Source organism: Callionymus lyra, chromosome 11, assembly GCF_982586985.1.
Source record: "Callionymus lyra chromosome 11, fCalLyr1.hap1.1, whole genome shotgun sequence".
NCBI lineage: Eukaryota > Metazoa > Chordata > Actinopteri > Syngnathiformes > Callionymidae > Callionymus > Callionymus lyra.
Genome location: NC_141828.1, coordinates 12,081,640 through 12,225,418, shown reverse-complemented (window position 1 = coordinate 12,225,418; position 143,779 = coordinate 12,081,640). Strand labels below are relative to the sequence as shown.

The following is a 143,779-nucleotide window of genomic DNA, read 5'->3' as shown; positions in this document are numbered from 1 at the left end:
TAAATTAGTTATTTAACCAGTTATAAACATTACTGTGAGGAATTATGAAAGTTTTAACAATATTTAATGACTAATCCCTCAGAAACATGTACAGTTTTATTCCCATATTGTACCGCAACAGTTACTAGAACCTCTCCACTGACTTTACACCGTCGTCACCCTAGTGGCCCCTGAGAGTACAGCAGCCACGGTCCATGTGTCGTAGATCTCGGGTAGAAGGGGCGACAGAAAGCGGGCGGTCGACATGCTGGTGTCAGGAGACAGACGGGACTGTTACTGTCCTGAGTCAACACAGGCCCGGCCAATAAAAGGCTCTTGTAAAACAGAGAAAGAGTAGTGCCCGTAAATGATGTTTAATTGGAACTGTGCAGGAGGGCGCTTGGTCTGCGCCGACTCTCAGGAGGCCAAACAAACTTGGAGAGAAGAGAGAGAAGAGGGAGGGTGAGGGAGGGTGTGCAGGAGTAGGAAGTGGAATGAATTGAAAGTGGAATCGTGGTTGTTTTTCTGGCTTGAAGGGAAGGAGGAAAGAAAAAGCAAGAGTTGCATGAGGTGGAGATTCGTGGAGAGAAGCTTGGTGAGGATGAAAAATGTCACTCATGATTTTATCCAGAGAGATTTCCAAACATACTAAAATATCAACCTGGTCGAAGAGAATATCCAAGAGCAAAAAAAAACTAAAACAAATTTTCAGACCATCAGAAATCAGACCCAACCAAATAAAAGTAAAAATAATGTATGTTTTATCATAGGGTCAAGGTGACCCAAAGGCCCCTTAGAAACAAATGTGTTTGCGGTTTTCCTTGTGTTATCTGAGGGTCAAGAGGATCGAAGGCCGTAAAAACAAATGTGTTTGTGGTAGTCCTTGTGTTATCTCAGGGTCAAGCTGACCCGAAGGCCCCGAAAAACAAATGTGTTTGCGGTAATCCTTGTGTTATCTCAGGGTCAAGGTGACCTGAAGGCCCCGAAAAACAAATGTGTTTCTGGTATCCCTTGTGTTATCTCAGGCCTCGAAAAACAGACCTCCTTTGCAGACCGCCAGTGGTGGAGGTCGTTCACCTTGACCCAGAGACAACACAATGAATACCACAAACACCTTTTTTTTCTTTACGACCTTTGGGTCACCTTGACCCCTGTCATATGATGATGATAACACAATAAATAAAGCATTATAAGTAAGTCGTGGCCGATGACGGTTGTGTTTAATTGACATTTTCATCCTGCAGTTATACACATTTTTACGCTAAAATTAAACAGCTTATTAACAATGAAAACAACATCACCTGTAAAAAATTTTGGACATATTTTTCAGATTTTAAAAAATAAATAATCCAAAATGAAATGGCAACTAATTTTTATTTTTTAATTACATTAGTAGTAGAAATAACTAATGGGTTAATGAGGTTTCATCACATAATGAAACAGTGTCCTCACATTATTTTTGAATTAAAACATTTTGATTTTCAATTTTCAAATTTGTTGAGATGCTTTGGGCAAAAATCTAAATTTTCTATTTAAGTTTAGTTGTTTTTTATTATAAATATTTTTGTATTTGTCACTTTGACCACAGGAAAACAGGCGACAGAGTTGAAGGGTTTAATGTTACCTGGACTGCGAACCAAACAAATAAAGAATAACAACGAGGCGTCAGCAACTGATCCAGGAACAGCATCATATTTACTCAAGTTAAACACTTCCCACCAGGTCGGCACGTCCCCCGTCACAAAGGCGTCCCAATGTTTTCACCGTCCCAATGATGGATGATCGTCGACGACAATAGCTTCGGTGACACCCGGACCATAAATCTCCGAGGGATTATTCACCCGCCGGACCCTCCTCCTTTCTTTTCACCTGCATCCCCCTTTTCTTTTTTTTCCCACCAACAAGAACCTCACTGATCCCCTGAATATCAACCAACTCATTCACATTCACCCCCTTCTTCTCAATTTGTCAATTTCAAATATTCTTTCAAGGGCTGGGTGGGTTCTTTATTTCTTTTCCTACCCCCCCCCCCTCCTGGTTCGTCCCCACTCCTGGCTCACCCTGATTGTGGGCTGCTGAAAGTTTTTTTTTTTTGGGGGGGGCAGGTACAGAGTCATGTCTCTCTCTTTATCATTCTCCGCTGTAAGCAGGTCATTAAATAAAAGTGCTCAGTGAGTGACGGGCCTCTGTACCTGCCTGCCGGCTCAGGAACAACAAGAGCCATCTCTGTCCTGCCCGGGCAGGACCGGATAATTACAACTGCTGACTTAATCACTTACCACAAAAGCCCTTCAGTACCGCGGCTCCGCCGCCTCTTCTCCATGCATCTCATTGGCCGCCGCTGCAGGGAAAGCGTCGGTTCTCTCGGTCGTTCGGTGTCGTCCCGACGTGCACGCCGAGGGTCTCCCAGTTCAGAATGCTGCAGGCGCCACTTGAAGAGTGAAGGTTCACCTGCAGGTGAGCGTGCATCATTTTTCACCGTCTTAGCAAGGATTTGTCAAGTGGGCAAGTCTAGAGTCGCAAACCTCGTCCCGCTCGCCGAGTGTGGTTTATGTAAACTTGCAGTGTTATCAAGCACCCGAAAAAGTCGGTATTTCTGGTTAGGATTATACCTTTAAAGTGTTGCCAGGATTAAAGATGAGCAAACTTTAGGTAGGAGTAGGGGCCACATTTTATGAAGAGAAAACAAGCTAGGGGCCAAATAGAATTATCCCTCTTGGAAGTTTAAAATAAAAGCTCCTGTATCATTGAATTTTCAACACACAGAAAAAAAAAATTTAGGAATTAGCATTTATACTTAGTATTGTTTTACTTTGAGTTATTTCTGTTTGGCTTGTGTGGCTTTTTTACATTTTTTTTTTTACTTTTCAAATGGCCCCCATGTCTGATTTAGAGTAACAGAGTAAAGTAACAGACACTCAATATTATTAACTGTTATATTATAGTACATTCATATGTAATGTGTCGAAAAAGTGAAGGGAAGGGAAGTATGGAATTTTCATTTACATTTTTTAAAACATTTGCCCTGAACATACACGGAACATGCAAACTATCTTGATCTTTGAATTCTCAAGTTTCCAAGTAGCATGTTGCTAGCTAAAACGCTAAATAGCCAAATGGACATGCTGACGACAGGAAAAAGATCGAAGGAACAGACCATCAGCCATTGAAGATTCGGCTCCAAAAAAAAAAAATTAGACATCATTTACAAACTTTACATTCATACATAAAAATGTCCACAATTCTTAACACATATTAAGTATTGAAAAGTGAATATAAGTAAAAAAGCTGATATTTCTTTATAAATGTGTTTATCAAGGAAAGTCCAAGACAATAGGCAGTATGGTGTTTGGGGAGCCATTGCATGGTGAGGTTGGGTAACCATGTCCTTATGTGATGTTTCATTAGAACAGTTGTTCAAAACAAAGGAAAATAGTACAGAGACCGCAATCTAGTGGACTCTGAAAATAATGACACTGTTTCATGAAGCTTCACTAGACTATTACTACGAAAAAGCCTTAAATTGATCTAAATATACAAATCTCTACGGCTAATGGGAACGAAACACTCGTTGATTTGTTTTAATATTAACCCGGCACCACTGGGAAAAATCAACCTATGTATTTCATTACCTTTCACTCTATCATATATAACTAGATAATGCTGCTACATACACATAGCCGTAACCATTGAAGGCATCTGGTTTGGTGGTCTCAGAATTGGGTCACTGCTTTTTGCAGATGATGTGGTTCTGTTGGCTTCATTAGATTTTGTCTGAACCAGGTTTAAATCAGCATCTCCAAATCCGAAATGCATGGTTCTCAATCAGAACAAGGTGCGTTCCCCGGGGTGGGGGTTAAGACCCTTCCTCAGGTGTCGGATTTTAAGTCTTCGGGTCTTGTTCACGAGTAAGGGAAGATAAGCTCAACTTTCTAAATGGATAGTAAAAAATAGAGTTAAGCCAAAAGAAAAAACTCTGTATACCAGTTTATCTTCTGCCCTATTCTCACCTATGGTCACGAAAAGGGGGTTGTGACCAAAAGAGCAACATCATAATCCGGTGGAGGCTCGGAGTGGAGCCGCCGCCCTCAGGACATTGAGGTGGTTTGGGCATCGGATTAGGACGCCTCACTGCTGAGGTGTTCAGGGCATGTGACACCGGTAGGAGACCACGGGAGGACCCAGGACTGTGTCTCTCAGCCGGTCTGGGAGTGCCTTGAGATCCCCCACATTTTTACAGTCCGGTGGCTGCACGGTGTTGAAGAATATTTCCCCTGCTAGCACAGTCCATCGGGCCAACAAGCTCACTGAGGGTTTGGGGCTCAAACAGGGGCTGCTGCAGACATCCCTGAAAAAAAGGGGTGCTTTGTACTGGTTTCCAAAAAGGCCCTCGAGGCTATAGGCTGTCACAGGTTGTGGTTCTAGGCCAGCAGCCAGACGTTCAGAGCCCCTCGCTGGTAGAGACTAAACCACCATCTGGACTGACAGGCCCTTCCTGGACCTCTCGGGCAGCGTCGGGTCCGGGCCGAGACGCTCCGCAGAGGGCTGCACAAATAAACCGCCGCTGCTGAAAATTCCTCCATGTAGCAGCACTTTGAGGTGTTTTTTTCCCCTCCGAGGCGTGTGAGCTCACCGCGAGGACGTCCAAAGTCGAAGAAAAACCTGGACACGTTCACCTCTAAACCAAACACGGAGGGGACCGTGATGACGGGCTGATTATCGCGTTCGAATCCTCGATTCAGATGCGGCGGCTGGAGAATAAACACATGAGTCACTATTGTTAACAGAGCCTCGGGTCTGCCCACTTCGGCTACATGCGAGCGGAACCGTCAGAACCGGACCCTGGTGCCGAAAGCTCGATTATGCAGCAGAGACAGCCAGACTGCTGGGTCTTCGTTTACATTTCACGACAGATTTAAAATAGATGTTGAGTTGAAAGAGGAGCTCTCGCTTTTTGTTCTGACTGAGAAACCACATCTGTCATGTCAGTGTTCCGAGGTGGAATAAAAATGCCTTGGCCATCTGGAGCCGACCCAAACCCGGCAAGTTATAGGCCAGAATCTTTTCTTATAGGCCCGACCCGGCTCTCCTCTGGTGTGGGCTTCTAAAGAGTCCTGTTCCTTTCGAGGCTGATCAGAATGAACAGAAAACAGAAAGTCCAGTGCTCGATAGAAAGTCGGCGAAATGCTGATCACAAACTTTTCAATCTTTTCCTGGAGGAACTTGATTTCTGCTCACATTATTGAATCAAATCAAGATGCATAAATCTTCTCGATTGATTCGGAATGGTTTTTGAAATGTCAACATCCTGACATGATCTCTGAGGCAGAGGATCACAGAAATGTTTCAGTCTTACTGACAAATTAAGATCAAACCTAATCAATCAAAATCAAGGTTTTGGGCTCCGAACACTCATTTACTCCCTGAAGAGATTCAAAGTTGTACAATGTGGTGAAATAAATGTTCATTTAAATTGCATCAAAAACTAGGTCTCATTTCACTTTAACTTGTTTTTGTTGATTTTTTTTAATAAAACTTTATTAACACAATGGAAAAAAGCAATGGTTGCTAAGGTCCAGCTGATTTCACTAACCACATACTAGTTATAAAAATAATCCATTGGCTGCTTTCTTTGTCATAAGGTCCGCTCATCGGTTTCATCATATTCAACAGCTGTCAGTTAAAACAGATGATTGATTATTGATTTGACACTTTGACTAGATGGATTTCGACCCAAATGATTCCATTGTGTAACTGTAAGTCATTAGAGTAAAATCCGGTAATGACAAGTTTGAATAATGTTGTTCAAGACTGGTTTATGGTTATTCAAGGTACAATAAAATACATTGTACATGTAAAGTACATTTTCTATATATTTAGAAATAAAACATGTTTTTTTTTGTTGTGGTATTTTATTTAGAAAATAACAAAAACACAAATACATCAACACCAAAGCCATTTTTCAATTTTTAATTTTACCATCCTGTATCACTGAGGGTTAGTATGAAATAATAGTTTTAATCAGTTGGGTATTATTACCATACAGACTTCCACTCAACATTTCCTCACCACAAAACTTTAAACAAACTCTGTAACCAAAAAAGAAAAAGGCTTAAGCACAGGCTTATTTTTGCCTATCCTATGCAATCCATGAAATAACCCGAAATATCAATTATACAGAGCAGAAGAAAACCCCAAAAAAACCCCAAAAAATCAAAACTAAATTTACTCTAAATATTTACTTCTTAATCAATTCACATTTTTAATTGAAATCCCTAAGTATTTTACCTTTCAATGTTTTTTTGAAACTCAACAGTTTTCTACACAAATTTCAGTTTGTCCGTAAGTCGATTCCATAATTTAACTCCAGAAAATTAAGCACATTTTTCAAAGACACACAATCCTCTTATATGACATTTTTTCTAGGCTTTTTAAGTAATTATTAGTGGTTTCGCGATAGGAAGCTTTGTTAATTATTCTGATAACTCTTTTTTGGAGTTTAATTATAGGGTATATGTGTGACCTGCATGTACTTTACCAAACCTCAACACCATATGACATATTAGAATAAGTTAGCAAGCACTCCATTCACTGTGTCACAGTCAATGTCACAAACAACTACACAACCGCCTGAAAGAGCACATAAATCAAATCAAATTGCATGTAGTGTTTGAGACCTTGGCTCCCACAAGTAGTGATGGTCTGATGAAGCTTCACGAATCAGTGTCATGTTGTTTAGAGGTCAGTAGGTGGCGCCATCAGTTTAAAAATTATGTGATGTTTCATTAGAACAGTTGTTCAAAAACGAAGGAAAATAGTGCAGAGACCGCCATCTAGTGGACTCTGAAAATAATGACTCTGCTTCATGAAGCTTCATCAGACCATCACTACTCACAAGTGATGTCATCTGTTCCCTGTGATGTAGCTTAAAGAAAAAGTGTCTTTGTAATGGCAGGAAAATGCAGCTGAGGTATTGTAAAAAAAATAAATAAAGGAAATCACTTTTAATACAATAAGCTACGCTTTTATTTTGAAGAAAAACTAATGTATGGTATTAAAGGCATATTTTTAACGCTGAAATAATTAAAAAATGAATTAAAGATGACAATATTCTATGAATACACTGGACCTGACAGACATGTGAAATGGGGAAAACTTCATGAAAACACGTCCAAAAAGACAAGAAAATCTTATCTGTCAACCATTAGTTCACTCTCATGATAAAAGAGGGAAACAGAAACGGCCTCCGCCTTTGATAAAACCCAGATCGGAGTCACATTTGTCAGCGGTTCCACCATCACCGGCTCCTCATGCGTCCGGCAGCCTTCACCTCCAGAGTTCATCGTGGTGTGAACCTCTCCGACGGCCCTGTTGTTTACAGTAGTGTTAAGTGCGTGGCCCTCCAGGATCAGTGGGAGCTGTAATCCCTCTTCACTCCCACCGGGGCCCGCCGAGTGTGTAAGTGGACATGGGTGATGGCAGACAGGGAACGGCTCACCATTGCGACCCACCTCTTCCAAACCGGCCACCGGCTTCAAACGCGACCCTCGTTTATTCGCTCTCAGACACACACACACAGGCGAGGTCGGGTTTCCATCACTACAGAGGAAATTGCATTGACACTGACTTCATTCATTTCCTGGAGACTAACCGCTTTTTAACGAAAACCAAGCTTTATCTGGACCAGAGGTCCACGTCTTTGAGTTTCAGTGACTTTGGCCACAAGAAGTCCTCGCGTCAACAAACAGATTCGATTTCAAATAAGACACAAGCCGCACCACGTACACACAACGGAGGAGGGGGAGCGGGACAATGCAGCGAGAAGGAGAGACGTTTATTCCCCCCTTCTTTTTTTTTTTCCTCTTTTTTATTTCATGTCACCTTGTAAAAGAGCTTTATGGTCTTCCCAGGCTTCGTGGCCAAGAGCGGGATGGAGAGAACTCATCCAGGAACAGCACTTAGTGACAAGCGAGCGTCTCCAGAGAGCTTTACTCTCAGATCCAGCGAACGCTTTAATCTTCAGCTATTCATTCGTGTGCTTGAAGTAGTGATGATTTTCATCTCCAGTCGCAGAACTACAGCGAGACTCTTGATAACATATTGTCAAAGCTTTTCATCTATTGTTTCATGATGTCCACTTCATTCTTTATCACCTCCTCATGCATTCAGATACGCTCAGCACCAGCTAAAACGCCACGTCGTGAACCGGGAACAACCAGGAAACTATTTAATAATCAAAATAAATCAAATTTTATGCGACTGAAATTACAACTGGTGGCCTAGAGTAGTGGTTAAGACCCTTATGAAACAAGTTTCATTTCTGGTGAGACACTTCAAATATATTTATATTTATATATATACATATTTTGTATATAGTAAAGTTAAGTTTAAACTTTTCAAAAATCAACATTTTATTGACTTGATTGTAAGATATTTAATGAAGCCAGTCGGAATTTGTTCCTTGTTTTTTACTAGTGATGGTCTGATGAAGCTTCATGACGCAGTGTCATTATTTTCAGAGTCCACTAGATGGCGGACTCTGCACTATTTCCCTTTGTTTTGAACAACTGTTCTAATTTAACATCATTTTTAAACTGATGGCGCCACCTACTGACCTCTAATCAACATGACACTGTTTCATGAAGCATCATCAGACCATTACTCGTATTTACCGTCTCAAACTTTTAACCAAAAAAGTTCACTTTAATAATTTCCTGTTGGTTATGGTAAGTATTTTATTAATTTTGTGGCAAAGTTCTTACTCATTTAACCCCTAAAGAGTTTCATATATGAATAATCTTATGTCATGTTTTTCTTTCAGTTTTTCCCTTTGCGTTTTATTCAAGTATTGAATTAATTTTGCTCACATTTTTTTGTGATGTCTAACTTTTTTTTGTCATAAATTGCATTTTTGCATACTTCCACACGTGATTTAGTGACACCCTTGAAAGGAGGGCAAAAGTAGACAAACAACCACTCATACATATACACTACAGACTATTTAGCGTCATTAAATAATCTTTATGTTTTTGGCTGTGGGAGGAAAACTTGTAACCATTTTTTTCCCATCGATATTTCAACAAATTTATTGAAAACACAGAAATGATGTAATATCAATTATGACCACTTTTATGTTTTTCTTTCACAGTTTATTTCCTATTGGTTAACAAGCTTTATTTATTTATTTATTATTGTTTGAGTTTCATCACATGGTTAATCTTCTTTTTCTTTTTCTGGATCAGTTTATTTCAAGGTGAAGTATATTATATTTATGCTTTTAAAAGTTGTTGTTTTTTGGAGTGTGATACAAAATGTTAGTGAAAAATCTTTTTATTTGTCCCTTTTTTTTGGATTCTCTGATGAAACCTTTTTTCCCCTTATGATTGATAATTTCCACATGAATGTAATGTTATAAATGTTTATATGTTCATGAAATATTAAATTGATTTGACTCTTCTTTTGTCATTAATTGTAATTTTGCCAACTATCCCACAAGATTGAGGACACCCTGGACAGGAGGGCAAAAGTATTAACCACTCATACACATACATTTACAGACTAATTAGAGTCATTAAATAGTCGGCATGTTGTTGAATATTGGAGGAAACCAGAGCACATGCATATGAATCCCCTCGACTCGAAACAATTCCAGTCAGACTCCTTTCACGACACTTCCAGGTCGAACATCTACAGACTGATCCCTCACTCATGAAACAAGTGACTGCTTAAGGAATCAGCAGGAGAGTCGCTGCAGATGAGAAGGCCACATGACAGATGGGAATCCCAGGGAAATGGCAGCTTTTTGGTCGTGTGCGAAGCAGATCAGGAAGCTGTTCACATTAACACCGAGGTAACATCATGAGCCGTCGTCTTCATCTCCTCCTCCACCTCTCTCTCTCTTCTCTCTCTCTCTCTCTCTCTCTCCCTCTCTCCCTCTCTCTCTCGTGTCACTCCAGTGCAAACCAGTGGGGGGTCTGGAAAGAAGGCAGTTCAAATCACAGGTTAGAGCTGAGCCCGGAGATTTACACACTCAGCTGCACCTCCTCAGGCATGTATGAAGCAGTTATTACCTCTGCCAAGGAGGTCATTCAATTGAACATAAATCCTAATATATCCATTCACTTTTTCAACTACACATTCAGAAAATATTAACAATGGGATGAAAAAACAGATAGGAACATTTGAGTGGTACACATTGATGACCATCTGGATCCACAAATATTTTGCGGAAGAGGAAAAATTGATTAAGAAGAATAAAACTCAGTGAGTAGTAACTCCTCAGAAAGGGTTATCGCCTCTTTTCTCATGCTTCTCTTCATTTGTAAAGAAACATAAGTGATCCTGAGTAAAGTACGGAGATAAAGGGAAGTGAAGAAAAGAATGCAGTCAGGGTGGAATAAGATGATAAATAAATAAAGAAGAGCTTCTTTTTTCATCTAAACTAATTTAAAAACAAGGTTTACACACTTCATGGCTTCATCTTAAGACTTGAGATTTCAAGCTAGAAAACTTTAAATGAAATTTACACAGACAAAAAAAAAGGTAATTGAATTCCAGTGATAACCTTTGAGGATGAATCATCTTTGATAAATTGAATGGACTTAATTGAAGGTCCACTGATGAGCGGCGAGGCAGTCGTTTCCCAGATGTGAGTCGTGCGTAGAAACGTCCGCCGAGACTCTTGGATGCGAAGTGATTAATAACCAATGACACCCGCAGGATTCGTGCAGAATTCATATCATTTCTGGTAGGATTTACTGGCCATGATGCTTTTACAGTGTTTTGTGAGGATGATAAATGATGCCTACACTTCCGCTCATGTGTGTGTGTGTGTGTGTGTGTGTTGGGGGGGAGGGGGGGGGGTGTGTGTGTGTGTGTGTGTGAGAGTTTTCCTGTGTGGCACACTTTCCAGGTTATATTCTGGAGGGAAATTTACGACGGAGGATGTTTGGTCTTCCTCTGGCTGCAGGGCAGGAAAAGTCGTGAAATATGTGCAAGCAGTAAAAATGGAGGTGCATGTTGTGTTTACACAATCCTAACACACACACACACTCAAAAGACACACACAACTTCATGTCAAGAAGCCATGAATCAGATGCGTGATCAGAGAAAAAGCTGCAAAACGAGGACAGCAAAACTCATTTACTCGTGTCAGGAAAAGCTCATAATAAAAAAAAATGTATTTTGTGCATAAAGATTCCTCTTTCAACGCTGTAGCGATAAGTCATTAGGGGCAAGTCGAGCTCCGCCCCACCTACTGCCATCTAAAACTAAGTTTTACAACATGCATTTTAAGTACTACTCTTTTTTTTATTGTTTTAAAATGCACTGGAAGGCATTAAAATGCTTCTCCTCCAGGGTTGTGACCATCATGACTTTAGGGTCAAATTACCACCTTCTCTCACAGCATGGTGTGTATTTAAAGTTGGAACATTGTCAAGCACTTGTTTGTCTATATAATGTCGATCCACGATCCATGAATATAAGTGTCGCCGCCCTGCTAAAACATATTTTTTATTAGCATTTATGTCGCTTAAGCACTTGTTTAGAACCAAATGATCCAAAAACTAGTGATGGTCTGATGAAGCTTAATGAAACAGTGTCATGTTGTTTAGAGGTCAGTAGGTGGCGCCATCAGTTTAAAAATGATGTGATGTTTCATTAAAAAAGTTAAAGAGTGCAGACACTGCCATCTAGTGGACTCTGAAAATAATGACACTGCTTCATGAGGCTTCATCAGACCATCACTAAAAAGAAGAAGGGGAGATAGGGAGAAAATAGTGCACATAATGAACGTTACAGTGAACTAAAGGATCTGAAATTCTGGAAATAATCCTAAAATATTATGGTATATACATTGAACACATTTGAGTTTTGGTTGGGGTTTTCTGCCGCCTTACATTAAACAAAAGCAGCCGAAATATCATCCTCAATATTTTCCAAAAAGAAAACGCAATTCTATCCGACCCGATCCTGTGATACACACATTCATAATGACAACTGGTTAACACACCATTAGTATTAAAAATGGTGCGCAGTTAGCAGTTAGTTTCTCATTTACAAATAATTAATCTCATGAACGAGAGGCTACAAGTTTTTTTCCTGAATATCTCTAAACGCCTAAAATGTTGCCCACATATTATTTTTTTGGCAACACAAGAAATTCATTCTGATTGGGGGAATACTTGGTCAAACTGCCAACCACAGCTGGGTTTCCTTCACAATCTTTTAAGACAATTCTAAGAATAATTATAAAATTCCAACAAAGTACTTTGAGCAAGTATTGAGTCCTACTGGTTTACATGGAAAAGTCATCCTGCTGATGATTAGGGATCGGTCCTGATACTTGTTACCATAGTGGTTTTGTGTAAACTCTGTTTACACAGGCACTTGGAAAAAACAAACACTTTCTCGTGTCGGTATCGGAAAACTGAAATGATTTCTACTGACAACTTGTGATGACTTGATTAGCTTTTCAAGGACGGTTGGTGGTGTATCGATGTTTTAACTGATCTTGGAGAGCAATACCACACACCAAAACCTCATGGACAATTCCAAACTTCTGCTGAATCAGCGAACACAACGATCCTGAACTGGAGATCCGCCTGATTTCTTCCCTTGAGTAAACTATCGAGGCCAAACCTCAAGATGTTTTCCTTGCAATCTTGGAGTTGGAAGTCAAAACCTTTATAATGTGAGGTATAAAAATATTATCCGATTTATTGGATGTAATGATTTTGGCCATGTGGCCCCTTTGTGGACCCCCAAGACCTGCCACATGCCCTGCTCTGCATCACTCACGGTTTAAAACTCACAGAAATAGATTTATTTCCACGTCTGTCGATAACAGGGAGCTACAGTTGAAGCGACTCCACACTGGACACATTGTTTCTGAGTGGAACGAGCCAACTGGAGCCGCTCCAGTCAAAACAGTGTGAAGGACGAGAAGGTATTCTATTTACCCCAATTTGACATTCTTGGGGCGGATTGGCCACACCTCTGCGTTCGGGGGAAGCCATTAAGCACTTGTCCGGGATGATCGTAAAGGCATATTTTTCTGGTGTTTCTTTACACAATTTATTGTTTTAAAGTTCCAGATCGTCCGACGGCGGCGAGCGAAGAACATTTGCGGCCGAATGATTGACAACACGAGACAAGAAAGCTGCTGAAATCCGTTAATGGGCCGTTTGGAACCACTTTTAAATCCGTGTTTACTCCACACAGCCCCCCCCCCTCTTTTCTCCGCCCGTGCTCCCCACTTAGTCGACGTCTCGGTTCTGTGGCGTACAGCAAAATTATGGCCTAATTAAGTTGGGATGGAGTGGGGGGGGGAGGGGGTTCGAGTTGGGGGGCTGTTAACTGTGGTTAAGTTTCAGCGTCTGACTACTGCTGTGGCAGCATCGAGCGTGATGCTATCTGCTCAGGAACAGTGAAACAACATCCAGCCTTTCACCCCCCCGACCTCTTCAGGCAACCGAGGCAGACATGTTGGTGCCACGAGCTACGGAACCAGTAATGGGGCCCAATAGAGAATAATTGGCTCCAAAATTACACAACAAAAAAAAAAAAAGTTTGTCGCTGCAACAAAAACATTCTCACCACATAACACTCATGGGCGTGACGGCATTTATTTCTATAAACAAAAATGGCGATTGAGCCAAAAATGTTTTTGAACTTTCTTAAGATCAATTAAAGGAATTGGAAATGTTACTGCCAACCTTCCGAATACCAAATGATCCACTCTACCACTATGTTGGGGACACCCCAGACCGGTCGCCAGTCCATCACATAGACATAGACATCTTAAGACGTTTTTATTTGTTCAGGCTTCTCCTTGATTTTCTGGAAGTTTTATCTTGCCCTTTAAAGTATATACTTTATTGAATATTGTTTTGATTGTTTAAGCGCTATGTGACCCTGGTCTGGAAAAGCGCTATATAAATCCAAATTACTTACTTACTTACTTACTTACATAGCATAGTTATCATTGAGATATGAATCAGGTGCCTCGGTCTGAATGCACAACAAACCTGACCTTAGAACAGATGCAACCACTCAGGGAACCTGGTCTTCCAACAACTCCACCATTCAACCATTACACACAACAAACACTGGCTCCTCGTACCAGTTCCTCCTTTGTGGCACTATTTGTGTCCGTTGAGTCCTTTGCCCTGGGTGGTTGTACTCTCAATGGTATCCAAGTTGACCTACAGAGTTTGTCGTGTGCTTGGATCCGGGGATCCAAGTGCGGAAATAAAAGTCTTCTTTAAATGTTCGAGTTCTTTCATCACCCTCTCTAAACACAAACAATTCCTAAAAGGTCGATGCAAAACTCCGGAGCGAGAGACATCCCACAGGAAAACCAAAAAGCGAAAGGGTACAAAGGATCTAAAATACAAAACCAAAAATCAGCGACTATGAAGGCTGTAACAAAAGGTGCTGGCAACGCCAGGAGAATCCAAGGAACACTATAAATAACCAGGTAGCGACGGAACGACCTGGGAACCAACTTTACCGTGTGTCGAAAAGCGATCTTCTGGTGATGCGTTCACGGACCGTCGGACCTTTCAGCGTCGCTCCCTGATTGCCCAATCGCCTGCAAGTGGTGATTCCTCCTTTGAAACAAAAAGCAAAAGAACGAACAACGGGAAAGAATGGAACTATGACAGAGATAGTCCCAGGGTTGTGAAGATTAGCGTAAGGGAGGCAGGGGAAGCAGCCAAGCAGAATGTTAGCTGGAGAGAGCATGTAAGGCGTACCAGGTTTAAAAGTAAGATGATTACCCTCATTCTAAGAGGTATAAAAGTCATGCATCAGCCACTTTTTGTGCTTTTCCACTACAGTTGTGTTTTCGTTCATAGCTGCGCGAAACTTACCAGACTCAACAAGATCTGGACCTGGTCAACAGACCACAGAGCAACTTTTTGGACTGACTACACTTCTTCTCCTCAGTGTTTTTTGTTTGTTTCTTGTGTTGGTAGTTGCGGAAGTTATCAAGGCCACCTTTTTACTGCCTCGGTTCAATTGGAACCAGAGCGGAGGAGGTACTAAAAAATTTTATATTTCGACGTAACGCGTTGGTGGAAAAGCAACACATGGGTAAAGGTGAGTCGAGCAGGGCTAGTGGAAAAGGAACATTATGCCAGGGAGTGTCTAAAGTCCAGGCTGAGTTTTATCATCGCAGCCACGTAGCAACAAGTGATGCTATTCAGTCATTAGTTCAATGATTTATTTGGATGTATCTTGTAAGTCGGGGCGGATTCTTGCCTAAGAAAAGAAGAATTCTGGGAAACCAAATGGGAAACATCAAACTCTCATCAGGGTTGTTTTGCTAAGCCCGTTCTATAATTTATATTTAAACGCTCTGGCACATTGGAGGACGGACCGAACCATACGTGATTGTGAGTTCATCGACGTGGTCGGCGAGTTGCTCGAGTGCAAGACACTTAGGATTCGCCGACACCCACAACAATCATTTCTCCCCCTTCCTGCGAATGTTTGCCACAACGCCAGACTCACTGGCTCATATGTGACAGATCCAGATGAATTTCAAGACAGTTCCCTCTTCAGAGGGGGAGACACCACATGGAGAGTGTTTGGAGATGACGAAAGCTAAGCTGTCGTCGGGAAGTATACACTTCACTCACGAAGGACAACACCACTGACCATATGGTGGCACTTAGCTGAACTCCTCGCCAGCGCCACGATGTTTAATTTCATATATGGCCGCCTACGACAGAAATATGTTTTTGTTTATGACGCTAATGGACGTGGATTGGGGTCGTGGATAAATATTTACAGGCCAGATGAAAAGTCGTTTATCTAGTGTATGACACGTCTGAGAGGCAACAGACCGGGAACCATGAGAACAAAAGTTTTTTGTGAGTTGAGGTGACGTATTTGTGTAGTTATTGATTGATTGTGCGATCGACACGATAAACACGGGAGGTTACAAATCATCAACAGAATCTAAATCATTGTAATAAAATGTAAAAAAAAAAAAAGAGTCACTTCTCAGGGTTTCTCTGGCTAACAAAGAGCTTTTAGGAAGACTTGACTTGTTCTTGTCATTCATTCTTCTGCTTATCTCTGGGTTGCAGGAGATGTTTTCTTCGTGCATCTTCACAAAAGACAAAGATTTGGATTAAAATCTTGATCAAAGATTTTGATTAGGTAATTCGGTTTAGATTGATATATTTTATATGTAGGTTTGAAAAATTGCTAAAATTCAAGTTTAGCTTTGATTTTAGATCTAATATTTATATTTATTTTAATTTGATAATAATAATAATAAAAAATAATATAGTAATATAAATCCCAATTAAAAAATGTATATTACAATATTAATTCTATTCATCTATAATATTAACTGTTTAATTGTAGATTGTTATGGTTTTAGAATTTAAAATTAAGATCCAGATTACAATTTCAGATATATATTAAAAATGATTGTTAAATTAAGGTTTTACATTTTAGATTTAGATTAACATTTTGGGTCAGATTTAGGTTTTAGATTCAACTTTAAGTTAGATCAATATTTATTTAGGATTAAGGTTAAGTATTTTTTTTTACATTAAGCTGTAGATTTTATATGTAGGCTTAGATATTTGTTTCAGATTTAGGATTGAGGTTTAGATTTTCAAATATTAGATTAACTTTAACATTTCAACTTTACATTAACTTTTTAGATTTAGGTTTTAGTTTTACATTTAGCTGTATATTTTAGAATACTTTTAAGATTTCTACTTTTTTATTAGGTTTATTAGGTTTTATTTTAGTTTTAAATGAACAGTGTTTGATGCTTAAACTAACTGAGTAGATTATGTTGTTGGTATAATGTGTCGTTCATTTGTTCATCTTCAGTTTATCACCTGAACAGGATCGAAGGACAGTTGAACTCCAGGACTTCATACACTTAATCTATCAGATGATGCAGCTGATTTCACAGCAGAGTAACTTCCCGAGGAGTAATAACAACAGCACAAACCAGGAGCAGGTCTGTCCTCCCGGAGCACGCAGATGTTTGGCTTCTATCGGGTTTCCCAGCGGATGATCCTCCACTCTGCTCACAGGCAGCTGATTCATGGCGGGTTGAAAGGTGATCAATGGTCCACTACATCAGATAAGCACCTGACTGGGTGGCTGGAGGGCCAAACAATGCGCTAGTGGAGTCACCTGCCCGAAATTAACCCCACAATCAGGGGGAGCAGCGAGGTGAGCGGCGAGGTCGGACACGGGTGAGAAGAGACTGAAGAGGCAATAAGCACTCTGTGATTAAGTGCGATATTAAAGTGTCCAGAGCGGGTGAACGACGAGTCACAACAGATGAAGGATTCACAGAGGTCCTGGAGTGATGGACCAATAACTAGTTATGTTCTTGTCCAATCACAGGCCTGTATTAAGGACCTAGAGAGTTTGTTAAGATCGGAAAAATCTACATTAATACATTCACGTTTTCTTCTTTCAACATTTCACTTTTTACCAAGTTAATGTTCGCAATATTTTGGTTCAATTGTGTGGACTCTTAACTTGCAGTTCCAGCCAGTATGTGTTTATTTATGTAGACTTTTCATTGAAATGTGTAGTGAGTTTTAGCTATAAGTTAGTTTTAAACAAACCATTGAGCGATAGGTAAGAAGCAATATTAAGAGGAGCCTAATGTCTCTAGTACAACAATGCAAAAAAATGACCAAAAAATGTTTTCTTCAACTGAGGAAAATCTCTTAACTTTGCATTTTTGTCTTCTTTGATTAGAATATTTGTTTATTTTCGTGTCTAAACAAGAAGGATCTGTCTCGCCTACAGTTAATACAAAACTCTGCAGCAAAAGATCTGACCAGCTCTAGTAGAAGAACTCACATTTCTCCGATCCTTAAAACTCTTTATTGGCAGACAGTTTCTTTCAGGATCAATTTAAAATTCTGGTTCTTTCTTTCAGATCTATTCATGGTCAGGCTCCTCCTTACATCACTGATCTGATCCAGCCTTACACCCCAGCTCGGGTTCTGAGGTCTGTGGATCAGAATCTACTGATGGTTCCTGAACACGCATCCGGACCAGAGGAGAGAAATCCTTCCAGGTTGTTGCTCCTAAGCTTTGGAACAAATAATAATTACTAACTTACTTACTTACTCTTCAGTACCCTGGGTACCATGGGACCATCAGACTTCATGGAATGCTTAAAAGTATTATAAACAACTAAATCTTAAAACTAATTTTATCTGTATGTTACAAGTAGAAAGTTTTCTTTCTTCATTTTATTCATGGATTTCGTGACGATTAGTGAGGGGTTGATGATGTTTCATGATACAATATGATACATCATACATTATAATCTCTGGCTCTGAACCACTAATTCAATCATTTTTTAAACTAAGAGCGCCACCTAGTGAGCTATTGAGTATTATGACACTGCTTCTTGAAACCTCATCGACTGTTTCGTGAAGCTTCATCTACTGTAGAGTCAGAAAAGTAAAACTATGGTGTCAAAATTTGGATAAATGAATATGTTTTAGTGTTATTCATTTGTGTTACTTATTCTTAGTAAAGCGACAAAACATTGTAAGTACGTAAATAAGTAAGTCATTTGTATTTATAGAGCGCTTTTCCAGACCAGGGTCACAAAGCGCTTAAACAATCAAAACAATATTCAATAAAGTATAGACTTTAAAGGTCAAGATAAGACTTAGAAAAACACAGGAGTTCCAGAAAATCAAGGAAAAACCTGCACAAATAAAAAGGTCTTAAGATTGTAGAACCTTCTAGCAGAAGAAGTTATAAAACAGGGTTCCTATGGAAAACTGGTTCAAGAATTACATTGTAACACAATGAAAGACAATAGGTCATAACGTCATTAACTCCAGACAAACAATATTCAAACCAAGGGAACAGATCTGTGGGCAGCTGAAACAACCACGGAAAAAGTGACGTGAGAAAACAACCGTGACTTTGGCAGACTTCGCGTCGTCCAACTGTGACACACGACAAACGCAGTTAAACGCTTCGGAATGTCGTGCCAATAGTGTCATAATTGATTTAAATTGTCGTTCATTTGTGTTGTTTTAATGGGCGACTGCACCCATGAACCGCCCAGTTAAAGGTCAGCTCGGAACACCTGCACCACACACACAGAAAATCACTAGTTGTACAACTTGTGCTTCCTGGTTACGGTCGCTTTAGGGTGTTGGCTCGCCGCCATCCTGAAGGGATCCTCGCTACCGTGTCACGACCTCCCTTCTGCAATTTGGTGCCGAGTCAATCCAATTGCCACCGACAAGAAATACACAATGTTGTGACACTACCTGAAGCCGACACTAACTCCTCTTTCTTTGTGGAGGTGAAATAAGTTTATCCCCGAAAAGAGACGCGACTGAAAAATGTGTCCAGTTCCACGGACTGTCCTTCTTCTCTCCGGGGAGGTGTTTGTGGGGCGACCCTGGAGAACTGCTGTTTCCAGTTAACGCCGAGTCTGTAATTGAGGAGTCGCCTCTGGAGCTTTGGTGAACCAGGATGAGAGCAGAATCCACAAGATGTCGGTGACAGAAACTTTTCCTTAACCCACTAAAAGAGATGATGGATGTCAACAATTACAAAGAGACTTTTGGTTAGTAAAACTGAGATTAAAGGAAAGATAGTTTAATCCTCTTGATGATACATAATTTCCACCCTGTCCGCACTCCCTTCTTCGCCTTCCCCTTTAGATAAATATGTTTAATTTATGATACATGTTTACTACAGTTAAGTAAAATATCCACACAAAAGTGATCATAAATATGTTTGTTATTTTTACACAGTATAATTGCCTTAAAAGTAATTTATCTGGTTGATCTGTACTTTTTAAATGTATGATATAGAAGGGTTCATTTGATTAAATGTATTTTATTATATTTATGAATTACCTGATTTTAATGTGATGTCTAATATTTTATTTTACTGTATTTTATAGTGATGGGCTGATGAAGCTTCATGAAGCAGTGTCATGTTGTTTAGAGGTCAGTAGGTGGCGCCATCAGTTTAACAATGATGTGATGTTTCATTAGAACAGTAAGACCGCCATCTAGTGGACTCTTAAAATAATGATACTGCTTCATGAAGCTTCATCAGACCATCAGTTGTTATTATTGTTATATTTATATTTATTTAATTATTTATTTCTTCACTATTGTGACCACATAAAAAAAAAAATCCCCTTTTGACCATCACTACTGATTCCCTCTTGGCGCAATCCCAGCTACTTAGGGCGAGATGCAGGGACCACCCTGAACAGATCAGCAGTTTAAAACCGGGCACACATAGTCACAACTCTCACACACCTACGGACAATTTGGAGTTCTTAATTAACCACTGTGCGTTTTTGTATTTTGGGAGGAAACCAGAGTCTCTAAAACTGGAACCCGCAACCACCGCCCAACTGTGTGCCCAATCTCAAAACTGGTCCGTAAAAAACATATTGTAAAAGTCAATAAGAGCCGTACAGTGATGAATACCTCAAAATGTTTGTGGATCCAGATGGTAACCAAATCACCACAGATTAGAATAAAAAAGAAATAAAATTTAAGAAATAAATTACATTAATATAGAAGAAAAAGAAGAAAGTTGTGGCAATAAAACCAACTTTTAGATTATCAATAGAAAAAAACCAATTACACATGTATTAACTGCTGTGGTCTCTGCCAGTGATGGTGTTACAGCTGATAAGCTCAAATGAAGTGAGGTAATGTTTGTACTGCCGCGCCTCCGAAACCCTCCAGATAAGCCGGCGTGTCGCACTTCCCCCCTTCACGTCCCTGGATGATGATAATAACAGGCGAGAGGAAGACGAGGAGAAAAGTAGAGAGTGAGCTGGGCAGAAGTTTTTTTTTTTTTTTTTACTAGCCTGCTCAGTACATCACTCTCACCCGGGGGTGTCGTCAGCCAGAGCTGCTGAGTTTTATTGAGTGTTTGGACCCACAAGTTGTGTAGATGACACAGAGATCAGCTCACACTATTAACCGGGTCTGACTCCGTCCAATCAGAGTTGAATATGAGGCGAGCAGAAAAACAAGCAGGTGTATTTAAACGTGACTCATATATTTTGACAACTCAGCGTGTATTCATTACTTCATCATGTACATGTCATGTCGACTTCACTGTTACATGTTTTATTATTCAAATGTATTTTTAGTTTGATGAACTAAATCGAGAAGAACTCGGGTTTTTACTTCCAGGGAATTCTGTCTGTTCAGTACCTGTCAAAAGTGGAAGGGATGGGAAAAGCCCAGCAGGCTCATGAACACACCGGAGGAATGAAAACATCGAGTAGTGACATGAACTCATCCAGCAAGCTGAAGCATGCCCATCCTAAAAAAAAGATGAAGAAAAAAACTCCTGGAGAAAAACAAGTTTTTCTTCTAACAAAAAACTTTTTTTTTTTTCTAAAATCTATAATTAAAACTACATATATTTCCTGCCTTTTATCTTACATCCTTTATCAGCCTTTAGGTGGTATTTCTTATTTACTAAACTAAAACATAATATCTCAAAGTAAAGAACATAATTTTTTACTTCTTGTTTTCAATGATCCAATGGTCCGTCATGTAAAAGAAGTTTTTTTCTCCCTCCTGAAGTCTTTTAGAGAATCTTCATTGGCTTATTTAAGGGCAGCTTGTTAAGTTTAAACTCTGGTTTCTGACACATATTAGGAAGATTCATGATCGTATGTGTGTGTTTGTGTCTCTGTGAGTGTTTGTCGTCTCTGCCTTCTCACTGGACAAACAACAGGCTCTACACTGATGTGAAAGGCAGACGCTTCGAAACCAATCTCACACCTTCAGATTGTGATAAACTGTGGAGGGAATCAACCGGTAGATTAACTGGTGAGAGATCATTCAGGTTTGTAAATAAAACACATGCGTAGTGTAGACTGTGAGATGCTCATATAACATTATCTCCTTAAAATAAGACATCTCACGTATGGAAACATTATTTGATATGTGTCGACATAGCCTGCATGGACAAAAAACACAACAGAATTACTGTTTGAATCTGAATCTGTACCCTCGGATTATTAAAACTGAGGTTAAAGATTCCTAAACCGAGGGTACATATTCATAAACTGAGGGTACAGTTTCATAAACTGAGGGTACAAATTCATAAACTAAGGTACAGATTCATAAACCGAGGGTACGGATTCATAAACTCAGGGTACAGATTCATAAACTAAGGTACAGTTTCATAAACTAAGTGTACAGATTCATAAACTAAGGGTACAGTTTCATAAACTAAGGGTACAGTTTCATAAACTAAGGGTACAGATTCATGAACTAAGGGTACAGATTCATAAACAGAGGTACAGTTTCATAAACTAAGTGTACAGATTCATAAACTAAGGGTACAGATTCATAAACTAAGGGTACAGTTTCATAAACTAAGGGCACAGATTCATGAACTAAGGGTACAGTCTCATAAACTAAGGGTACAGATTCATGAACTAAGGGTACAGATTCATAAACAGAGGTACAGATTCATAAACTAAGGGTATAGATTCATTAACTTAGGATACGGATTCATAAACCGAGGGTACGGATTCATAAACTCAGGGTACAGTTTCATAAACTAAGTGTACAGATTCATAAACTAAGGGTACAGTTTCATAAACTAAGGGTACAGATTCATAAACTAAGGGTACAGATTCATAAACTAAGGGTACAGATTCATGAAGTAATGGCACAGATTCATAAACTAAGGGTACAGATTCATAAACTAAGGGTACAGTTTTCATAAACTAAGGGTACAGATTCATGAACTAAGGGTACAGATTCATAAACTAAGGGTACAGTTTCATAAACTAAGGGTACAGTTTCATAAACTAAGGGTACAGATTCATGAACTAAGGGCACAGATTCATAAACTAAGGGTACATATTCATAAACTGTGGGTACAGATTCATAAACTGAGGGTACAGATTCATGAACTAAGGGTACAGATTCATAAACTAAGGGTACAGTTTCATAAACTAAGGGTACAGATTCATGAACTAAGGGTACAGTTTCATAAACTAAGGGTACAGATTCATGAACTAAGCGTACAGATTCATAAACTAAGGGTACAGTTTCATAAACTAAGGGTACAGATTCATGAACTAAGGGTACAGATTCATGAACTAAGGTTACAGTTTCATAAACTAAGGGTACAGATTCATGAACTAAGGGTACAGATTCATAAACTAAGCGTACAGATTCATGAACTAAGGATACAGATTCATAAACTAAGGGTACAGATTCATAAACTAAAGGTACAGATTCATAAACTAAGGGTACAGATTCATGAACTAAGCGTACAGATTCATAAACTAAGGGTACAGATTCATAAACTAAGGGTACAGATTCATAAACTAAGGGTACAGATTCATGAACTAAGCGTACAGATTCATAAACTAAGGGTACAGTTTCATAAACTAAGGGTACAGATTCATGAACTAAGGGTACAGATTCATAGACAGAGGTAAATATTCATGAACTAATGGTACACATTTATAAACTGAGGTTACGGATTCATCTTTAACCTACTTTTTCTTCAATGTCACAATTTTTGTGCGGTTTGACTCACATTCATTTATGAACAGAAGTAGAAAACACACTCGCACGTATGAGTAAACAGAGTTCCTTCCTCTCGTCAGCAGAATCTCCTCCTAGAGTCACTCATCCGCCGCCTGCTCACACAACACCAGCTTACTCCATTACTCAAATAATTGAAAACACACACGACGCATGTTTAATGGTGCAGCAAACAAGGAGCTCGGTTCTCATCAGATGCTGACTCAGCACGTTTTCTACCCCAACATGGCGCTGGTGGTAATAATGAGGAAAAAACACTTTGAAAAGGAAGATGACATCACCGTTGAAAAGCAAATGCTTCTGTTGTATGGGTTCGGGTCTCGTTGTGTTCTGGTGCCAACTCAGACTGCTAGTAAATCAGAGGTTTTTTCCCTTCAGAAGAAAAGTACTTGACAATCCAAACCACATTTGTTTCAGTCTGTGTCAGTCCCCGACAGAACAGATTCAACAAGACCTCAAAGCGACGATTCTTATTGAGTCCTGGTGTGCATTCCTTGGATTGTGAGTGGTGGGTTATGAAAAAAACAAGCAGTGACGGTGACCAGCCGTCCTCCGGACCCAGATGAACACTGTAGAGAAAGTGTGCCGCTAATGTCTCCTAATTGCTCGCATGTGCACCAGTGCAGGCAAGGACCGGCTTTTACAGTTCCATTTTATCGACAGGATATTTGTGCAATCATTTTAAGTGTTCTTGTGTCTGAGGCACGCAGGAAGTCCCACAGCAGAGGGGCCCAAACTAAAAGGGGGCCCTAACCCTCCGGTAATAAGACAAGTGCTACGAGAAGCTCAACGTCTGAAATCACATTCATGCTTTCCAAAGATTCAACCGTCATTTAAAGTGATAGTTCACCCGAAGTTCACTCATCTTCTACTCACCCTCATGTCGACTAATGGTTGGGATTATTTTCAGAGTAATCTGTTTCTTTTTAGAGTTATAGACAAAAATGTATGTTCATTTTAATGTAGTCACTAAGCGCCAAGGGCGAACTTTGACATAAAAGACACTTAAAAAAATATCCATCCATTTTCTATAACTCTAAAAAAGAACAGATTACTCTGAAAATGATCCCAACCCTTAGTTGACAAGAGGGTGAGTAGAAAATAAAGTTTGAATTATGGGTGAAATATCACTTTAAGTCATCATGTGAAACCAGTTTTTGTCCAGTTTCAAAAATACCAAAACTCTATATTAATTACAATTGATTTTGTTCATTTCTTTCCTAACCAATTTTCTCATGTGTGGAAAACACAAACATTTATCAGAAAATATATTCATAAAAAATTCTCATTTTTAAATGATATTATTATTTTATCATATTAATTCCATTAATTCCAAGCACTAAATAACATACTGTATATACAGTATTTCTTTTAAATATTAAAGCAATGTTTTTAAATATGAAAATCATTATTTATGCTGGTCCGACAGTTTTACATGCCACCACATATCTTGTACATGTTCTGGTTATTACAAACACACTGTTTATTTCTGTTGACTGATAGATTGCATTACTCAATCCCTTGCTGGATCCAAGGTCTCAAGCAGCATAGCTTAAAGAAATCTTCTTATTAGTAGTAAATTATGCCAAATCTTACCACCATGTAACACATAATAAATTAACTTCAGTATATACACAAACATTTAAAAACATATATTTGTATTTTTGATCAACTTTAATAACGTTCAAAACAGAATGGTATACAATACCTCTAAGGTAAGATCGTTGATAACAATATTAGGTCATTCTTAGGTATTAAACCACCACAAAAAACACTTTGTATATTTTGTTAATTATAAACTAATTATATTTAGATAAAACAAAACCTTTTTCTTATTGAATTAAGGACATTATTATGACGTGTTTATAAAATTGTTTCTTTTCTGTTACAAGGTGCGTTATTTTAACGTTCCATGTGAATATTAAAAAAAACGGTGAAGTCTCTGTGGTTTGAAATAATTTATTCTAAAAAAGGTCAATGCTAGAATAATAGGTGTAGGGACGTGTTCTTTAGATAAATTCATGTTAGTAGTGGTGGACTCAAGATTTAGACAAGACTAAACTTGACATTCTCCAAGTTAAAAACCCAAGCCAAGAATGATGACATTCTAGACTAGGAGATGCGGAAAAGAGGGAAACTCTCTGCTGTTTTTTATTTATTTCCTGGTGTCGACAAGTCTATTGTGTATTGTTTTAGCTGCAGATGTTTATTTAGTTATTTGTCCTGGCAGCACAAGCTGAACTCTTTAATGAACCAGAGTATGTCTGGGTATTCCAGCGCTGGAGACACCACTGGAAAACACCATTCGCTCGGGCAGAGTTTGGACGAGGAGAAGCAAAACAAAAACAAAGAATCAGACGATTGGCTCGGAAGGATTTGAGTCAGAGACGCTTGAACACGATACATTTGTTCGTTAAATAAACTGGAATTGACTTACAAATGAAGGTCCATTTAACTTGTGGGTTAAGGATCTTTTTCTTTTTACTTTCATCCATATATTTATAAATATATAAAATCATAAAGATCCTCAATCAGTCACATGTTTCTGTATGTTATCATATCTCAGGTTTAAAAAAGTGATATAACCAGTGCAGTGAGATGTATGAATGTAGAAAAGTTTAAACAAGACACTACCTCCAACTTATTTTTGTCAACTGTACTGCAGTCATTTAAAGACATACTATGGATCAGGACTGTTACTTAAAAAAAAAAGGTTTTACGTACCGTTTTTGAGTTGCTGTCAAACTAATACCATTAAATGGTGCTTAAGTTTTATGGGCTTTTTTCTTTTAGGAAAGGACAGTCAAAACTTGTACAAATGCATATATTCAAAGTAAAATGATAATAAATATGTTTTTTTCAAGTTAAATTAAGATACATAATAAATGGCAGCAATATAAATAATAAAGAAACATACTGAAAATATGATACTTATTATAATATTGTCCATTAAAAAACAATTAATGAAACACAAATACATTATAATATACATTAAATATATGTTTAAAGTAATGTTTTTTATTCATAACATTTATATTTATATTTTATCATTATTTATTCTAGTCCTGCAGTTTTATGTGCCACCACACATCCTGCACATGTTCTGGCTATTACAAATACATAACAATAATAAGAATAAATCAGGCAAAAACTTCTTACCTTTGCATAGTTGTACAGACAATCTTTAATATCCTGCAAATTGACCAATACATATAAAAATACTGAAAAATAAACATCCAGGCCAAAAAAAAATCGTAGTGAAGACACATAATGGACGAAATATAAAACCTACCTCAACATTTCCATGAAATCGATTAACATGAAGCTCTAGAAATATTTTCCAAAGGCCAATATTAAAGGTCAAGTAAACTAATGTGAAAACTCTCTTGACTCACTCCCATGTTTCAAATATTGAAGTCTTCCTCTCCAAGATGCAGTAAGTCTCTCATCATGACTATATTTTGAACTTATTGCTTTATAAAGTTGTCCCCTGTCTGAAATCTTGGCGAAAGAGAGGTTACGAGTGCGGAGTCCATTATGACGTTATAATGGCTTCACTCCCTCTCCAGCCAGCTGTAATCACGCCCGCTTTGTTTATACAACGAGTCCCTTGAAGTTTGAGACTACCGGGATTTTTCAGTGGGCGGGGCTTAAGCACATTTTCAAATATAAATAATTAAATGGAAAGAGAGTTTTGTTCAAACATACACATACTGATGATACAATAGTGGTCCAAGATCTTTTTAAGAGAAACTTAAATCTACATATTAGTTGCGCTTAAAAAAACATTGACAGATGAAAAAGGACACACAACCAAAAAAGTATAATACATTTTATAGAAGGAAAAACAAGTTAAAAAGACGGACTTAAATCACAAATATAAATTGTTTTGAATGTAAATAAGCTGAATAAATACATCATAAATACAAAATACATAAAGTTTAATTTAAACTATTTAAGCATTGAAACTCAAAGTGCAAGAATAGGCTATAAATAATAGATAAGGGCCACTTTGCTCAGGTCTGCTATAGGTTTTGAAGGTGTTTATAACAAAACTATCTGGGAGGTTTTTGCAGGATTCCTCAAGAGTATTTTAAAGTCATGGGTTACAGTTTTCCCTTTAGAACTTTTATCCATGATGCAGTCTGTGTGTGTCGTACAAACAGAAAATCTTTTGTGAACTGTAACTCTCTCTTTTTTTTTCCAGGCCCGAGTAATCCATCCCAGATCTGGAGTTATAAAAAAGTGCAGTGTCGGCTAAGTGCTCGACGGGGCATGCGGAGCGTCAGAGTCAGGAGCGATTAACTGTAAACATGGGCCGCAGCTAGCTTGATGGAAGGCAGTCGCGCCGGGGGTTTGTCCCCTGAAAAAGGGCCACATACTTCGCTAATTGTCGGGGAAAAAAAACAAAACACACATGGTGTTGTCGTCGTGGAGGTGTTTTCTGGGACAAAAAACGGCGTGGTAACGTGATCGCGGTCGATTCGTGTGTAGTGTCGGGTTTCCCCCGTTGTCTTGTTCGAATCTACACCGGGAATCCGAGAGTGCGAGACGTGGAGCACGTGGATCGGAAAAAGAAAAACCGAGGTGTCAGCGTACAGTTTTGACCCCAAATTTATTGCTAATGTCTCATCATCGCCAGCATGTGTCACGCTAACAGCCGTCCATCCGCCGATCGTTCCAATCCCATCCAATCAATGGTCGTCACTGTGTTTGTTTACCAAGAAGCTAATTGTAAACGTCTCCTCAGGTGAGCCACCGGAGCGAACCCGGGGAAAGCCGATCCACCTGAGAACTGCCCTGGGAATTGTTTGTCTTTGTGCCGAGCAGAAAAGGCAGGAGCCTCCAGCGTGTGTCCCCTGAATAAGAGCCACTTGTTGCCATTTTACAGGACGCACAATAACACCACCAGAGAACGACCAATCAAATCCGAGCCGCTATTCATTACACACCGGGCTTGACCTCGCGTACAAGCACCGGCAATTATCGCCTTTTTTTTCCAGCCGATAAACAACACCGTGCTCGCGACGCCACTCCCCTGAAAACGAATATTCCAGCTCGGACGCGCATTTTTGACAAAGAGAAGCGAAACGTACACCTTTTTTGTTTTTTGCAATTATCTGGGACAAACGGACGATACTTGCTTTTGCTACAATGGTAACAAAAAAAAGTCTTGAGATTTAATACTTTTGGGTCGTGTCGTCTTCGGGCTTATCATTCAGCTGAAGGGTTGCTGGTTCGAAGCCTGAAAAAATATTTCTATTGTGTGGACTTAAAACTGGATAACCAGACAAAACATAGCAAAAAATATGATACTATTATTATTACTTTTTTTTTTAGTGTTGTGAGGGACCGTCAAGCCAAAAGAAAGAAAGAGTGAAGAACAAAAAAAACATAATAATACACTGAAGTTACAAGGACAAAACATGTTTGAAAATGAGTCAGGATATTACAAAGTCCAACCATGCCTAACTTTTTTTGTGTATTTGTGAAGAAAAATAGCCTAAAATGTTATTGTTTTTTATAAAACAACCTAATAATACACTGAAGTTACAAGCACAAAATAAAAAATGTTGTGAGTAAGGATATTACAAAGTGTAATTGTGCCACGATACTACAAAAATAAGATACAATTGTCTTACCTTTCTTGAGTATTTGTAAAGAAAAAATGGACTAAAAATGTTTTTTTTATACAACTTGAAAAGAAAACACTGAAGGTACAAGTACAAAACAAAAATGTTTTGAGTCACGATATTACAAAGTATAAAAAGCTACAATTGCTTTACTTTTCTTGTGTATTTGTGAAGAAAAATTGCCTAAAATGTTTTTTTTTATTTATAAAACAACCTAATAATACACTGAAGTTACAAGCACAAAATAAAAATGTTGTGAATAAGGATATTACAAAGTATAATTGTGCCACGGTACTACAAAAATAAAATTCAATTGTCTTATCTTTCTTGAGTATTTGTGAAGAAAAAATGGCCTAAAATATATATATATATATATATATATATATATATATATATATATATATATATATATATATATATATATTTTTATACAACTTAATAAAAACACTGAAGGTACAAGTACAAAACAAAAACTTTGTGAGTAAGGATATTACAAAGTATAAAAAGCTACAATTGCTTTACTTTTCTTGTGTATTTGGTAAGAAAAATGGCCTTAAAATTTGTTTATCTTTTTAAAAAACTAAAAAAAAAACTGAAGTTACAAGTACCAAATAAAAAAATTGTGAGTCAGGATATCACAAAGTGTAAAAAGCTGCAATTGCTTTACTTTTCTTGTGTATTTGTGAAGAGAAATGGCCTGAAAATGTTTTAGTTTGTTTTATAAAACAACCCAATGAAACACTGAAGTTGCAAGCACAAAATAAAAATGCAGATGAATTCTCCTTCCCAGATGCAAGACTAATAGACTCAGGGACTCATTCATCTATTCCGTAATGACATCACAGAAAAGTCCCATGTTGTATTTACAACACTGGCAATAAAGAAATTAGATATCTTAACATAATTATCAGCTAAAAATGAGGTTTAATATCTTTATTTTGATCTCATGATGGCCACATCAATCCAGTCCAAGTGCTTTGCCCAGGATTACCGTTAAACAAAGGAACGATAAAGAGTCTAAAAAGCCATCGGCAAAAACATTCCCCTTCTCAATATCCAGTCGTCGCCGTATCAGGTTCATATGTTTCTATGTTAAAGTTGCAATTTTGTTTTTTTTTCTCGTTGAGGCATTGTTGTCAGTTGTCTGAGGGGATGTACGAGTGACTTACGCTGGAAGAACGAGGGGGGCTTCCTAAGACAAGCTCAGGCGAGTAGGAAGTCCGTCGTGGTAAAATACACTCGTTGCGTTCGTGAAAGTTGTGTCTCGGAGGAAATTAAGTTCTAAAAGCATGCGATGAGTTGAATATGAAGAAAAACTTTTTCTACCACTTTCATCACACAGGTTACACTTTTCTTTTCCATTAAGTCGTGACTCATGGTGTTCAGGAACAAACTGTACTAGCTCGTCTTATTTTAGTAAGACACGCTTCCTTCCTATTAGTCGAACAGGTATTTACTCCTCAAGTTACCATCGAAAGTGGACATTAAGTTGTAGTACAATAAGTTGTTGTACATTAAGTTGTAGCATATCAAGTTTTAGTAAATTAAGTTGTAGTATATTAAGTCGTAGGACATCGAGTTGTGGTAAATTAAGTTGTAGTACATTAAAATGTAGAACATTAAGTTGTAGAACATTAAGTTGTTGGAGATTAGGTGTAGTACATTAAGTTGTAGAACATTAAGTTGTAGTACATTAAGTTGTAGTACATCAAGTTTTAGTACATTAAGTTGTAGTACATTAAGTCGTAGGACATCAAGTTGGAGTAAATGAAGTTGTAGTACATTAAAATGTAGGACATTAAGTTGTAGTACATTAAGTTGTTGGTCATTAGGTGTTGTACATTAAGTTATAGAACATTAAGTTGTAGTACATTAAGTTATAGTAGATTAAGTTTTAAGATATAGGACATTAAGTTACAGTACATTAGGTTGTAGTAAATTAGGTTTTAGTACATCAACTTGTAGTACATTAAGTTGTAGTACATTAAGTTAAAGTATTTTTAATTGTAGAACATCAAGTTGTAGGACATTAAGTTAAAGTACATTTAGTTGTAGTACATCAAGTTTTAGGACATAAGTGTAATAAATTAAGTTGTAGTACATTTAGTTATAGTACATCAAGGTGTAGTACATTATGTTGTACTACATTATGTTGTAGTACATCAAGTTGTAGAATATTCAGTTGTAGGACATTTTAGGACATAAAGTTGCAGAACATTAGGTTGTAGTAAATTAAGTTGTAGTACATTAAGTTGTAGTAAATTAAGTTGTAGGACATTAGGTGTAGTAAATTAAGTTGTAGTACATTAAGTCGTAGTACATTAAGTCGGAGTACATTAAGTTGTAGTACATTAGGTGTAGTACATTAAGTTGTAGGACATTTGGTGTACATTAAGTTGTAGGACATTTGGTGTACATTAAGTTGTAGGACATTAGGTGTAGTACATTAAGTTGTAGTACATTAAGTTGTAGTACATTAAGTTGTAGGACATTTGGTGTACATTAAGTTGTAGGACATTAGGTGTAGTACATTAAGTTGTAGTACATTAAGTTGTAGTACATTAAGTTGTAGTACATTAGGTGTAGTACATTAAGTTGTAGTACATTAAGTTGTAGTACATTAAGTTGTAGTACATTAGGTGTAGTACATTAAGTTGTAGTACATTAAGTTGTAAGACATTAGGTGTAGTACATTAAGTTGTAGTACATTAGGTCTAGTACATTAAGTTGTAAGACATTGGGTGTAGTACATTAAGTTGTAGTACATTAAGTTGTAAGACATTAGGTGTAGTACATTAATTTGTAGGAAATTAGTTTGCAGTACATTTAGTTGTAGTACATAAAGTTTTAACAATTATCGTGTTTCTATGAAACGAGTGTTGGTAAGTTGTGTTTCATGTGTGTTGCAAGATACTTGTTCTTATTTTCTCGCCGACAACTTCGCAGTTGAGGCTGAGAGTGAGAAGAATTCTATGTAAACTTTGCTTTCATTTCATGCTGAAAAAACCCATAAGATAACATCACAAAAACAACAAAGGAAACAAGGAAGAGTCGATCTTAAGAACGAGACACAAGATGAGGGAGAGACCGAGATTTTTTTTCACTGCTTGTATCGAAGGACGATGTTGCGATTCTAACACTGAGAACTGGAGAATTTTTTGGTGAAAATTAGGGTTTAGCTATTACTGTATAATAAGGAAATTGAAGAATAAAATTGTAGTACATTAAAATGTAGTATATTAAGTTGTAGTAGATCAACTTGTAATGGATTAAGTTGTAGTACATTAAGTTGTAGTACATTGCAGGACATTAAGTTATATTAAATTAAAATGTAGTGCATTAAGTTGTAGTACATTATGTTGTAGGAAATTAAATTATAGGACAGTAGGTGTAGTACATTAAGTTGTAGTACATTGCAGGACATTAAGTTATATTACATTAACATGTAGTGCATTAAGTTGTAGTACATTATGTTGTAGGAAATTAAGTTATAGGACATTAGGTGTAGTACATTAAGTTGTAGTACATTGCAGGACATTAAGTTAAATTACATTCAAATGTAGTGCATTAAGTTGTAGTACATTATGTTGTAGTACATTTAGTTGTAGAACATTGTAGGACATTATGTTGTAGTACATTTAGTTGTAGTACATTAAGTTGTAGTACATCAACATGTAGTCCATTAAGTTGTAGTACATTAACTTGTAGTACATTAAGTTGTAGTAAATAAGTTGTAGGACATTAGGAGTAGTACATTAAGTTGTAGTACATTAGGTTGTAGTACATTAAGTTTTAGTACATTGTGGGACATTATGTTGTAGTACATTGTAGGACATTATGTTGTAGTACATTGTAGGACATTATGTTGTAGTACATTGTAGGATATTAAGTTGTAGTACATTAAGTTGTAGTACATTGTAGGGTATTAAGTTGTAGTAAATTAAGTTGTAGTACATTAAGTTGTAGTACATTGTAGGACATAAGGTGTAGTACATTAAGTTGTAGTACATTGTAGGACATTAGGTGTAGTACATTAAGTTGTAGTACATTGTAGGATATTAAGTTGTAGTACATTAAGTTGTAGTACATTGTAGGATATTAAGTTGTAGTACATTAAGTTGTAGTACATTGTTGGTAACATTGAGAACTGTATAATAATGAAGTCAAAGAACAACATTCGTGGTCATAAGAAAAAGCCAACATTGTATTCAAATTTGGTCGGAAAGTCAAAAAAATCCAAAACGACGGGCATTTTTTTTCCTCCGATTTCAATATGAAACGTGATCGTCTCACATCTGTTGAAACGATCCTTCAGAGCAGATCAAGGTTGACTCCGTGGCCTCCAGCTCAACGTATGTATGGACTCCTTGAGTCGACTTCACAGAAGAAGAAGAAAAAAAAAAGCTGAATGTGAAAGATTTGCATCGACTTGTGCTGGAGTCGGGGGGGAATGCGCACACCTTAAGCACACACACTGACTTTTCACACATGTGACGGAAGACACACACTGACACAAAGGGTTAAATAGCTCCTGTCAATCAAACATCTGACCTCTCTTGAACATTCCTCCCCGTCTTTGCTTATTACTCCTATATTAGCTTTTCCATTCTTCTTCTCTTGTCTTTATGACGTACGTCTTAAAACGCGGTCGTGCAAATCGTGGGTGACAGCGGTGAAAAAAAAAAAAGTGTGTGACGGCGAAGGCATGTGAAAAGTGTGTTCACGTGTGTAACCGTCGTACACACACACCGCCCTCTGTCCGACCAGAACCGGCCGCGGCCAAACACCTGAAGCCTATTAGACATAAATCTGGATGTAACTGGAGACCCTTATTGACTTTTAGGGGCAGCTTCGTAAATCTTTTGGCTTCTCGGGGTCTGCTCTTTAGTGACTCTCTTATTTATCCCACATGATGGCGGACCCCGAGAAGGAAACCTTTTTCTTAAATGGACGCATGGGAAGCCAAAAAAAATCCCCGGTGACATTAAAGGTAGCGAAAATCATCCCGGCGTTGATGGGTCAAGAATAAAAAATGGGTCACTAGGAGTCACCCATCAGTTCAAACGTTATAGGACAAAAGTCCAATTGGAAGGTCTACAAAAGTAACACAATAAGTTTTTGTTATGTCTTTTGTAAACTTATAACTATATAAAGAAGATGATGTGGTTTTTACTCTCTTTTTTCGAAGCAAAAATAACTGAAAAAGGAAAATATTTTAAGCAAATTATAGGGCGAACTGATTATTCGAGTAACATGAACATTCGGGATTAACATCAGGATCCACAATTAATTTGAAGGATTCGTCGCTCGCAGTATTGCAGTCAGAGCGAGCTCCTCTACTTGCTAAATACTGATGAAGCTTCGTGAAACAGTGTCTTGTTGTTCAGAGGTCAGTAGGTCAGTTTAAAAATGATGGGATGTTTCATTAGAACAGTTGTTCAAAACAAAGGAAAATTGTGCAGAGACCGCCATCTAGTGGACTCTGAAAATAATGACACTGCTTCATGAAGCTTCATCAGACCATCACTAGTAAATACTGCTACTGGTTGTTGAATTATTTCCATTGATTGAACTATTTAAAAAGGGAAAAATAAAATAGATGTAGGGTTAAATAAAATCAGCTACATGTGACTTTTCTGCGTTTTAGTGTTTGTGTTTTTTTTCAACTGACTGTGGTGAGAACCGACGTCACAACTGAAGTTTTTTTTGGCAACGAAACCATTTCCCGTTGTCCCTGAAGTCGCATCTAAAAGAGGTTGTTCAAGCTACTGTGGGATCTAAAGTTATTGGAATGTCAAAATTACGGATCAGTGTGGCAGAATATGACGACACCGTCTTTGGGAAAACAGGATAACATTTTCCAACTCAAATTACAAACTGCAGAAATGTTTTGAAGTTTTACGTTTTGCCTCTACGGTTTTCCCTTTCAAGTCAACGTACAGGATCCATCAGACATTTGACAGACACACAAACTTGTCTCTAAAGTTAAGATTTGTCAAATTGACAATTTCATACGTCATAAATTGGTGTAAATGTGCGCCCCCTACAGTTTGTCAAATGTATTTGATCCTCTACATTGACTTGAAATCATCACTTTTACTGCTTATATCAAGTTTATTTAAAAAAAAAACTTGTGTTAATCTAAACTAAAGCATTTAATCCGTGTTAGGATTTATTTTTAAGTATGTTTTAACTATTTATAAGAGCTCCACTAGATGGCGGTCTCTGCACTATTTTCCTTGGTTTTTGAACTACTGTTCTAATGAAACATAATTTTTAAACTGATGGCGCCACCTACTGACCTCTAAACAACATGACACTGTTTCATGAAGCTTCGTCACTATAAAACACAATAAAATGAAGTATTAGACATTACATTACAATCAGGTTATTAATAAATATAATAAATATACCATTGCTTCAGTTAATAATGAGCTGAATCTTGTGTTTATGTTGAATACAAATAGCCAACAACCATATACTGGATTGCAGATTCATGCTTTTAGCAATTTTTACTATTGTGCAGAACTAAATAACACTGGTTTCTGAAGCTTAAAGTTCCCCTATATTTGAGCAAAAACATTTCTACTTCCTCACCCTGAACTCCCTGCAGATGTCGCCGGCGAGCAGCCATCATTCTCGCTACTATTATTCCTTCTTTTTTATGACTCTCTTCATGCCGACGATGATGTGAAGCACCAGCGGAGCTCGAACGGTCCTGTTCTCATCATCGTTTAAGCAGAAAAACAACGGTAGTCGTAACGCGACACATTTACGCGACACAGAAAGAAACGATGGCTTCAGCCAAAAAGGGAGAAACTGAAGCATTTTAATACATGTTGCACATCTGGCTGCGATTCGCCATCCGAAGCGAGAGACACCGCGGCAGGATGTTTCAGAACCGAAGAGACCCGGTTTGAATTTTGCGGCTGCATCACAGGCCCGCCACCGCCAGAAGCCCCCCGGGGGGCTCACGGCCGCAGAGTTCACGACACACTTTGGAAAGAATGACTGGCAGAAGAGGATGAAAAATGAAAAAAAACGTGGGCAGAAGTGGAGGTGTTAGCGACCGGGGCGACGGGGACACAAAAGCAACCCTGTGTTCTGGGGGGGGGTGACGGTGTCAGAACCTCCTCAGATAGGATGACCTCACATAAATAACGTGACAAATGAGGAAAAAGTGAGCGACAAAACTAAAGAAAGAAAGACTCAGAGAATAGGAACGCTTTGTCTCCAGGGACAATGTTTTATTGTGAACCTTGTGTGGAATCAATGTCCCAGTCATTACTTTCTACTTTCTACTGGTCTGAACGTCTGGAGGAACGACAGTTGTGTTGGACGGGTCGGTTCAGTCGGTTTGCTTTGGCTTCGCAGCAGACAGACGGATCATTGAGACGAGTCTGTTACAAACGGTGGAGTTCATCTAAGAGACGAAACCACCCGCGGAGCATCTGACATTTCGGGGTAACCTTTTTTTCAACTCGTCAAGCACCAAGGAGTAGTGATGAGCTCATGAAGCAGTGTCATGTTGTTTAGAGGTCAGTAGGTGGCGCCATCAGTTTAAAAATGATGTTTCATTAGAACAGTTGTTCAAAATAAAGGAAAATAGTGAGTATGTTTCCATCAAAACCAACGTTTTCTTTGTCTGTATTATTTATAGGCAAATTTGTTTGTGTGATCCTGATTGAATTGTGTTTCTTTTTACACATGCTACTGCATATTTTAATATATATATGGTACAAGGATACGAACCATTGATTTATTTGAAGAGCAGATACATTTAAAACCCCCTCAGTAATAAGTAAGGTAAGGTAAGGTAAGGTAAGGTAAAACTTTATTGATCCCTCAGGAGGTCTCCTTCGGGAAATTGTTTTTTCCAACAGCCAGCAATTTTCCATAAACAATACAAAATAATAAATAAAAATAAAATAAGAAGAACATAAAGAGAAAAAGAACAAGATGACACAATCTATGTCTAAAGATAAAGACAAAGAACATAGTTCAAAGCAAAACAACAAAGACAAAGGATACAAAGACTAACATAGAACAGGACATCCAGAAGTGGAGGCACTGATCACCGCACCCGCCTTACTTATGGTTCCAAGAAAACATTGAAATCCCATGATGCCTGACGAAGCTTCATGAAGCAGTGTCCTGTTGTTAAGAGGTCAGTAGGTGGTGCCATCAGTTTAAAAATGATGTGATGTTTCATTAGAACAGTTGTTCAAAACAAAGGAAAATAGTGCAGAGTACGCCATCTAGTGGACTCTGAAAATAGTGACACTGCTTCATGAAGCTTCATCAAACAATCGCTGCTCTATTAAGTAACAGTTCAGTGGTTGCAACAACATAAAATTTACATTCCACGTCTATCTTGCTGCGTCAAAAAGTGATCAAAAGCTGTGATTGGTTGGCTGGGCGGCAAAGCGTTATAGGAGCTGTTTAGGTAACCGTTACTGAGAGAGATTACTATTGAGAGAGATGGATCCTCGTAAGGAATGTTGAGTTTGCATGTTTTGATGCTGTGTGGCTTTGGGTCAAAACTGAGCTTGATCACAAAGTTTTAAAGATCACCTAGCCCTCCTTCATGTTCGGAAATTGATGACACTGTTTCATGAAGCTTTAAGAGTTGAAGTAGCTTCTTACCATAACTCCTAAAGAATCGCTTTGGTTTCTGAAAAGCTAAAAACTGTCAACTGATCAACAAAGATCATTAAAATGTTCCCAGTTCACTCAGCTTCAGATATGAGTTCAAAGAGAGGGAGTGAGATAAGAGAAAGAGTAAAAAAGGTGTGTTAGGAAACTAATTTCGGGGGAAACTGACTTGGAAAGTGAGTCTTTTAGGTTGTTTATTTTAGTTAAAAGGCTAGTTGGACACGGTTGTCTCACATTTTGAAGCTTCACCAAAACATCACTAATTGTAGGAATTATTGGTTTAATTGATTCATATTCTTGTATATATTTATATATATCAACATTAAAAATGCTGCTGAACAATAGATGACTCACCACAGAACTAACGTGACCTTCTCTCCACTTGGTATCGGATCAATACCTAGTGAATCTTTAACCTGCATTGATTCAGCGACTAAATCAGAATTGATTTGAAACTGAGGGAAGTCTTTCCTGAAATCTCTTCGATGTTATCCAGACTTAAAGGTTTGTAAAGGATCATTTTATTTCAGTGAAAAAAGCCCTAAAGCTTGTACAGGTCAGCGGTGGTCACTGCCATGTTGTGTGGTCAGACCCTGGTGGACCAAGAGTGTTACAGCAAAGATTGATGGGGGAATAAGGAGTCGTCTTCTCTTGAAGATAATCCATTTATTTTTCAACCATTATTCAAATGTTACAGGTAAATCAATCACATCAACACTTGGCTTGTTCTCACACTAAGCCGAGCTCATGTTTTCAGGTGAAGATGTGAAGGATCTTTGTGCTCGTCTTGACTTCCTTCCAAGCCCTAATCATTTGTCTGAGATATTAAAAAGCAGGCGCTTGTCCGGACAGGATCGAGCTGCAGTTTTCTCCGTCCTAAAAGTTTCCACGGTAAACTCTGCTAACGCTGCTAGATTAGCGCCAGTATTCACCGAGCGGCAGTTTGTCACTAAGCGTCGACTTTTAGAGAAAGAGCGCAAGAGGTGGGATTAATGGAAGCAGGAGACTTAATCCAGATATTGTCAATCTGTTGACTTTCACTACATATACAGAGAACCTCCTCGCAACATGGAGGGACATAATATTGACAGTAATTATATACGTGACTAGACTAGACCTTCATCTGGAACACTATGAGCTGTTACATGAGGACCTGTGTTTGTGTGTCTTTGTTTCTGTGTTTGTGTGTCTTTATTTTTCTGTGTTTGTGTGTCTTTGTTTCTGTGTTTGTGTGTCTTCATGTTTCTGTCTTTGTGTGTCTTTGTCTCTGTGTTTGTGTGTCTTCATGTTTCTGTGTTTGTGTGTCTTCATGTTTCTGTCTTTGTGTGTCTTTGTTTCTGTGTTTGTGTGTCTTCATGAGGACCTGTGTTTGTGTGTCTTTGTTTCTGTGTTTGTGTCTTTATGTTTCTGTGTTGGTGTGTGTTTTTATGTTTCTGTGTCGTGTGTGTCTTAATGTTTCTGTGTTGGTGTTTGTCTTTATGTTTCTGTGTTGGTGTGTGTCTTTATGTTTCTGTGTTGGTGTGTGTCTTTATGTTCTTTGTGTTCATCTTTCTGTGTTTGTATGTCTTTATGTTTCTGTGTCTTCATCTTTCTGTGTTTGTGTGTCTTTATGTTTCTGTGTTGGTGTGTGTCTTTATGTTTCTATGTCTTCATCTTTCTGTGTTTTTGTGTCTTTATGTTTCCGTGTTGGTGTGTGTCTTTATGTTCTGTGTTGGTGTGTGTCTTTATGTTCTTTGTGTTCATCTTTCTGTGTTTGTGTGTCTTTATGTTTCCGTGTTGGAATGTGTCTTTATGTTCTTTGTTGGTGTGCGTCGTTATGTTCTGTGATGGTGTGTGTCTTCATGTTTATGTGTTGGTGTGTGTCGTTATGTTTCTGTGTTGGTGTGTGTCTTTGTTTTTCTGTTTTGGAGTGTCGTGTGTGTTTGTGTGCACAAGCATATGTGTGTTGTGTGTGTGTATTTCTGTGTTGGGGTGGTGTGTGTGTGTGCACATGCATATATGTGTGTTGTGTGTGTGTATTTCTGTGTTAGTGTGGTGTGTGTGTTGTGTGTGTGTGAGCGGGTCACAACAGGTCACCACCAAGAGTCTTGACTCAGGCTCACAGCCCCACCAGACGACAGCTCCTCTGCACACTCCAGCTCCCTTTGACTGACAGGTGCAATAGTGAAGCTGTCGTTCTGGACGGGCCTGTAAATTCCAGCGGAAGACTTGCTCCCGGCTCACTTTTAATTTGTTAGTTTTCTGCATTGATGCTCTTTCGGCTCGTCCGCCCGCGCCCGCCTCAGAGCCGAGGGGCGATGTTGCTTCATTAAACCTCGAATCTCAGCGGGACTTTGACCTTTCATCCTTAGAGCTCCGCCAATCTGATGGAGTCCAGGCCCCGGATCTGTCCGAGCGTGCGGGACAGGGATACAACAGCTGATAGCTGCTGGAACTAAATAAGTAGCCTGAGTGGAAACTTCCTGGGCCCATGAATTAGTGCCTCCTCACAGGGGTCCATGTGTCTGCAGCCCCGGACCCAGAGCTTGACGTGAGCGGAGGAGACAGAGGGTATGTGGCAGGCCTCTCCGGGAATGTTTCTCAGGACTTCCTAACTTGGCCAAAACAACCTGCGAGTGTCGACGTGTGGACCAGAGTCTCACTCGTAGATCTCTGTGGATAAACCAACATTATTGTGAGTTTTCTGACTGTTTTGTGAGTCGATATGGTTTAAAATAGAAATAGAAATAATACCAAGTTGTCATTAGCATCCAATCAAAACAAGGTTTACTTTCACTTTCCCTACATGTGCATAAAAACCCCTCAGAAACCTCTTATTTTTTATGTACTTTCTCATCTTTCTACTACAAAATAAACATTTTTCATATTAAATTGTTTTCGTTCTTAATATGATGTTAATTTTTTTTTGTAATTACATATATATTATGAACAAATTCTGTGTTTTTACAAGAATGATTAAATGGAAAAAAAGGATTCTATTTATCTAAAAGGCAACTTAAAACGTAAAACCCAACCCTCCATGATTCAAATGTTAAAGTCTTCCTCTCCAAGATGTAGTAAGTCCCTCATCATGACCATGTTTTGAACTTATGACTTGATAAAGTTCTTGTCTAAAAATCTCAGCGAACAAGAGGTTACGACAGCGGAGTCCATTATGTTGCAACAATGGTCTCCAGCCAGCTATAATGACGTCCAGCTTTGTTTACACAACAAGTCCCTTGGAGAGGTGCAGACTTCCGGGCTTGATGGACGGTAAACAAAATTTCATCTCCAGAAAGTGTTTTTTCAGTGGGCGGGGCTTAAGATCATTTTCTAAATATTTTTTTTATTGAGACTTAAATACAGGAAACGACTCAATCAAACTAACCTTCTTATTAAACAAATTAACTTTCTAACTTGATTATCATTCTTAAATTAGCCCCATATTTAGATTTCTAACACAAGTCTTCCTTGGTCTCACTCCCTCTCATTGAACTCATTCCAACATTACAATTAATATATAATTTTTGCATGTACTCCGACCATTCTAGAGGTTTTTGTACTGAGACGCCTGTTTTCACTCTGGTCATGTACCTTCGATGTAAAGGCGTTTTAGACATCGTTAGTCATGTGACAGGAAGTGGACGTTGGTGACGTCAGGATGGTGAATACAAGGTAAGAAAGAGTTCTACTCTGTATCGCAGCATCACCTCAACTGATCTCTCACTATGAAATAGCTGCCAATTTCCGTTCCTCTCACACCTGGACTCACGGTTCAACCAGCTGTCAATCAATATTATGATCCGGCTTCAGGCTGCACTTAACCTCCCTGGACTCGGGCACCTGGCACCGAGCTTGCGCCGTCACATGACCTCAGCGGCGGCAACAACAACTCTCCGGGTCGCAGACAATCCGCTGCCACGACACAGTTGGAACCGAGCTGGGAGCTGCAGTGTATTGTGGGAAAAAGTAATTCGAAGCCTCACATACGTCTTGCTGCACTCTGGTTGCCCTCGTGGATCTTGGCGGAGGCGAGACAGAGAAAATAAAAAAAAAAACGCCGGCCCCAGTGATTCTGGAGCCGAGCCCTTCTTTTATCAGCCATGGATGTTCCGCCCTGCCAGACCAAACACGGTGGCTGTTATTGAAGAGCGCTATCACACCAAATATGAGCGCGGCAGCTACGGGGAGCCTGGACCCAAGATTGAGCAACTTCCTGTGAATTATGCTACACAGACTGTCACGAGGCGAGTTCAGGAAAAACATTTTAAGATGTTGAGGTTGATCAAAGTCTGACCTTATACTTGTTAATAATGAGCATTAAGGTCTGATGAAGCTTCATGAAGCAGTGTCATGTTGTTCAGAGGTCAGTTGGTGGCGCCATCAGTTTAAAAATGATGTTTCATTAGAACAGTTGTTCAAAACAAAGAAAAATAGTGCAGAGTCCGCCATCTAGTGGTCTCTGAGAATAATGACACTGCTTCATGAAGCTTCATCAGAACATCACTAGTAAAATGATGATTAAATTTACTTGTTGGCTACAATTAGTAAGTCAATTTAAAACAAAGTAGAGAAAGTAAAATGGCCTCACATGATGGGAAACTTAAAAAAAATTCTGAAAAAAATATCAACTTTAAGTGTTATCATACCACTATATCATTAACAAAATGTATAGTTGGTTTTACAATATATACATTTTAATTAAAAAATATTTAATACATGATTTGAAGCAATATTTAATAAATTACCAAACTTTGCAAAAGCAGACAGTGTGAATCAAACCTATAAATATTAGTGATGGTCTGATGAAGCTTCATGAAGCAGTGTCATTATTTTCAGAGTCCACTAGATGGCGGTCTCTGCACTATTTTCCTTTGTTTTGAACAACTGTTCTAATGAAACATCACATCATTTTTAAACTGATGGCGCCACCTACTGACCTCTAAACAACATGACACTGCTTCATGAAGCTTCATCAGACCATCACTACTAAATAGGTATTTTTCATAAAGTTACAGGAATGGATCCGAGTTTGGGGTGTGGGGGCAGCAGTGGAAGCAAAGAGGCCTAGACTTGTCTCATATGGAGAAGCGGTTATATGTTGAGTCTTTCCCGGATTATTGTGCTCCTCTAAGAAAACTACTTTTGGCTACTTTTAACAGAAATATTTTTCAAATCTAAAGATAGAAGTGGGAACATGGATCGACCGGAAGCTAAACATCTTTGCCTTTTGGCTCAGCTCTTACTTCCACACCACAGACAAACTTTCTGTTCTGTCAGTAATATTTTGAGGTGAAGTAGTTATTCTAGTTTCAATTTTACTTTGCTCCAGAAAAACAGATTTATAACTCAAACGTAGTGATGGTCTGATGAAGCTTCATGAAGCAGTGTCATTATTTTCAGAGTCCACTAGATGGCGGCCTCTGCACTATTTTCCTTTGTTTTGAACCACTGGTCTAATGAAACATCATTTTTAAACTGATGGCGCCACCTACTGACCTCTAAACAACGTGACACTGTTTCATGAAGCTTCATCAGACCCTCACTACTAAAAAGTGTAAATTCCGAGTTGATTTTTCTTAAATATTTGCTCAGACAAGTTTTGAAAACTCTTTCTTGCCTGTCGTGGGAAATGAAATACTTGTGCAAACTTGCAGGAAACAACCGCGTCGGTATTTACTGGTAATGATTCTAGAAAAACAATTCAGCTCAACAATATCGTCTATAAATAATTCAGAGAGTCCTCGAATCGTCCCGAGATTGTATTCAATCTTACAGAATCTATTGGTTCGAACTCTTCTTCAATCGCATTCCCCGGGTTCGGAGTCACAGTCTCATTGGTTCGGCGGAGAAACGCTCAGGCTTAATCATGGAGGGAAATGAAGGAGACGCTCGACGGCCTCTTCATTAACGGCGCTCGGAGATATTCATCATCCTAATGAGTGAAGAAGTGACGCCGGTCCGAACGAGAGGCCGACGGCTTGCACTCGTATCGCTGGAGCTGCAGACCTCTGGCTCCTCTCCAGCCTCGTTGAAAACACGATTATCTTGATTCATCTGTTTTGTGTTGAGACGGCTTGTTACAAACGAGCACTGTAGAGAAGTGGACGCATCATTAATGTTCCTCGTCTGACTCGTGCACTGAAAACACGTCTATCGGAGTCAATTACCAGCAAAAAAAACTGACAAATATCTACACATATATATATATATATATATATTTTCTTACACCTTAAAAAGAAAACATTGAAACTTGACATTTTGTATATACAATTAGATAAAATCTTTATACCATGAATATATCTATGAATATTCATGGAGGTCATGAATTAATTTTACGCTTCAGGACTAAAGAAGGAGGTGAAATCATTTGTTTGACGGACAGATTCACCAATTAACCTCTGCATGAGTGTGGGAACAAACCAGAGTAGCCCAGAGGTAAAAATATTTTACATTTATAGATGTGACTCTGACTCTAGTTATCTCGCCTCAGCAGTGTCCGTCCTAGATTTATATACGACATATGTATATAAAATATAGCATTTGGAAGATGTTATTTTCATTTTTTTTATTTTTCATACTTGACAATTGGAACAATTTTCATTTCTTTCATCATTTAACATCATAATAGAAACTAAATATGAATTTGTTTTCTTGAAAAAGTTTTTTTCCCTATTAAAATAATATAGAGTTTTAGTTTGAAGTATTTGATTTTCTTTGTAAGTAATTTTTTTAATCTCCATTAACACATTCATTAAAGTATCTTAAGATTTCAATTGTAAAAACTTGAATTTTTCTTATATTATGCCCTGATAGATGAACTTCATTTCATGACATTTTTTTTGGAATTCTTTTTGGGGGAAATTTATAATATTTGTCACATCCATTTAAGAATTAATTAAGAATCTAAAAAACATTAATTTTCTGTAAAATGAAAAAAAAAATTAAATGCATATTTTCCTAAAAACAAGTTTTTTTTCCACATAGATGATACACAAATATGTTTTAAGCTATTTTAAGAAACTTAATTCGATAAAATATTTCCTTTAATCACCCTGATCATAAAGTTTCTTATCACTAACCGTAACCCTGATATTAAACTTAAATACTCAATAATAATATTTTGTCATGTTTTAATAAAGTGTTATTTTTATGCATTAATTGATTTATGTTAACAATCTTTAAACTGAATTTCAATTGTATTTTGTGAATTTTATTTATATAGTATTTGGTTTTTATTATTTTAATTAATAAAAAATAAGTTAAATTAATAAAAAATAAGTTAATATTTTATACAAAATAAACAATTTGATGGTCTCAGTAGGACCAGTATTTAATTTCATTCCCCATTCCTGGCCAAGAAAACGACTCAATGTGGGTTTAAAAGAAAAGTAAAAGATTTACATGGAAAATATGAACGTGTTACTATTCCTGAAATGATTCTGTTTCTCTCTGAAGAACTTCCCTCCTCCGATTTAGAGCATTTGAACATTTTTATTTGGAAAAATCCTCGATATAAAGTCATACCCGACACCTCCTAAATCCTTCATGAGCTGATATTTTCAAACCTACCGGGCACCCGATGGAAGCCAAACCTGCTCCCATCATATCAGGAACATGGACTTCAACACATTCCTCGCTTGTTATCTGGAGCTCCCGCTACGTGTCCGAACATCCCGGGAGTCCATCGCTTTCTTTGGAGCCCACGGATCCATAGCCAAGTGGTCGCACCACAGAAGAGTTGGAGGAAAATCAAAGGAAAGCGGATTAAAGTTGGTGATTCTGATGCGAAAAAGTTTCAAAGTCAACGATCCGGACTTTGAATTTGCCCAAAAAAACCTTCAGCCTACGAGCTCTCGGGTGTGAAGTCGAGGTTTAGGGAAAAACAACTTAATTTAGGCCGTGGAACATTGAGAGTAACTTTAGAACTGGAAGATTCTCAGGTGTGTGCAGCAGAGGAATCACCGACTGTTGCTCCGTGTGCACGACTCTCGAACCGTCTGTCGTCAGTTTTCATTAAAAGCCCAGAGTCGACCAGGAGACAGTTCGGCCTGAGCAGTCTGGAAGATTGGAGGTGAAAAGTGACCTTAACGTTGAGAAAATGCTCGTGACAGACACTCAAGTCGGACACAAGGGTGACTCAGAGTTCAGCAGGATATTAAACAAGGGAAAAAAAAAAAATCCTAAAATTACATTTGATGAAATTGTCCATCAGCAGAAAATCTTTAGGAGGAAACAATTATTTTTTATCATATTTTCAGTCAATACATTCTGGATCATTAATATATTTATGTGTGTGAAACATAATATTCACCATATTAATATATATTATATATATTTAAATAATATACATTATTCTCAAACAAAAATTCATACAGTTTTATGTTTTTATTTATTTATTTTGGAGGATTAATTACAAATAAAATGATACAAAAAGTATGAGCTCAACCGCATACAAAAAGTGAAACAACACTCAAAGACTAGTTTAAAAGTAACTGGATTAACTCATAAAAGAGTCTATTGATAAGGTGCAAAAATTGTAACACACACTTATTTTGTTTTCTAGAAGAAATAAACAATAACAATTCTAAATGTCATATGTACCACTTTGATTAAGGTGTTGTGTTTCTCTGTGTTAGTGATGTGTGTGGTTGATGTTGTTCTTGCTCTTCTCTAGTGTCTGTTTTCTTTAGTGTTCTGCCTTTGTTCCTGTTAAATGTTTTTTGTTCTGCTGCACGTGTGAAATTTCCCCGCTGTGGGATCAATAAAGTCTAATTTAATAGGTTTATTTATGTATTTATTTTTACACAATTCACCCTTCTACGATTATTTGCACTTATATAACCTTACATAATGTTTATATAAATTACTTGTAAAAAAACTTCTCTGTATTTGACACTTCTTGGGAATATCTTTTTTTTCTGGAAGATTTGTTCTTTTTGTATTTATTCCCCACACTTCAGTATTGAATTACATTGAAAGTCAGTCAATCACATATTAAATATTCAAGACTATAGCAGTGTTGGTAAAAGACAATTGTTGATACTATTGACTACAAAAACAGAACTTTATACTCCTTTTTCTTCCATGTTATATATTAATTATTTGAGTTTCCTCAACACACTGCTAGTACATCACGTTGTAACACTGGGAATTTAACTGCTAACCTACTGCACATGAGGCGGCGTCAGTAGGAGGTGATGAAAAATGATGTCATTTATTCTTTTATTCCCTTATGGGGGGGCTGGAGAATATCCAAGCTCCTCCAGGCGAGAGGTGAGGGACACCCTGGACAGGACGCCAGTCTGTCACAGGTCACACAAAGACACACAACCATTCACACACACACTCATACCTATAGACAATTTCCCCAAGTTCCCAATCAACCTCTATATGTTTTTGGACAGTGGGAGGAAACCGGAGTCCCAGGAGTAAACCCAAGCAGTTTGGGGAGAACATACAAACTTCACACAGGAAGTTCACAAGTTTCCTCCCTTCGGACCTGGAAGTGAACCGGCAACCTTCTTGCTGGTGAGGCGATTTTAAGTCAAAAATTATATCACAGACATTTCATGAAGCTTCATAAACGCATCACAAGGTTCGCGTCCAGAACTGGACGAACCAGTTGTATGAATAGAATGACGAAGAGTCTAAAAGAAATAAAGTCTTGGAGCAATTGTGAAGAAAAAAAGAAGAGCTGGTCCAAGACAAGTTATCTAGAAGATCTTACAATATCTGGTTTGTCTCCCTAGACTGAGAGACAACTTGCTATTTTTAATCAAACGCTATTATCGTAGGCGAACATCCAACGTGAACTTCTGCAGATAAATATCTGGAGCGCTCTCCTAAAACGCCCGTTCGTGATCGGCTCAACCTCAAATCCTGCAAACAGTCGCTGAAAACAATGAGAGAAAAATAAATATTGCGTGGGTTATCGTGCTCCCCCAGTTCCAAGAATAGTCCGTGCCATGGTCCAGGGTTGGATTTGGGGGATAAGCCGACCATATGAGCCGCATTCTGTATCTGCTGTGACCCGACTGCACCAGAGCCACAATAACAAAGCTGCTCAGCAGCGGGGGCCCCCGGGGTCCGTTTACTCAGTGGCGTAATGTTTGTGCTCTCATGGCCCCCTTACAACCCGCCAAACACCGCTCTTATCTCGGGCCCCTGGGAAGCACGGCAAAGTCCTCCGTGACCCCCTGTGGCCTCACACCGCTGTGTGAGCCGAAGCACTACAACACCAAAAAAAAAAAGAGTGAGCCGATGAAGAAGTTAGAGAAGTTTGGGTCAAATAAACGAGTGGAAGGAAGGCGCAGAGATGGGTGGAGGCTCGTTTCTGAGTGTAATCCTCTATGCCCTGGAGGGGCTGTTGTCTTTGGCAGCGGAAGGGTTTACAAAAGCAGACTTAAGCCGCCATAGATGCAGCGGTGAACGATTTCTACCATAACTTTCTGAGCCCAGGACTCCAGCACCTCCTCGGCGAGGAGGCGTTTAACGTGTTGATTGAAAACATGCCCTGCTGGGAAATAAACTCATTTCAGGTTGATGAGTCACACAGGGGCAGGAAAAGGTCTTTTTCCATATTTTTTCATCCTGCTTGAAAGAGGAGAATTCTGCGACTGGCACGCATGCGGGCCGAAGGTTGGCAGAACTTCGCCGCAATTTCCAACTCCAGGGTCCTTCCCACAGCGCCTCGGACAACAGCTCTCTGTCACTCCTGGGTCCACTTTCGCCCTGATTAAAAATAGCATAAATATATTCCGACCGCAACACAAGTCTAGTTGAGGAAAGCAGAAATCAATCGTTGAGCGGTGATTATGAGGGCGAGGGGATAAAATGAAAAAAAAATCCAACATAAACTGAAGCTGAATTTCCTCTGCGGGATTAGAGCTTCTCAGGCGGAGTGATTAAAGTGGATCTCTTCCTAAAACCCACCAGTAAGAACCCCATCCAGCTTCTTAGAAACCATCGAGAACTTTCCTTCAAACGTCGTGCCAACCCACAGCACTTTCCTTCATGTTCTCTCAAGTTTTGTCCAAATAAACCAACTGCAACAAAAAAAAAAATGGGACCCTGGCTCCTCTGGAAAGCAAGAGGAAGTTCAACGTATCCATAATAAGATTAGGGGTCTCCGCGGTGAGGCACACCACTTTTCCTCGACTTGCCAAAGGACCCGTGTGGATCAAAGCCACCTCGGACTTCCTCATCATTAGCCGCGGCTTATCCGAAAAATACTTTCGCCCTCTGATACCGACACCCGTCATTATCCCAGCACGCCCATCACTCGGGCTGGCTTTGGAAACAATATGCAGAAAAGTGATTCAGGATGTTAGAAGTCGCTTCTCTTCTCAGTGAAAGTTTGATTCGTCTTCTTGAGTAAGTGCATCTCACACATGACAATTAAGAAGTAAGTAAGTAAGTAATAGTTATTTATAAAGCGCTTTTCTAGACCAGGGTCATATATCAATCCTAAAAGAAACTGAGAATGTGAGTTCTCCTACTAGAGCAGGTCAGAATTCTCCCTGCATAGTTCTGTAGTAACTGCAGGTGCCGATTTCCCAAAGGATTTAGGACAAAGGATAAAGTTCTGGATTTTGGGCCTTACATTTGACAAAATGAGCTGTAATTAAAATTTAAAACGATATTAAATATGGTATGAATGAAAATTAAACTGACCTTTCTGATTTTCAAGTGGGGTCTTTTATCCCCCTTTGCTTCCCCTTAAAATTCTAGAACTCTGCCTTACTAAAGTCAGGTTAAATTTAATCAAAATGGGACGTATTTAGATATTCATTGGGTCTTCTGCCCCCTTTTCACTTGACCTGATCAAGTTGTTTTCCTCCCTAAAACCTTCAGAGAGGTCAGCGGTCTTCATCAGTGGTTTTGAAAGTGGCGGGCCTCCAGGGGCCACTAGAGAGGCTCAAAAAATTGAAGGAAGGGGGATATGCGATTCATTTTGATATAATATAAAATAAAATGTTTCAAAACAATTGTCCTGAACACTCAAACTGCTTTAACTGCTTTTTTTGTGGATTCTCAAGTGTCCGATTGTACCTAAAAACACCACCTGTGATGGTGGATATAACATTCTCTGTCAAACTGGCCGTTATGTTAGCTTGTAGCTAGCTAGTACGCAGGACATTTACAGTTTTTTTTTCTTTCTTTTTATACAGGAAAAATACCCAAAGGAGCAGACCAACATCTGTGGACGATTCTACTGCTTATAACCCAAGATCTCCTGGTCATCTGAAATTTAAAGTATGGCTTTACCTTCATATTGAAAAATGGCCATGATTTCCAGAAATGCTCACCAAATAAAACATATTGAAAAAAAAGGGAATAAAAGTAATCATATACTATACTATACTATAAAAATAGATGTTTCTGTGTTTACCAAAGAGGATCCCTGGTTATAGGCTAATGGTGTTCGTGCAGGACGTTGCTATGGTCAAGTAAATTCAATAATAATAAATGGTAATTAAATAAATCAAAATCCCAACAGAGTTAAAAAAAAAAACTTTAATACGCTGTGGTTTGTCTACAAAACTCTCCACTGTGAGTGTTTTTCTGAACAGGTAGAGTTTGTGGCGTGTAAGGCCTGTGGGACAAATCTGGTCCAACGAGCCAACAGACGGTTGTCTCTAAATCACCAGAGATTAATGTTGACATGGTTACCTATAAAGATGTCTAAGATAAGATAAGGGAGTGAGATGATGAATGACAACAACAGTAAAACTGTAAAACAGAGATAATCGAGATAAACTGAGCGTCAAAGAAAGACAATATGAAAATAGGAACTTCCTGATCCATATATATATTTTTCGGCATGTGAAGATTTTGGCCTCTTGTGTCATTGACTTTGAAACCCATGTTGTAAGACACTTTTAGCATTTTTAGAAATTACATAAATTGATGCTTTTCCTAAAGGTTTTAAAACCCAATTTCTTATCTTTAAGGAAGAATTTAAATTTAAATTTATTTAGGGCATCATCTAACTGAAAATCCTACACATTTGGTATTATTTTTAAAACTAAACTATTGTTATTTCCAAATTAATGTTTAAAAAGTTGTTGCATCTTGTTTTTACTGACACTAAAATAAGGTCTTTAATAGTAATATTGCTTTGCAGCTTGGACACACGCTGCTATATCGACTGTCTCATGGCGATGGCTACGATAAATTCTTTGTAAATGGAGTCAAATGCCCTTAAAAAGAACCCAGTCAATATTTTTGTAATTGTTAGCTGCTGCAACAGATCATCATGTTGCAACAAGAAGCACATTATCCACACAGTAGTTTCTTAGAAAAGAGAGAGAGCAAAAACAGTGTTTTTTTCCCCCCCCACTGGATTATTCTTTTTTCCTTCTGCTCCTCTGTTGTTTACAATTGTGAATGTGAATTCCTTTATTGGTCCTCTGGCATCTGCAGGCCATTAATGTGTGTGGGAGCGAGCCAAGAAGGTTAGACGCGTGTTTATAAACAGAGACGGGCCGGCGGAGTCAAACATTTACAGCCTATATTGCTGCCGGGATGAAGAAACCACGGCTCTGGAGGGCACTTGAAGTGATTTGTGATGGATGCTTTTTTTTTCGCCGATGAAAATTCCATTCACGAGCCGACGCTTCTTGGACGGAGACATAAACTGTACGGGTTTTTTTTTCCGCTAACATCCGGCGAAGGAGCCCGCCGACGACTAGAATCAACAGAGCTTGATTAGCCGTGAAGGAAGTCGGAAGAGAAGCTTTTGTTCCCGACGTGTATGAAAACATTCTTTCAACCGCGGCTTATCCGAGCGTAGCTGTCGCGCAGAGATGGGCTGAAAAAACTACGAGTGCGGAACAATTTATGTGTTTGCTCAGGGTGTGAGGAGCGCCGCGGCCCGAGCTTGATTGGGGTTGCTGGGAAGGCCACCTGAGCGGGGGGGTGGGTGGGGGGGTTGGAGAGAGAGCTTGCACACCTGTTCTCTGTTTGGTCAACAGTGCAATCGCGGTCCGGTCACACGGCACAAAGCTATCGCTGCTGATCGGGAAGAGCAATCCCGGTGCTTATCTCTTATTGGCTCGTGTTGCTGCAGCCAACCCCGGCCAATTAAGAGCTCCACGTCCTGTTCGCTGAGGTCCTAAAACCCCCCCACCCCCCCCAGGGCCGAGCGGGATCTCTACTGTACGGCTGGTGCAGTTCCTGGACTGGGTCGAGCTGCCCCGGATACAGGGAAACATCTGGCAAGTTGGTGAGAATGGACGATAGAACCGATTGCACTTTAAAAAAGAGAACAAATAAATGTGTTCTGCACATGACACTTAACCGGGGGTGGAAGAAAATACTTAGAAACCTAAATATCGCTATATTTTTTTCCCCAAATACTGTGTTGCTATTGATTTGTATTGAATTTAACTTCCAGCCGCTAGATGGCAGCAGTCATTACATCCTCCGCAGCTAAAGGAAGGTAGAAATTCGAGGCGAATCCTAGCAATGACTGAGGATGAGAGGATACTGTCTACTTTAGCGGCTTTTAAAGTCAATGTTTGGACATATATTTCGGTTTTCATTTCGACGATTCATGTGGTCTCTAAATTCTGCAACACCAAAGTCAAGTACTCGACATTACTACAAGTATATTCTTGTTCCTACAGTATCACTATATATATAGCAATATATCGTATCTTTGCTTCAGTATCACAAAATTCTACACTTACTATAGTATGTATTTTTTTTTACAATTATTTATTTTCTTTTTATTGTAAAAGTCCACATCTCCTGGTCAAAAGCAAGTTTCCACAAAAATGTATTTATCTACCCCTTTTTATTTTAATAGAAAATTAAGAAAGGGTTAGACTGAACTAGGAGTTGCATCAGAAACCTTTAAAAAGGAAAGAAATCAGTTAATAATTTAAAATAAATTAATTCAAAAAATGCATTTTTTGTTTCAACTGAAATGTAAAATTGAGACACTTTTTAAACAAGTAATACTTGCTAGCTTAGCTTATAAATAGTATCACAAGTAGCATTCATTCTGAGGTAAAATTTACCGTCCCATAATATTTTGTATTTAAGTTATTCCAGTGCCTGGACTCTAGCTTCTTTAAATCTATAATTAAATGACAAAATATATTATTTCTAACATCATTTTTTTATTTTATTTTTTGTTTTAGACATTCAACATATCCGTGCACTATAACAACTAACACAATTTTCCTTGATGATTTTAGTATTAAATGGTAGTATAATATTTAACAGAAAATAATATTTAAACAAAATGATTTATATTTAAATCAAGGTATAAATAACTTCCCCAGGCCGGCTCAGAGCAGAAAGCTTCTGTGGCATAAAAAGAAACCCAGAAAAAGCCAGAGACATTTATGAGTGGAACGATGGAGAAGAAGATAAAATAAATGAGGGATTTATAAGAGGAAATGTAAAATAAGAAGATGTAACTATAAAAAAGGTGTCAGAAAAAGGATATAAAGCGAGGAAATTGCCGAATTAAAGACAAAGGGTGGCCAAATGAGCAAATAGAAAGAAAGAAAAGGAGCAACAATGTGTTAGAGGGAACTCTTTTGAAAACAAGGAAGAGGAACTAGATTAGAAGATATATTTGAGTGATAGCACATTAAGGTAAAAAGAAAGTGGCAATAAAGAGAAAAAATGGAAACAATGGCAGCTGCAATGTTGTGAGTTCAGTTACAAGATGTTGATTTCAAAGATGGGGGGGGGGCATAACCAACATGGGAGGAGTGGTAATGACTGAGAGTTGAAATGCTTTGTGTGAAAGAAAAATTTGTTTGAGAATCACATCAAAAGAGGAAAAGTGTGTCTTAAATAGAACTTGGACATCAATTGTATCATCAGTGTCTGTTTGTACACCATAACCACACCCACTTTGCTGTGATTGGTCAAACATTGTCACCCTGTCATCAACCCTGTATGTCTCCACTTCCAGGGGACTCGTTGTATAAACAAAGCGGTCTACAGGCGTAGTGAGGACCATTATTACTTCATAATGGAATACGCTCTTGTAACCTCTTGTTCGCCAAGATTTCAGACGGGAAACTTTATAAAGTAATAAGTTCAAAACATGGTCATGATGCAGAGACTGCATCTTGGAGAGAAAGACTTTTTGAAACATGCGAGCGAGTCAGGAGAGTTGGAGTTGTCCTTTACTTACTTACTTTAAAATATACTTCTATCATCTATCCATCAACTAATGGAGGCCGTTAGAGCGTTCAATAGTTATTAATCGAGTGTCCCTGTAGTTCCTCCAGCAGCCCTCGTACTCACTCCCGGCGACAGAGCCAGATAGAGTCGGTCCAGCAGACCACCCCGAACTGTGTCACACGGCCCAAATTGCTTCGGACAATCGCGCCGATTGAATTAAACGAAGTGCCGGTTCCCCTCTGGCCCGGCGAGGATCGCTCCCGCTAATGACTCTGTGCTTCTGAGGGTTGAGAAAGTCAAAGCTTTTGTACGACAAACACACGGGCTCATGATGCCAACGTACGCCTCGCCAAGGTGCGGACGGAGACAACCGAGCGCTGACCCCGGTTGTTCGCGCCCGCGGAGCAGAGGGAACGGACGCCAAAAAAAGAAACACACATCTGCCATTTCCCCCTGGATGAACTCACCAGTACGCGTCACCGCGCTGGCCCGGTCCGACCATCGCCGTGGCAACGATTCACAGCGCAGCCATTAACACGGTGGGTTCATGGGAACTCTCCACACAAGCCTGGCAACACCGTTGCCCACGCACACGTCGCATCGACACACACGGCGAGAATCAATAATTCCATGCCAGTCTGTTTGTGCGCGAGTCTGCCTCTGACATCATCATCCGTGAGAGACTCGCACCAAGTTTCGAACATCACTGTGGTTATAATCTCGATTCATAAACACACAAGATAAGAGCGAGGATTAATGTCACGGTGGAATATCTGACTCTAAGGGTTGAGGTCCAGACTGAATCCATCATGGAAACCTTCAGCTGGTCCTCGGTGAACCATCAGGTCTCCAGATGGAACATGTTTAGCAGTGAAAAGAATCATGTGTTTGGGGAAATCAACTGACATTAACCCAGGATCACGAGCTGTAATCCAAATAATGACATCAATTATTGTCTATTTTAAGCTATAATTTATATAAAAAACTAAACAAAACTACTCGAAACACTATTATAAAATAACACAACAGTTTTTATTATCTTTAAGCAAAACAATAATTTCGATCTTGTGCGACAAAAGTACTGTATTTTCCGCACTATTAGGCACCTTCAATGAATGGCCTATTTTAGAACCGTTTTCATAAATAGGGCGCACCGCATTATAAGACGCATAGAATAAAAGATACAGTCAAACGTTTGACTGGGGTTGCGTTATGCATTCACTAGATAAAGCTGTAATAAAGGGAATGTCAACAAAACAGTCAGATAAAGTCAAACTTTATTAAGCGTTCTGACAACTCCGTTCACTCCCATGGTTACGATGTTCAAATAATGTTTAAAAGTCTTCAAGAAGCAGCGCCAGGACTGGTGTTGTGAGCAAGCGGAAGTGAAGTTGAGCGCATGTATGACAGCTAGATCACGCATGTATGAGATGTTGAATGCACGTGTACGAATGGTTGAGCGCGCAGCAGAGTGATTTTGAGTGTACAACAACAAAGACACACTCCCTCAAATGGTGGCAGTAATCTTACTCCATAGTAATCCGCCATGATGTGACATGCGTCGTTAATCCCACCCCGTGATGATGCAATGACGTAATTCAGTCGGCTCAGAGTCATTTAAAAGTGTTTGTAAACAAGTCTCCCACCAGGCTCCGGATTATAAATCGCACTGTTGTTTTTTGAGAAATTTAAAGGCTTTTAAGTGCGGTAACGCTTTTTACACCTCACCACGGAAAATTCACGCTTTATTTTTTACGTTATTCTCGTTTTTCTTTTACATGACTGGCATGCCTTGGGGTTTTTTATGGTGACGACAATCTTAATGTGAGCTCGGCCATCTGGGAGACACTTGAGATGACTCACTACAGCGAGGGCGAGGAGGAGGAAGCCTCAGGGCAGACGCGGGATTCAAGATCACACTATGTATAATATGTGTGGGTTAGCGAGGCAGGGATATATTAGCCTCAGAGTCACAGAAGCGTTGGTTTGATAATAAAAAAGAGCACATGTTCATCCTCCACTAAACTCATGGAAATTATTCTTGGAATCGCCTTGAGCGGCTGCCAACGCCGCAGACACTGAAAATTCAAACTTTCAGAGAGTGACACATATGAAAGTATTTACTTTGATTCATGATCTTTGGGGCGAGCCCCGCCGGTGCAGAGATCCCTGTAGTTTCTGTTTTAACCTGTTGCTGGTTCAGTTCACAGAACAATCATCATATGTTTCCAGCAAACAGAAGGATGATATCGCGTGAAGCCACCAGGTTTTGAATGTCAGCTCCGATGTGCTTCAAGTCTGAAGTCTGCTTTTGATTTACATTTTTCGTGTACGAATCACATATAAAAAAACAAAGAAAAGGCAAAGCAGCTTATGTGGAGCCAACAAGTGCTAAACTTGTTTGTCTATAGCGCCACACAACAAGATGAATAAAGATGAGTCGAGGCTTCCGTGCGTCTGCCGGGGCTGAACCTTGTCAACCATCTTCTTCATTTTCCGCTACTTTACATGCTAGCTCAGTGGAGACGTCGAATTATTTTTCATTGCCTAATAAAGCTAAAATGTCTGCCAAACGTCATCGTGCTTCGTAGCTTAGCGTTCTTCCAGTGGATGTTTCTTTTCATCTAAATGATTCCCTCTCACCTCTTGGTTCAAGGCAGAAATTTGTGACAACTGTCCAGTGTGACGCATTGCAACGGTGACAGACTTACTTAAGCATTTAGCGACATGCTAGTTACGCTAGCCTCTATGTTTGCTACAGTACAGTTAGAGCAAGTTTAGCCTAAGGTCTTAGCCCAGTGGGTGTGTCCCAAATTGCGCACTTCTGAATTTACACTTAATATTTTGAGTGCACAATTGCGTCCAAAGTGAGCAGTGTGCGAAAATGTAGTGCACTCCAAAGCCCAGAAAATTGAGTGTGGATCGATGGATACTTTCCATCCTCAACGGCCGCCATTTTAGTGACGCTAAACAGAAGTTACGTCACTGACGACGTCTCTTTGGAGCGTAAATGTCTTGATAAAACACTCATTTTGCGACACAACAATAATAAAACAATGAAACACAACTTAATAACTTGTTTCAATTACAAACAGCGACTGTAAAGTGCAGTGTACTTCGTGAAGTGCGCGATTTGGGACAGCATTGGAATTAGTCATATTAAAAAAGAAAAGTTTTTTAAAGTTGTATTATCTCTAAATGTCAAAACATTCAATCACTTATATTTGACACAAAAACCTAGAAAACATGACTATTCAAAATGAGGCTAAATATGCATCAGTTTATGGCCTATTTTATCTTAAAATATTATAAAAGCCTTTTCGACAAAATAGGTCCTTTGAGATTATTTTAAGGGAGAAAAAAGATACAGAAAAGGACAAATGAAAGAGAGGATAACATCCTTGAGAAATAGCTATAAAAAGTAATACTTTAAAACTAGTTATGAATAACGAGAATAAGTTTTGCTGTAAGTAACATTTCTAAATAAACAGTTGTTATCTTGACCCTATGAGGGCCACAAACATGAAGTTAAAAACCTGCATGTGGTGAGAAAGAATCCAAGTAGCAAAGTAGAAGCACCTGCGTTCAGAACACAACACATTCAAAATAACTCTAAAGCTACAATGACTTCCATGAATCCAACATTCATGTTTTCAACTGAAGTCTGAAAAGTGTACATTCCAGACGAAACGACTCTTTGGCGAGGGCTTTTATAGAAAGTTGGAAGAGCGACCACGGCTTCAGAATTCCATCTTAAATCAAATCTAACGACACTTTCACCACCAGCTCCCTGATCCAAACCCGTTCGGTCCAAGTCAGCCACACTGGTTCCCGGAGAAGCCACGTTTCCCTGCACGAGGTCGTGGCTGCAGCCTGTTTCGATAAGACCTCGGCAGACGAACCCGGGCCCATCAATCTCCTTTAAGGAAGCCGAGCACGTCAGGGTGCAGGTGCTAAAACATCGCAAATGTTTGGACACAAAACAGTGTTGGCGTCCAGAGCAGGAAGTGAATTCTCCGGGATTTATGACACGGCGAGAGACAGCGGGGAGTTTTTAAAAGACTGTTTTATGACGTGATGTTTTTTTTTTATATACCTGCACAATTAACACCATTGATTCTTGAACAATTACAGTGTGTCATGGTGATTTTTCAAATAGTTCTACAACAAAAATAAACTTTTGGAGACACTTTTTTTGTATTGAAACCGTACTTGTTTCATTTGCTTGTATTGTATTGTATTTGAGTTTTAAACTGTTCTTATTTTTATGTTGTTGTACAGCACGTTGTGTAGACTGCCGTTGTTTTGAATAAAGCTGAATTGAGTTGGGTGTTTATTCTGGTCTGGAAATTGTATTTGAATACCTGTGTTCATGCATTATTTTTAGTTCATCACTTTTTATACAACAAACTAATACATTGATTAAGGATTTGTGGTTGTATTTTTGTTTTATTCCTCTCAATATATACTATTTTAATCTAAATATTATACTTTCTGGCCACATTATTTAACACACGCACACTAACATGCTCTCTGTTCTTTCCAAATATAATGCGTTAACTTTTTTTGGATCCTTATTTATTTACATCATGGGGGCGCTTTGTGTTTTCTACCTTAAAATCATAAATTTTAACTTCGATTTTTTATCTATGAGAGCTGGTACTGCTATTAAAACTAATCAGCCTCATTAAAATTAACATTATAAATAAAAATCATTAATTATACATATTATTGTGACATTTTGTTCATTATAACTTGACCTTGTTTTCTCTCAAATTATGTTTAGTTTTTGTGATTTCATTTATTTGTATTATCCGAGTAACAATTTAAGAAGAACAGTTTGCTGCTGCACAAAGTATAAGTTTCTCTGCCAGTTTGTTGATCAGTGCAACTCAACACATCCAAGACAGTTTTAGGTAATAAGTCACATCTGGGCGTTTAGGGGCCTCAAAGAAAGTCACTTAGCTCCTCTGTAGACATCCGAGAGTGATTTAAAGAACAGAAAACTGTATTTTCCGGGCCCCCTTTATGTAAACATCTCATATTTATATGAAGTTGTCGTCTGCAAAAAAAAAAAAAAAAAAAAGTATAAACGCTTCAGAGTTTTCCTTGTCGTACACGAGCAACTCAATCTTCAAAACAAGCTGGTTTTCCATTCGAGGCACTTAAATGTACGACTTAATGGTTGCTAAACGCCTTAATCGCCACGACTGGAGAAACATTTCTCCGTCGCTCCGAAGAATAACAAACGCCGCCGCTTGTTGCCAGGTGTTGAACAGCTCAGAGTCAGAAGGTGTGGTGCTCGGACGACCGCGCCGCCCCCGATGTAAAGAACTCTTGTCGGGACTTGTGTCCCGCCTTGATTTCAAACTGAAGAGCCGAAATTCCAGTGTTGACTTGGATTTCTTTAAAAGACTAAATCTGGACTAATACCTGTGGCAGACTGTCTGTGTGTGAAGACCGCCCGGGGGTTACCTCCTGGGCTGAATGTGAAGAATCCACACCCCCCTCTCGCTTCTGAGGTGCACCTGATGCCCTCTCCGTGAAGAAAAAACCTCACCTGGTCCAGGTGTGTGTCGCTGCCCAGGGGTGATACGGTGAACCTGCTACAGAGGTCTCGGCCCTGCAGGGGTCACTCATCCGGCATCTCTGCTCCTGGTGTCCAAACAGTCGTGTAATGAAGCTTTAATGAAGCCGTCAATCCAGCCAGAGATCCAGACAGAAGCAGACGAACCATAAAAGGAAAAACAAATAAAACTGAGTATTTTGTGTCCATCTTTCGTACAGACGTTTCAAAATGTATTTCAAATACTGTTTTTTTTTTTAAGTGAGTTGAATCACATAATACATGCCTCAATCGCAACACTAATATAAATCGACACCTTTTACCTTTTTTTTTAAACTTAGAACATAGACTTTTTCCTCTTTGTCTGGAAAAGTTCTTTGTATAATTATTGTAAAACATTAATTAAACAATATATATATAAATAAACAAAAAAATGCATGTATTTCTTTGTGAAATGATATAAATAAAATCAAAATAAATTAAAATGTGTTAAGTTAGAAGTAACACCTTAAAAAAAAGAAAGTACGTGTTTTCTTATTTGTTAAAACATGTAACTTTAAGCTAGATTAGGTCATTATGAGGTGAAATTAACCACTCCATAACACATTAACACAACAAGAAAATAAACTATTTAATTTAGGCTGTGCTGATTGACTGTCTGAAATGTGTTTTATTTTGAAAAACTAGCATAGGGCTCCTGCTGACTCAGCACTATGGTAAGTAAGTAAGTAAGTAAGTAATTTTTATTTATATAGCGCTTTTCCAGACCAGGGTCACAAAGCGCTTAAACAATCAAAACAATATTCAATAAAGTATATATTTTAGAGATCAAGATAAAACTGATAACACAACAGGAGTTCCAGAAGTAAGTATTTTGTATTTATATAGCGCTTTTCCAGACCAGGGTCACAAAGTGTTTAAACAACTAAAACAATACTCAATAAAATATACACTTTAAAGGTCACGATAAGACTTAGAAAAACACAGGAGTTCCAGAAAATCAAGGAAAAGCCTGCACGAAAAAAAAAGCGAGATATAAATGGAATACTATGCACCTAATGTTTGGTTTTTGCAGGACATTTTTTGTTGTTGGTTTTATCTGTAAATAATTACGACATTAAATCGGTCTGTGTTGCAAAAAAAAAAGGTTGGTGACCCCTTCTTTATATGATTCAAATCTGAAATCTTTAGATGTACTATTAAATAACAAACCTATTTCTGTTACTAGATTGAGGACCATTTTACGGAAGCAATCTAATCAGTCTAAAGTCTAAAATGGATCATGTAACATTTCAAATTGTATATTTCATTAGAAGTAAAAAGGAAAGAAAAGAAAAGATTCCATTGAATCCTTTACTCACTTGCTGTACCGTATGACTCCACCCAGGGGCGCCAGTGAGTAAATTTCGCAAGAACATTCTCGGTGATGGAAAGACGAGAAGAAGGAGGAGGAGGGCTTCCAGAGTCTGGCTGGTCCAGAGGTTCACTGATTGAAAGCATGTGCTGACCCTCGCCATGACAGACTAACCGCAGCAGACACACAGACGTGGAGAGAGAGCAGGAAAAGACCTCCATGCATGGAGATGCACAAAAGACGCTTGTGTGGAAATACACAACTTTAACTTCTCTCAACACGTGAAGAAGTTCAGAGTTTTTAGGATGCAGCGGCGATGAGAATAATACAAGTAAAAGGTGTGTGTGTTCCGTACTTGACGCCATGACGTGAGCAGCTTTTCGGAGCCAGGAGAAAGCAAACAGAAGCAGAACGTGATGGAGCCAGACGGTCCCAGAAAAGGACGGCGAAGTTCAGACCCCGAGGGCGTCGTCTCGGCCCACCGGCGCTCGAATTAAAACAATATCTGGCAAAAACACAACAGCTGTGAGAATGACAACATGCAGGGACTTTTTTTTTGTTGTCTTTTTTTTTTAGGCTGCCGGGGCCAAAAAATCTTTGAAGCCAACGGCTGACACATTGCGGACCTGAGGTGGGGGCCGTGAAATGTGTGTCTCGCTCACATCTTTCACCGCCGTGTGGTCTCGCACATTTCAAATATTTATCCAATCTTTTGGAAACGTAGACGTTCGTCTTCTCGCGGCGGGTTCTAAAAACACACGGTTTACGGCCATCGCTCTCGAGGGCGTGTGTTGTTGCAGGGGCTTTGTGTACACATTTATACCAGTGAAAATACATCAATCTTTGTGTGTCAGCGCCGACTACACAAGGTTTGATTCACGTGTCAGTAGCACCGACACGGAACCCAGAAGTGAGTCAGTCAGTGACGGGTTGATGGGTTTCATGATACAGTGTTGTCATTTCCTCAGTAGGTGGCGCTGCTGGTTAATTAATGATGGGAAGTTTCATGACACAGTGACTTGGTTTTTAGACCTCAGAATGTGGAGCTCCCAGTTAAAAAATGATGTGAGGTTTCACGATACAGTATCGTTATTTTTTTTAGTGATGGTCCGATGAAGCTTCATGTTGTTTAGAGGTCAGTAGGTGGCGCCATCAGTTTAAAAAAATGATGATTCATTAGAACGGTTGTTCAAAACAAAGGAAACTAGTGCAGAGACCGCCATCTAGTGGACTCTGAGAATAATGACACTGTTTCATGAAGCTTCACCAGACCATAACTAGTATTTTTAGACCTCAGTGGGTGGTTCAACTAGTTTAGAAATATGAATGTTTATGAATAATTGATGCTCCTAGTTAAAAATCATGTGAAGTTTCATGAAACAGGGCCGTCATTTTCAGAACTCAGGTGACACTCCAAGTTACAAAATGATGTGAGGTTTCATGATACGGTATCTCTATTTTTAGACCTCAGTAGGTGGCGCTCCTAGTTAAAAATGATGTGAGGTTTCATGATACAGTATCAGTATTTTTAGACCTCAGCAGTTTTCACCACTAGTTTAAAATTTACGTGAAGTTTTGTGATACATGGCCGTCATTTCCAGAACTTAGATAATGCTCAAAGTTGTAAAATGATTTTAGGTTTCATGATACAGTATCGCTATTTTTAGACCTCTGTAGTTTTCAATACTAGTTTAAAATTCATGAGAAGTTTCATGATACATGGCCGTCATTTTCAGAACTCAGTTGATGCTCCAAGTTACAAAATGATGTGAATGTTTATGAATAAGTGTCATTAATTTTAGACTTTACAAGGTGGCACTCCCAGATACAAAATGATGTGAGGTTCTAGATACAGTATCAGTATTTTTAGACCTCAGTAGGTGGCACTACTAGATTAAAATTCATGTGAAGTTTCATGATACAGGGCTGTCATTTTCAGAACTCAGGTGATGCTCCAAGTTGTAAAATGATGTGAGTTTTCATGATACAGTATCATCATTTTTTATCTTGGAAGATGGCGCTCCCGGTTAAAAAAGGATGTGAGGTTTCATGATAAAGTATCACTATTTTAGACCTCAGTAGGTGGTACTACTAGTTTAAAAAGATGATACAGGGCCGCCATTTTCAGATCTTGTTGTTTGTCTCTACAAAGGTAAATTTATGTTTGTAAAAGTATGTGAGGCTTCATGATACAGTGTTGAGCTGATTTCGTAACACTCCTGCCAACTTTTGTCCAACTGAGTACATCGCTAGCAATGATATTATGTTAAAAATGGTGCCGAAAAAAAACAGGTAGTCCCAAATATATTGTTAACACAAGTAAGATTTAATTGGATATAAAATTCTAATTCTAAAGGCTTGTTTGCATCTAAAAGTTTAGATGTACTTGCACAGAAGACCTTACGAATGCAGCTATTCCTGAAAGTAGAAAAAAGATTTTTAAGTATATGTAAACTAAAAAAACTGTTTTGAGTAAATGAATATTAGTAACAATACACATGTGAAAATGAATAAGAAGTTTTTCTTGTGACCTTGAGAAGTTTATCTTCTCACCTTTCTGGAGGTTATTTTAAACATAAGAAGCTCAGAGACTTGAAGTAAAACACATCAGAACGTCTTTTCCTGGCAGGGTGGGAGGAAGCCCCGGGGCAGTCCCAGAACACACAGTACGCTCAGATATTAGACGTGGCACATCTATGGACAGAAGCGCTGACACAAGAACTTGAAACAGTTAACGTTCTCCGGTGATATAAATCTTTCAGATGCTCTTCGGTGGGCGTGTCCTTCCGTATAAATCATTTCCTGCTAATAATAAAAGGCAGCGGCAGGATGTGATGTCACCGTCAAGTCGTCCTCAAGCGATGTGTAAAAAATGACAAAAGCCTCTTTTGTTGCCGTACTTTCATACAAACACATCATCCCCGCAATTACGATGACGGGTCTCACCTGTCGAAGCACGACTCCAGCCGACAGCACTGGAAGATGTTCCACTTTTATCTGGCTCTGGGTGAATATTTCTGGGCGATACGCCCCGTTACCATGGCTGTGGGCGAGGAGGATACAGTAAAAATAATTGCCGGGTAGACATGATACTGTAGGGTGTTTCCAAGCTTCCTCCTGTCGGGAACAAATGGAAGAAAAACATCTTTAATAATGCCTGATATGAATCACTGAGTCCTGAACATGAGTGTAACTAGAACGGAACTAGAAGAGATGACCACATTTAACTATTAAGGAACATTTATTTATTCATTTATTGAACATGTTCTCATAGAATTGATATTTCAGTGCAGAAAAAGAAGAGCTTTGTGTCAAACAGAAGCTAGAAACATGACACTGATCCCTTCCTTCAGATTCACCTGCGGGTCTGACACGCGTTTACCAGCCATACTTAGCCATCATGCTAACTTAACTAGCTAACTTTTTCCACATTTCTAAGTTAAAGCAAACACATATTGATTCAAAAAAAGTCCTCCACTCTGCAACATTGTGCATTTTTAATCATTAATTAAACCAAGAAAAATTGTTTTATCGCCTTTTCAAAGTTTTGAAAAAAAAAGAAGTTCAGATTAGCATTAACTTCAGCGACAATATTGACCAGCTCTAGTAGAAGAACTCGCATTTCCCCGATTATTAAAACTCACTGGCTGCCAGTTTCTCTCAGGATCCAGTTTAAAATTCTGGTTCTTACTTTCAGATCTATTCATGGTCAGACTCCTCCTTACATCACTGATCTGATCCAGCCTTACACCCCAGCTCGGGCTCTGAGGTCTGTGGATCAGAATCTACTGATGGTTCCTGAACACGGTTCAGGACCAGAGGAGAGAAATCCTTCCAGACTGTTGCTCCTAAGCTTTGGAACGATCTTCCTCTCTCTCTGTGTGTTTGATGATCTACTGACTCCTTCAAGAAACATCTTAAGACGTTTCTATTTGTGCTTTTCCCTGATTTTCTGGGACTCCTGTGTTTGTCTTGACCTTTTAAAGTATATATTTTGACTGTATATTGTTTTTGATTTTTCAAGCGCTTTGTGAACCTGGTCTAGAAAGGGGCTTTACAAATTTACTTTACTTACTTTACAATCATCCGCTAGCATAATCGAGTCAGTAATAACAATAATAATAATAATAAATAATCAAACATCCGTTCACCGGTAAAGAAAATTGACAGTTTTAAACACATCAACACGATAAACAGCTGTCTTTTGCGCTACATAAACTGCTAGCTTGTATTAAGGTAAGGTAAGGTAAGGTAAGGTAAGGTAAAACTTTATTGATCCCTCAGGAGGTCTCCTTCGGGAAATTGTTTTTTACCAATAGCCAGCAATTTTTCATAAACAATAAAAAATAATACATAAAAAATAAAATAAGAAGAAGAACATAAAGAGGAAGAACAAGGTGACACAATCTAAGTCTAAAGACAAAGACAAAGAACATAGGTCAAGGAAAGAAAAACAACAAAGACAAAGGATACAAAGACTAACATAGAACAGAAAATCCAGATACTCTCACTGCACTCCTGCCCCCGAACTCAGAATTGTACAATTTAATAGCCCGAGGGATGAATGAGTCCCTGAGTCTATTTGTTTTGCACCTGGGTAGGAGCATTCGTGCACTCATTCTGCTTCTCTGCTCACTGATGACAGTGTTCAGAGGATGACTGTCATCATCCATGATGGACAGTAGTTTGTTCAGCATTAAGCATTAAGATGATAAAAAACCAAGCGAATAAAAGTTGCTTAAAACTACTTGTTGTTTGTCTCTACAGAAGTTTAAAATGTATACTTTTTGTAAAACCTATTTCCTGTCAGAGTCAGAAAGTAAAGCTAGCACAATGAACTTTTGTTTTGTTTCGTCTTTTTTTTGCCTTCAGATCTTTATAATAATTCATTGCTGGGATATAATAATTCAGCTCTGAGTAAGCTCTTCACTGATTGGTCGGTTAAGTAAACTTATGACACAGCTACACACACACCGGTCTGCCTTGCATTAGAGGTATTCCCTCATTCCCCATTGTGAAATTTGTTATCTATCATGTGACTGCCTGGCTTCCATTAGGCCCTCACACTCCCCTCCAACCTTCCTGCCCTCCCTTCTTCCCTCCATCACTCTCTGATGGAGGGAAGAAGGGAGGTCGGACGGAGGGGGGTGACAGATCTCTTCCCACGTTTGCAGATCTGGACCAATGTTTATCCGTGCGGCGTCATGGTCAGCGGGATCCTGGCTGAGCCTCCGTTAGCTGCACATGTGGCGGCGGGCGGGGGGGCGGCGGGCGGGGGGAGTCCACGGACACATCTGATGTGAAGCTGATCAAACAGATGAAGGTCTAACATCCTTATCTGCGGCGTCATGCAGCAGGTATGCAGCGACGCTCACGATAAAAAAAGCTAAATCTGAGGGTCGGCGCGGTCGGCGCCACGTCAGAGCTGCTGATACCGCATGACAGTGAGGGATTATGGGAGAAAAAAAAGAAAGTCTGTTAAACATGTGGCCAAACCGATAAGTCCAGGTTCTGGACTGGACCTTTATCAATCACCCGAGGTCTTTATCACGCGTTCTTCTTCACCTCCCACCCCCGCCTGGATCCTGACCCCCCTCCTCTGCTGGTCTGGTGTCGGGGTGATGGAGAGGGGGTTATATCGTGATGAACGCCCTCCTCCCCTTCACCTTTCGGAGAAAGTCCTGGGAAAAGAGGAGAGGAGTGATCTATCGCTATCATCAGAGCAGTTATCAACCGGTCTTAGAGGTTTTACCCACTGACCTCTGACCCCCCCCCCTCACTGAGTTTATAAATATTTGACTTAGTGAGCCGACCCAGAAAGAATTAGTTCCACATACTATGTTTTTCATAATCACCATTTTCTTTCTTTACCACACGGTTACAACATGCACTTATATGCAGATACAAAACGTTACAGGTTTGGTTAAAAAATGTGTAAAAATGTGTGTAACATAATAAAAATACTTAGTCATCTATCTATAGACCATAATTATCTTATCTATCAAATCTGTTGTACCTTTAGTTTATATATAGGATAGATACTATAGACTCCATAGTATCTATCCTATATATTGTATTCATAATATCTACAGTATCTACTGTATCCATCATATATATCGTAACTATAGTATCCTTCTATCCATCATTTGTATTGTATCTTGAGTTTTTATATATTGTATGTATCGCATCTTTAGTATCTAGCTATCGTAAATATAGTATCTATAGTATCTATCTATCATTTATATTGTATCTTTAGTATCTATAATATATATCGTATCAATAGCATATATATCTCATATATATTATATCTATATTAGCTATCATATATATTGTATCTTTAGTGACTATAAATTGTATATATGATATCTTTCTATCATATATATTGTATCTTTAGTATCGATCTGTCATATATATTGTATCTTTAGTATCTATCATATATATTGTATCTTTAGTATCTATAAATTGTATATATGGTATCTTTCTATCTTATATATTGTATTTTTAGTATATTTCTATCATATATATTGTATCTTAAGAATTTATTATATATATTGTATTTTAAGTATCTATAAATTGTATATATGGTATCTTTCTATCATATATATTGTATCTTTAGTATCTTTCCATCATATATATAGTATCTTTAGTATCTATCATATATATTGTATCTTTAGTATCCATCTATCATATATATCGTATCTATAGTATCTATCTCTTATATATATTATATCTATATTAGCTATCATATATATTGTATCTTTAGTATCTATAAATTGCATATATGGTATCTTTCTATCATATGTATTGTATCTTTAGTATCTTTCTATGATATATATTGTATCTTAAGTATCTTTCTATCATATATATTGTATCTTTAGTATCTATCATATATATTGAATCTTTGGTATCTTTCTATCATATACTGTATATCATATCTATAGTATCCATCGCTCATATATACTATATCTATAGTATCTTTAATATATATTGTATCTATGGTATCTATCATATATATATATGTTGTATCTATAGCATATATCTATCATGTATATTATTTCTATAGCATATATCTATCATGTATATCATATCTATAGTATATATCTATCAGATATATTGTATCTATGGTATCTATCTATCATATATATATTGTATCTATACCATATATATATCATGTATATAATTTCTATAGTATATACCTATAGTATAAACCTATCATATATATCGTATGTCTTGCAAGAAATCATGTTTTGTAGTAGCAATACATTATGGGATGTACCATTTTTTGTCTACTCTTTTATACAACTATGAAGAAGAAAATGATATTGTAATTAATTAAATAAAAAATGCTCTAAAGTGTATTTATAAAAAAAATAAAGGATATCAGACCATTAATGGAAGCTGATTATTATAATGTTGGATGATGAAGACATTATTATTTTATCTTACGTTTAATTTACTAAGTGTTTCTAACTTTCCATTTGACACAATAATGTAAAAAAAAGAGACGAGGAATAAAGAGGTTTTCTGTTGAAAGATGAGTTGCAGAATAGATAGAATAAATGTCGACATCAGCTCTTGGAAACAAGGAGCCTCCATTCATGCTCAGAAGAAACCCTCAGACGGACATCTCTGCTGCAAAGAAGCCAAAACACACTTAACTAATCTGCCTGATCTGGCAATTTATTGACGATGAAAACTTCAAACGGGTTGGAAACCGGAGCCACATGCATCTTCCAAACCGTGGCCAATGCAATTTCCACCCAGAGTCAGGAGGAGGCTTGAGTGGGGGGGCCCCATTAGAGGGCCCTTTATTGGCAGAGTTGGCTTCGACATAAAACTAATCCAGCGTTGATGACAAACTCCATTCTTCCTCCTCCATCTTGCTGCTGTGCTAGCTTCGCTCTCCAGCGACCAGAACCAGGTCGACCCGGGGCTTTATCTCGGGGGTGAAAAGCGGCTCCGTCTGCTCGTGAGCCGCCCCCCTCTGGGGGCCCCACGTTTGGAGAGCAGGAAAAAGCTTTCAGCACTTTCACTTATTGCACTTATGTGGGTCGCAATCGTAGAGAGAGGTTTTTTTCCGAATTCCGATGACGCACACCAGCATAGGTAAGGTATCTTCATGGAGTTTCAGGTTTCCCCTAAACACTCTGATTTCCTCCCATAGTCCCAAAATGCATCAATTATATACTGTGACTTTTTGAGGGGCCCGCACCTCAAAACCAGTTCAAATTCAATTTTTCAATGTGTTTTTTTAAGTTAATTGACTAATATGACATTTATAAATGTTGAATTTAAAGTTGTTTACTCTCTTGAGGGGCCTCATGTGTGCAGTCGCAAATTGGCCCCTGGGTTCTTCTAAATTGTCTGTATGTGTGTGTGTGAATGGTTGTCTGTCTATTTGCGTCCTGGGATGGATGGCAGTGGTGGAAAATCAAAATTTCCTCAGGGGCCACATTTCATAAAGTGGCTGCTGTGAGGGCCAATTTAGGCAGAAAAAACAGTGAAAAAAAGTATAAAAATCAAGCTAGATGTGCTACAATTATCTTGCCAAAATTTTTCAAATATTAAATATTTTTGAGGGGAAATAAAGACTCACAAAATGACAAAAGTCCTAAAACAAATAAACTCTACAAAAACTCTTATTAGACACTAGTTACGAAAAATAGGAATAAATACAAAATAAAATGGGTGGTTTCTACATGATCTTTGACCCCATGAGGGCCACATAAATACAGTCAAAGGGCTGAATGTGCCCCAATTTGCCCGTGTCTGATCTAGGGTGTGTTCCCTGCCTCTGGCCCTAAACAGCTGGGACAATAATACAGAAATAAAGGGTAATCAATTTTAGTAATTAGTTTTGGTAAAGTGCATTTCTCAGACCAGGGACCATGAATAGATCTGAAAGTAAGAACCATAATTTTAAAATTGATCCTGAAAGAGTTTTAAGAATCATGAAAATGTGAGTTCTCCTACTAGAGCGTGTCAGAATTCTCACTGCAGAGTTTTGTAAACACAGATAATAAGCCTTAAATTGTGCTGTGACACCATTTTCCCCGAGTTTTGAGACTTTCCTCAGTTAAAGGAAACAGTTTCAGGAATCGTCTCTAAGTGACCTTCAGACACAAACACACGGTTCGAATTATCGCACATCATCGACACGTGTGGAGAAGACAGTCGCTCCTTCCTCCGAGCTTATTAATGAAGAGACGGCAGATCTGGGATCAGGGCGGAGGGGGGGCGGCGGCTCATTTGTCATGGTTGCCTGGATTTATTCTTCCTGTGCGGAACCATTCGTCTTCCGGGTTCAAAGCTAACGTGTGTTTAGCTGGAAATCAATCTCTGTTTCAGGGTGTTGACTTTTCTGGGTCGTCTGGTTAATAGTCCAGACGAACGAGAAACAAACGAGAATAAACTTTGACAATAATCACTTCTACTTGTACTTCAAAAGGCTTTGTTGACCTGAAAATCTGCTCTCAATTCTAATATTCCAGGTAGTTTATTGCTACATGTCCACTTCTTTTTGTTTTATTAGAAGAAAAATCATTGTGATGTATTAGTTTAATCTAGTCTCCATGGTTTCATATTGTTCTTTCCAGATTGTCTTCTTTCTGATGACAACCAGCAATTATTCTACAAAATATTCTGTAAAAAATGTCAAGAGCCAGCTTTAGAAGTGTGTCTGTATTTTAAATAAACTGTTATTTAAAACATTTAAAATGTTAGGATTGAATTTTGACTCAAAAAAAGATACAGAACCTTAAAAAAACAACTTTAAAACTAAAAAGGGCAGTTTAAAGCCATATTTTATTTACGAAATATTTAACCCTTAAGATGAGGCAAAATGTTGTTGAGCAATAAAGTCAATTTCAGATTATTTTATATTATTTTGTTACTGAAAAAAAAAACATGCAAAAAAAAAAAGAAAACTTTCCTCAGACCTTCTGGAAAAACACCCCAAAATACCGTCCTGAAATATTGTAAATTTTAAACCCTGAAAAACGATCCCTTCAGGGACGAGCAGAAAAACCGTCACATAATACTCACCCACCGACAGTAGGAGGCGATGTTGAGTCAGAACGGGACACCTCAGGGCTCTGTTCTAGTGCAACTGAAGATTGCGACAGGCATTCCTAAGACCTTGTCGTATAAGGGGAACAGGAGGTTAGTGAGAGGAGGACCAGAGACAAGGAGACTTCAGTAGGACTCACCGGTGCCAGGGTGAGGACGGAACACTTCCGATGGTCTCTGAGGGTCTCAGGTGTGGACGTTCAAGCAATCACAAGCATAGATGGAATCAAAATACAATTTTCAATCAGTCAGAAACAGAACCAGGAGAGTCGTTGCATGAGTCCAGGTTCGTGACACACCTCAGGTCTCATTGAGAGGTTCGGTACCCACGAGTCCAGCCGGGCTTAACAAGCAGCTCCTGATCACGTGACCCTTGATATTGGGTGAGTCGCCCTCCTGTTTCCACTTAGGGCCGCCGGTCCATTATTTCTGATTTATCACTGCCATGTTTGCCAGCTTCCATGTTTCCCCGTCAAAGCGGGATTGGTTGTTGTACAATAACGAGTCCGAGTCCAGAGGTTCTCCAGGTCCAGCAACATAACAACGTCCACAAAGAGTCGTTTCCAGGATCCGTGAGAACATGTTTGCTAGTTTACAACAGAACCACGAGTTGAATGTCTTACTCTGCTGTAGACAAACATTTACAAAAATACTAATAGATCCAACAGAATTATTTGTCTTGATTTCTGCGTCAAACTATTTTTTGAGATTGTAAAATGAATAAACATACTTTTTTTTTTTTACACAAAGATTTTGATATTCTCAAACTAGTAATTGAATAATGTATTCGTAGACTTTTAAATTCAATAAATAACCCTGGTATAAAAGTGTCACGAGACAGTACCGAGGTACTTTCAGTCAGTTGTGCAACATTTTTATTGTGAAGCAATAGTAATATTTAGTATATTGAAAGGAAACCCATATTTATTTATTTTTCATTATTTTATGTTATTGTGCGAGTTTTGTTAATTTGTATCATTCATGTTTGCAGAACAATTATATTTCTATTTTCAGACAGGGACAGGGAGTAAAACTCTAGCGGGCACTTTGGGCAGCTTTAGGGTCTTTTTGGGTCTGTTCGGCTCTAGATTCATTCGATGAACGGCAAGCATGTGGGAAGCAGCCGAGTCAAGTGCTTGTGTTTCTGTTTACAGAGGAATAAAATCATCGAAACCAACGCACGCCTGGAATCTCCTTTATAGTTCTAAGTGTGGAACATTATACTTAACAGTGTTATATTATCCATTTATGTTGAATTTCAAAGGCTTTGCGATAAAAACAATATTGAATTTCGAAAGAAAGAATCATGCCGTTTGAGTGAGAAATTTAACTTATTTTTCTTTTCCCGGCCTTTCCCAGGGAACTTTAATATTCCCTCTTTATACGTTTGTCATAATGGAAATGATCGCAAGTGTCGTCTCCTACCCAACACTGTGAAGAAGTTGAGTCCGATTTTTCGATAGTTCTGGTTTAATTTAGTATTGAATTTAATTTAAAACAAACTGTACAAAAGAGCGCATGGTGTTGTAGTCGTTAGCGCCACCAGAAGGTTGTAGGTTTGATTCCCGCTTGAGGCGACCCTGCTTCGTTTATGAGTTCATATGTTTACATGTTACACCTTATAGTTTACTCTGGGCACTCCAGAGAGAAGTGTGAGTGTATGAATGGTTGTTTGTTACTGTTTGCTATGTGGTAAGCTTGCCAACTTTCCAGGGTGTCCCTGCCTCTTGCCCTTATACTACTATCCTGGAAATAAGTCATAGAAAAATAAGGAATGAACGAACATCTCTATATATTTTATTATTTTAAGCCTTGAGATTTTGCCAAAGTATAGCACATCTATTTATACATCACACTATATCAGCATGGCTACCATCCTACCTCTGACACCAGTGTTGAAAAACAGAAGAGCCACGCTCTCTTGATCAGTAAACAAAAGGAAGAAACAAATCAATCAAAACTAGTTAACGTCACAATTCCATCTCAACAGCGTCTCAACTCTGGGGCTACAAGCGGCCCCCGGGGGGCCGGTGAACGTCTCTGTTCTCGTGCCGGACGCTCGCACTGAGACCGGGAAGAAGGGCCAGCTGACTTGGCCCCGGGAAAAAGCAGCAAGAGGGCCGGGGTCCATCCGACATTAGCATAATAGAATTAGCGCGGGAACAAAGGCGGCATTAAAGCACCCATGGTGGCATTTGGAGAAGATCCATCTCGCTTCACCCCCCCGCCGCTCCACGGACGAAGGAAATCTCGCTTTTGTCCTTTTCTTAACCGGGGCCAGTGAGAGGCCCCGAGGATTCACTTGCAGAGAGTGGGAAACGACCTGTTGCTCGCTGGCACAACATACAGCGAGAGATACGAGTGGATCTCTGACAAGATGGTTTTGTTTTTATGAAAATATAGAATATTTAGCAAATGTGTTTGACAAGTTTTCCTGGTCCTTTCAAATCCTCATCTGGACCAACAAATAAATTGAAGTTTTTTTGTTGTGCAGATTAATCTGTTCTTGATGCAGTTGCGCTAAATGCTAAAAGGTTTCAAATACCATGTATTAAATTAAAGTAGAGCGACAAAATTGAGATTGTGTTTGAAGGAACTATAAAAAATGTAATTATGCAACTATTAAAACTCTATAACAACAAGTCATTTAATTATTTTTCCAAGAGACATTAACAAATTCCCCCCAAAAGTAGAAGCTGATGCTCAACTTTCTTCTCAGTCAAGAGCAACGTGTGGCTCTGAAGAGAACCTCCAGAGCTTCTTTCCCGAGTGTCTACCGCCCTCTAGTGGCCACCCGCAGATACAGAAAGTTGCATGGTTTTAAAAAGCGTCACATTAAAAATAAAATCACACACAAATGTATTGTTCAAAACAATATATGTTATGCTCTTAAAACAATGTCAACCAAAAATAATAAGAATTTTACCCGAATAAATGATAATTTTTTTTAAATAATTCAGATTAATTTTTATAAAAAACGTGCTTCAAAAACTGCATTTCACATATACACTATTATAATAGTATGTACTATTACCATGTACAGTATGTACTATTGTAACAAAATTTAATAACATTCAAGGGGTTTGTTTGTATGGAAGTATCTCAATACGATCAGAATATTGAATGGTTGGATTTAACAAATGTTAAAACATATTTATTTGATTCTATATATATTTAAAAAATAAAAATAAAAAAATCAATGTTTTCTATATTTAAAGGTTGCATTTGTTTAAATTTAATATTTTAATCGAATTATTTGTATATTGGGTTGAATGTTTGGATTTTAAAATAATTTAATTAAATTAATTAAATAGTTTGTGCACAATTTTCACAAAATGTTTAAATTGATTTTAAAAGGCTAATAACAATAATTATTATTATTATTTAAAAAAATAGTTTGGTTTTTTTATTTATTTTTGAATTATTGGAATTATAATTTCAGACTCCATGTGAAAAAAAAAAAAAATTGAAATCATCATTTGGAAAACATTAGAATCTTTGAATTAAAAAATTAAAAAAACAATTCAACTTTGAAGTCTTTGAAAATATATTTCAATAATAAATGAAAAGTTTCCACATTTGAAATGTTAAAGTCAAGCATTTAATATTCTGATGGCATTGATTTACTTCCATATTATTGAAACAAACAAAATATTAATTGTGTTGCATAGTGATGCTCTGATGAAGCTTCATGAAGCAGTGTCATTATTTTCAGAGTCCACTAGATGGCGGTCTCTGCACTATTTTCATTTATTATGAACAACTGTTCTAATGAAACATCATATCATTTTTACTGATGGCGCCACCTACTGACCTCTAAACAACATGACACTGTTTCATGAAGCTTCACCAGCTCATCACTAGTGTTTTATTTGTTTAAGCTCCAACATGTTAGAATCTCAATGGCAACGACAAACAAACTTGTCATAATTGTCTGGTTCAAATCTTGCGTAAATGTCCGTCGAGTGTGTTTTCGACGGTGATTCGTCGGGTGTGAAGGTCCAACACAGACCCTCTCTGTTGCCTCCAGCACACAGAGCTTCGCTCTCGCTCACTCGCCGGGTTTTCTGCTGTGATTGATGAGCGTCTCGCCCTCAGAGCGGATGTTTTCGCTCCCAGAACCGCAGGCGAGAGTCCGGCCCCGGACTCGGCTTCGCTCTCTCTTGGCAGCGGCGGCACCGCCCGGCACTGAAGGCCTGTATGGGCCACTGACGGCGCTGCACTTCTGGGACTTCTGGCCCGGAAACACACACACACACACACACTCTCTTGGCTGGACTGGAAACCCAAACACAAACAGAAGCGCCTCACAAATCGTACGCGGACGTCAGATGAACACGTGCACGACACGTGCGCACCTTGACGTCCTCCTCGGATCCAGGGGTGTAAGAAGACACCCCCGGTCTCTGCAGAAGCACCTGGTCCAGCACTCAGCAGAAGGGGGCCTCTTCCTCCGTAAAGCCAAACATCCATCCGGGACCCGCTGCCATTAAGCACCGACAACACTGAGAAGTCAAGATGTCCGCTATGACGGCGATATCTGACCATGTGACTCTGAGATCCAATCAGACCTAGCATGCTAGCCCAGGCGTTAGCAGAGCTAAGCTAGTGGCTTCAAAGATGTACTTTTAATGCGTCAAATAACGAAGACATTTCTTCGTTAAACAACTTAAAATACTTTATCAAAAGAAACGTTTTTTTTTCTGGTCATTAGCGACGCTACGACGCATGCTACAGCTAGCATCACCCTAAATGCTACATTCTCTTCTTCAAAATTCCTTTTTTTCGGCAAATACAAATCGTTTGAGGGTTTTTTTTATGTTGTATTGAAGAGAAAATGTGTTTAAAAATAAATAAAATGTTGCTCAGAACTCTTTATTGATGCTAAAGATACTAAAAAACATTGTTTGGGTTGTTAAACATTTAGTTTTAAAGAGTAAAAGGACAGTGTGAAACGAAAGATAATCGGTTATTGACTACAGAATGGAAGATTAATTTGAAAATAAAAATAAAAAGGTCAACTTTAGCATGTAAAGCATGCAGGAGGAGAAATGGAATTGTTAGCATTAGCACAGATAGCATCTGTTGTTGACCTACATTTGTTTTAAATCCGTCAGTCATGTTTGATCTCAGTTACCATCATGGAAGTACCTCCAAAAAACTTCCTTCAATCCTTTTCCTATTAAATAAAATGAAGAAAAAAGTAGTAATAAAGAAATACAAAAAAAAGGCTTTTTTTTTTATGTATACAGTAAATATTCCGAAAGATAAATATAAACCTGAATCAAAATAAAATACGATAATAGTAAAATGTTATAAAAAGAATAACTCTATATTGTATTTAAAATAATAGTTAATTTGTCGCAACACAAGTAATTTTGTCACATTGAGATACGTCAACACTGCACTTAGGGCTACATTAAAAACATTTTTTTTAAGTAATTCATCCATCAATTCATCTTTAAATACCATAATACCACAAAGTACTCAAACGATAAGATCAGCAGTTTGTCTGCACCACATCAGCACCGCCATGTTTCCCTCATTATTAAGTCGTTCTTACACTTTGCTTTTCGTCCACAAAAGCCACAACCGAGTGTCTCCTCAGATAAGTGGAGTGTTTCTGTCCTCCAGGTGCTAATGTACCAGAGATCCTGCTGAGGACCGGGAGCCCTCGTGGTTTACATCACGGTCTGCTGAGCACTGAGGGGGGATCAGATAAGGCTGGAGGCGGGAGAATAAATATTGAACAAACATCACCTGGAGGGGCCGGACGAGGAGACCCTCCCGGCAGCCAATCAGAGCGCGGGAGGGAAAGTTAGCATGTGGAGAGGAAGGAAAGTGAGATTAGGAGGAGGTGGTAGAACATGTGTTCGGGACTCTCGGAAAATGTGTTTTGAGTTTTTTTAAGATCTTCTCTTTTCCGACTCAACATCGTGTGAAAACATACAAAATAAATCTTGCAGGAGAAAAACAGCATCTGCTTCGCTCTTTACACAGACTTGACTCCTTAATACTTCTAAACAAAGACGGTGAGTTTCCAAATAATTCTCTTTCTCAGTGTAAGTAGATAAAAATGCCTAACTTAAAAATGCACTGAGAGGGTGCATACATCTGCCAAGGAGCTCATTTCACGTGACTTAATAAAAACACTTGAATAAATCGAAGAACTTTAAAGAGCAACTAATGTGTTGATTTAAGTGTCTTAAATATATATTGGACTATATTATATCATCAATGTCTGTTTGAACAAAACTATCTTTTCATTGAAATATTTACTTTAGAAAAAGCCCTTCCCACTAAAAACACTTTTTTTTCTGGAGATTGTTTACCATAACCACACCCACTCTGCTGTGATTGGTCAATCATCAAGGTTTGTCACCGCACGTCATCACTCCAGGAAGTCTCCACCTCCAAGGGACTCGTTGTATAAACAAAGCAGGGCATGATTACAGTTGGCTGGAGGAGTGATTACATCAAAATCGACACCGCTCTCATAACCTCTCATTCGCTGAGATTTCAGACAAGGGAGAACTTTATAAAGTAAAGATTTTAAAACTTGAGAGGACATTTGAAACATGAGTGAGTCAGGAATATTGGAATTTTCAGTTACCTTTTAATAATTCAAGTATTGTTTTTGCTGTTCATGCTTGTTGGTTCTTAATAAAGAAAGCAATATAATCTTCTAGTCTGAGAGATTGAAACACTTTTTGCTGCAATTCTTATATATAAATACACAGTATACAAATAAACCTTTTTTCTTTTCTTATGTTAAGTTAAAAATAAAAAAAAATGGGGCTAAACTTCGAGGCCGAGCACTTTAACTTGCAGTCAACCAAAAGCACCAAATATGAACAATATTAATAACTCTTATATCACACATACTATAAATAAAAAAAGTATACAAAGCATACAAAAGTAGGCCAGTGAAAAATGCTTAGTATTGCAATGCATGCTGGGACGCTCAGAAACAAATCAATCCTTGTTTATATGTATACTTGTATCTGTAACATTGGCAGGAATTATTTTTGTACATTGTTAAACTGGAAGAAGAAAGCTAAAAACAAGATAATAAGATAAAAATATCGACATATAAAACATAGACTATATTCTCACCAGCATTTGTTAGTTGAAGGCTTCTCGCCGTTTCTGTTCAAGTTTTCGACTTTTTTAAGAACCAACAAACATCCCTCGACAACAGCAAACACAATTCTTAAATAATTAGTTTTGTTTGATTGATATCATTTATGTTAAGTCATGTGTTTATTAAGACATGTGGAAGAAGCTCCTTGGCAGCGGTATGCATCCTCTCAGTGCATTTCTAAATTACAGAAACTAAAATAACTTAATGTTTTTTTTAATCAAAGATAAGTCATAGAAATAAAAAATACAGTTATAATTATCAGCTGCTCAAAAGACTAAAATTGATGATTCAGCTCTTCGACAAAAACCTTCAGACTTCTAAGCTCATTAGAAAAAATGGAGGCAGATCTACGGAGACCAAGAGGAGGTGTTTGCTGGAGCACAAGTGCCTGCTGGGAAAAAAAGTTTTTTGGGGAGATGCAGCGAGAGGTGCGGAGGTTTGATAAATGGCTCGGAGCGGCTTGAATGTCCAAACATCGGCGGAGAATGGACGCATTGAAAAAGGCTTGCATAGTGATGGCCCTGGCAGCTCCGGCACTTACTCATTGAGCCATAAAAGAACACAATCTTGTCATTTGTTTGGCCTCCAGGTTTTTCAGCGAGAGAGAAACAACGCAGGAATAAATCACGGGCGGAGAATGGAGGCGAACGGTGGGTCTCGGGCCGCGGCCAGCTGTTGGGAGCAGCAGAAAAGAGGTAATTAATGGAGGAAGTGGTTTCTGCAGCCCTTTCTCCACACGGACAGCTTGATGAACGAGTGAACCTTGAGATTTGTATCTACCTGAGCGGTAATAAAAGAGGGTAATTGCAGAGAGAAAAAACTCTTTCTTTGACCCAGACTGCTGCTAATTACGACGTCGGAGCGCCCCCTTGTGGCGACATTGTGTCAGAACAAAAAGTGAACAGTAATTGATTTTTATTGCCATTTAAATGTACATTTATTTCCTTCAGATACATTTTGTTTTTGTTTTTAATCTCACAAGTGTAACACAGTTCGCCGCAACATCTTTTTTTTTTAAGTAGAAAATAAAGCAGCGTTTTCATAAGTACAGCACGGGTGACAATACTGCAGAATAAAGGGGGGAGAGCAAGCGAGTCTTGGATAGACAGGAGGGCAGATATGCCAGTTTTTAGGGGGGCAGATAAAGCTCCCCCCAAAAATAGCATGGGGTTGCCATAGCGACATTGCACAGGGCTCATAATAACAGTGTGTAAAACAAAAGGACTGGTCTCAGGACAAACATACAGAATGTTTTGTGTCCCAAACATTCGACCTGGGACGTGATTACAGTGATGAAAACAACATTCAAAAGTGAGAATCAAGATTAATCGACTGAAATTAGACATTTTCGATCTTTAAACACGAATCTTTAAATCAAGTGCATGAGTTTCTCTGCCTGGTATCTAAAACTACGATTAAAACCTAATTTAAAGATGAGTATTCTATAAACAAGATGGTAGTAAAAAAAAAAGAAGCCTTACTTGCAGTAAAAGTACTTCACGAGGACATTTACACGACATTGAAACAGCTGCACTGAGTCAGATCCACCAGGAGGAGAATATTGTTCGTATAAATCAACATTCATTTCATCTGGATTATCTCGCTGAAGCGGTTTATCGTCACATAAATATCCCGGTGATACACGATGGTGAAGGTGAAAGACTAGAAGTTTGGTCCACCTGCTGCCACACCATACTTAAAGGGATGACTTGTCTCATGCATTTGTTTTTGGTCAAACTTATAAGTGCAAAAATAATCAACGTTTGAAGTCACCATTAATTCACAGTACGTCACATGACTGGCGAGGAACACAAGCGTCACACGTAACTCGACGACGGTGTGGAATGTGATTCTATTGGGGGTACATGCAGACTCACGGGTCCCACTGACGTCTAACTAACTCCCATCATGAGGAGTCGAGCGACAGGTTCTTCTGGTGCAAGAGTTTCTGATCCGCTCTCTCACAAACCTGTCGTCACTCGTCGACCTCCTTGTCGGCCGGTTCCTCCACCAGGAGGGCGTCGGGGATGCCGGCCTCTCCCTGGAACAGCTCTTCCATCAGCTGCTCCCCGGAGGTTCCGGCCCGGGACGCCCACAGCGCGGCGCCCTCGCGCAGGCCGAGCGTGCGAAGCATGCGGGCGTAGTCCAGGAACGCAGCCTCGATGAGTTTATGTGACGCCTGTGAGTCAAGGATTTTATTTTTTCTTTAAAATATGACCATATTATGTTATTTAATACCCATAATTAAGAAGATAAGTCTAAGTAACAATTAAAAGGAACGATTAATAAGAAGTATAGCAAAAATATGTCTGTAAATAAAACTTAAACTACGAAGAAAACCCCCCAAAAACAATAGTTTCAATATGTTATGCATTTATTTTTTATACAGCTTCAAAATGTGTATATGTGGAAGATCCACATGTTATGCCTTAATATATATGTCTAACCATACACAACAAATATGAATAACGTTACTATTTATAACATAAAATATATATAAGTAATGTATGTATATGTATATGTAAGAACATCTGTCAGTAATTCGCCCAAACCATATACTTTAAAAGTGTCATAATTTGTTAATAAATGCGAAAAAATAAACTGAAATGAATGTGCTATTAAAAACTTAATAAAAATATAATTTAGGAAAAAATCTATGATTCCTATAGAAAATAGAAAAATACTTGGATATATTTACTTCCAAATACATATATTTTTAAATATAATTCTGTTAATTGTTTAATTCAATTAATGTTAATTATTTTGTTATTAGGTTTAATAAAAAATAATGTTAGGTTACTCCATATTGTAGTAGGTTATTTATTTAATTCATATATATTTTTTTTTTACATTCTAAATCACTTCTAATATTTCATAAACCCTTGAAAATATCAAGTTAAAAATAATAAAATGCTTAAATATGACCAAGGAAATGGTCACAAAACAATTAATAGAGTTTTGTACTTTCTTAATCACCTTATGAAGACAAGAATATCAAAAAATGTATCTCAAGAATTCATCTGTACAACATTCATTTTCTATCAATTATTTAACGGCTCTGGAGCCTGTCCCAGCTGCTTAGGGAGGGAGGCGGGAGACACGGAGCCACACAACAGTTCACACAGTGGAGACGGCGACAGTTTGACAATAGAAAGGATATTGGTGGAGTCGTTGGCCTCCATGACTCCGTACTTCAGACAGGCTTCGATGAAGAGAGCGGCGCAGTCGAACTGCCTCATGCTGTCACAGGAACAGGAAGCAGAAGATGAACCGAAAAAATACATGAAAGTCCGTTAAAGCTTTGTTGATGCCAGAAGAAAATAACACTCAAAGAATTGTTCACATCAAAATGAGCAACTATAAAAAAAACTTTATGATAGTTTGAGGAAGTAAACTAATCGAATAAGTATTAAGGAACTACATTTAAGCCACGCCCACAGGTTGTGACATCACTAAAGTTGAGAAGTTGGATTCATGCTTCGATCAGAACTGATGTTGGGGGAACTTTCACCAGACTAGTAAAAAAAATGAACGTAGTAAGTGGTGTTTAGTAAAGGCCGTCCTCTAGTGGCCTTTCCTGTAATAGCTTCCATCTACCAGTGGTCAGCCAGTTAAAAAAACCGTCTACCTTTTAGTTTTAAAGACGTTTTTTTAAATAGTACTTATAGAAAGATATACATGCAAACTCTATTAAACAGAGAATACTCTTTTTTTTACCTTTTAAAAAAATATAAAATGAATATTTCGAAAGACAAGTATGGAGCTGTCAATCATTTATATTTGTCATTAATAAAGATTAACGTCAGGTTACTACATATTACAAGAAGTGTTTGCTTTTGGTTGTAAAGCGGCCATCTTGCCGTCATCACCAGGTACGTGGAACGACAATAAAATCCCTTAAATCCAGGAGGACCGGACCCGTGAGCGGCTCAAACCTCACCTGTGAAGCATCTCCCCTACTTTATAGAAACAGCCCAGAGAGAGCAGCACCAGGATGGCCTTAGACTTCTGGTTGACCTGCGACGAGCACAGGTGCTCCGCCCAACGCTTCAGCACGTCAGCGCCCTCTGCTGGATTCAACCGTACCTGCATCGAACATCAAAAATGAAGAGTTCAAAAAACAAGTCCATAACTTCCAAAGACAGAAAAAGCACTCGCACAACCATCAAAACAACTTGACAGTAGATAAAAAACTGAGGAAAGGAATTGAAACCACAATCCATGGCGCTGTTGTTACACATGACAAATCTGTTTTGCCTCATGCAAGTGACTTGCCTTGGCCAGCCAGGCGGCGCGGTTCCACTTCCCGTAGGTCTGCAGGTAGCGACAGGCGTCCGCTGCCTTGTCAATCAAACACAGCAGCTGGACTCCCTCTGTCGAATAAGATACTCATGTGAGGTTCAACGATTCTTCGTCTCCATCCGTCGCACGGTCGAGCGAAGACGTCAGTCAGGATCACATGATAAACATCTTAAAATTAATTTTATTGATCACGATCACAACGTACTGATTTACCTTATTAAGTTGAGGATGTGGGATATTGAATAAGAATACTATCAAAGAGAATATTTGAAAAAAGAGCTCATTATTTAATGATCCATGTTGAGTTTCTCGACAAATAAATGCCTTCATAATAAAAGCATTCCTCAAATCGTTTCTCTTTCATCTTTCACCGATTTAAAGTTGAGGAAACGTTAAATATTTGCAGCCGTGAAAATTGAACTTCACGCGGAGCTTCAAAAGATCCTGAAAGTGTCGCACGTTCCCGAAACTATAATTGGAGCCTCGTAATAAAACCTCAGAGGGACTTCCAGTGAGGAGTCAAGCGTGTCACGAGGCGATTCACACGGACTACAGGTGTCGTGGTTTCACCGGACGAACCTTCGAGCTTGCCGTTGGCGATCATGTTGGTGGCCACCAGCTTGATGGTGGACTGCGAGGGGCCCGAGGAGGTGATGGTGGTGACCAGGCAGGCTTTCAGAGAGTCGCAGTAGTAGCTGGGGTTGTCGGAGCTCGTCTCCAGCAGCAGCTGAACGGCTCGGTCCGTCTGAAAGCAGAAAGAAAAAGAAACAAAAGAGGGAGAGACATTATCGAGGGCTCGGGACAAAAATTGCAGCAGGAAATTCGACTTCTTTTTGTGCTGGATTCAATTTTTGGGGGGTCAGGACCGGCTGACCCTGAGGATCAACAAACTAGGACACGACTTTGGATTGTGACGGCAATTGAAGGCGGGAAAACGCCATTACAGGAGACTCTTCATCCACGAGGCAGAGGAGGAGAGAATTATTTATTTTCTTTCGGAAGCAAGTCATCAGTAATGATTGCAAGCGTGCACAATTATCCTGTTTATGCACTCAATCTTTGAAGAATAATCAAAATGGAAAAACGATAAACAAACCCTGCGGTTAGTTTCCGCTGCACAGCTTTTAAGCCTTTAACTATGTAAATCTGAGGGATACACCTAAAGTAGCTTCCCTTCTTTAAAAATGATATATAATATTCTCTTAGTCCTGTCCTTGTCTGACACCCTTGGAGAAAAATACATTTTTTTTCGGCTACAGTGAATTCAGGATTTCAAAAAATTCTCTGTGAAGATTTAACTCGCCGTTACAGTCTTGCGTCTTCCTCGGCTGTTATTTTATCACATCTCGCAAATCTCACAGCCATGAACTCTGGAGCCTTTGGCTTTTCTGCACCGAGACGCTCAGGCACCACCATCTGCATTATTAGAAACTTGCCAGCAGGCAAACCCAATAAAAATAAGTATAAAATAAAAAAACATCAGCATGCTCAAAATCGTCTTTTGCTCATGCATTTTCTTGTTTCGACCTTCTTTAGAAAGTAGAACATTTCCTAAATTTATATAGAAATAAGGTCAAGGAGACATGGTGTGTGTAAGTGAGAGAGTGTGTTTTTAAGAGTGTGCATCAGGGCACAAATCAACATCTAGAGCAACATAAAAAAAAAAGCCGACATGATTAAATGCATCATGACAAGAGAATACAGTTAATCTTTTAGGTTCAAGGTTGCAAATGCAAAGAAAAACAGATTTTAGTTTTAAAGCAGCAACTCTAGGCAGTCGAAGTAAATAAATAAACAAATGCTTCTGCATGTTAACTGTTTATTATATAATTACGATGTGAACAAGTTAATGGCAGTGATTTTACAAATTAAAAAAAAGAATTAAACTTTAAAAAGTATACATTATTATTTTTAACCTAAATTTCTAAACATTTTTAATGAAAATCTTTTGTATAATAGTGAAAATAAGTGAATAAGTATCATTTTCCATATGGTAATCCTTCTAACAATACAAATATTGAGTGTATTTGGGAAATAGTGATATAGTAATTGAATTTCAGGAAACACGGCGGCGACACAGTCAGTATGTTACAATAGAAACATGTATAAAAAAGTATTGAATTTTTAAGAAAAATGAGAAAATGGAAAAAAGTCAACTCTTCTTGCACAGTTTCAAAATGTACAGTTTGATTATCAATCTACATTTACTTGAATGATGATATAGTCTGTAACTTTTTGCAACACTTTTTGTAAATTTTAAAATAAATGATAATCCATCAAACTTTTTTGAAATGTAATAATAATGATAACATAGACATGATAGTCACTTATTTGCTACAAATAGACGATGAGGGTGTAGTACTCACCTGACCCAGCAGAAGGAGCTGGTCAGCACACTTCTTGGTGTGCTCGTAACTGGAGCGCTTGACCTCCTGCAGGTGAACACGATCCAGCTGGAACTTCTGTGGAGACACGAGTGAGATACGATGAGCTTTGTTTAAAGACTTCCGCACAAGGCACACAAACGCAGGAGAATCAAATGAATAAATTCAACACACAAGATAATTACAAAGAATTATTCAGCAACCATGACAGCCACCATCAGCCCCCATTAACGTCTTGTTAACCCCAATTATTTCAGTGAGATGATGCCCGATCATGCTTGTCCTACAGTGAGGTCTGAAACAATAAACCATTTACTTCAAAGAGCGATCATTTGCGCATCATAAGCATCTACAAACACAAACAAAGAGGAGATAATCCTGCAACAGACGCTTTCTCTTCCCGAGCATCGTTATCTCGCACTTTACGTTCTTCCGAACAAGTTCTTTGTAAGTCGTTGCCGTGGGCGGAAATCCTTGTTCCGATACCGGATACGTTTATTAACTTCACAGTTGCGTGTGTTCCAAATGGAAAGTCGTGGGATAGTAGTGATCAAAGTCACGCAGCTCGCAGTGAAGTTGGTTTTTTCGACAGCAGGAGCCAAATATAACTGCGGTGGGTCTCTGGGCAATTCTTTGATGCTCCTAAATTTGTCTTGCGCAGCGTGGATGCTCATTATCGAGAACAGAACCCAGAGAAATATATATTGCACTAGGACTCTTATGGCTTGTTCATGTTGGAATACAATAAATGTTCTTCGTTTAAAGCATGAAAAAAAAAAACAGCCAAGAATATTGTTGTCTAAATTGCCACTTAAGTTCAGGATGTACCAGATGGTTGTTGAGTGTTGTGTGCATGTATTGTAAGTAAGTAAGTAAGTCATTTTTATTTGTATAGCGCTTTTCCAGACCAGGGTCACAAAGCGCTTAAACAATCAAAACAATATTCAATAAAGTATATTCTTTAAAGGTAAAGATAAAACTGATAACACAACAGGAGTTCCAGGAAATCAAGGAAAAGCCTGAACAAATAAAAATGTCTTAAGATGTTACGAATGACCATTTAAATGAACAAGGATATCTACACTGGTTGCAATTCAGCTCAGCGCAGCACAAATAGGGGAAAGAGGTGGAGCACAACAACGGAATAAAACAATCCTGTTTCCTGTTTGTAGAGCTCCAACATCACCTGAATCTACAGAGGTATTTTTATTATTTTTTAAAAGAGCGGTTCATGATCAAACGAAGCTCGACTCTAAATTTTGCACAGCATATTCTGATGGATAGCATCGGAGACGCATCTAGTTTTAATTGGGATTTCTACCTTTAAAATAATGATTGGAAAAAAAGAGCACAATAAAAACTGAGGAAAAATTAGCACATCTGTCTCAAACATCTCTTGGGTAAGAATGAACTACACAAATAAATATTTTAAAAACATTTTTAAATAAAGTAACACTGAATTAATATTCCCTCACTGAGCCAATATGACCAACCAAGTGAATTACCTTGTTTTTGTTGCCATAAAAACAGCCTGAGTTATACTAGTATGATAATGCAAGTGCCAATGATATGATATGTGGAGAAAATATGGACATAATAATCCAAATATTCCACTGTTGTTTATCTATACTGTAAAGTATCCACTTGTGAATACAATTAAGCAACTGATGAGGTTTGTGTCAGGGATGTTGAAGTGAAGCCTGGTGGCCTGTAGGAAATAATACTTTTGTATTAATCATTTTGGATTGTATAATTTTCCTCTGCTGTGAAATCATGATTAATGACGGGAATCAATGTTTTAGTTTAATATCGTTATCATTCATTATAATGCATTATCTCCAACTGTTAATGATCCTTGAGCTAGTGTTACATTTAACATCCAACAATGAACATTTGCAGATATCATCATTTTCAAGTGTAAAAAACGAGAATTTTCCAAGATTTATCCAGACAAATACCCAAGGCTGTTCTCACCATACATCCAAAGACTGCACAAAGCGTGAAGGCGAGGATTGAATAGCTTGATGCTTCACGTCTGAGATTAGTTTGACCTCACAGTTAAACGGCTTTCATGGCACAAATGAATGACTACAATTAAGGAAATGAAAAAAGGATGATAACGCTTAATACTTAAAAAGGACTATTTCTTTTTTCTTTCTTGTTTTAATTACACAAGTTTAATCACGGAAAATCATTGACTCATTAGCCGAACGGTTGACAAATTAATATTCTTCTCATACTTGACGCTTTCAAAGATTAAAGACGGATGCTGAGGGCGTTGAGTTTGATTAACACGTTGGCAATGGCTTACAATGATGAGGTACGTTGCACGATCAGTAAAAAGTTCATAACATTTATTATTTGGCGGTTTGTGCCTCTCTTTTATTTAAGATACAATCACACACTGATGGGAGTAGGCTGCGACGCAACCCTTCCCTATCAGGAGCAATTTGGTGTAAATTAATAATAGTTTTACACATTTATAAGTAAGTAAGTAATATTTATTTGTATAGCGCTTTTCGAGACCAGGGTCACAAAGCGCTTAAACAATCAAAACAATACTCAAAAAAGTACATACTTTAAAGATCAAGATAATACTGAGAACAACACAGGAGTTCCAGAAAATCAAGGAAAAGCCTGAACAAATAGAAACGTCTTAAGATGTTTCTTAAAGGAGTCAGTAGATCATCAAACACAGAGGGAGAGGAAGATCGTTCCAAAGCTTAGGAGCAACAGCCTGAAAATATTTCTCTCCTCTGGTCCTGAACCGTGTTCAGGAACCATCAGTAGATTCTGATCCACAGACCTCAGAGCCCGAGCTGGGGTGTAAGGCTGGATCAGATCACTGATGTAAGGAGGAGTCTGACCATGAATAGATCTGAAAGTAAGAACCAGAATCTTAAAGTTGATTCTGAAAGAAACTGGAAGCCAGTGAAGAGTTTTAAGGATCGGAGAAATGTGAGTTCTCTTTTGGATCGCTGTTCATCACTACTGTTTGAATGTATGATAGTATGTATAATAGAATGTATAATAACTTTTAATTTTCTTATTTATTTGCATATTTATGAGACAAATGTGTTGTTTGTTATTAAACTTGAAATCTACTCAACACTGTTTGAATGTTTAATAGTTGTTGGTTTGTATTTGTGCATCTATGAGGAAAAATAAATGCTATCATGGGGTTTTCTTTATTTAATAAAGTAATATACTTCAAAGCCACGGCTTCTTTTTTTCACCATGGTATTGAAAAGTATCCATAAAAAAAACTGGTATTGGTGTAGACTTCATCTTCGAGGTGCTTCCGTCGACATCCAGATCATATCTCAAAAGTGTGACGCGGCACGTGCCCGACACATGATGCCATGACCAAACCTCAGTGTGAGACGGTTCACACTTCTGCTCCAACTCTCCACTGCATATATTCATGCGATCCGTCGACCTTTTCCATCTCTCCGAACACAAGCCCTTTTCTTCAAAACGGGCCTCGTCTTCACTGACCTGAAAGTAGGAGCTGTCACACAGCACGTCGTGGCAGATGTCCAGGTGGTTCTGAGGAGCCGCCCGAGCCACTTCCCCTTGACTCTGCCCTTCTGACGTGCTCACGCTGAGCTGACGGGACTGGGCGAACAACTGGAGGTAGTGGGAGGCCACGGTCCAGAAGTGGAGGTCGGACTCGTCGCCGAAGAGCCTGCGGATCATAAAGTTTCAAGTTAATACAATTTCCTCGTTATCCCTGCTCTCTGAGGACCAATGCTTTACATGTCTATTCCTTGACTGGCATCTCTTATCATTTCTTCTTCCAGCCTTTTTAGCATATCTCCCCTCGGCATACAGCTGTTGCTAGGCTACCAGAAACCATTAACAATGCTGTGACAACGAGTCCAGATGCAAAGGCAGAGTCATGAGTCTGAACACGGAGTAGATACTTAAAATGTCAAGGGGGCTTTTCCTTTGTACTTCCCAGGTAAGTTACAGTTTTAATAACACTAACTGCTTTAGTTCGTGGGCTGCTGGGGGGGAAAACCAAAGCAAAGATGGGATCTTTTCTGGGCAAGCTGGGATGAATCTTCCTCACGATCTCCATATTCTGTGTTAGAATCCCTCGCCTGACTGTGGCTGCCAGAGAGCCTTCAGCAAGTATTGATTCTGGACTGAATAGATGAGGAGAGGTCACAGGAAAATTAAGCACAAAATCATTTAATTTGGCCTGGAAGGCTCTGGAAGGCATTATGTCATTTGTCCTTTCAGCTCACATGCGAGAAAATGAATAGATGTTATCACTCCTGGCAACGTCTGTCTTACTTACGGTGTGTTAAATTCGCAGTAGACACGCGGAACAGTTAATAAATTAACGTGTAAATGTCCGCCTTCATAATGATGTCAGTTTAGTATATTTAATTGAGATTTGTTGAAGGAAATTGACAACGGTAACAAAAAAACCCTAATTTTACGAGAGCATTTATTAAAGGTGAAATTAAATAAGAAGATACTTTATCATAGAAAGAAAGAGTAATTGATAATAAATACAATAAATAATACATTTTTAATTGAAAAGACTGACAAATTTAAAAGGTTAGACAGTCATTTAACAATTGTAAACCTACTGACACTTGAGTCAATATAAAGTTAATTCCAGTGTAATCTGTTCTTTGATATAGTCCAGTTTGTCGGTCTTGTTATGAACACAGTTGGAAAGGTTACCAGTAAGATGCAAGAAAAACATAGAACTACAACCACTCACACTTGACTAGTTGAATTTCAGAGTTAAACAAAGGATGTGCTTGTAGGATGACTTGAAAAACGGATTAAAACTGAAAGTAAAAGGCTCACATCCAACCTGAGTTTCAACTGTGAGATTTTAAGTGAATCAAAGCAAACACACACTTTTGTTCTAATCTGCGACTTTCCAAACTTGACTTTTCTTCAATTTAAGGCAAAATTACAAATTTGATTTGCAAGTAAAGAAAACACTAAAGCCCTTGTTAACAAATCATTTCTCTTATACTACTTGTTCATTATCATCACCTGCCCAAGGACAGGATTTCAAAAGTTCCTTATTTACTATAAACTTTAAAGCACACTATACTGTATATTTCGTCAACAGAAAATACCACTGTAAATATGCCGTTTTAAGCTATACTGACTAAACTGATAATATGAGGGAATAATTCCAGTGATAACACCAGAAAAGCACAATACAATGTCAGCTAAGGAGGTAATGTATCATGAATATATGAAATCAATGAATTAAACACTTACACAAATCATGTTTGTCACATTCTATTCTATTGTGTGCTGTGTTCAATTTAATGTTTCAGGTTGTTTTTTTTTGCTAATGCTTTACAGAGCTATTGGCAGCAGCGATGAGAAGCCATTCAAGCTAAGGATGCAACAATAAAAACCTTCCTGGATCTAAGTACGGAAAATCAAATCTAAGATAGATGCGTACTAAACCATACTTCAGAGTAAATGAAAATGCATTTGACAGTTTGAGTTATGCTGTTGACAAAAAACCTACACATTTAAAGACTTAATTGTTGTAATAAATGAGAGGGAACTTCCTGCCGTGAGGGACGCATTATCCACTTTCTTGATGAGCCTATTAAGTGTAATTTTCATAGACGCCGCTTTTTGTAATTTTCGAGTACTTTATTATTACCGAAGCTGCAGCTCCAGACAGAAAATCATCATCAATTTATGAGATTGTGTGGAAAATACGACCGAGTCCCAAAACCCACATAAATCAACGGAACCGCTTAAAATATTGATGCTGGGAAACAAATAAGTCCTTAATGAAGAGTTCTGTTGTGCTCACCTTGAGACCAGGAGGCAGCGTTGCAGCAGGCTGAGCTCCGGGTCCTGCAGAACACTCTTCAAGTCGCTGGGGAGCCAATCAGGGAAAACAATCAGAACACAGTCAGTTACTCTTCGGCAACACGGCAGCTCTGGTGGGGCGGCGGTTACATCCAGACTCGTCTCTTATCTCGCAGACCTGCTGTTTTTGAAGCCATTCTCTAAAAGAACTCCCTCGTTCACAGGTGACGATACAGGACGTAAAAAATGTATTAGCATATAAAGTGGCCCATTCAGCGCACACTAAACCGCAACACAATCAGTGTTGTAGAACTCAAACTACTTACTTAGTCAGGGAGTTGAGCTGCTCCTGGATCAACCCCTTTATTTCCCCTTTCTCGTTGTAGTCCCTGGAACAAAAACAAGGCATAATCAGTGGAATGGATCCCCACAATGTTCTTGAGCAGCACCTGACCTCGTGTTGAAGTGGAGGCAGCTATTAAAATGAATTACCGTATTGAATTAAAACAAGTTTTTAATTTCACTCACTTTTCTTCTACAGACACCAAATGATTCAGTCGCTCAGGCAAAATTGCTTTTTATCCCCTTCTGAAGGTTCTTCACAAATCTACTCGTTTTAATAGTTGTGGATCGTGTTCTCAGCAGATTCATTTCTAAAATCTTATCTCATACCATCTCTGATTAAATTTTAGCAATCAATCGCAAAGAAAATGTCATATAGTCAATACTTAATATTACAATTTTCACTTGTCCCTATATTAGTTTAACTCCACAAGGGCAACGATTTCTGCAGCAAAGAATCCAAACAAAAACCATATTTTAATGTAATTTTATCCAAAGAGTAAATCTGGATTAATTGTCATAGTAACTCCTGAAGGATTGTGTTCATCAAAAATGTTTGTGATCTTAAAAAGGGGGAACACAAAAGGGTTTAGATGAGGTTTTGCATATCGATGATTAAAGTCACACAAGCAGCACTAGCGATGAGTTTACTGAGAGGGAGTGAGCCAAAGAGAGCAGTTGAAACACAGGTTTCAGGAGATTAAAAAGTGAGATGGAAAGAGTTTTCTGGTATTTATCGACTTGCTTATTCCTCATTTTATTTTGCCTAATATACGTTTCAAATTCAAGGCACAGGGGCCCAAATCCTGCCAGACGAGTCATTTTATGTGGCCAGTCAGGTGGTCGGCTTATGATCCAAGTAGTATGTTCATGTTTATATTAGATTAGATTGACTTTATTAATCCCTTTGGAGATCTCCTTCAGGAAATTAAGGTTCCCAGTGCACAGCAGACGATGGAAGGTACAGAAGTTTCATGAAAGCAAGAACAAGAACAAAGTGCAAATAAAAAGAACAAAGTGCATGACATAAAAAAGTGCAAATATAAAGAGCATAGATCAGATTCTTCGTGCTATTAGATTGTATAATTCTGAGTTTGGGGGAAGGAGTGAAAAGATAATATTCTATGTTAATTTTTGTATCCTTTTCTTTCTGTTATTTTCTCTGATCTATGTTCTTTTAATTTTACACTTTGTCCTCCCTTGACCTTTGTTCCATCTAAATATCATCGGATGTGAACTGGAAACCCAATTTCCCAAAGGAGATCTCCAGAGGGATTAATAACATCTATCTAATCGAATCTAAAAGGACAAGAGATAAAGAACAAGCTCGTGCGACGTTTGTAATTGCAGTAACAAAATGTTGAATATTGAACATTCAGACACACGGTGAAATACTGTCCTTGATACGTTTTTCGCTTGCGGATGAAACTCTGGCAAAAATGTGTTAAAATTCTTGCTTTTAAAAGAAACATTTTGCCACAATTTAAGAAGATCAATCTCCTCAAAGGACCATGAAAACACTCACTGTACTTGAATATCAATATTTTAAGACCAACATTTGGGATTTCCGTGAATTCATTTTCGAACTTAAAAGGAACGTGGAAGTGATTAATTATGTCTGTTGCGATGTCCTCGGGCTACAGCGGTTAAAAAAGGCATGAAAGTGAGTTTGCTGCAGAGGAACGAGGATGCTGGAATAGCACACAGATGACTGGTGTGAAAAGTTTGGTTCAGTCTGACCCCACTGGACACTGCCTGTTTTTTCAACACTATTTTCTTCCACTCTACAGGGAGCGTGGGAGGTTCATATTTGCAAATTGAGTGAGAAGAAGACAGGTGAACTGATGAGCTTTGTGAGCAAAACAGTGCCCTGAAGGCTCTTTCACTGGCTTATAATCGAAAAGTTTGACTTTACCAAGCGAACGGCTGTTCTTAGCTTCATATAAGATTGAATCTAATATCACTGTATGAAACAATAAATAGTCTTACACTTGAGTGATGTCCATGGTGAAGGTTCCTGACCAAGGCTGCAGCAGCAGGAAGGCTTTAAGTGTTAGAGCAGCTCTGGGCAGCAGCAGGTAAGGACACCAAACTGAATCTGAAGGAAAAAATCCCATGAACCATCGCATGCATATTTGATCTTATGACTCGGTGTCGAGGCTCAAGGTTTCTTCTCGCTAACCTGTCAAATCCTGTTCGTCCATTCGGTAGCTGGCGGACTTCATGGCCATCTCCAGGACTCGGACGCATCCGTCGTCGGACGCCAGCACAACTTTGTCTGACGTGCACCAGTCGATGTCCAGGACACGGTAGTTGACGTTGCGGCCGATTCTCATGCTGCTCACCATCTGCACCTGAAGCAAGATGGAGATTATTATTGTGAGACTCTTTATTATCATTCAGAAGGAGTGAACACGACACGCTTCCCTGACTGTGACTTAAGAAAATGTTTGGATGAATACATTTTACTATTACTCACATACATCTAGACATTTCTTGGTCCTCAGCCCAAGACCCTTCAACCAAAGTCGTGTGTCAAGTGGGAATGTGAGTGTTTGCACTGCAAGTTGTCGCAGAAATACTTGTGTAATCTACTGCTCTTTTTGTTCCCAGTTTTCATTCCCTGGACACAACCTTTGACATTTGTGATTCAAGAGTAGTTTTACTTTTTTTGCCTTAAGCTAAACCCTGCACACAACTCAAAGTGTTGCTTTGACATCAGCGCGGTTTCCCACTGGTGCTCTTAATATACTTCCTATTGACTTGGCTCGGTGATTCACAGCTGTATCAATAACATCTGAACCTTTGTCTCATTTCTCTATTGCAGTTTACAAACTTAAACATAAGAAATTCAACCAATTAATTACCAATTTAATTAAAAATACTTATATTGTTTGTAATTATTGTGTTTTTTTTTAAGCAGCACGATGTAACATTTTGACATTCATTTGTCCTTAATATTTTCTGAGATGATTGGTTTAATATTAAAAAATTGTGACTCAAGTAAACTCTTTAGCACCTATTATAATGATGCTCTTCAGTTCGTCTGGACGACCTGCCCAGAGAGTCTGTGAGTGTCCATTCGTCCACCAACCTGTCCTATAGTAGTAGGTCATAAGATTAATATAATAATACAATTATTACTCCCACGATGGGGAAGTTTGATCTTTCTGAATGAAGTAATAAGATACTTTTTTGATTTAGCACGATCGCCTCACAGCAAGAAGGTTGCTGGTTCGCTTCCAGCTCAGGAGGGAGCTAACTTGTGACCTCTCTGTGTGGAGTTTGTATGTTCTTCCCGTGTTGTGTGGGTTTACTCAGGGCACTCAAATTTCCTCCCTAGTTCCAAAAACACACAGAGGTTAATTGGGATCTTGGGGAAATTGTCCGTAGATATGAGTGTGAATGGCTGAATGTCTTTGTGGGTGTCCCCCACCTCTCGCCCGAAGAAACTGGGATAGGCTTGCTAGAGCTATTCACACTTATAGTATCGATCCTATCCCAAGTCCTCAGTTTCTCTTTGCCAACAAAATTATTGAATGAAAAAAATCGTTTTAGGGTTGTATTTGTATGCTTATCTTTTATATAATCTGATTAGCTTCCTTGCTGGGGTATGCACGGTCACAGTGCTTTTGTAGTTATACGTTTGGATGCTAAAATTGAAACTTAAAAAAGGGAAAACTGATGGGGCTATTATATCCTCGTCATTTTTAATTTTTTGGTTTAACATTATATTATAATTGATCCACTTTTGCAACGTTAACTGATTTAAACCCAAGATTTCAATGTGATGAATGTCTTTACCTGGTCTATGTTTGTCTTTTCATTGTGGAAAAAACATTTCAGCAGTGGCAAAATAAAGTGTTACACAAATAAAACCAATTTCCCTCCTAACACCTGCCCCTTCATTAATCTCCGGTTTTATAGTTCCCTCGGTATCTTTTCCATCTGTTGTTTCACCTGCGGAAAGTTTCTTGTAGCTAAAATAAAACCCATATATTCCATCAGATTAAATTAATAGTTTAACTGATGCTGGTGCAGGAGAAGTCAAAGATGGGGGTGGAGCATCACAAAGACATTCCCGAGAACCAACGACGCCCTTGAGCACAGTTAAAGTGAAAGTAGGTGCACGTCAGCAGCAGAATAGAGGTTCATCCATCCTCAGACAAATGTTTGAATACGTCAATGAGAACCTCTCAAGGCTCATGTCCGTGTGTTTGTACGGTGGTTTGTAACGTGTTGTTTAAACACGTCCGCACAATTACAGCATTCACACACCAGCGACCGCGTGAGAGCGGTTACTTAGAAAATATGCTGTAATGCAGAAATGCCGCGCCTCAGTGATTGCGGTGCCACAAGCCGGCATTAAATCTGCCACAATAAATCTGTTAAACTGTGGAGTGCTGCGGAGTGAATGCTTTGTCGCTGTGTATTTAAGCCTAGCAGACGCGCCTGGGGGGGGAAGCACTGCGGACACGAGCGTCGACAGCAGACATGATTCAGGGATGGCTCACCTCTTTGGTGTCCCACACCTCGGCTCCATCAGTGTACATCACCAGCAGCTTCTGGTTGCCTTTCCCCGGAGCGAAGCGGATCTTCTTCACCCAGCCACGATGAGTCGGTATTCCCCTTTTTTTTTAAAGGCAAAAAAGGTTACTAAGGAACTTAAAAGAGACTGAATTTTAATCTTTACTTTTCAATACTTTAGTTTTATGAACAATATAATTTAAAAAGATGGATTATATCTTATAATAACATGAAAATAACATAACATGGTGACTTAATTTTCTTTTTATGAGAAACCTGTACATTTTTTTTAAATAATAATAAATAAATATATATATAAATATTAAACTAATATGTAAAAGATAAATTACATGCAAGTAAGTAAGCAAGTCATTTTTATTTGTATAGCGCTTTTCCAGACCAGGGTCACAAAGCGCTTAAACAATCAAAACAATATTCAATAAAGTATATTCTTTAAAGATCAAGATAAAACTGATAACACAACAGGAGTTCCAGAAAATCAAGGAAAAGCCTGAACAAATAGAAACGTCTTAAGATGTTTCTTAAAGGAGTCAGTAGACTCCATCAAGCGCAAAGAGAGAGAAGGATTGTTCCAAAGCTTAGGAGCAACAGCGTGAAAAGATTTCTCTCCTCTGGTCCTGAAGCCATCATTTCAATATAAATGTAAAAGTGTCCTAACAAAATGTTTTGAACGGCATAAGAATAAAACGTATTAATTAAAAAACAAGTTTCTGCAGCAATTGTGACAACTCAACAAATAATTGATTCCAAACATCATTTAAAAGAACATTATGCTACTTGATGGACTTCTTTCACTATTGAAAAAAAACCTCAAACTCTGTGTTATATTTCTGGGGATTTTAGCTCGGCCAGCACCTTCCCGAACTGATGTAAAAGATAAACCATGTGGTCTTTACTTTGAAAACGCTCTGAGCTTCTGATCTTTGCTCATCGTCATTGTCAGTGATGAGGATGATCCTCGGAGTAAGAATGGAGCTCGGGCCAAGAGGCTTTTAAATTTTCCACCCTGTCATCCTGGAATGACTTTCAAAAGCACTTAAAAATGTCTGAACTTCTCACCCTCGGGAGACGTTAAATAGGACAGAGAACACTCTCCTCTTAATGCCTGCAGTTTTTATAAATGAGACTAAAATTGGGAATTTTTAAGTTTTTATCAGGACTTCTCGGGGCCAGTTTTGAGAGTAACTGACTCGAGAAACAGCACATGATCTGAACCTTTGACACACTTTCTGGCAGGAACACAAAGAGGTATAATGCAAGACTGAGGCAGAATATCTGATCTTTTGCAATTTCAAATGTTTGCCTCTTTTGATTCTTTCAAACAACCGGTGCTATTAAATGTACATTTGCATTTATAGCATTTACTGTAATTTTAGCACCTAAAATATTTTTCACTTAGTAGAAGATCGACAGTGTGAACTATAATCTGGTGTGTCTCATGTACTATAGTTACTCTGGTTGTGCGAACTGACCTTAAACCAATTTTACGTGGTACATGGCTTTAGTAAAAATGCTGAAATGTTGAAATTGTTTAGTACGACTTTTGTGAGCCACACCTCTTGATGGATTATGGGAGCATTACAATATTTGACAGTTGTTATTAACGGGTTAAATAAAGTTTGATTTATCCGCATGTTTTATAATCTGGTGTTCCTTATACTCCTAACAATACGGTATACAGATATAGAATGAAAAAGAAAACTTTAAAAAAACTTTCTGAATATCTTTTTAAATTTATAAAGTGACTTTAAAACAACATTTATTTTTCCTTGGAAAATCAATTGAGAAGGGTCCAAATGCACAATTGGCCGTGTTCTGGGAGCTAAAAGAACCAACTGTAGGTAGAAGGACGAAGGTGAGGTTATTAGACGGTCCGTTGTCGTTTTTTTTACTTTAAACATTCTTCACTTCATGTTGAAAAATGTTTTCAGTCTTTTTTCCAAGTGGTCGCCCCATGATTGGCACACTTACTCTTGTTTCTCTCAGACAAACTCAACAGGTGGTCTGTGCTCTACTTCCTACTTCTACTCTAACTCTGGCTACAGGAAATGAAAGTGCATGTGCTTCCACAGAAGAGACGGCTCAGAGATCTAGTGCAGCCGTGCAACACAACGCAGTCACCGTGATGACGGAATAATCAAACAGTTTGACATACTTAAAAAAAAATAAACATTTCTCAGCTCTACCTCGACAGGCGAGCTTTGAGGTCCCAAAAGTTCAGGTTTCCGTCAACATCGCCAAGAACCAGCGTGTCTCCTTTCCAGGCGATGCAAGCGATACTTCCCATACTCCCCTGCAATTTACAAAAAAAAGACAAAAAAATGGTTAAAGAATAAAACAAAGTACTCACACCACTTCTATAAATATTGAAGAAATCAAGTCTTGAAAGAAAGCTCGATAAAGTTTCTTCCCATCCAAGACAGTTGAAACGATTTTTGAAATTGAAGCTTTAATTTCAGCGCTTATCTAATAACCCATCTCTCTTTTGGAGAAGGCATTAAAACAAGATGAATAGGGATATCTCTGTGGCAGCCTAAGCTTGAGAAAGATTAAACCACCTGACAGAGTGCGGCTCTCAGCCCAGCTTGGCACCGAGTCAGTAGATGACAGGATAAAACTTCTCAGGTCACTATAGTTGGTTTCCTTGACGCAGATATAAAGATTTCCTATTATCCCCTGTGAGGCGTAAAAACCTTTGGAGTATGCAAATCTTTGAGCGATGAATCTGCAGACGTCAAGGAGATAAGACTTTAAATCCCCAGATAAACCCGGGGTGTCTGTTTCTCCGGGCTCAAGTGATGCAGGTACTGAGTGAGGAGAAACGCAGACGGCAGAACAATCCAATCTGCTGCTTTGAAATGGACTCTTTTTTTTTCACGCTCCAAGCAATATCGAAACTTTTGCAGTGTGGCAAGAGATCCTGAAGAATGGGATGGATAAGTGAATGTGAGGCGAATGAAATTGTTATATCTAAATCACAATCGAAAAGTTTCATGCTTCATTTAGCAATATGATGACTACGACACTAAACCAGCCAAACATTTTTAAAAAAGGGATGAGATTAATAATATATAATAAATAAACCAGGCTTGTACTATAGAGCAGGGGTCGCCAACCTTTCCTGTACCACATTAAATGTCAACATTATATTCACAACGTTCAGATAGAAAAAAAAGTAAAAAATACAATAGCACAACCTGAAAAAAAGCCCTCTCACCATAACGCTGAATCAGCAAGATCTCAGGTTTTTGCATTTGCATTTGTGTGTATTGGATTGTATGGTGTTCTGTATGTGTCTTCTAGTTTTGCCAACATGTTTGTGTTCAAGCATTAGTTAAATGGAATGAGAGCTCTGAAAGAGAGGTTTTGTTTCTAGAGTTGGGGTTTTGCTTGTTTTCATTGGCCAAGAGTGACATACTTATGTTATTTCAGAGAAAAATCTTTTTTTTTTAATGAAAAACCTTTTAGGCAGTAATAATAAATAGATTTTTTTTTCTTTTCATGTCAATGTCTCAAGGACTGGCACCGGTGCACCGAGGACAGGTTTAATGTGGGGATTTTATATTAACAAACCGACATCATATAAAATAAATTTTCCACTAGTTTACAGTGGAATTTAAACACTGCTTTAGAGCATAAAATGATTAACGTTTTTAAAACTAAAAAGGTTTTATATTGAGAAACAATAAGGAAGAATTGAAAATAAACTTGACGTTTAAACATTTCAGCAGTCCATAAGACTTTAAAGGAACAAATGAACAAATAAGACCAGCAGCTCTCTTTCAACAGTGACTATTCCTTCAAAGGTTTTGTAGAGTCGGATGGTAATCCAGAACAACGAAACATTTGTCATTCATTTCTGATAATCAGCATTTTCTGCAATTATTTTGAAAAGACATTCGATTTTTTTAGTTGACTTTTAAGCACCCCCTATCATCTAATGCAGAGGTACGCAAACTTTTTTGCACAGTTTAATCGAGACATGATTTTCACAGACACACAGAAACAAAACTGCAAAAAAAAGAAAAAAGAACCAGCATTAAAGCTGAGTAAGCAGGGTCCCTGGGTTTCTATGCAAAAAGACATCCTCACATAGTTTGTGTTTGACTTTTTTTCCACTAGTTTACAGGCTTATTTAAGTAAATGTGACCAAAACAAGCATCTCTAGGTTTCAATACACTTTTTTTTTCAAAACAAAACACCTTTTCAGAAAATTAAAATCGATAAAACAGAAATTATAGTGATTATTTTTGCTTTCTGTGCCTTATTTGGCCGTAGAGCATCTACATTTTATCCACATTTCAACAAAAAAAATGTGTATGCAATATAACAAAAATAAGATAAAAAGCATTTTTATTTCTAATTAATTAATTCATTATATTTTATATGTACCACTCAAAGTCTGCCCTGCAACAACGGCAGCAGGTTTAAAACTGTGTCTTTACTTTGAAAGAAAGCAGCCTAAAAAAAAAATGAATTCAAGGAATAATAAAGTGTCAGAAGCACATCTCAATTCATCTTGTTTAAATCTTTGAAAGTGTTCTTCATTTCCTTTTCCTGCCATCCATTAAAATGTGTTTGATCATAAATCAGTTTGTCGCCCAGTATTGACAGTCTAACTTATAAAGGGAAACAGAGCCATCAGTCACTTCCCTTCCGTTATCTTCATATGAAGACGCCCATTTATTTCATTTTCCATTTGTGTCACCTGCTTTTTTTTTTTCCTGGCACACAATGTTCCGAGACAACTCCACTTTTAAGACCCAATCTAATCTACGTGTTCGACTTTTCATTCCAAACAGAGACGGTGTAGGCGACCTGCCATCAATCCCACAGTACCTGCTCTCCTTGAGGGTTTGTTTGTGAGCGACTGTTTTGATAGCTGCCGGCTCTTTGAGTAACTTTAACGACACCGAGTGCGACAAGGATTTTTAAAGATGACTTCCAAATGTATTGTTTGAATGTTTTCTCCAGAGAATAAGTTTGGGATTTCAGTGTGTCGTCATTGTGGCATCAGCTTTACACCCAGACACTGTTTGTCCCCTTCAGGTGTCTCACGGATACAGAGGCTGCTGCAATGTTTGCTTGTTAAACACACTTCCCAGCTATTTACTCTACAAATACATAAGTTACAGAGGAGGGCTGGAGGACACGGAGAAGTATCAAATATGCAACAGGGTTTTTGGAAGACGGCCCATCTTGATACAAACAGAAAAGTTAAACAAATCAGTTTTTAAAGTCAAGCTCTTTGAATTTGAACTTCAGAGTTGGTTAAACAAATTGCCATGTTTTTGTAATTTTCATAAAGGTGTGTGGTTTCACCGTCTGGATAAGAGGTTCACAAAGTAGTCCTGGTGGCAAGAGTGGTATGGTGTATTACAGGAGAGGACCGTCAAGGTTTCCGCACATATTTTGTGTGTCGTACAGTATTAAAGTACTACAGAGTGTGTTTATTTTTTTCCCCATTTTGCAAGCTGAAGACATGTCGTCATCCCTCTCAGGGAGCTGCTGTAAATATATTTTCTTTTTTCCTTAGAGTGGTTTAGTGAATAAAATTGTTTACGTTTCAGCATCGTCCTGGTCAATCTCATATTTACGCTGATGATGCCGATATACAGATATTGGACACATATATATTATTTGTATAACTTTGTTATTATGTCTTACAAACAATAGGTTTCTGATTACTTAAATATTAAAGTGAATTATTCTAAAATAATAACTTAAATATAATATTCTCGAAACTCGAGAATATGATTTCATACTTTCTATAGGTAAAATTCAAAATGATTTAAAACTTTTTACTGTTAGCTAAGTCTCTGCAGGTTAAACAATCAAACTTTTTTCATTAAAAATTGTGCTACAAGACTTTTTTTTGTTGAATCAAGGCAATGTTTTCGCTTTCCGAAATATATTTCGATGGCATAATACTAATTTCCCAAAGGAATTTGAATCTTTCTTCTTTCTTTCCATCTATCCATTCATCCATCCATCTATCACACACATGCAAGCAAAATCATTTGAACTGCCTTAGGGGGGCATGAGAAAAAACTTGGTGATCCCTTTTCTGGGTCGACTTGTCTATGCTCTGATTTATTAAAACAGAGGAGTTTTCACATGAAACCACATGGTGGTCAAATGCTCTACAGTGCTGGACCAATTCCAAAAAAATATTTTCTTCCCTATCTTTCTCCCAGAAAAGTCTGAACTTTTAATCTTTAAGTTTGTTAAACTTTAGGGTTATCAAATCCTGTGTGGGTTTAAAGACTGCCCCCCTTCATGCAGTCAATACACGGCAGACAACAGAATCTTAGCTTTGTGATACTCCATGAACTGTTTTGAGTAGATCCTTAGAAATGCTTATCCTTGTACGAGGCACTTCAGTCGTACTGAACAATGATTGGTGGAGGTCGAGAGAAGACAAAGCGAAGAACAACATAATCAGTTGACTTCTACTGTGACCTCCAAGTCTTTCTACTCAAGCACCAAACAATACTTTGGTTGATCAGGAATGAGATTTGAGGCGGAACAGTTTGTCGACCAATCTCTTTCAATGCCTCGGAGTGACCTCTGACTCCCAACCTGATTAATGTCACCGTTTTAAGGTCACTAACTAGCGACCCCTTTCAATCATAGTCCTTTATATAGGTCTGAATGCCTCTGTGACATGAGTAATCATGACGTTCCAGTTCAGTATCCACCCTCTTGTCAATGTATAACACAGCCCTGGATCACAGAGTTGTTGTGCAAAAACCAACAACCTGAATCAAATCAAGTCTCATGACTCACATCGGGGGGAATCCGAGCTCCGTCTTTGACGGTGTTGCCCTCCACGGTGATGTGATACACCTGCCCGTCTGTGTCGGTGAACACGAAATGCTCCCTGGCTGAAATGGCCTGGTTCGTCTCAGATTTGCTCTCTGCGTCCTGCAGGAGGCTGGAAGTCAGAAGGATGCATCGTTAGATTTGTTTTTGCTGTTCTCAGGATCTCATGGGAGCCTCTTGTGTTTTTGTATGTGCCTGCATACTGCATTGGTGACTGTCCGAGTCGGGCTTATTGGAAAATACTATTGTTGATTAGCTCTGAGAAAGTACAGAAAGGTTTGAAATGAACATATATAATTCAGCATATATAACATCAATATTAAAGCCATTAGGTGCTTTTTTTAAGTGCCTGAGGCCCATTACAAGATTCCCTCAGCAGCTCTTAGCAGAAGGTTTGTGCATGTAAAGACTTTCACTACACTACTAACAAGCTCTTTGCTGATGACAAATGAACAATATAACAAACCATGACTGGGAAGTGATCTTTTTTTTAAAGCAATGTTATTGCATACATTTATGTTTTATGACAAAAATATAACTTTTCACGTTCATGTTTTTCACTTCCCTTTCTTTGAGGCATTTTACATTTGAAAATGTCCTTCTTAACATTAGTTATAATAATAATAATTATTAAAAAATAACATTAAAAGGATGATAGATAATACTACGACTTAAAAATGATAATGATAACCAAGACATTTCATTTTTGAAAATATCTGCTAATCCATTAAATCACTTTCTCTGACGTCTGTAATGATGACAATTATTTAATTCTGCTACTTTACTACGACATTCATTTATTTTTTTTCTAAAAAGGGGAGGGCTGAAGTTGAGCCCAGCTACTCAGGGTGAGAGGCAGAATACACTAGACCGCTGGTCATCGGACGGGGTAACTCCGAGTCATCAAATGACCTCTTTATGTTTCAGTCTGTTGGATGGAACCAGAGTAATCCGGGGTGCAGAGGGAGAACTCTCCACAAGGGAGAACTCACGCTACACAAAAACTGTTTTGGTGATTTATGTAATGAATGTGCAAAATGTTTAAGTGCTTTCTAAATAATAGAGAGTATACGGAGTATGTCCCGGAGCTCAGAACTTGAATCTGTGATTTTCACTCTGTTTTAAAAAATAGTGTTCAGCAAAAAGAGGTTTAAAAAGGCATATAATTGGACCGAAGCTATAAGTTTGACCCCTAGTTTAATTATCTTCAAACTTCCTTTTACTCCTCCATTTGGTCATAGAACAAAGCTGCCAGGGGATTAACTGACTGGTTAAAAGGACATTTTTATACTGTAATTTAAAGCTACCAAGAGTCAAATGAAAACACTTTACAGTCCTGACCTTATAACCGAGGATTCAACGCTGCTCTGCTCGGCGTCAGACACTGTCTGCCGCGCCATGGCCTCCCTCGCAGCCATCTGCTTCTTCTTCAGACTCTTCAGGTTGTGAGATGGAGACCATTCCTTTGAAAAATCACACACAGAATGGGTGGAAGGAAATAACCCGAGGTGTGTTTATCACATTGGCATAATGAGAGATGAAAAAGGCAGATGGAAATGATCACATAAATGGCACTAAAGTCGTCACGATTTACCTTCCAAGCGCTTCCAACCTCACTGTGGACCTGAGCCTGAGTCTCCGGGTTGTAATCAATATGGAAATAAGACAGCAAAACTGTTCTTAGGGGGGTCTAGCATACATTATTAAGGATACTGCCGGTTTTATTTGCAGTATGGAGGATTTTATGGTTGGACTGTAAAGTTTGTCCTGCATAACTCTTGTTTTATGAGGCTTTCTCCGGCCTAATAAGGCTACGGTTCTTTGCTGAGCGCGAGGATTTGTTCAGACTAATCTCTCAAATGGTTCATACGCAGACGAAGGCAGAGAGGTCGGCTGTTTAAGACCATTACAAGAGGGAAATTCAGTGATGAGTGTTGCCGCGGCATAAAGTGTGGCTTATTGATTCTGTGGATTTCCACCATGCTCTACGAAGGCTTGAGTTATGACTGCGTCACTTCATACCAGGGCAGTGACTGTGGGGAAGTTCTTGGCCATCTCTCGGAGCAGAGTCCCGGTCCTGATGTCCCACAGCTCCAGCGGCTTGTCTCTGAAAACCACCACCAGGTACTGTCTGTTGAAAGACAGTCATAAAAGGAAGCATTAGACTCGATAATTGGACAACTGGATCCCTCAATACTATTTTATTAGCAAGATGTTTGGTTTTATTTGGCTTTATATTCATAAAGAATCACTGGTTGTGCTTTTGTAGGATTAGAAATTCAAATTTAATTTTACTCACCCCCATGTTGACTCAGGGTTGAGGTTATTTTCAGACTAATCCGTTCCCTTTTACAGCTAATGTGTAATAATGATTAATTAATAATAATTTTTAAAGTAGCGACTGGACTCATCTTCATCCAAAATGAGGCACGTAAAAACATCCAAATACCTCTGTACTGCTAGTCTGTAACGTTCATCTCATATTGAACCCTCGACATTAAGAATTATACTTAAATTTTTCTATATTTTAAGTTGCTAGCCTAGCAGCGTAAACTAAAAACAAAGTTTTTTCGGAACCATTCCTCATGTCAAGGCTTCAATGCAAGGTGGGCGTTACAGACGAGCGGTATGGAGGTATTTGGATGTTTTTAAAGTATCTTTTTGGACGAAGATGAAGACGGAAAAAACTGAGCTGCAGTTGCTACGTTACAATGAACAAACATATTTGTCTATAACTCTAAAAAGTAAAGTATTACTCTAAAAATAATCCAAACCCTTAGTCAACATAAGGGTGAGTAGAAAATGAGTAACATTTTAATTTTGGGTGAAGTATCACTTTAATATCTTTAAATATTCACTCGGTTTTCCCCTTCTCTTCATACAGGACTTTATATTATTATAATTACCTTTTATTATTATTATATTATTATACTACCCGATTAATGATACTAGAGTCTGGAGTGGAACTTCAAATAATGACAATGCAGCAAGAAGCAAGGACCCTTGTTGGTTGTACTTCTTTTGTAGATAAATTGACTTAAAAAAAATACAGGCATCGTTGAGTATCCATTGCTTTTTTTTGACAAGCATGAATATTTTAGCTTCATTTGCTTGTCTCTTAAACTTGCCAGTGCCGCAAATTCCAAAACAGGCAATCTATAAATGTTCTATATGAAATCATGCACATTCTGTGTTTCAGCCCCTGAACGAAGCGTGTGATTTTTTGCTCAGAAAAAAAGAGCTGATTTAAAAAAAACATTTTAAGTAGTACTTCCATCTTAAAAGCATTCCTTGAGAGAAAGAGACATTCACAGAAATACAATGTGGATAGCAGACCTGGTTCTATTAGGCATAACAGAGTGTGAATAAGAGTGTGCACCATTAACTCTATTGTGACGGGTGAGGAAGGACACTCACTTTAGATGAGAGACTTTAATCATTTCAATGGGCGGCTCGTCGTTTCCTCGCTCTCCCCTGAAAGCGAAGCATCTTCCTGCGAGGAGCAACACAAATCCAGTTGAGACTTTCAGATAACAGAGACAAACCGTTTTCTTATTAGTATAAAGGAACTCCAGCTCTGTCCAGATAATGAGATCGAATGGCTCAAAACTTTCCTCCACAGCAAACATTTACAAAGCCACTTAATGTCCTTCAGTGACAGATTTCCTCTCAAGAGCTGCATGGAGCTCGAGACAGTGGCCTGTGAGAGATGCAGAAGAGAAAGCCCAGAGGTGTTTTTTTTTTTTTAGGAGGGAGCTGACCTTCACGTAATGCAAAGGAGACTGCTGTTTACCGGAGGGGAAGAAGGTTCTGAACATATGATGAGGGAAACTCTAAAGAGCAGCGATGCACTCAAGACTAATGCGGCGTTCTTCCTGAGTGTCTTTTGTTACTCGACTTATCTTTCTGGGAGGCACGAAGAGTCAAATGTATCAGATTGTCGAAGCACACAAATGTGACACAAGGGAGGAAGAAAAGTCTAATTTATCCACGTTAATCTAGTGAGAGAGAGATATTTTAAATGATTATTTTGTTCATTCAATATTAAACACAGTGAATTTAAAAGATGCATGGACAAATGGATAAATGGATAATGGATTGAATATAGTCTAAGGTAATCAAATAAATTGTATACTTTTCTACATGTGCAAAAACAGTCAAATGTGTTGCTATAAGAATTTATAGCACAACTTTTTCTCGGGAGTGCTTTCATCTGCAAATATTTTGTGCACCCTGCTGTGACAGCGTCCTGGATGTGATGGCTACAAGCAGCTACTGTGGCAGCTCGGATGTGCAGCCAGAATACCTTTGAACTTCTCCTACATCTCTGTTGTGGTTGATCAAGCGGCTCGTGGCAGATGTGATTTGTAAAAACACACAACCTTTCAGTGAGACACAGCGAAGTAGTCAGTGGGACTAAAAAAAGTGCTGTCCTCTGATGTGACGCCTTGAAGCAAGGATACATTCAAAATATTCCAAGATTTCTACGGTGGTCTGTGTTCACTGTTACAAAATAATCAACATTATTAATTGAAAAATAAACCCTTTAAATGTCAAAAAAGCTATAGCTCATTAGTCAGTGAAAAAAACCCCACCACAAATCGAAGACGCTTAAAAACACTGGAATATAAAAGCCTGGCAGTGAAGAAAATCGAAATAATGTGATTGCACTCCGAGGAGCCACATATCTTAGAGTGGAACCCTCTTAGAAGTCAAATAAAAGAGCAGCCAATCATGTGAACTGCAAAAATAACACCTTGCTTTACAATCCAGCCGTTACTGTTATCGTACTTTCAACGTAATCGTGTCTACTGTAGGTGCCAATTTCCCCAGAAAACATGAACACACACCAACACGCTTGTCCCTCGAGGAAAGAATTGTCTTGCTCATGGTGTGACTTTCAAAAGCAGGACTCTCTTTGGTAGGCCCTTATCGCTGTTGGGAGTTTTGGACCTCAATTTAAAAAAAATAACACAAAGAGGAACAAAAATCTCCTTCTAGGACCAAAGGAAGTGAGCAGAGTTGCCATTTTTCAACCTGCTGTAAGAAGAATTCATTCATCAAGACTCCCTAAAGAGTCGTTGTCACCTACCCGTCGGCAGGTTCACGTGCTGCAGCTCGTTTCTCACGAGGCCCATGTTGTTTGGTGAAGATGTCGCAAACGACAGGAAACTGGTGAGGCTGACCCACTCGATACCCCTGTGAAGGAAAAAGGTTAGTTTTCAATAACTCAGTGGAAATACTGTTACATTTGCTGCAAGAAGGTAATTAGGTTCCAACAGTAAATCACTTTGGAAAGGTTACAAACAAAGAAGAAGAAAAAAGGCGACGTTGGATGCACAATAAAAGATTATCCAGGGGTGAAGACGTTTGAGTTATTTGCCCAGCGCTGGAGGAAGAACCTGTAATGAGACGGTAAATAGCGGGATGATTAATTAGTCAATTTCTCCACCAAATGCAAATGACAAGCCACGGAGCACGAGTCCTTTGGCAGGGCTGTACTGGGGCAACCGAGGCTGGTGTCATTTGCATTCCTACTCTGTTGAGCCGAACCGACGGAAGCCAAAAAATAAAGTCCAGATCCGACGGCACCATTTAGATGCTAATGTTTGGGTTTGGAGTGTGTTGATGAAATTGATTCATTGTGTCGGCGTGACTCAGTCAAGCTGGCTCGGGTTTAAAGTAACTTCCCTCATTAATGTGACCCATCAGATTAAACGGAAGGAGTTTGCCTCAAATCAATCCTTTAAAAGCATTAATTGTTTCAATTGTGAGCTAAATTAATTCCTGTGGAGCGGCTTCTTTTGTCGATAAAGCATTCTAAGCACTAAAAGTCTAGGATTTTAGTTTGTACAATGGATGCCACAGAATATTTAATCCAGTGAAGAAGCACATTGATTTTATTGAGAAACTAACGAAAGTCTACCCGAGAGAAACAGACAATGAAGACACCTCTAATAAACGAGGTTTATTGGTTAAACAATACGCAGGATTATAGACCGAAATCTTAAAAACAGTCATTATCACATGAGCCATATCAAGTAGAAAAGTATGAGATATGAGTATAAATTAGCATTCATAGATATCAATTGTGTTTGGCATTAATAAGTGTTGCATAAATGTGCAAAATAAAAAGGAGAAAAATATCAATTATGTTCATGGGTTTATGTAAAGGTGGACAAGAAAACAGGGACCTTGTGTAAACCAATCAGTGAGAAATATTTATTCAAGATATCGGGATAAATGTATCGTCTTATCAAGAGGTTAATCTTTGGATATAATGAGCTTCAATTCTCTGCAACGATTATTTACTTTAACCCTTGTGTTGCCTCAGGGATACCACAAACACATGTTTCCAGGCCCTTGACCCTGAGATAACACATGGGTTAAACAAAATATAATTAAATATGTAATTTTTTTAACTGTTATTACATAGTCAGATACAACAGATATTAAACACTTTAATCATCTTGGAAAGAGCGAAATAAACGCAAACTCAGGAACATTTTTTTCACGATGCTACAGCCATTACATCAAAAATAAACCCAGATCGCCGGTTTATAAATATATAATTGTAGTTATGAAAAGGCTAACAATGAGGTCAGACTTCACATAAGCTTTAATTTCCCATTATGACAGGCCTTTCTTTCAATGGTAAAAATACGCTTGCTGTTCACCGGCAGGTCAGTCTCAAGGTTTGACCATGTGCTACACAATAAACACAGCTTGGAAACACAACAAAACAAGGGTTGACAATTTTCACCGATTGTTAAAAAGAACAAAACAAATAGATGTCAAAGAAACATAAGCAACATGAACAATCATGATTCGGGCAGAATCTTTTCTGTTTCTGGAGGCGTGTAAATATTACGATCCTATAAAAAAATACTATTTTCCTCCCCAGCATGAATCACTGTCACATTAAAATTCTACTTTGAAGGATTCTCTTAAGATTCTTTGGGGGTACTTTACTACATACTACCATTGTCATTAATGCCCAAGGATTCACTGGCTGGAGCAGTAGACAGCCAACCTTGGTCATATTTCTGTCGCTGCCCAAAATCTATCACACAAAGGTTTTTCATTCTTCACTAAAAAATACAGTAAATACAATTCAGGATATCGTAAGTGTTTGTTGACTATAAGGCAGCGTGATGGTGAACCTTTAGAATAACTGGTGTCATAGAGAAGGAGGCACAGATAATGATGATAGGGTTTAATAAGCAACATCATGTTGAATTGTCAAAGAGGAACATAATTCACCCATGATTGACAGTTTTATCCATTCGTTCACACGTTGTAAATGTTAGAGAGCGACTTGATACAAGGATCGTTACAAAAGTGTGAAATCCGAGCTGAAGATAATTGAATGCAACACAGAAAGTGAAAGATTAAAAGGAAATCTTTGTTGACTTTTTCAGAGCAGGAAATAAGCAACACAGCTCAAATCCCAGGTGTTAGGAAGTTCTGGCGAGCCCACGCAACAGTGGAGTCAGCAGTGTGAAGGAGAAACACTGTGTTTACTTCATAGAGATTGTTTAAATCATTCAAATTGGTAGGATTAGTTGCATAATTTCTTATTAAAGTTTCTTGAGGGAACAGTGTGGCACTGGTGTCGGTATCAGAATATATTTTCTTTGTAATATAAGTAGCATTAAGAGATTCATGGGCAAGCATCAGCAAGTTCATTTTTTAACAGCTTTATCCAGTTAGAAGTTGATCAGTGTCATTTAGATTATGAAAAAAGTGGCGGAGAAGCAGATATGGATGATGTTTCTCATCTGATACTTTCAATAAAACTTTTATTTTTTATGTACAGTTGAATACTTTAAATTCTCTACTTCTAAGGGGTAGTTTTGACTCCGGTGTCAGACTTTGCATACCTAGAGGGAGATAAACATGGGGATAAAATGGGACATTTTAAATTAAAGAGTCCAATCCCCTTCCTTCAAAGTCTCCTGAAAGCCAAGCCCCCACCACTGAGCAGCAACAAGTCACTAAATTTTACTCGTGTGTCATACAGAGGTGGGAAAATAACTTGACAACATTTTACATTTACATTGAAAAACTAATATGTTGATTTAAGTGTCTTAAATAGATGTTTGACTCTATTGTACTCATCAGTATGTGTCTGTTGTGATATTTACATTAGAAAATAATTTTAAGCCCCGCCCACTGAAAACCCTTTAGAGATTAAATCTTGTTTACCATAACCACACCCACTTTGCTGTGATTAGTCAAGAATCGAGGTTTGTCACGCAAAGCCATCAATCCCAGAATTCCGCACCTGCAAGGGACCCGTTGTATAAACAAAGCGGCGTGTGATAACACAGTGAATATGATGATTGTTTGGTTTTTTTTACTCCTTTTCTTCAATTTTTCCTACAACGTTTTCTATATTTGATTTAAAAGTTCTTCTATTGTACTAAGGTCTTATTTCTTAAGACTTTGTTAATAACATAACTTTAACGTAACTCAGTTTTGGTACCGTATTTACCCCTCCCCCCACCACAAACAGCCTGATATGTAGCATGTTCACAGCATTCCCAATAACTTTTACAGTGAAAATAAAAATCACACAAAACATGGTATACGAGTCATTCAACTAGTTTTAAGTTGATGTGTCATCATAAGTTATTTTAGAACAAAAATATTAAGGTACCCAAAACTACCCAGAGCTGCTTTAAGAGAGGAACATTTAGACTTTTTTTTTCAGGCCATTCAATTTATGAGGAAGCAAATATTAATATTTAAAAACCTAAAAGCTCAAAGACAAGACGGCCTCATCGCTCACCTGACTTCACAAGAGTGGACACTCAGATCCTTGTGCAGAACACCACTAGTGAGGTTATAGACCAGAACAGAGCCATTACTGGTTCCTGGGGAGAGGGGAAAAAAAACAAAAAAAAACAAAATTGAAGGCATCACACAAACAACATCACATAAAGACTGTTGCTGGAAGCCAGACAGTTATTACTGCAGCCTCTAGCCTCCGGCACGATCACAGAGACGTGGCATCGGTGTGACACTCCGGTGTGTTCTCTCACTGCGATAGGTGTGCAGCGAGGCAACACATCAAAACACAATCTTTTGGTACCCAGCCATGGAAATACGGCATTATCCTATCTTCTGCTGTGAAATATGGTCCAACTCTATGATTACTTTTCGATCTGAGCCTGAATAAAAGTGAGGACCTGAACCCAGAACTGACGTCAGATAATTTGACATGCCGTTTCTCCGTCGCCGAAAACCTTGTTAAGTTGGTTCTTAGGAGTTATCTGTTCAGAGAGTCAACGATGTTGCTCATCACAACAGCTAAATATCGCAAGCTCCTTTATTTAGGTTACATTTATTTTCTCCTACATAGTTTTACTTAAACTGCAACGTGTCTTGAGATAACTTTGTTATGATTTTAAACTTTTAATCAAATTTAAATGATTAGAATCTGTAGATTACGTGAACCAAACAACAGTTGCTTGAGCATAATTAACTCTAAAACTCGGAGCAAAAATAGATTCTGTTCGTGTTCTTGTGGGTCATGATATAGAAACAAGAACATAAGTAAAGCAGCTCGTATTGATTTCCTTCAGACGTGGGCGATTTTTATTGAAAGAAAAGATAGCACGGCAATATTGATTTAATACAAACAACTTTTCATCCATTTCATTAACAACTGCTGCACAAACTTACAGCAGGTAGTATACTTTTCTTGCTTTTCTTCAACAATTGAAATGTTTACTTGTCTTTTTATACAACAGCTCCTGACAGTTATTTTGACCTTGTAATAAAAGTTTAAAAAAAATAAAACCTTTTTCATTTGAAATGTGAAATGTTTGTAAGTCAAAGTATGGATTCAGTATGGAACTTTACTTTCATTATATACAAGAGTTGAAATTCAAAAGAAAATATGAAAAATATTCTCAAAAAATATTTGACTGACTTTCAGAGATCCTGCCCCAAGAGTAGGGAATTGAAGTATCTTGGGGTCTTGGGGGTCAGCACTGGCAGTTATGCAGACACTCCACCGATCAGTGGTGATGAAACAGAGCTTAGCCAAAAGGCAAAGCTCTCTGTTAACCGGCCGATCTATGTCCCTATTCTCAACTATGGTCATGGATGGTGGCTAGTGACCGAAATAACCAGATCGTGGGTACAAGCTTCCTGAATGCGTTTTCTCACACAGGATGGCTGGTCCTTTAGAGATACTTTCTGGATGTCTCCAACGCTATATCCACAAAGGTGCAAGATCCAGGACACGCTGGAGAGACTAGGTCTATAAGCTGGTCTGGGAATTCATTGGGGTCCCCTAATAAGAACTGGATCATGTAGTGGACATCATTGACCCTTCATGAAGCAGTTCATCCATTGGTAGAGCTTGGTAGTTGTAGTCCTTGGTTAAAAAATCAGTGGTTCCCAAGGTGTCCCTCTGTTAAGCTAGCTATGTAGAGTGAATTGTTCTCTTCATCTACCTCTACAATGCCATTTTTATGTGCCAAGGGTGGCGTGGCATTAAATGTTTCTAAATCACAGGTTTAATTATGAGGCAACATTAGCTTTGGCAATAAAAGCAAAATACTATAGAGAAGAGAGACCCATCTACAGTAATTCCTTTGGAAGATGAGTAAAGTTTCCATGAAGCTTCATCAACACATACAATTGTGAGATGGTGAAGCTTCTTATCAAGGCTGCATATTGGATCATTCCTTAAGGCGTCCTTCACTGTATGGACATTTCTTAAGGCCAATAACCATGGATCTCACAGCAGTTACACAGACGCATAAGGTACACATTATTTCTTAACTTCCGCGATGAGTGCTCTATTGAGGTAGAAAATTGGATTTTTAAAAGTTGCTAGCTTGAAAGCTATGGTAATAAAACCCACAATATCAAAACTAAAGAGTCACTCAGCTGTGGAGTTAATGAGGGAAAGGTGCTGTTTACTCCATTCAATCATAGCTGCAGCGGCGTGTCCTGTAGAACGTTTACAAGCGTGACATTTGCCTTCTGCCTAAAATTAATCTTTTAACTATGAAGCTGTCAACAAGCCATTTACATATATTTCAGCAAGTTCATACCCTTCAGTTTTTTCCCAGAGATCTAATGAGTTCATCCCAGCCAGATGGCCACGGAGCCGGTCCAATGTCTGCTGAACCACACACAAAAGGTGAAAGCTGAATTAATGGCTGTGTGTGTGTGTGTGTGTGTGTAGATATACAAATGTCTCCACATGGCATGATTGCTTCTTTATACCAGATCAATGCTTGTGCTTGCAATGAAGCATTTGTTTGTTTGGCAATGCAACTTTAAGTGCTGCTGAATCAAAGCTAAAGCTGTGACTCAACAGTTCAGCTTTTAACGAAAAAGAAAACAACTTTTTAAAGAAAGGATAGAGGATAGAACCTTGAAGTACCAAGTAGAACAACATTGAACAGAAGGATTAATTTTTTTTTATTGTCTATTGCAGTGGGCACAAACAACTAGGATGTGGGAGACCTTAGTGGGTAAGGGATTTGTTTCCAGGCTGCACAAAAATAAAAAATGTTACTACTTTCTGTTGTATTTAGACGGAAAGGATGAGATATTGCCTGATGTAATGATGAGCTTTGTCTCCTGAAACGTCAAGTAGACCGTCTTAGTCCCTCGTTACTCAAAAATAAACCAAAACACTAGAGAAAATGCTTAGTAACTGGATTGTACTGCAGAGAAACAAGCACAGGGGGGTTTCACTGATTAACTGGTTCCAAGACGTTGCATCTATGGAGAGAGGCTCCAAGACCTGTCACAACAACTGGCACAGCCTTGCATCATTCTTACAGAAACACTCTCACAAGAATACTTTTAAAACAATTATTTGATGGGTTTAATAATTCTCTGTGAACAACAGCTAATTTGAAGAAAAAAAGGCAGAGGTGATCTTTTGCAAGGAAAGTGTACGTAAATCCAAATGAAGAGATTTAACTATTTACGTGCGGGGAATATGTAACAGCCACATTAAAATTTCAAGTTCCAAACATGGCTGGTAACCAGCTGTGCAGGGCAACCTCAAACCATCTGCAGTCTACAGCAACCAGATCCAGGATTCATTAACTCAAAAAGAAGTTGATACTTCCAAAGCAAATAAAAGGTTCACCAAAAAAAACATTGTCACCGGTAACTAAGAGAAGAAAGAAAACACCTCACACGAAGAAACAACCATTGTTATGATTGGAAGCAGTCGTTAAATAATGGTTCAGCCGGCGTGGGTGTCAGTTCAGAAACTGGTTGCATGGATTTTGAATGTGTCATTATTCATCTTCCCGCCTGTGACTCTGACAGAGGCTGCGCATCTATTGGGCCATGATGATGAATTTATGTGCGGAATGTCAAAAGATTGAAAACTGGTGATTTTTCAGCAGACCGACCCCAACAAAGATTCAATTAAACTCGCTTCACAATCTCTTTGATAGAAAATGAAATCTCTATCAGTTCAGCAGCGAGAAGGATGCATCAGTACTTTCCTCTAGAACTAAATAAAAGTGTTTTTGGGGCACACAAAAACACCCCAGCGAACACAGAGTCAAGAGAATTAAATATCAGAAGTTAGTTAAATGTTTAAAAATGTTCTTAAAGGGCACCTAATGTGCCGATTTAAGTATCTCTTAAATTGTTCAAGGACTTCTATTACATTCATCAGGACGTTTCTTTTTGCACAAAACTCTCAATTAATAAAGATATTTATATTAAAAAAGCCCCGCCCACTTAAGAAACTTCGTTTTGGCAGAGATGAACTCTCGTCCAAGCAGAGCTCTGATTGGTCACAAAACACGAGTTGCATTCAAGGACTGTTGTAAATTTCAAACTCACCCCTAAAACTCTTGTTTTGTACATTAAAAACGAATAATAAAAATAAGGTTTGCTGCTTAATGTTCACTTTACAAACACATCTAAAAGGCAGAAGTAACTCTCACCATGTTTATATAAATATGTATTTTGTTTCATGATTAACATGTAGGTACTTAACTGATTTAGGGCTTCTAGGGGAGCACACCTGCACCAGTGTGACGTCAGACTGTTGAATTTAAGCCGTAATATCGTTTTGTGAGATTTCAGACAAGTTTATTAAGTAATAACTTCAAAACGGTCATGATGAATGACCTACTGCATTTTTAAGAGGACGACTTCAACATTTAGAAGTCAGGAGAGTTGGGTTTTCACATTAGGTGACCTTCAATCGTTGTATCTTGCCAAAAGGGTTTTAATGATATAGATTAAATAAATGTAAGGCAAAAATATTGTGTAGAAAATAAAATTAATTGAAAAAAAGGATAGAGCCAATCCCGTGTTCCATAGCTTAGAAAGTTAGACTAGTCTTATTTTCTGTGTCCAGGTGTAAATTAATCTAGATGATTAGCCTGCAGGAAGAGAGGATATTGCACTAGTGGCGGAGGAAGATTGCACTTGAGGTGCCAAGACCAGGCAGATGGAAAAGGACAGCAGGGATTGCATGCCAGTGATGTGACGAGTGAAGGATACCTGCAGGGTTTTTTCTGCCTCTGCCGCATAAGACCGTTAACCTTAAGACTGTGTGTGTGTGTGTGTGTGTGTGTGTGTGTGTGTGTGTGTGTGTGTGTGTGTGTGTGTGTGTGTGTGTGTGTGTGTGTGTGTGTTCGTGTGTGTGTGTGTGTGTGTACGACTGCAGTCCCTCGAGCAATGACAATGACAGAGATGCGATTATGTTATCATATCATCTTTTAGAACTATTAAACATATAATGAAATGTTCAGAAAATGTGGACGATGGAACAAGCAACAGACCATAATGTTTCGGTGGTGTTCCTGAATTACCATCCGGATCCAAAAGTAATTTGAAGCACTATTGCACCACAAGCTAAAACAATGTTCTACCTCGTGTGCTGTGTGTTGTGCAGGTGAGTTGACCTGCTGCCCCACTGAGCTTCAATTGAGAAAAAGATCAACCAGATATGAAACATATCACGATCAAGAGTGTTTGACCAAAACTGAAGTCTTTTCAGATATAAAATGTATTTGTCGGACCTGTTAGAAATCGAAAAGGAAGCTTTTTTTGTATTGAATAAAACATGAGTGGGATGAGTAAAAATAACATTTGGGAGCCATTAGACCATTTGCACTAAAATGTTTGGAGCAGCACTAAACACAACATCAATGTTCCATTTAAACTGTGATTTGAAAATTATGCATCATTACAAAGTTGGCAATTGAAAAACAACATTTTTAAAAGAAATATGGACATCCTGGCCATAAAAACATTATCAAAATGTAGCTCCTATTTTGTATTCAGCATAAATATTTGAAGGGTTTAGTGTTTCTTTATAGTGTCACTTTGCCACAGATTTAATCGCTAAAACGTGACATTATTCCTTTGCATGGGGAAGTTTTCCAGCCAAATCCTTTCATTTTTTTGGATTGACATTAAGAAAAATTCAATTAAAATGGAACACTGCTGGAGGGAATCATTGGGCTGAGGGTGGATATTAAACACAGACGGATTCATCAAAGTGATGATTCGGTTCAGTGGCTGATAATTTCCGGTGTAGTCATAATGCTCGCGATCCGGTTCCATTCTCTTCCAGTGCTCATTAAGTCTGTTTTTGCAGAATCATATCGTAAAAAGATAAAGACTCAATTGTTGTTCAGGAGATAAAAATGTGTCCAGCTGCCGCTGCTTTCAATGATCACTCAGAGAAATATCCTCATTTCTGTGCTGGAACGTTGGATTTAAAAAGACAACCGAGTCAATGCAAGTGGGCACTAACTCATCTTTGCATCCAAATAAGAAGAAGATAAGAAGAAATAACCAAGTTTATAAGTCATCCATCTTAAAATAGGGGACTTGTCGTGTTCTAAATGAGCATGGTACTCAACAAAAAAAAGAGTAAAACTCTTCTACCAGACCCGATTTGCAAGTACATGTACATCGCCCAGACTTGAATAAATCGAAGACAGATTGAATTATAATGGCCTGAACATTATCTTGGTCCACACATTGTAAATCAGGACTTGTAAGCACTATAGAACCTTTGGATGCTCACTTCTGTATAAAAATGCATTTACAACAGTGTTGCTGACAGTTTGATTCGCAGTCAATTACTTGTTGAAAAGTCATAAAAGTTGATAAAGGGAGGATTTATTGGCGAGATATGAAGCAGACACGGAGATGAAAAGGCTTCACAGACTATTGATGGCATTGTCAGGAACAACATGTCTACACTGTCACATCTCACTGGATGATGAAGGAACCAAGGCTCACAAGTTTAGCTTTTAAGCCAAAATATGCGTTTCTCAGTTTTAATATTCATGTCATTTAAAGCTATGGATAATTGAACACAGAGTCGTTTGTATCCAATAATCTGGAGACTGCTTTTTAAATTTTAGTTTTGGAACTGATCCATCTGGGGATACATTTATAATATATATATTTGCTTTTTTAACTCATGAAACAAATTCAATTTTTAACCTAATTATATAGCTGTTGTGGATGAATCGCAATGAATTAAAATGCATTTGAATCACTATTCATTTTTGTGTTTTTCTTTTATTAAACGCAGACAAGCTAATTTATTGACATTACCAGAGCCCTGGTCTATATTTTTTTCATTGAAACCAGTGCACTCAATAGTGCTCTCAGCCCAGGGGTGGACAATTAAATTTTCTCAGGGCCCACATTTAATACAATGGTTGTTCAAGCCAAGATAATGGAGCAAAAAGTATTAAAAAGGAAGTAATAAAATCAGGCTCAATTTTGTTCAATTATTGTTTTTTGTTTTTTTTTCAGGAGTAAAATACTGACACAAATGACTAAAGCAGAGTACAAACGTCCTAGAACAAAAACCTTTTACTCATATTTAGAGACTATTAATGACTAAGAAAATAAATGGAAAATAAAACCGTTTCTACATGATCTTTGACCTCATGAAGGCCACATAAGAAATACAGTCAAAGGGGAGCATCTACTGATCTGATCCAGCCTTACACCCCAGCTTGGGCTCTGAGGTCTTTGGATCAGAATCTACTTATGGTTCCACGCACACGGTTCAGGACCAGAGGAGAGAAATCTTTTCAGGCTGTTGCTCCTAAGCTTTGGAACGATATTCCTCTCTCTTTGCGCTTGATGGATCTACTGACTCCTTTAAGAAACATCTTAAGATGTTTCTTTTTGTTCAGGCTTTTCCTTGATTTTCTGGAACTCCTGTTGTGTTATCAGTTTTATCTTGACCTTTAAAGTATATATTTTATTGAACATTGTTTTGATTGTTTAAGCGCTTTGTGACCCTGGTCTGGAAAAGCGCTATATAAATAAATATTACATACTTACTTATTTACTACCCACGTGTTCTAGCTTTTACAAAGACACTGTTCATTTAAGTGACATCACACACAGTAGATAACTCGAACCTTTGTACAGAAATGTATTTGCTTTTTTCATTAGTACAATTAGTTTAGGTTTAATTTTACCAACTCATAATGCATAATTGAGAGAAACTGTTACAATAATGAATTTAGGAAAATATATTTACATCAACACTACTGTATATTTTTACTATTATGTTACTTGAAATACTTTTTTAACTAAGTGCTATACTCTCTAGCTTAGCTAGTGGGTAGCAGTCCTATGTGTTTGTCATTGTGAGGTAAAATGTATCCCCTTGTAACAGACAATTTGTATATTTTTAAGATTCCAAGGTAGATTCTGAAATCACAGAGCTACATTTTCAGCGAGCCTTAGCAGAGATCTGCCGGAGGGCCGTAACAGATGTGTTCATAACTATACTTTTTTTTTTTTAAAGATTACCATTTGGTTCAACAACTGACGTTATTTAAAAATATATAGCAACCTCAGAGAGAAGGTAAATCAAAAAATGTAATTAAAAAAGCAACAAATAGTGCACACTTTTACTAAGATTTTTTTTTACACAGGAATTGAGATGAAAATCAAACTTCTATGATTAACCACTAGGGCACCAGTGACTGTTGCTTAGCAGTATTCCTGAGATGGTACACGTTTTTCTTTAGCAAACCTAAGATGAGCAGCAGCAGTGAGAGGCCATACAAGTGAATGACGATTATTTGAAAACCTTACCAAATGCAGCAAAAATATACCCACTGGTACAGTTTCCTAACTCTCTCACACAATATATGATAATGCACAATATATTAGAAAGAAAGTTGTTGGAGCTTGTGGTGCAATAATAAATCCTTCAAATGACTCATGGATCCAGATGGTAATCTAGAACAACAGGAAAGTGAAATCATCCGTTCATGATCCCTTGTTTAACATTTTCTGAAATGGTCAAAAGTTTTAGAAACTTTCTAACAGACTGTTTTTGGTGGATGTTATTTTCTTAGGCTCACCCAACAAGAAAACACAAAACAGTAAATATTTGGGTCAAGTTGTGCCCTGTAGCCACAAACGCTACATTCTCATCAAATGTCAACATTAATTGTATTATTTCAACATTTGTGATACAACTCCATTAGTTTAATTTAGCTCCCTTAATTGTTTAATTTCCCCAAGTGTGCTCACCCTGGCATCCCCCCAGTCCTACACAAGCCAACTGCTCCTGCAGCGTGTCCACGCTGATGAGACTCCTAATGTGCCAGCTGATGGAAACTACTCCCACAGTGGTCACGCAGTAAGTCCGCTTCCTCTCTGAAGTAAATACACTAATGAATCTTCAACGAGCCGAGCCGTCTCAGTCTCCTCTCGCAACATGCCACAGATTTATTGTTGTTTTTGTGTGTGGGCACGGTAATGCTCCACAGGCATCTCTGCAATGAAACGCCTCTGACCCTCATCACATGCTCCACCGGGGAGGATCTACAGGTCCACTGAGCAGGAGACAGTAGATCGGACAGTACGCCTCATTTCTAACTCTAAATAATCATTCAGGCGACTGATGCGACCTTTACGACAAATATGCAAACTTTATTGTCATTACGTTGCAGGTAATTTAGGTGATGATATACTTTTCTGTGTAGTAATAACTGTATCATCTTATAATGCAAAAATAAAACAGCAAGGAAAGGACATTTTGTACTGTCTTGAAGCAGCACTAAGTAACATTTGAAATAGTTTCTTTTGTTTTATATGTTCCATGTCGATTGGCTCCATTTTGAACAGTCATGACTCACACAGCAAAACTCTCTCGCCATTACTTTAACAATTATCTAGTGCCGGGTTCTTTTGTGTTGGGGCGGAGGCTGGACCTCGAGAGACAGTTACCGGCTGGACAGGTTGATCAGAAAATGTGTGTCTGTGATGTGGAAAAGTGTGGAGTTTGTGGTGGCAGTGCTAGAGTAAAGAATAAAGGCTCTTATGTAGAACAACCTGAGTAACCCTCGACACCCTGTGCATGTCACTGTGGCAGCTCAGGAGAAGAGTAACCGCAGCAACAGGCTCCTCTCCATGCACTGCAGACCGGATCGTTTTAAGACATCCTTTTGTTCCTTCTGCCATAAGATGCTACAACAGATCTCTGTCTCATCCTTAACATGCACTTTTTACTTTTTGTTGGCAACTTTTTATTATTTATTGATGTCTTTTTCTATGTTGTCTATGTTTATATTGTATTTATGTATTCATTTGATTGGATTCATGTATTTAATTGATTGTTTTTACATTTATGGATGTTTATGTGGATGAATGTGTTATTGCTGCTAGACAAAATAATTTCCCCTTTTGGGGGGTCAATAAAGTATCCATTCATCCATCCATCCATCCATCCATCACCACTAAGATACTTTTGACCCACATGACCAGCAAACAACATTTGCTTTTATTTCCATAATGGCTTAGAGGACTTTTTGAAGTTTACAGGAAGTTAAAAAAGAAACGAAACCCAACAATAGTCTTTCTCCTAATTTGTAAAATAGTAAAGAGGTGGGTTATGGCAGTGCATTTTAACAGTAGGGGGGACCCAGAAAAAAAATCTTCTATAGCGGAAAGGGGCAAAGTCCACCCCCGGGAGCCACATGTACCCCTTCGTCTGCATTCATCAGGTCCTAATGAGGTCAGAGTAGAACATGTAGGAAAGGAGAAGCTAACAATTTAATGTTGATTTATTTTTGCACTAACTCTAAGTACAACTTGGTTTAGGACCTTTTTCCTTTATTTATTTGTCATTTTTGTAAATATTTCTGGCAATCAAAACAGTTTAAGTAAATATTAAGATCAGTTTCTTTTTATTGTATTGGCATATTTAAATGTATTTGACATTTACCTTTCTTTCTTACTTGCTTTGTTTTCCCATCATATTTTGGCCCCTTACAGTCACAGTACATAATGTGACCCCACAACCCGTGTCTATTGTGTTGCTCTAAAGAGTCCAGTTTAATCTTAAGACATGGAGGGAGCAGCAAAGGTTCTCGCCACTATCTAAAGATGTGTTCAGTCGCACTTACCAATAGCCAGCATGGGCTGATAGTGGTTGATGTTCTTCGTGGTGAGCGGTGGACACATGCGGAGGGCAAAAGGTGGAAGAGGAAGACCAGAAAGAAGACCGGTCAGCAGGAACTTGAGCTGGACTTCTTGCTGGTTGCATGATTGCGTTGGCGCCTCGCCAGCGATCAGAGTCTGACCTGGAGGGTTCCGCAAAAAAAACAAGGGAAACTAATATAAACCTCTAACATTAACAAAACACAAGAGTGCAATTGCAAAATGAAGGAACAGTTTATTATTACTCTTGATAAACTGAGCGAGATTCAATGTGGGAATAAACAATATTACTCAAGCTGATGCAATTTGCAGAACACAGTGGGAAGCCAAATTACACTGCATAGAGAATCCGCCTTTGTTGAATAAGTGGCGAGGGAATGTTTCAAAGCTGGGAAAGTTTGAAAAGAATGACGATTCGGCGTCGCGCCTCACAGACATAATTTGGTCCCTTTTGTTTGTGAAAACAGCAACACAAGCCAAAACAACAATAATCACCCAACATTTGACACTCAAAATAAAGGAGCACGTTTGCCCAGGAGTTAGTTAAAGCCGTTATATCCTTTTTTTTTCCATAACTTGTTTTTTTTCCCCAGGTAACGGTTGGTGTGATTAAAAAAACAACAATGAAACAGCTTTCCAATAACTGTCAAGCATACTTAACACACGCAGATGCAACGATGAAATTTCAATTTGATCTTTTTTAGTCATAAATTGAATTTTGGGTGAGATATCACTTCATGTTATGAAGTAACTCAGAAAGTCATTTTGTTTTGCTAAAAGGCCTGTTGTTTTTAGTTTGTAGGATCATTGTGCATTACAGTCATTTAAATCGTCATAAAGCAACGTTTGTTCAGCTATAGTTTAGGGAACAAATTCAAGTCTTTCCAAATCAGCTAAAAATACCAGCCAAACATCTTTTAAATAAAAGTCAACATGTTTATTATTATAAAAATATAAAGTAGTTTTAATTCTTCACAGTATTTTGGTTATCTGTACAATTTCTTAACATGGTTTAAAGTTGAAAAAAAAATCCCTTTTTATCTTTTTTTGTCTTTTAATTGTTATTAAAAAGCCGAACTCAGTATTGTGACATTAATGCGATATATTGAAAATGTATATAAAATGTTTAAGAAACTTTTACTGTTATAAAATCTATATAAACACAGACGATCCTGGAAATTATAACTTTGCAGTCAAAGGTTACAAAAGTAGAAAGTGCTTCGTATGTCACCAAAATGTGACGTTAACTTTTTCGAGCACATCCACGCTGTCTTATATTCATGAATTCTGCAATGGGATGAATTTAAATGTACCGATCATGCTGTTGAGCGACAGGTCTTGAACGCTTTTCTGGTTGGGACCCAAGCGTGTTCCACAAAACGACACCGGCGAGTAGAGGGGAGACAGACTGGAGCTGAAATATAGAAAAGAAAATGAGGCATAATTAAATAAAATTATAATAAAGATGATGGGCTATCTTGCTGCTGCATAAATATTAAGACAGAGAAAAATGTTTCATTTTATTAACGTCACACTCTGATGGAGTGCCTGATGTGATGAGATTAATAAAGTAAATTTAGTTAAATGTGATGTGCAAGAATAACTATGTGTTAAGTAATATTTCTCTGAACTGACCGTTTCTACCATGAGGTTAAACTGTCTTTTTGACAAAAATAATATTTAATTCTAATCTACTTTTTTTAAATATTTAAGACGACACAAAAGAGAAAATGCTTAAAAAAGATATGTTAAATAAATTCCTGCTAGAAGAATGATATTTTTTGAATTTGTGTTTATTTTCCAGAAAGAACAAAAATATTGCCAAGCACGGCAAATATCTCTGCCTTTTTATTCCGTGCTGTGTTTTCGTATTTCTTCGACGGGGAAGCAAATCTAAGCATAACCATCTCCTCGACACCAGCGAGAGAGTGCTGCTTCAAGGATTTCCACACTCAAAGATAAATTCCCAACACGTCGTACTATGACAGACGCTCCCAACTCTATTTGGGTCACAAGGTTTTGGAGACTAAAAAGTGTACTTTGGTCCTCTATTGCTTCTACCTGCTCTTGTAGATCACATACATACCCAGGATTTGCGGTGGGCTTCCCGGCGTGGGCTTTTAGCTCCCAGAGCATGACTCGGCCATCGCTTACTGTGAGAGCTGCTTTGTTTTCGTTGACAGGGCAGATAACCATTCGATACGGCCGAACCGTCTTGGTGACTCGGATGGCATCGCACTGTGCTCTCAGGTCATAAACAAGCTCTTGAACACTTTGTTCTGGGTCTGAAATAGAAAAATGAGTCGGACGATAAACAGGGAAGGACAATGAAAGTGTCAGAAACGTAAGATAGCACGAGCGAAAGAACAAAAATGTTGTGGAAACTGAACCCAGGTGCAACATCAAGTAGAAGGTGACAGCAGGTGAAAGTAAAAAGGAGAACTCAAGGGTGAAACCTTTATAGTTAAATCCCCAGGAGATAAACAAGGTAGGGGGGGAAGCTAAACTTAAATTGATTCAAAAGGCCCACAAAAGCAAAAGGAAGAAAGAGTTGGAGAAAATGAGATTATGGCAAAAGCAATAGAAAAGAGAATTAAGGGGCAAAAAGAAGAAGATTTGCTGAGACGATGAACTCCCACTGGCCTGTGAGCCAGTGATAAATGAGCCAGTCAGAGGCTAACTGCTCACTGGAGCATAGAAAACACAGCAACAGGCTCTGATGTCAGAGGATTTCGGATGAATGGATGTTGACAGTGCACATATCAAAGGCTGCGAGTGAGTCAGAGGGAGCTGTTGTACCTGCTGATTCCTCGGGTGCAGCAGTGGAGCGACACACTCGCAGAGTGATGCATCCATTTTCATGCAGGCAGTACAGAGCGTCCCGCTGAGCGCAGGGAATTACCTGAAAACAAGCAGTTGAGAAAATAGCATGAAGTTCTTTCCAATCAAAACAACAGAATATGCTTCTTTTAAAAAACATGTTGTTCCTTTCATTCACAATAGAGGAATTAAACTATGAATTTATAAACTTTAGTGTTGTTGGGTGGCATGAACACAAAATGAACATTAAAATACAATCATGCACAGTTTCCTTTTTGTTTTACTTTGTTTTTTTTAACTAATGTGCTATAATTTCAGAAGAGTGCTAACATTTAGGTAGCCAGCACAAAAAAACATCAAATATTCATACATTCTCTTTGAAGGACAAACTGGATTAATAATGTTTTTGTGTAAAAAATATTCGCTCAAAATTAAAGGAAATGTTAAAATCCCAATTTTTAAAAAGGCCAGAGATGCATACTTTTGTTTAAAAGGGGTATTCTATCAAATAAATAACACAACTTAAATACCCTAGAAATTACAAAAAAAAAATAGCAGCAAAAAGAACCGCAATAATTCTAATGGTCTATTTTATCGAAACTGAAACTCACTGCTTGGTGTCGCAAGCGTTTCAACATTTCAATACATTTCTTAACAATGTTGACATAATTATTTTTTTTACCAGTTCTGAACTGCCTTTAAAAGCTTCCCAAATGTATATGAAATTAAAGAACACCAACAAAATCTAACCACAAATAAGATCAATCTTTTTTGATAATGTTGACTAAAAACACATCAAAACATTTGCCAAACAACCAATAAACAAGATATGATGTAAATGAGCACTCATTTAAGTGGGCCAAGTTTTAGTTGCTCATTTCCTGCTAGAAAGTCTTTTCAGGACAATTTGCAAATGAGGGAAAGGAAGGAGTCCAAAGATGTTCTTGGTTTAGTATATATTGTGATAAATGAGTACCCACATCAAAGACAGAACCCAATCAATCACCCGAGGAAACCTCTCAACCCTCCACTACACCTGCTCTTTAAAGGACTTTCCAAGATTTTAATTAAATGTTCACTCAAAGCAAGGTGGATGTCTTTTGCTGAAAATGTTTTTCTATCCACCGGTCGCAAATGATTCCCGTTTTCAATTATGTCTGTGTCATGATGAAAGAAGTTGCAGAGTGAGGTGAATTACACAGCTCCTCTTGCCTGATTCCATTTCAGAGCCACTCAGTCACAGTTCAAGTCTCCGGGAAAAGGGACATTTGGAGAGTATGCATGTGAAAGTGCCGGCAAATATTCTGTTTATCAAGAGAGATTAACTCCACTGGAGTCATCCGTGATTGCTTTTTTCATCTTTCATGTAAATTGGCTATTTGGCAAGCACTTTGTAACACTTAGAGAAAAAGGTGCTGGTCAGCTGCATAATCCCCCCTTTTAATCTCGCCCAGTGGCTTCAGGAGTCACTTTGTGACATCGTACACTTGCTCTCCACCTTTGTAGTGCTAAACTGTAGACGTTTCTCATTAAACCAAGACAAGCACAGGAAACTGATAAATTGGCGACGACGGAATCGTGAAAAAAAAACTTCACATCTTTCAGTAAGATGGACTAGCAAAGAAATGAGGAACAAAGAGTTGATCAATACAAGTAAATGTAGTTGGAGGTCAAACATGAAAAAGGGGAAATCTTATACTTGGTCAATTTTAAGTCAGTCCCTGACAAACCTGGAGAGAAAAAGCCTCAACATTATATTGTCGGTCTTGGTTTCTGGATTATTTTTTAAAGAGAACTTTGGGTCAAACGGAGGATAAGTAGCTACGGAAGATAAATGTTAAGTTTAATTATATATTTAACACTTGTAAGTAATGGAAAAATGAAATTAAAATATAAATATGTAATAAGACTTCTTAATAATAACATAAATCTTCCTGAATAGGAGTAATAACAGAGATAAATGGAAGCGAAAAGGAGAGTGCAGACACGGTGGAGCTGGTGGAGATGACTGACAGCGGAGATGTTCACATGTGTGAAAAGAAACATGTGTATATTATTATACATAATGTTCTATAACTAATAGAAAGACTGTTTTATAGTGTGATAAAATACATTTAAATAAAAAATATATACATTTTAGAAAAATTATAACCATCAAACGTTGAAAATAGTTTGACGACAAATGATCAAAATTAAAGATGCGTCTAATTGTTCCAAGTGGTGAATTAAACAAACAGAAAAGCAATTATATTTAAATCTTACACCTTGAAAAAATGATTAGAGAAAGTAACTTTAAGGAAATAAGTCAGAAGCAGAAACGTTTTGACCAAACACTGAACAGCTGTAATTTATTTTAAAAGAGATATAATAACATGTTTGCACTTTGACACTTTGAAGATCCAGACTCAAACCACTTTCCAATTAAAATCTAGCGAATCGTTCTAAAGGTCAGATACTTCATGAACACACATGCAGAAGGGATAATAGAGAAAGAGTTCCATTTGCTCCGGGACTATACAAGGCTGTGCTGTGCAGCTCTAAAAACGTTACGAGGTAAAGAGGAGGAAGAAGAAAGGGAGAGAATTTTATCATTCACGGCAGGGGAAATTGGGTTCTTGTCAGAATCATCAGTTAAAGAAACTCTTGTAAAGTTCTCCATGTTATGGAGCAAAAGCAGAAATTTGTGTGAGGAAACAAGGATGAAGAATATTGTACAACTTGGGAATTAAGTCAAATAGTAAGAAACTTTTTTTTTGCTTGTAACTCAATGAAGCTCACAATTCATGAAAAAAAAGGTTAAATTAAGCTTTGGTTCTGTAGGTTTAGTATTATTGCTAATGCAGTTTTCAATCCTGGAAGTTTTTTAAAAAAGCAATAAAAAGTTAATTGGAAGGAAAAAGCAAAGAGCTGGCTGGTGTCCAACCTTAAAAGTCAATATCATTGTATACAAGTCAAGCCTTCGGGAAACGAGACTCTACAGAGATGCACAAAACTCTAACTTCAACAAAAGAAACTTCCAGCTATGGTTCAGTAAGAAGGCAAGAATTTGCACTGCTGATTTGCCAAAAAGGTCAGCAGAGTCCCAGAGGTTTTAAATTGAGTTCAGTTTGATCCACGATTTGTGGAAGAGGATATATAGTTCATAATAAACACATCAACATTATGACTTCCAGGTTATATTGGGCTCCAATTGCAGCCGACGCAGCTCCTCTTAATTAATCCCAGTTGGAAAGAAACACCAGAAGACGGAGGTCAAAAGAATCAGTTATGCTTCGTATGTACGTATAGATGGTGTGGGTAGACTAGGATCCTCTACAGAGCATGTTAGTGATGACACAAAATCTATTGAGCAGCAGAACCTTTGACCAGGAGTTCATGAGGTGTGTATATATATATATACCTCTACTTAAATATAAGTCGAATCTGGAATCGTCCTAGGACAGACTGGAATTCCAATATTCAGATCCCAGTTCAGTAGTGGAATTCCAATCTGTGCTAGTAGGATTCCAAATCTGACATATACATATCTACATATATGTAGATATATATATATATATACATATATATATAGATATATCTACATATATCTATATATCTATCTATCTATATATATATATCTATATATATATATGTGCAAACATGGAAGCCACGGATCTGGATGTCATCAATAAGGCCTCAAATATATATATATATATATACACACAGTATATATATATATATATATATATATATATATATACACACAGTATATATACATACATGTCAGATTGGAATCCTACTAGTACAGATTGGAATTCCACTACTGAACTGGGATCTGAATATTGGAATTCCAGTCTGTCCTAGGAGGATTCCAGATTCTACTAGTGAATTCTAATCTCTACTATGAGAGATTGGAATCCTACTACTGTATTGGGATCTGTATATTGGAATTCCAATCTGTCCAAGGACGAATGGGAATTCTAGCAGGACAATCCCCAATTCTAATAGGAGAAATTCGGATTGCATCAAAATGTTATTTTGATATATTCTAACCCTAACCCATATCAATATTAAGATCACAACTCAGTAGCAGGGTTCCAATCTGTACCATTAGGATTCCAAATCCTACCAGGAGAGATTTAAATTCCAATCTGTACTATTAGAATTCCAGATCCTACTGGATTCCAAATCTTTACTGTGACATATATATGATATACTATGTTTTATGTATTTTTATGGAGATCTGTGTAGAAACATGTGGCAATTTGCTTCAAAACGTAGAAGAATTTTAAAGGGATAGGAAATAAAAAATGTATTTTACTTCTTCCTCCTCCTTTTTGGAATTCAGTGTTTTTGTTATGTTTTCTTTTTTATTATTTCTTTATTTTTATATTGTATTTCTTGCTTGTGTATGTACAAATAATGGAAATTGGAATTGGAAAAAAAACAATTAGATCAATAAAGTTCTACCTAATGAAATATTTTATGTTAAAAAAATAAATCCATCCATTCATATATTTAAAATAATATATACTAGTTGTAATTTAGCAAATGCTTCCATCTAAATGACTTTTAAAAATGTGTTCACAAACATAAGAAATATATATACTGTGCCAACATTATAGATCCTGCATCAGTGAGCGTTAAACATCTAAACAGGGAAAGTCTTTATTTTTGCAACGGTGGAATACATTTTTTTCTTTTTTTCTTGGCTGTGTTTGAAAAAGTAAAGTGCTTTTTTTTTTTCTTTGGAGTTCTTTATATTATATGACCTCAACAATCTTGCATCAGTGGACAGTCTCACCTGGACGAAGGGGACGCCCGAGCGCTCTATGGCCACCACACCCACAGTCTGGCTGAGCTCCAGGTCCAGGATGAGGATTTCTCTGGGATAAAGCAGCAGCATGTGGTTCCTCTTGGACGGCAGGTAGGACAACTGGAGGCAGTCGTTCAATGTCACAGCTTCGGCACTGCAGAGAAACGCAAACTCACTCTTACTTATGGGTTTGAACACTGTTAAAAAGGATTTACTCGAATAATACATTACATACATTTTAGTTTGGTTTATTTATTTTTTTTTAAATCTAGCAATGTAAACACAATGATTTAATGGAAATTTAAGATTTAAATCATTAAATATATGAAATAGTATGAAAGGAAGGCAATTGATGTGGTTTTGATGACGATGTGTGTGGAATGGTCAAAGAAACAGAAAGTGCTACATTTTAGTGAAAAGTGAAAATAAAAAAGATTATTTTCAATTTTAGATCATTCTTTCATCAGTTTTACTTTTTCCCTCCAATGGGAGTCCATCCCAGCTACTCCAGCAGAGGCAGGGGACACCCTGAAAAGGTCTACAGCCAATTGCAGGGAAAACATTTAGACCAAATCTTAGAGTAATTAATTAACCTTTGTATCATTTTAAATAGTTATATGAAGCCTGATCCAACTCCAATAGTTGCCTCAAGTTACAATAATACCGGAAACATTTGATGCAACGACTCTTAAACACAACTGAAATATGCTTCTCTAGACAGAAGCAAAAATCATTACAAATATAAAATTTCAATAGAAATCATTCTCTCAGTCAATAATATAGTTCACGTTTAGGCGCCAAAGAACGGAATTCCTTAATGTACTGACACCACAAACAGACATATGTTGTGTTTACAACACTGGCAAAAAAAACACAAAAAGTTTCTGAATCTGAGATAGAAGGTAAAAGTGTTTACACAGATTTTTTATTTTTAAGTATTACATTGTTCATCAAAATCAATGTTAATGTAATCAAGTACTAACTTTTGTTTATGTAACGTGGCTAACAAACAGAAAAGCAAACATGAAAAAAAACATTCAATCAATGTTATAGAGTCGGTTGTCTAGTGTTTTTGGTACATCAAAAAAAAAAAAAAAAAAAAAAAAAAAAAAAATCAAGAAAACCATAGATATCAGAGCAAGTGTCCATAGTTATTCCCCACGTCGCTTCTTGTTATTCATCCTACTTCCTTTGAGTGCATACACACAATAAATACATAAAAAGTACAGCATGTTCAGACTCACACTGCTACTATTTTACTCACAAAAATAAACATTTTTTAAGGAATGAAGGTAAAAAAACGTCTACGTCGTTTTTCAAATATCTCCTGTTCTGGCATACATTCAAATAGAAACGCCATTCAACCTTAAAAAAGTAAATACAAGTCCAAATTATCAACGTGGGATTTCACCCTTTTGTAGCTTTCATAGCTTTTTTTTTTTTTCACGGGGCAAAGCGCACAACCCACTGTTGAGATTTCCCGGTGGAGAATTGTCTTTTTCACAAGACAGTATGTAGAAATCATTAAGACTACATTTTATACTAGGCTAAATTGTGGCATTCCTATGATTTTTAAACAATCAAATCTAACCTCCCTTTTAACATGTGACTCTCAATTAACATCTTAGGAGTAAATGGTTAAGAAAGAGGAAGATATTTTCCCCTGAAAACTTCCCACTTCTCTCTAAATTGTTGCAGATATATAGATTTGAACTCGTGTGTCATTTAAAAAACACATAAATGTATGTTGTAAACCACTTTTTACTTATGTGTCTATTTCTGCCATGTTTTACAATATTAAAGATATTTTTAAAAATACACTGTGGTAGTGGTTAGCGCGGTCGCCTCACAGAGGGAAGGTTGCCGAGACAACCTTGTGTGGGTTTACTCCGGGCACTCCGGTTTCCTCCCACAGTCCAAAAACATACAGAGGTTGATTGAGAACTTTGGGAAATTGTCCATAGGTATGGGTGTGTGTGTGAATGGTTGTCCGTCTTTGTGTGCCCTGCGACAGACTGGCCTCCTGTCCAGGGTGTCTCCTGCCTCTCGCCCTATGATTCTGGGATATGCTCTAGTCTCCCCGCGACCCCCATAAATGCATAAAAAACAAAACATTGTGTTGCTTACATTTGGGTCTACAGGTAAAGACTTTCTGAAAGATAGAAAATCTATTGGACATACTTTAGAGAGAAAAATCTTTAGTCTTTTGAGAGAAAAGTTTTGTTTAGTTTGGTCCAAAAACATACAGATTATAAAATTAGGGAGAAAAAAAAACACTCCTCTAAATTTGAAAAAGTTTTAAATAAAACGTGATTCATTAAAGTTCATTATCTAATTGCATTGTGCACCTTTGACGACTGTAAACTCCAAATTAATATCTTTGAACTTCTTTGGTTTCGCCTGGAAAAACCCAAGAAGACGCCTTATAATTCAAAATGATTGGTTAGAGCATTTGAAATATTGCAGAGCGTATCCTCCAGACACATAACATAAGATGGGATGATATTCTGCTTCAACAGCTAACGCATATTAAAAATAGATTACATATAATATTTTCTCACCCAAGAGTGAGCACAGATTAGTGATGAAAAAAGATTGTGGGGGGAAAAAAATAATCTATTTTCCAAGAATGAACTTGATCATTATTCATGATTTTGGAAAAAGCAGCAGCGTTAATTAGTAATCACTGTCGTGGGTTCTTTGACAAATCTTAAAAGAGATTCCAACGGATCGCTCATAAATTGAGAAGATATTCTCAGCCATGATCTCTCTGCCAATAATGAAAAGAAAAAGACAACTACAAGTTTTCAGACGGGAGACGAATGTATTCCTTCAGGAGCGCCAGCACATTGCAGCACCTCAGAGGTCATTATCATATAAAGCAGCCTTTGGGGGGGGATGAAGCTGGAGCTGTAGCCGAGCCACCAGGCTGAAGGCAAAACACTGGGGAAAGTGAGAGGCATGGACGAGGCATTATGTTTTGCTGAAAACAAGAAAGTCTTCGGATATTAAATAAAAAAGTTCTCTCAAGAGTAGTAATGCATGCTGTATCCAACCACATTAATATATGTATAAAGTTTCTTAAAGAAAAGGTACATTTATTTTCTGGACTTTTTAATGATGCATTCAAGTGCTAAAAAATAAGAGGATTTCTTCTGAACTCAGGAAAGGAGGGTAAAAAATAAACTCGGGGGGGCTTGAGCCCATCCAAGTTTCTTTGGGCGAGAGGTAGGGGACACCCTGGACAGGACGCCAGTCTGTCACAGGACACACAAATACATATATAACCATTCACTCAAACACTGATACGGATAATTTCCCAATCAACCTCTGCATGTTTTGGGACTTTGAGAGGAAACCAGGAGAGCCTATAGGAAAACCCATGCAACACAGGACCTGGAATCAAACCGGCAACCATTACATGACTGTGCCCCTCTGCACCCCCTATTTTGAAAACTCACAAATTAATAAAAAGGGGCTAAGAAGTTCCAGTCATACAAGGGGTTCTAATTTTTAACTAGGCTGAAAAAAATGAACTAAAATAAAGTGTATTATCATGTACTATCTATTCTAACAGACAAGAACACAAACATCTATTTGTGTTTGAACGAGAATGGCACATGTGATTTAGAGGCTGACAGTGAATAGACATCTTGACACAAACGCCGCCCGGGCATGAGACATGATGCACGCACCAGGATGTCACTAGGGATGCTTGACACGGAGGTTGAGCTGCCATCAGTGGTCACGGAAGTGTCCTCCAGGTATATGAGGAAAACATGCAGAGCTGTCTCTGGACTGACATCTGTGCTCGAGTTGATATCTGTGTCGCTTTAAGCACATTTTCCAACAATCTCATTTAGTAAAGTGAAGATAGATTGTTGTTTCGGTGTTGCATTATAGGCCTCATGAGATCTTTCACTCTGACAACCTCCAATTTGTCTGTTCTTAAGTAAATTGCAGAAACAAACCTGATAGTTTTAAGTCATTTTCTGAAACAGTGTGTTTATACGGAACAAGCCTTGGTAGTAAGTGGTATCCCAGAATGCTTTGCGCACCGAGACTCAATGGCGGCTAAAACCAGGAAAACGCTGAGCTATGAATGTTAGTATTCTTCGTTAATAGAAAAAATTACACGCGGTTGTCTTAGTTGAATATCTTTTTATAGATTACGCATCTTAGTATCTTTTATTTTACAATCTTTAGACAGGAGCAAACAAGCCAGTGCTGAGCTTCAAAATGTGTTTTTTTTTCCTCTGTGGTCCAATTATCAAGAAACAGCCGACATGCACATTTTATGAACACTTACTTACACGAGAGTTCGCAAAATTCTGATAATAGGACAAGGAACTATTTAATTCTAGTTCTGTTCTGTAATTCTTTTGAAGAAATCTTCATTTACTTTTGCTACTCATGCCATATATGTCATGTCAAAAACGTCTCAAACGTAGCGACAAAATTTGATTGTTTAATGACATTGATTTGGGGTTGCCATGTGAGCTATAATCAATTTGGAACCAACATATTAATCTTTCCTAATGTGTGTCAGTTTCAACTTCGTGACAGAAAAAAAAAATCACTTACTGAGCAGTGAAATGGAATGATGGCACTTGTTGAGATCATGGGGTCAGTTATATCCTCAAATATAAATGTCGCAATTGTCCAACTGGCATTTATGAAGACAGAGATAACGGGTCAAATCTCTATTCATTTATAAAGCTATTGAGTTTCTCCCTCCAGACCGGTTGCCGCTGACACAGTTCTCATGGTAGCTTAGCAACAGCTAGCCATGAATGATGAATAGGACAAGAATACAAAAACAAGAGGTCCGTCCGAAAAAACCCTCCACTCTGATGTGAATGCGAGGTAAATGTTCCTTAGCCGAGCCACTTATTGTGCTCCATCAAGTTCATTTATTTGGGGAGTGACATTCACCACTCCATTTCTGCCGTTTCCTACCATCAGCCCACACAGCTGTTTTCAAGCTAATGATCCTGCTCAACAATCGTATAATAATATATGTAGAGATGCATTATATTGGAAGAACAAAAAGGACAGGATGTTATGTACCGGATTTGTAAGCAGCTGCTCAGAACAAATGAGCAGGACATTTTCAAAGTATAAAAAAAAAGAAGCATCACCTTGATGCCAAGCAACTTCATTTTCCGAACCTTTCGAAAGTTTATCAACCACCATATTATTGAGTTCAGGTGCATCTCTTGGTTTGATGCCAACAGACATGATCAAGATTTCTAACAGATTCATCTTCAGCTCCTGACAACAGGACAGCATTAAATATATATAAAATAACACAGCTAGATACTGGCAGACAGGAGTCCATAAATCAAGTGTGGGGCAGTCCGGGCATTATTACATTTTATAATTGAGGCCACTCGTCTTGGCTGACAGAGGACAGGAGTTGTAGATGGCTAACAGCACTGGGGACGAAAACAAGGAAGAATGATGCAAAACTTTCCCTTAAAGAACCTGCTAACTGGTTAAAACTCTGAAAGCAAACCAAATAATTTGCTTCATAAGTTATGAATACAAAAGACTCCAGACATACATATCGGGTTTGATTGTAGTTTCATAATGGTTTATGATTGGTTGATTAGACGTTTTTTCTAATATAGTTGAAAATTATACAAATGCAAAACCAAAATTGTGTTTAATCTACAGTAAGTAAGTAAGTAAGTAGGTAAAGGTTATTTGTAAAGCGCTTTTCTAGACCAGGGTCACAAAGCACTTAAACAATCAAAAAGAATAAAGTTCAAATTTTACACTTTAAAAGGCCAAGACACATAAGACAAACAAAAAACTAATGAATGCGATTGCGTAAAACACACAAATATACTGTAAACCGATGTAAAGTAAAAGGAAAGATTGACATTGTTTGTTATTATTTATTTAATGTGAACATTCTGTGTGTCATGTGAACATACCGTTTATTATGTGATCAACATTGTGTGTGCCATGTGAACATTATGTGTGTCATGTGAACATTAGTTTTGTTATTTGAAAATGATTAATTCCATGTAAACATTCTATGAGTCACGTAAACATTCGGTGTATTGTAAATATTTTGCGTTTTATGTGAACATTATTTTTTAGAGTCAAATGCATGTGGATTAATAAAGTTTATCTATCCATCGATCATCCATCCAAGTCTGTTATGGTCTTTAACACGTATAGGTTGGAATAAAATGATCTCTTTAAATAATCATGACTTTACAAACAGTTACAATTGTGTGACTCTGAAAGCCCCTTTCTGTTAGAGGAGCAGCTGCTTTGTTTCGGAAAGTAATCACCCATACTTCAAAATTAAATTATCATGAGAATACACCATTTTTCAACCATGAATATTCTGAAACTGAAATTCATTTGAAAGTGTTGTTTTTTTCTATAGTCATATGACTTGACTTAGGTATGTCATCATGCTTTACCGTTTCATTACACGTTCTAGCATTCAGAGCCATGCGGTAATCATTTGATCATTTTGATAATTGACATTATCACGTACTTGATGATTCCCCTGTTGAGCTGCAATATTATTGGAAAGAAAAAGGGCTCTGTGGTGCGTGACAGCAGGGTATTGTTAACCATAATCAACACACACTCTCGTCCAAAAACTTTTTGCCCAGAGAAGGGAAGTCTGAGCAAATATAAAGTCCAGTGCAACATTTAACAACCTAAAGGTAATGAGTCGAGACTAATGAGACACAGAGTGAAGGCTGGAGACGCTGGAGCCTATAGAGAGAACGCACAAAGATGTAAACGGACTTGATGAGAGGAGTGGGAACAATGAATGGACAAGTAAGATTAATGGCGTTCGTTATTATCTATGGTCGAGCGCTCACAAAGAGTGGGATGAGGTGCTGCTGCTGCTATAAATACTCGACAGCCACTGAGTGCTCAAGCAGGAAAGCTGTCTTCACATCAAACAACTCTCGGTTAAAACTTATGAAAGTTATATTTGCAGGTCAGACATTTAGGTGTGACGAAACCTGAGTCAGCAGCAACTATCAAAGTGGTAAACTTTGGATGTCACTTAGCGCCACCTTAGATCAAGAACCTTGAAACATCCATGTCTACACAAATGACAATGAAAGAAAAAGTCACAAAGCATTTCACTTACGTGGGTTTTTCGTTGGTGATCAGCACCTTCACCTTGTTGAGGGCTTTCTTGGCGCCGGTGGGAGCAGGTGTGGCGGCAGGCGCAGGTTTAGCGTGGGCGGGGCTCGCGTGAGGGCTGGCGATGTAGACTTTTTTGCCTGCGCTGCCGGGCGGTTTGGAGTGCGAGAAGTCCGTGATGAAGACGATTCCTTCGCTGGTGAGCACTGCAACAGGATCAAGTTTGAATTATCAACTACCAAAAGTGCTTTAAGACAATTGTGGGTGGAAAAAATATCTTCCAGCAATAGCTTGACACTTTGTTTGCTTACAGGCCATATTGGAGGGGTCAAAGGGGTCGAAAGAAAAGGAGAGGATATTCTCAGCGTAGCTCTTCTTCCACAACTTGGTGCCCGTGTCTCCATTCCACAGCACAATGTAGTTGGGTGGGTGTACGGCCAAGAGCAGGTCACGAGATGCATCCTGATTCCACAACCACTCCAGGTCTGACGGATAGAGAGAGAAAAGAAGAGAGGGGCTGTCAGAGTGAAGAGCATCAGGGCTTACTTTCCGCCAGAGGGGGAAGACAGGGAGCGATGGCCGGAGCATGTTAACGAAAACAAATAGCCGACATCAGAGTAAAGTGAGGATTTTCAACTTGGCAGGCCTGTCAGCCAGATGTCCTGTTCCTCGTCTTTCGGACACACAATTAATTCAACAACAAAAGAACAAATTTAGAAGGATCGTCTACCTTGGATGGGTTTGGAGTGCTCTTGGATTTCGCAGTGAGCAGTGCCGCTGACCACGTCCCACACGATTATCTTTCCCGAGGCGTCCCCAGAAGCCAGTCGCAGACAGTACGGCGCACTCACATTATGATAATAGTTTTCTCTGGACCATTTCACCTGCCATTGGAAAACAGTATTGGTATTATCCCGCCACAAAGGAGATTATACACCTCAAGGAGAATCGATTCTCATCATAAATGAGCTACAGGGTTGTTTTTGAGGTAGGACAAGTGCTGTGGAGCACAAAACTGCTGGATTTGAAGCAAGACCTGGTAGATCTTCTTTAAACCTGAAGTTATCTGGCAAAGCTTGGCATACTTATTTTTACCATTTTCAACACCTCACAGCACCTCTTCTTGTTATTTTTGTAAATATGTTGTATATACTGTATAATATGGTGCAGAATTCTATTTTATTCTATTTAGATTTTTTTCATTTTATTATTTTATTTCTGGGTGTTTTTTATTTGTTTGTATATTCCTGTTTAAACCGAATTTCCCCTCGCGGGACAAATAAAGGATTCTGATTCAAAGTTGTAAGCTCAATTATCTTTATTTCTTGGAAATGTAAAATCATCTATAATATGTCCAAATGAGAAATATGTCCAAATGTGTCAATGGACACCAGTTCTTTAATTTAGCCAATTTAACTTAAGTCCTTGTTTGGACAAGATTGTTTTACATCGAAAGATTAGAACTTTAGGTTTTTTTTAATTGACACTGTCTCTTGTACGGTTTTATATAGACATATATTTCTGACCAAATGGAAAGCAGACCCACACTGATATTTAAACCTTAGAAAAAGACCCTCACTAATCACTATAGAGATATATTAAGAAACGATGCCTTGGGTTATATTAACAATGCTACAGAGTTGAAGTGCAAACCTTTACCATGTCTTTAAGCACAATGGCTGACACTCCTAAAGACAGCAGGTCCTGGGATTAAATGTCCAACTACTTATACCTGTATTCAACGACATTTTCTCTTGGCACCTTAACAGAACTATGCACAAGGCCAAAATGTTCCCTCTAAATACATACTGATTATTTATGTGCATGTCCTTCTCTATTAAACAGGCGAAAAACAAACCTACCCTGCCATCATAACTGAATGTACTTATTTTTATCCGATACTCTACTTGGAAAGCAAGCACTTACACTAACCACCACATCACTCAAATGTAAGATAATAATTAAAATTCACACAGAATGTAAAAGGATATAGCAACAGGAGGCCAATGCAACCTTTCAAACCAGCATTGCATGATGGGAAGCCTCAAATAATAGTAGATGTGAAAAGATCAAGTGAATCCCTTAAAGCTACTTTTGCCAGTGCAGGACATTTACATTCAAGAGTGAAAACAACTAGAATATCGTCACACATTCGTACAACATCACTGTGTTTTAATATTCAATTACATCTCTGTTTGTAGATAAGCATTCCAGGCAACTGACTTTGGAAACTCAACTCTCTTGTGACTAGAGCTGTGATGAGTGATTTTCTTGCTCAATCTGTACGTCTTTATGTGATTAAAGTGTGCTTTGGAGTGAGGAATTGAGCCCCGGGATGTGGACCCAGACAGCAATAATAAATCCACAATTTATGGGCCATCATTTCCCCGTGAGAAAGACAAACAACTACACAAGGCCTCACCTACACAAGTATAAGTTGTCCCCCTCTCAGAGGGACAATATCAGCTCAGATCAAGGTCACACACTGCAAACATCAACAGTGTGATGAATGATTTCACAAGGAAGGAACACTTCTTACATGAACATGCATTTTTATTATAGCCTGGCGCGACAATAAATTAATACTAGGAAACAATTAAGTAAAAAGTCGTACCTGTCTGCTTTCATCTGACTAACAACAGTCAAGTCGATTCCCTTCTAAAAGGAATCTTTTAAACAGACGCTGAAAAGCAGCAGCTCAATATTCTTACCTTTACCACATTGGCTTTGTGTCTCTCCAGCACCTGGATGGTCTGGGCAGTTTTTGGATCGATAATGAGGATGCTGGAGTGACATCCCTGTGCTATCAGGCCCTGCCAGCCCCTGCAGAGAAGTGGAGAAAATATCTGATGAAGACAAAGACTTTTGATGATGAGGGAAAAAAAAAAGAAGGCGAAAAACGGAGACTGAGATAAAGCACAGAGAAGCAAAAGCAACAGCTTCAATATCTCGCTCTGTCAAGATGAGGAAAGATAAGACTAAAATCAGTACCTTTAATAGATAAAGACAAAAGGATTTGTACGTCCTTTCTACCCATTAGTTTAAATATTTAAATTGACTTTTGACAAACCTAACGTTGAATGTTAATTATATTTCTATGAAAAGCTTATAAAATATTTTTTTATTAAAAAAAAGAAAAAGAAATTCATTAATTTTTTGTTAAACTAATTTAAGAGTGGAGTGCTTGACATACTTAAATGTCTGAAATGATGGTTTTTACATGAAATATTTATCAGTCTGCCTGATAAGAATGAGCCACCTGAGGAGTTAATCCAGCTTCATCCTTACTCTGAAAATACCTTTTTGAGTCATGAACTGTGCGAAGTTATAAACATTATTGAATTTTCATTATTTATACAACAGGAAGGAAAAATAGGGATACATATTATCAACATTTTTCTTTATAAAAATACACATTATGCATTATACCTTACGGCACATTCTGACATTTCAGATCAGTAGGAAAAAAGCATAAATAAACAGAAAAAAAGTGGGAATTAAACAATTTTGACTCAACTATGGATAAGAACAGGAGTCAAAGGATAGCATTTATTTTCAGGAGAAGGGTGTGAGGGGAACCAATATTTTGTTAAATATTTAACGCAGTAGTCTGTAGATTATATTAAAAAAAAGTTATTTATTTGTTTCATAGAATAAAATTAATGTATACATTTGTAGAATCAGGACTGAATATAAGCATTGGTACACTTTTCTCAGTAATTAAGCTCAAATTTACAACAAAAAAAAGAAACATTTACCAGACAAAACTAGTTACAATAAAAAAGTTGGGAGAAAGTTGTGTGAAATCTTTGGGTGCCGCTCTCTACCCATTTCTGCAAATGTCATGTACAAGGAATATACTTCAGCTGCAATTTGACATTTGAAAGAGAATTCCTGCTTTTTGGGTTTTTATTGATGAATGACGACTTTAAACTTCCATACTCATTTCTTTTAAGTCATTTTTTGCTTTGCATTGACTAAGTATCAAGTACCCCCCGTTTTAAAAACAAAAATGACATTCAACCATCAATGCCACTGTTGATGATTCATTTGCAAATCTTAAAACAACAAAACTGTATTTGTTGACTTTAATACTCATTGTTTAACTAACCTTATCATTATTGATCACAAAACCCTATTTCTTTAAATCTTTAAAAATTAATAGGATTTTTTATTTCTCTTGAGAAATAGTTAACCAATAGAAAACATTATATTTACGATATAAAATCCAAAAGATCTGAATTTGACGTCTACTCAGCACACAATTTTCAGCATATTTTTCTTTTTTTTCTTTTTTAAAAAAAACCCCAACTTAGAATCAAACAATAAAATTGAAGAAATGAAAACCCAAATTAGGATTTATGACTGAATGAATGGCAGGTACACCATGTAAAAGCCAACATTCTATTCATTCATTTGTTTGACTTTTAATATTCATATGCAGAATGAACATCAAACAAACGTGACAAACTATCTAAATGTGTCCAATCAGATTGAGATTCAATTAAAAACATAAAATCACAGGCATAACAGATATATTTTTTCTCTTATGAGAGTTATACATATATAATCATAATTTTACAACCTTCCATGGTTTAACTTATGTGTTGTTGTACATAGTGGTGTGTTTACAAAAACCTACCTAGAACTACTGAAAGGAGGAAAACAAACACACTATATTCTGTAGGATAGTAGGATAATAAATAGTTGACATGTTACTTGTGTTATACGACAAACAGGTTCCTGGAGAAACAGGTCATGAAAATTCCTAAGGGCCAGATCACATGACACGATATTCACTATTGTTGAGGCATTTTACCAAATAAGACTCACACAACTGCGTGTAAATATACATCTATTACAAACAGCGATGACATTACTTTAAACATTAGATGGAGGCAAACGCGTTTATTACAAATGTTCATTGAAAAACAGCGAGTTAGCATTTATGCTGCTAATATAGAATAGCGCTACTCACCAATCTACAGCGGTTTTATTCTGCAAATTGAGAGTGCCAGTCAATGTCCGAGCAGCGAGCTTAATATTGACAGTGTACGGAATCATTTTCACGGATTATTCAATATTGTGCATTCGTCAATCTTCAATAAAACATGCTGCAGTTAATTAGCTTTAGTGGGACGGCTGTGTTGTCAAAACTAACAGGAAGAGAAATCGTGCAGCGTTTATGGAAGGTCCGGTCGAAACAGAGAAACAGGAAAAGACGTTCCACTTCTCACAGCTACATCGCTGCGAATTATACGCGGAAATAAATATAAAATAATTCGAAATAAATAATATAGAGTTGATTCATTTATCGTGTAATTTGAAACCATGGTTAAAAAAAGAGTAATGGAATCAAATGGTTGAGACTAAATAGAAATTATTTCAATTTATTTCAAAAGTTATTTTAACACAAAATATATACTATTACGTCATTTAATATAATTAATAGTTAATATATACAGTTCTGTGCAAAAGTTTTAGGCAGGCGTGAAAAAAAAACGTAAACCAAGAATGCTTTCGAAAATGGAAGTGTGATAGTTTATTTTCATCAATTAACAAAATCCAGTGAATGAACAGAAGAGAAATGTCAATCAAATCAATATTTGGTGTGACAACCCTTTGCCTTCAAAACAGCATCAATTCTTCTAGGTACCCCTGCACACAGTTTTTGAAGGAAATCGGCTGGTAGGTGTTCCAAACATCTTGGAGAACTAACAACAGATCTTCTGTAGATGTTTCTCAAATCCTTCTGTCTCTTCATGTAATCCCAGACAGACTCTCTGATGTTGAGATCAGGGCTCTTAGGGGTCCATACCATCACGTCCAGGACTTCTTCTTCTTCTTTACGCTGAAGATATTTCTTAATGACATTGGCTGTATGCTTGGGGTCCTTGTTCTGCAGCAGAATAAATACCCCTCCCTGATGGTATTGCATAATGGATAAGTTTCTACCTGTGTTTCTGAGCATTGAGGACACCATTAATCTGGACCAAATCCTCTTTTGCAGAAATGCAGCCCCAAACTTTCAAAGAACCTCCGCCATGTTTCACTGTTGCCTGTAGCCACTCATTATTTTACAGCTCTCCAGCCCTTCGGCGAACAAACTGCCTTCTGCCAGAGCCAAATATTTACAATAGTGATTCATCAGTCCAGAGAACCTGATGCCAAAAAAATTCTGCACCTCAGTTCCTTTGCTTTCGTGCATAGTTGAGTCGCTTGGCCTTGTTTCCATGTCAGAGGAACGGCTTTTTAGCTGCAACTCTTCCATGAATACTACTTCTGGCCAGACTTCTCCGGACAGTAGATGGGTGTACCTGGGTCCTACTGGTTTCTGCCAGGTCTGAGGTGATGGTACAGCTGGACATCTTCCGATTTCTAAAGGGGAAAAGCTCGATGTCTTTCATCTGCTGCACTTAGTATCCTTGGCCGACTACTCCGTCTACGATCCTCAACATTGTTGTTTCTTTGTGCTTCTTCAAAAGAGGTTGAACAGCACATCTTAAAACCCCAGTCGTCTTTGAAATCTTGGACTGGGATAAACCTTGCTGATGCAGTAGAACTACCTTGTGTCTTGTTGCTGTGCTCAGTCATGGTGTATGTACCTGTGACATAAACTGTCTTCCACAACCTCAGCTTGGTAGCAGAGTTTGTTCCTCACCCAGTTTCAAGCTCCAGCTGTATCTTTTTCACTTAAGGACTGTGTTTCAACCTGCTTGATGAACATTAGTACCTGTTTTTGTTATAATTGGTTGATCATAAACCTCACTAGAATCCTACAAAACCTCTGACTTTTTGCAAATGTACCTAGAATAACTATTCTGGTTTGAAGGCAAAGGGTAGTAACAATATTTTTTTATTTGATTTAGATTTCTCTTTTTTTTTGCTCACTTTGCATTTTCTTAATTGGTAAAAATAAACAATTGTTATTATATTTTTGAAAGCATTCTTAGTTTACAGAATTGTTTTACACCTACCTAAAACTTTTTTACAGCACTATATATATATAAAATAATGTATTATTATTACTGAGTATACTTTTTAAAGTTATTTCTTTCATAATGTTGTAGCTCATTACATAAGTTTCAAGTTAACCAACTGACATTAAATGATCAAAAGGGAGTATCTGTGTTATCCGAACCAAAAATGTCTAACCAAGGTTTAGTTATAATAATAACAATAATAATAATAATAATAAACAACAACAGAAACATGTATCTGTTAATAGCATAGTGCTAT

General features: G+C 38.1%; 1 protein-coding gene across 1 annotated transcript; it reads right to left on the bottom strand.

Moving 5' to 3' along the window:
- Positions 1–79,025: 79,025 nt before the first annotated feature.
- wdr11 (WD repeat domain 11) lies at positions 79,026–141,708 on the bottom strand. The gene is made up of 29 exons (XM_087803314.1): positions 141,519–141,708; positions 139,252–139,363; positions 137,271–137,424; positions 136,852–137,025; positions 136,545–136,746; positions 129,398–129,563; positions 124,594–124,696; positions 123,881–124,079; positions 123,108–123,208; positions 121,761–121,937; positions 111,137–111,221; positions 107,435–107,541; positions 105,760–105,835; positions 104,365–104,473; positions 103,684–103,805; positions 102,307–102,454; positions 97,704–97,810; positions 95,484–95,598; positions 93,152–93,323; positions 92,959–93,067; positions 90,954–91,016; positions 90,629–90,694; positions 88,312–88,501; positions 84,796–84,891; positions 83,009–83,174; positions 82,403–82,500; positions 82,068–82,213; positions 81,288–81,367; positions 79,026–80,299 (listed from the first exon to the last, which is right to left on the bottom strand). The coding sequence occupies exons 1-29, from the start codon at positions 141,602–141,604 to the stop codon at positions 80,103–80,105; spliced, it is 3,726 nt and encodes a 1,241-aa protein (XP_087659440.1). The 5' UTR covers positions 141,605–141,708; the 3' UTR covers positions 79,026–80,102.
- Positions 141,709–143,779: the final 2,071 nt, after the last annotated feature.

What these genes read in the sequence shown, in the direction of transcription:
- wdr11 (XM_087803314.1), bottom strand. Translation starts at nt 141,604, where the DNA reads ATGATTCCGTACACTGTCAATATTAAGCTCGCTGCTCGGACATTGACT. An exon ending in ATCACCAACGAAAAACCCAC is followed by an intron (nt 129,564 to 136,544) that starts GTAAGTGAAATG and finishes GTTTCTCTGCAG; the next exon opens with TGCCGAAGCTGTGACATTGA. An exon ending in CTCAAAGCTCGCCTGTCGAG is followed by an intron (nt 95,599 to 97,703) that starts GTAGAGCTGAGA and finishes TTAAAAAAAAAG; the next exon opens with GGGAATACCGACTCATCGTG.